The 142,309-nt window shown below is 46.9% G+C and overlaps 4 protein-coding genes and 1 long non-coding RNA gene across 7 annotated transcripts; 3 read left to right on the forward strand and 2 right to left on the reverse strand.

Annotated features, from left to right (window-relative positions):
• The first annotated feature begins 11,717 nt into the window (after nucleotides 1–11,717).
• TCF7 (transcription factor 7) lies at nucleotides 11,718–73,118 on the forward strand. The gene is made up of 11 exons (XM_080626885.1): nucleotides 11,718–12,069; nucleotides 12,170–12,236; nucleotides 12,588–12,694; nucleotides 58,537–58,669; nucleotides 61,338–61,428; nucleotides 64,658–64,744; nucleotides 66,554–66,664; nucleotides 67,284–67,446; nucleotides 67,661–67,768; nucleotides 68,947–68,995; nucleotides 72,911–73,118. The coding sequence occupies exons 1-11, from the start codon at nucleotides 11,869–11,871 to the stop codon at nucleotides 72,988–72,990; spliced, it is 1,197 nt and encodes a 398-aa protein (XP_080483011.1). The 5' UTR covers nucleotides 11,718–11,868; the 3' UTR covers nucleotides 72,991–73,118.
• A 4,179-nt stretch (nucleotides 73,119–77,297) lies between these two features.
• Nucleotides 77,298–86,468, reverse strand: SKP1 (S-phase kinase associated protein 1). The gene is made up of 7 exons (XM_080627188.1): nucleotides 86,321–86,468; nucleotides 83,711–83,807; nucleotides 81,221–81,294; nucleotides 79,958–80,101; nucleotides 79,290–79,430; nucleotides 78,502–78,563; nucleotides 77,298–77,947 (listed from the first exon to the last, which is right to left on the reverse strand). Exons 2-6 carry the CDS (start codon nucleotides 83,805–83,807, stop codon nucleotides 78,528–78,530), a joined length of 492 nt encoding a protein of 163 aa, XP_080483314.1. The 5' UTR covers nucleotides 86,321–86,468; the 3' UTR covers nucleotides 77,298–77,947; nucleotides 78,502–78,527.
• An 8,952-nt stretch (nucleotides 86,469–95,420) lies between these two features.
• PPP2CA (protein phosphatase 2 catalytic subunit alpha) lies at nucleotides 95,421–111,266 on the reverse strand. The gene is made up of 7 exons (XM_080626967.1): nucleotides 110,977–111,266; nucleotides 99,019–99,228; nucleotides 98,371–98,544; nucleotides 98,094–98,183; nucleotides 97,551–97,712; nucleotides 96,867–96,985; nucleotides 95,421–96,163 (listed from the first exon to the last, which is right to left on the reverse strand). The coding sequence occupies exons 1-7, from the start codon at nucleotides 111,076–111,078 to the stop codon at nucleotides 96,091–96,093; spliced, it is 930 nt and encodes a 309-aa protein (XP_080483093.1). The 5' UTR covers nucleotides 111,079–111,266; the 3' UTR covers nucleotides 95,421–96,090.
• Nucleotides 111,267–118,900: 7,634 nt separating this feature from the next.
• LOC308225895 lies at nucleotides 118,901–124,636 on the forward strand. The gene is made up of 3 exons (XR_013957800.1): nucleotides 118,901–119,097; nucleotides 122,238–122,355; nucleotides 124,492–124,636. It is a non-coding gene; the product is annotated as an uncharacterized lncRNA (long non-coding RNA).
• Nucleotides 124,637–132,141: 7,505 nt separating this feature from the next.
• Nucleotides 132,142–141,778, forward strand: UBE2B (ubiquitin conjugating enzyme E2 B). 3 transcript variants are annotated; one of them, XM_080626815.1, is made up of 7 exons: nucleotides 132,142–132,284; nucleotides 132,709–133,421; nucleotides 136,963–137,043; nucleotides 137,779–137,804; nucleotides 138,808–138,897; nucleotides 140,347–140,435; nucleotides 141,214–141,778. In XM_080626815.1, the coding sequence occupies exons 3-7, from the start codon at nucleotides 137,018–137,020 to the stop codon at nucleotides 141,340–141,342; spliced, it is 360 nt and encodes a 119-aa protein (XP_080482941.1). In that variant the 5' UTR covers nucleotides 132,142–132,284; nucleotides 132,709–133,421; nucleotides 136,963–137,017; the 3' UTR covers nucleotides 141,343–141,778. The 3 variants fall into 3 exon arrangements, with proteins under 3 accessions (XP_080482941.1, XP_080482940.1, XP_080482942.1); XM_080626814.1 differs by lacking the exons at nucleotides 132,142–132,284; nucleotides 132,709–133,421 and adding an exon at nucleotides 133,456–133,782; XM_080626816.1 differs by lacking the exons at nucleotides 132,142–132,284; nucleotides 132,709–133,421 and adding an exon at nucleotides 133,809–134,368.
• Nucleotides 141,779–142,309: the final 531 nt, after the last annotated feature.

Genomic DNA, 142,309 nt, shown 5'->3' on the forward strand with positions numbered 1-142,309 from the left:
TCCTGCTTGGATCCGAGAGTTATGGGGAAATTTTGCTGTATTTTAACACCATTATCAAGTGCAAACACGGCATGTGTAGCCCGGCCACTGGGTGCTACCAGCACATTGAGCACTGCATCACTGAGACTTGCTCTGCAAGTAGAGCATTTACAATGCCAGACACTCTTCTCAAGGAAGGTTCCCCAGGGGCAGTATCTACATCGCTGGGCAGATGCTCTCTGCAATCCTTGTCCCAAGGTACACACCCTCGCCCCACACTGTTTGTTCCAGGAGATCTGTATGCACAGCCATCCCCCACGTGCACTAGTTTTCTTTGTGAGGAAGCCAGGGCATGCCTGGGGATGGGAGCAGAGCTGCATGCCAAGAGGTCCATAGCTGGTCCAGGAACTGGGGCAGTGGACAGTAGCAAACTGCAGCCTGATTTCAGAGGGCAGGCAGAAAGAAGCACTGAGAATATTTGCACAAGTTTCCCAAGTGTTAACAAGACTGTAGTTACTACCATCTTCATTAGGATCATCTTTTCCTCATAAAACAGAATCCTACTTTAGCTGAAGCAGACAATTCCTGCAAGTTCCATACTGAACAACACTGGCTCCATGCAAAACCCCAATGCAGAGATTCACTGAGGCTGTAACACAACTGATTTAAATGCAAGAGACTTCAAGGAGTGTGAACTCTCACACACCATAGGAGATTGCTGTAAAATATGTTGACCATCTTATGAATATAAGATTAGAAATAAATCCTTATTTATGTAAAAACTCCTGAGCCTACCTGATCTTGTATTGATTACCATCCTATCTTAGATTTCAGAAGAGCTTTAATAACACTATGCAGTAACCAGAGGCAGTGATGATCTCCTTTCAATGTTAAGTTTCTGACACTGCAAAGAACAACATGGATCATTTGCAGGAGTTTTCCCAGTGCTCAACATGCAACTTATCAAATTCCCTTCAAGCATTCATCACACCTATGCAAATAATTTATTCTTCCCCACAGACACTTTGTGTTTGATCACAATGACAACTTAGTGCAGCTTCTCTGTATCAAATACATTATGGAGCTTCAAACCTCAGAGCAACAGCTAAATCACATTGAGGAGATGATCCATTCCTGCAGTCTCTGCACACACAGTTACACCTCATGAACACAGTAAGATTCAGTTATGTCAGCAAGGTCTACATAACCAAGACCACGTTGTTGAAAAACAATCTGTTAATCCTGAAAAGTATTAGCACATTCGATGATAAGTAAATGCTCAAGATTATTGTTACAAGAAAGGCACTTTGATTATAAACTACTTTTTTATCATTTACAAGTCACCTGTCCTGCAAATACACATGCACTAATTTGTCTATGAAACCCCTGGGAAGCCACAAACAGGTTCCAGGATCTGCTGATCAGTGTAAGCAGTCTGTCAGAATAGCTTCAGCAAATAAAAGAAATGCAAAGTACTGAAACATACCTAGAGGACAGAGCCTCCTGGCTGAGCAGGATTGCAGGCTGGCACCCAAACAGCCCATAATTTGGGATGGAACGGCTTCTACAAATCAATCAGTACAGAAAGCAAGCATCACACAAGCTCTGCATTTACCAGGCACTGTTTGACAGCAAGAAACAAGCTACAGCATAGAAAATTTCTATGTATTTTAAGCCTCCATCCCAAACTGACTCCTCATACAATTCATCTGCAGGCTGTAATTTACTAAATCCATCTGTTGTTCCTGCAGCCTGCTTTCTGGAAATGCTGCATTTCAAGGGTCTGCTTGTTAGAGAAGGTCAAAGAGTAAAGCAGGCCCTTTCATTTTAAGTGACTTGAAAGAAAAGGAAAGGAAATTTATATTTAGAAATAGCAATGATTAACTAGGGGAAATATATTAGAGTATTAAAATAAACTACATAGAATAGCTCTTACTTCCAATTAGGCTGACTTTACTTCAAGAAAAATATTTATATACAAATATAAAAAGCTGAGGAATGCCAACCTATACTGAGATGAAAGCATCTCATAACATAATTCATGTTTAGCCATTAAAACGGTTGATCATATTTTTATGTACTTTTTCTTCTTGCCCTTCTCAAGTCTCTGCTTCTGTGCTTTCTTCTCTAGTCACCAAGACTTTTAGCAACTTCTGTCTGTTACCACGCTGCCTCTTGCAACCACACACCTTCCACATCTCTACAGCCTTCAGAAACACCTCATCTGCTACTACTGCATCATCCCTGGATCCATACACATCACAAGCAGACAACTAACAGACTGGCCACAGAATTAAGGACGCAAATTCCCATACACATCAGTCCAAAACTAAGGGTCTCAAGAGCTGAAGTCTGGACCAGAATCCACCAACTGCAGATTGTATTCAAGGCTTCTGTTATAGCCCACTTTTTGGGCAGGATAAGGAACACCAAAGCCACTTAAGAAAAACAGAAGCAAGCTGTGGGTAACCCCTGAGTATACCTTTATGATGAGCAGAGTGCTGGTGGTAGAGTGCAGAGCCACACAAGTCAGCCCAGAACCCCAGTCTACGGCCCCTATGGTCATCCACAAGCTTGCTTTAAATGAGCAAGCTCACATACCACTAGTGCTGTAGCCATCATCAGGAAAGAAAGAAGAAGCCTTCAGCCCCCTGCTTAAATACTCAGGTGTCAGCTTCCAACTAACCAGTCAAAGGTGCAGCACACCCAGCTGCAGTCCTGCTTCAGGGCTGTGCTACAGACCATGGTCACAGCCTTAAAGGGCCCAATAATTGACACCATACAAAGCAGTTACTGAGGGAAAACACAATTAATAAGCTGGACTTTGACCAGGAGATTGGAATCACCATCTGTATAAGTGCAAAAGTATCCCAGGACTCTTATTGGCATGAGTAGTCAGGCTGTCAGTCTAAGAAACATCTCAAGTTCGGGTGTGCTAACGTCATGCGAGAACACTGGTTCAGTCCTGACTCAGAAGAATCCATGTCACCTACTGAGTCACCAAAACCATCCCTTGCAGCATGGGTTTCCTTGGAGTCCCCTTTGTAAGCTCTGCTTAAGCCTGGCCCTGTTTTGTCTATACAATTTAGCATGGTGGAAGTCAAGAGTCATATGATGCAATGAGCTGCAGAGTTTGTTTTCTTAGGGGCTCTCCCTCCCTCCTTCCAACTGCAGCCCTACCAAAAGGCCTTTGTCTAAGGAGCAGAATAAGGAGCATAGCAGCGCGTTCGCGTTTACTTATGGAAGAGCGACTCCAACAACTCCTCTCAAGCCTCTGAAGTCAGCTCCAGTACAGTTATTTGGCCTAAGTTCATCTAAACTAAATGGGCTGACTTGGTTCAAATATATTGCACAACAAAATGATAAAATTGGGAAGGGGGGGAATGATTAGTGATGACACATGTATTTAACACTGCATGTCTCCTCTTTCCAGATTAGGAGGAGCTGGCAAGCTTCAGTCTGTACACATGCCAACAGCGGATGTCGGCACATATACAACACTTTTCAGAACAACATACTGTTGAAACATGTAGTTCAACTCAAAGGCACCCCTTCTGTTCAGCTAGCCCAAAACAACTATCTGGACTGTCTTGCTTAATATGGTAGGATTTGTAGCACAGCTCTTAAAGCTGCTTTAATCTGGTTTCTTTACAGACACTTTTGAAGTGCAGAGAAGTAGGAAGGGGAGCAACTGTGCTGTACTTTGCACGAGGTCCCCCACATCCACGTGAACCAGGGGAGGTGATGAAACTGCTGACAAGAGGGAAATGGCAACGAAAAGGGGGTGGCATACCCGATGCAGGAATACAAGCCTCCCTTCAGCTTTTACCTTTCTTCGCTTTCCTTTTATTTCCAGTCTGAAGCACAGAGAAGTACGATGCTGACAGGCTCACCCTGGCTCGTTGTCAGTGTGTCTCCAGAAAGCCATCAGTTAGGATGGGAAAGAAGTAACATCTGCAAAATAAATAAAAATGTATATGAGTGGTAGCTGAAGTGTTCTGCATTCATTAGCAGACAGCTCTGCTGTGCTGAATTCAGATTTGTAAATATGTTCAGTTCCTTCCTCCTTTTCCTGTCAATAATTTTGGTGTGAACACTTAAAAATTCAGTGTTCTGGCCCCTCCAGTCCCATGTTCTTTTCTCTGCTTCATTCCCCCCCCCTCATCTCTTCAATTATTTTTCTTCTTTCTCACAGCAGACAACACTCATAAACTAAAAACCATGCAGAAAAAAAGCCCTAATAAATGCAGAGAAAGACACATTTTGGTGTGGGTCTGGAGTGGTGCTGAGTGTATCAGAAGCAACCAACACGCCCCACATGCTATGGATGGCTTTTAGACATTGGAATCATTTTCCTTTGGCTTCTGATCTGGCCACCCCATCCCACCACTGTCCTGACAATTTCCTTTGAATCTCACTTCCTACCAGCTGTTTGCATTTGTTTCCCCCTTTCTTTCTGCATAGCTTTAGCACTGGGAAGGAGGTGATCAGCCTGCAGAGACTCAGGGAGGGCTTCCTGCCATGGGACTCAGCGGCATGTTCGTGTAAGGCAGGAGACTGCCAAAGCCTCCAGCTCTGTTCTGCACAAGTTTGATGTGCTAATGTGGGGATCACAGAAAGAGCTGCAGCCAAGGTTGTCATAATAATCCTAAACCCTTTTCACTCTTCACCAGCAGCACCAGTCCCCACGGGTACCTCTCGATGAAGCAGCCTCTAGTGTGGGTTTCTTTCCTTTCATTGCCCTCTTGAGCATTCAGAGAGCAGTTCTCCAGTCATATGTCCCCAGTCACAACTACACCCAGTTTCAGTGTCTGCCCTCAGTTCAGCAGTTCACTGCTGCCATCCAGCCCCATTTCCAGCAACAATCCTCATTCAGTTCTAAGTCAGGTTTCTTGAAATAATTCTTCTAGTGCCCTTTGAACTGTCTTTTAGACAGGGGCTCATTTGGAGAGAAGCAGGCTGGGGACTGTCTATGTGTGAAATTACACTGCCCCATCTGATGGACGAGTCACCTTCGGTGGGAGATGTGCAAGACGTGGAGATGCAGTTGGAAGCTGGGTCTGGATAATAACCTCTTAACTAGGCTCAGCGTGGCCTGGATAACATGTCTGAGCAGAGCCTGGGCTAAAAGAACAATATTTGGATTTCTCCTGTACTTTGTTCCATGCAATGTACAAACAGGAATCCCAGGACAAAGTGTACTCCATGTGAATTGTACCAAATGCACAACAAGGGGCTGCTTCTGTTGGCTTGTAAGGATTTGGTTAAAATGCAGAGGACACTGCCAGAGAAAAAAGGAACCCAGTTCTTTGGTTTGGTGAAAATAAGCTTTTACGGACATGAAAATCAATGTGCTTTTCCCTATGATTGATGGAAAACCAGTTGTGGAAGCAATGAGTGTGATTCTGCAAATCCATCTTCATGGGTCCTTTTAATTTAGAGGCATGACTCATCGGAGCAGGGACTGCTTGGATGGTTGTATGACCACAGGATGCAGCCCTGGAAAAGTGTTTTTGTAAACAAATAAACATGCTCCTTCCTGTTGGAAACTCAGATCTTTCAGCATCGGGCAAGCGCCTGAGAACCTGACAGGGAAAGGAGTAAGAAATATTAAACATGATGCCAGTTGCTTGGTCCAGGTCCAACAGCAAGAGGTGAATGAAACACATCAAATGAAAAATAGATGAGTCTCTTAAAGTCCTTCAATAATCTGAAGTGTTGTTTGTATCAGGAACAAAGAAAAGACATGTTAAGTGGAAATTGCCTGCAGAGACAGTCTTACAGCCTGGCAAAATGGAAACAGAGGGGATCTTCTAGACAAAGCAAGACCCAAAATCTGCACTGGGGGATTTGACAACAGCTTGTGCTATGTTGTGCTGTACGTGCAGGGAGTTATCCAAAGATCACAGTCTCCAAAATGGCTTTCATGCTATGGCTTTTGACATCTGATGAAGTCTTTGGAGAGAGATTATCCTCTTTTCCTGGAGAAAGCAGGATGCTGGCCCCCATCAGCAGGCTGCGGTGCTTTCACTACATGCCTCCCAAGGGGGAAAAAAGTCCCAACAGCTGGAAACATTTCCAGAAAAGCATGTAGACAGTAGAAAACAACCTAAATATTGCAATGTCAGGGAGTCAATTTTCTGTTGGCATTCTAAAAGCTATCTTTTGGCAGCTACGAGTGAATCCTTTAAGTACATTTAAATCAATGCAGAGAGTCAAAGAAACACTGAAAATCATGGAAGATTAAGACGGGCAGAGTGAATCAAGTAGGGAAATGGTTGAGCAGCTGCTGGAGCCTTTTTGCTGTCAGAGACCAGCAAACCTGGAGGATGCTGCAAACCAACACAAAATCCTGCTTGTGCCCAGTCCCAGGCGAGGGAAGGAAAGGCAGAGTGGGAAGAAGAGCGTGAGGTTTTGCCCTTGCCTTAGCTGGGTCGAGATGTTTCAGTTGCAAACGATGGATCTATTTTACCTATTAGAGCTTGTCTAGACTAAGGAAATGTTCCTGCTATGACTATGCTGAGGTAATTACACCAGTGTAAACCCCTTTGGGCAAAACAGAGCTTTCAGTGGCCTGATTTACTCTGGTCACTTGCCAGGATTAGTTCAGCTGGTACCAGCCTATCCTCCAGGAGCTCCTGCTCCCAGCTGGAACTCCACACAGGACTTTTCTTCCATCTCATCTGAAACATTCGCACTGCCAATCTATCAATCAAACCATCCTCTGGGGTGATCTGCAAATGTTCTTCTCCAAAAGAAGGGTAAATATTTAGAAGGTGCCTCTGTTAGTAGAGAATTGATTAATTGGCTACAAAAATAACTCTGGTTTTAAACTAAAGCATACTTTGGTTTGTGTATGCATATCAGGGAAACATATTTGCTGCAAACACAGTGAAACAGGAAGGTAGATGTAGGATGTTCAACCTTTCAGGGGCAGATGTGTCCCGTACATTAAATGAAATTGTATGAGAGGATAAAATGTGTCCAAAGAGAGTAAAATGGGAGATACTCCAAAGTGATGCTATTAAATTAATAAAAAAATAAGGAAGAAAAAACATAAATGAACTAAATCCAAGTGCTTCACTCTGAAGCGCCTTTTAAAGAACAGAAGAGGAAACTTTAACCCAAAAGTCAGCGGCAACATTTACATCGACTTTAAAGGAGAGGCTTCACTCAATATAACAAGTACCGTGAAGCCACATAACGCCGCTGTGCATAGCGCAGTACAGAAATGCATGTGCTGAGTTTCACACACAGCCCTCAGAGAACAGGCTGATAAATGCAGGATGAGGAACAGAGGGATTGACAGGCAGACTTGGTTATAATTTAATCTGGTTTACTGTTATCTGCAGGTGCTACAGTTAAAATGTTCTAAAAAGTCACTGCACACCTTTAATTCTGAGCAGTTACTGGAAGGCCAGTTAGAAACTCCAAGAGTGGAACAAACACGCTGCTTTGAAAGTCTCCTTTCCAAAAAAAAAAAAGGAGGGGAAAAAAGTATGTCTGAAGCACAAAGATGACATCAGAAAAGTGCCTCAATTCACACATGGCTGCACCTCTCCAAAAAAATTAAACCAGGAACCCAGGATTGATTTAATCACCCATACAAGCGAAAAAACGTAATGAAGATACTCGGTGCCAAATTGGTTTCTTGGGACCTTTTCCATGTAAATAATACAAATCAAACCTTGAAGTTCAGTGCAGATATGATCTGACAAGTAAGCCAGGCTCTTGCTTTTACTTTGATCCAGCTCCAGAAATATTTTATCCAAGGTAAAGTTGGTTTTAAGTGTTTTCCATGTCAGTTTTTAATTTTGGATATTCATCACATAGGAAACTTGCTTATAATGCTTAAAACATCAGCCTGGCTGCACCGACTCGCCACGCCACGCAGCAAGATTTCCCTCTATTTCCTCCTAAGAGGGAAAACATAAAGAGCTCCTGAAGCAACAGGGGTTCAGTTTCTGCTCCCTCTCTTGTTTTAATGACACAGTGAACGTGGACAACCCAAGTGGAGTACTCCCATACATCAAGTCAAGCTGATTCCAGTATCTTCAGCACTGTCCCAGTGCTCACAGGTGGGCCGGTGAATAACACTTTTGAATGTAATAAGATAAATAGGCCTTTGTTTTCTGAGTGATGCTCCAAATTCCCCCCATGCTGCCATTCCCTCAGTACGTGTCTGGAAGTAACAGTGTCTTCTCTTGATAGAAAACCTCCACATTAGGTTTATTCTGGTATTTTTAGTATTTTACTTTTATAGTTATTTGTTAAAAATACTTCAAAAATCTATTTTTACTCCGTTCTAAAGCCAGGATGAAGATTCTGCAGCTCAGAAAACTATATATATATATATGTATACACATATATATATAAACCCTGAACCTCATTCAAGATTCCCACTGTTGTGTTCCTCAATACGGATTTAGGCACCTTGCTACAGGCATTCACACTGCCACAACTCAGCTCTTGTGAATAATGTAAAATCCTCTGGATTCTCTTACTTGCTCAAATTGGTATGTAGTATATTTAGAATTAACAGGGCCCCTTTTTCCCTTTTCACTCGAATATGTGGTGTAAGGTTAATGAAAATAAGATGGATCTTTTATTTTGGGTCTTAAATGTAATATTATTAAATGTGCCCACCAGAAATGTAGGATAAAATATTTGCTCTGCTTGAAGATTATGTGATATTTGTATTCTAAGCCTCACCACAGTGGGTTTCTTTAAATAGAAGCTATACTTTACTCCTAAATTGCTTAAGGCAAAGGAAGCAGAGATGATGTTTTTATGAATGTTTAAATGCAAATGGAACTGAGAGTGAATGCTATGCTAGCTAACATCAAAGGCTCACCAAAGTCTCTGCATTAATGAGGCTCTTTGTTTCCTGGATCACAGATTACAACAGGTTTCCAACTCATTGCCAAGGCTTTATCTCCATTTGGGAGGGCTGTAAATCTCAGACGATTTTTTTCACATGCAAAACAAGAGGATCATCTGAAAGAAGAGAGGGGGAAAAAAATCTTAAAGTAGCAAATATTTCATTCAAATGATTATTACTCAAAGTGGCTGCAGCTTATTTGATTTTTGTGATGTTTAAAAGAATGGAAATCTGCAGACGGAGTTTCCTATGGGGCAGCCCTCACTCATCTGGATGGGAGAGCCGAGCAGGAAAAAAGCAAAGAGCATCTTTTCCCTCTCCCTTCGCACAGCGTAAACCCGGCCCCCGAATCAGACCAAGAATTCTGTGTGATGCAAAATCAGCAATTAGGAGAAAGACGGATTTTGCTTCATTTAAATACATTCAGGACTTTTCAAAGTGGCTCCAACTCGTTCTCCTCCTCCCCAAAAAGTAATGAGATTATATCCCCAGTAATAATACCCTAATTAACAAGAAAAATAGGGACCAAGATTTTTAGCTTCCTATTCAAGGGCTGAATGTGACAATATGGAGTATATTGGGTCATAAAACCCAATTTACATGGCGTCATTACAGTCTGTGCAGCAGTCTCCAGGACCCAGGGCTATCTTATGCAATCTTAATTAAGGAAAATAAATATCGGAGTGTTGTTTTAAGCTACCGGAGACATGCACAGGACCTGTCGTGTGTGATCACAAGAGGTGAGGAGTTTCTTTTTCCATGGGAACTGCTTGAAAATCCCTCTGACGCCGACACAGAAGTGTCTCGTGTCCTCGGAGCGGGCTGCGAGGAGGGTAATTTGTGTTTCCTGACCCGCGGGGCCACTCAGGAAAACTCATCATTTTCGGCAGTCCAACGTCATGTCTGTGCTGGGAAGGGGCCAGGATGAGGGATGGTGGCATCACCCCGGGCCTGGTGTGAGCTGTGGCCACTCTCTGTGGACATAGGCATCCACATGTGCTGCGAGCACCCACGACCAGCAACATACCACCCTTGTATGCACACATGTGTGTGTACACATGCATGTCCTGATGTGTGCCTCTGTGCGCACACGTGTTGACCTGTGTGCACACTTACATGACCTGATGTGTCTCAATGTGTGCACACATGTATGTGTTGATGTATGTCTATGTGTGCACATGTGTATGTGCTGATGTGTGCCCACATGTGCACTCTTTAACATCCCAAAGTGTTCCAGTGTGATGTGTTGATATGTGCACCCATAAGTGTCCTGATGTATGCCTGTTTGTGCATGCGTGTTAATGTGTGTCTTTGCACCCATACATGTCCTGATGTGTCTGTGTACACGCATATATGTTGTTATGTGTCTGTGTGCATGCATATTATGAGTTGATGTGTCTCTGTGTGTGCATGCATATACATGGTGATGCATGCAAACATACATGTCCTGATGTGTCTCAGTGTGTGCACACACATGTGTTGATGTGTGTCTGTGTGTGCACACATACATGTGCTGACATGTATCTGCAGCTCCACGTACAGATCTCTGTCCTCTGTGTTTAGTTGTTTTAGTGCTGCCCATCTGGTTATAGATTCGTGGGCAAATGTGAGCATGCAGATGCGTTTGTGTGTGCAGATGTGCTGCTGTGTGCCGATGTGTGCAGGTGTGTGCTCATCAGAACCATGATGCATCCTGGGCTATGTTTGGCTCCCACTGGTGCGTGTAGCTAAGTGCTTGTGTGTGCTAGATGTGTAGCTGTGCTCGCTGATCTGTGTGCACAGATATGTGTGCACATGGACACACAGACACCTGTAGAGACTGTGTGGGGCTGCACCAATGCAGATGTGTGCTGATGCATATTACAGACCATGTGCACTCAGAGCTATACACGGCATGCACACATGCATGCAGTTGTGTGTGCGCAAATACATACACAGGTGCAGATGTGTGTGTGGGGTGTGCAGATGTGTGTGTGGGGTGTGCAGATGTGTGTGTGGGGTGTGCAGATGTGTGTGTGCACAGATGTGAAAGCAGGCACGTGCATCCACATGTGGCCACAGGTGTGTGTGCAGATGTGTTTGCGCAGATGTGTACACGCAGATGTGTGTACACAGATGTGTGTGCACACGTGTGTGCAGGCATGTGCATGTACACATGTGCGCACAGGCATGTGCCCATACCCGGGGGCTGCACAGAGCCCTCATTTCAGGCCACCATGGGGCCACCCCGCACTCCCAATCACACCCCCCCCCCTCGGATCAATGCCGGAGGGGGCTCACCCCGCTGGGGCGGGCTGTCGGTCCCTTTAAGACAAGCATTCCAGGACCGCGTGTGCATGTGTGTGTTCATGTGTGTGTGTGTCTCTGTGTGTGCCCGCCTCCGGCCCCTCCCCGCCGCTGCCAATCACCCGGCGGCCGCTTTGATGCCGGCAGCCCTCGCCCGCCGCGCCGCCGCGCTCGCACACAGCCACCGGCCGCTCCGTGCCTCCGGTGCCGCCGGCGCCCGCTGCTCACAGGGCAACTTTCCGGGGCTCGGAGGGGCCGGGGCGGCGGGGGGGGGGGGCGGTGGCGGCGGCGGCACGGAGAAGCGGGGGGCCGGTCCGGTCCAGCCCAGCCCGGCATCCCGCGACGCCCGCCCGCAGCCTGCCGAGCCCCCGCGGGCCGCCGGGGAAGGGAGGGAAAGGAAGGAGGGGGGGAAGCTTTAAGAAGGAAAAACAATCATAGTATTAAATTATTTTTTCAAAGAAAGGATTTGAAAGGGAATTTGGAAGGGGGAAATTAAAGGGAAAAAAGTTTAAAAGTTGGAAAGGAGGAAAAAACCAGAAACTTTATAAAGAAAAATTTGAAGAGAGCGATTTTTTTATTATTTTAAGATAAAAAAAGAGAGAGATTGAGGGAGCAGGAAAAAAAAACCCACCTCATAATTGCGAAGGGCTCGATCGGGCGCCGGAGAACAATACTCACCGGGAAAGTTGCTGCGCGGCCCGTGAGGGAGCGGCGTGAGGAAAATGCCGCAGCTGGGCAGCGGCGGCGGGGACGACCTGGGGGCCACGGACGAGATGCTGGCCTTCAAGGACGAGGGCGAGCAGGAGGAGAAGATCCCCGAGAACGCCTTCACGGAGCGCGACTTGGCCGACCTCAAGTCCTCGCTGGTGAACGAGTCCGAGGGGACCGGCAGCCCGGCCGCCGCCGCAGCCGCCGACCCTGAGGTAAACCGGGCGCCCCCCCACCCTCGCGCTCCCGCCCTTCCCGCCCCGCGCCCGTTTGCCCGCCGCCCCGCAATGCCCGTCTGTGTCTCTCCCTGTGCAGGCCGTCAGGAGGGTGCAGGATCCGCAGAGGGCTTACCAGGAAAAGCTGCCCGACCACATGGATGATGGTTAGTCGCAGCGATCCCCTTTCTCTGTGTGTGTGTGTGTGTCTGTGTCCCACATCCAAGTGCTTGCCATCCCCACGGTGGGTGAGCTCCTCCGGTCCCCGACCTCACCACCCCGGGGTGAGAGATGCCGGCCTGGCCGCCATGGCCCTCATGGGAACGCTGCTCCTGTCAGCACTGAGGCTTCCCAGTGCACCCCCGTGGGACCCTAGCACCCCTCCAAACACCCTTTCCAAAGGATACAGATCAAAAAGACTCCCCAGAACCGCACTGTAACCTTTATGGTGGGCCCCGACATGCAGAGGAGTCACCTGTCGTAAAGTGAGTTTTGATGGAGAACTTTAACTTTAACAGGTATGAAGCATCAGGACCCAGGGATGTATAAAGGATCTGCGTACTCTGGCTACCCCTTCCTCATGCTCTCAGATCCGTATCTGCCAAATGGATCCATGTCACCGCTGGTGAGTTTATCCTCTCTGTATGGAGAAGTTTCGTGTCTTCTCTCGCACTGCTGAAGTGTGTTGCAGGTATCGTGCGGGCTTTTTTTGCCTGACACATTGCAGCCTGGTTCCTAAAATGCCTGAGCACTGCTCTGTCTAAATGGGAGAAAGAATGGGAAGGGGGAGAGGTGCTTGGCAGCAAGTGCCTGTCTCGCTCCGAATTTGCTGGAGGAGCTTCTTTTCCAGTCTCCCCATCCTCTAGGTTTGCCTTTACTTTACAGCAGTCAAATCAAAAAATGATGTAAGAGTGCCCCTTCCTTTTTCTGGGTCACTGGCTTTGGAGGCGAGCAGCTTCTGGTGTTTGTGTTCAGGGATATGTCCCACAGCTCGACTTCAGTTTGGTGTATCTGCTTGTGACATGGCCAGGGTTTGGCCTGCTTTAGGTAGGGTGCTGTTGTGGATGATGGTCCAGAGAGTGGATCTTGTGCTTCTAAAATGGCAATAGAGGTATTTAGGAAAAGGCTTCATGCTGCTGGAGGACTGTTCCCATCTTCTTTCTATGAAGGTTTTTCCCTCTTGGGTCAAATCAGCTTTAGTAACTCTGTATTCTCGTGCTTACAAGTTTTGCTGTCTGAATAATTGAACTAAAGGCTTTTCTACAAAAGCTGTCTTTTCCCATCGCCATCTCTATCAGAACTCCAGAAAATCATGTCACGACATTGCAGCAGTCGCTTGGTGCTCATGTTGCTCCTGGGGAGCCGGCATTGCTGCGTTCATTTCAGACATGATTCTGTTTGCAATCAATAAATGAGAACAGAACATTGTTTGGTTTATTTCGGGTTTAGTTTTTCACTTTTAAAGGGATAAGGTTGAAAAGAATACATAATATTGTGCTTAACTTCAGTCATTTGTTGGCTGGAGGGGTAGGATGTTAAACTGGTGCTGTGAAAAAGTGATGGATTGTGGCGTGTGAAACTCAAGTTAAAGTGAGATGAAATATTGTTTGTGGGAATCGCTGCTGTGCCCTGCAGGCCGACATTGCTGGCCTGGGTCACAGGAGATGGGTGCCTCCATGAGCCTGCCTCAACCCCAGCACAGCCTTTCTTGGGGGTACAGATTGCCATGCCTGCGGACTGCTGGAACTTTGCTGAAGTTAGTTTTGAGGATCTGTCGCTAAATTTTGGAGTCTTCCTTGGGTTTGCAGCCAGGAAAGATGTGTTCGCAAGACAGGGCCAGTGTATGTTGTTGTAATCCAAATAAGCATTTCTCCTGTTGCTTCCCACCTTTGTGTCCCTTCATCCCGGTACCAGATATCCCTCTCACCCTCCTAAAATATTAAGCTGCTCTCTTCCTTGTAAATGTCTGATCTATTAAATCTGTCTTATTTGAACATGTTTAGTTTGCTCCCTAGTATAGAATCTGGGTAAGTTCAGAGTTACATTAGCACAGCAACTCTTTTTTGTAATGGAATATTTCTTTTAATCTTCAACCCTTACTAGATGGGCCACGAAGTGCAATAGTCTATTTATTAGCAATTAGGGTTAAAAGCAGATTGTGGCTTGTGAATCGCTTTTCCCCTTGATAATGTAATAAAAACCCAAGTGGTTCCTGTCAGAGCAGGAGTAAATAGACAGCGCAGAACTCAAAGGGGGTCAATGAAGTAGAAGAGAGGGAATGATTCTATCCCCTTGGGAACCACGGAAATCATCCCCTGCCCCAGCTGGTTTCACTGAGGCCCATTCTGATCCTGTGGTGGTTTGTTGCGTGCCTTAAGAAACTGATTTAACAGACTTTTAACTCACAACCTAACAGACATGGGAAGATTCTTCCTCAGATAAAGGCTGGTCTTGTGGTTTTTGACTTGGTATTATAGCTATTCCAGTATTGGAATAGCTGGGCAATTTTGTCTTGTATTTATATTGACTATGCAAAGGTTATCGTAGTAAATTGTGTATTGCTTTCATATAGATTTATTGCTGCTGTGTATATTGTGTGAACTGTGGGCTATAATCTGATGGCTGTTTCCAGTAATTGAGGAGGTCAGATCTGTGACCGAAGATTGCAGATACTTCACCATCTATAGAAGCGTGTTTAATTAACACTTCAGCAAAAGTAGAGTCGGAGAGGAGGGTTGTGTGAGTGAATGGCATTATGTACCACACTCGTGGGTGCGCTCAATAGCAGAGATTGTATTTTGGTTAATGATGCTTCCTGGAAACGGGTGTTTGCAGCCGGGATGAAGTTCAGAGCCTTCCAAAGCTAAAAATTAAATGAATTAACCCAGGAGTACTTTGGCAAACTGTCAGGGCTTTACATTTACCTGATTGAAAAACAGAATATACGACTGTAGATGAAGGGCAGCCGGCGCCGAGGCTGTGGGCTGAACCCTACTCTGCGACTCACTGTAAAACCACAGTTCTGCTCTGGGGGCTCTCTCCAGACCGCAGCTGGATGCTGTGAGTGGTGCTGGAGCCAGCCCGGGTGGGTGTTGGTGCCAGTGGTACCAGTGTGCTGCTTTCCTCTTTTTCTTTCTCATTTTCTCAGCAGCATCACTTTTGTTTCCCTGAGGTGGTTATGGCCTGCTAACTGTTCCTCTGTTCACCCCAGCATCCTGCTGGGCTCTCCGCATCTCCCCAGCCAAAATTGCCTCTTTTTACCAAAACACACTCACTTACGTTATTTACGTGCTGTGAGACACCCCCCTGCAGACCTGTGTCCAGCTCTGGGGCCTCCAATACAAGAGGGATGTGGAGCTGTTGGAGCAAGTCCAGAGGAGGCCATGGAGATGCTGTGAGGGCTGCAGCAGCTCTGCTCTGGAGCCAGGCTGAGAGAGCTGGGCTGGTTCAGCCTGGAGAAGAGAAGGCTCCTTAAGGGGAGACCTTAGAGCAGCTCCAGTGCCTAAAGGGGCTGCAGGAAACCTGGAGAGGGGCTTTGGACAAGGGCCTGTAGGGCCAGGCCAAGGGGAATGGTTTTAACCTGCCAGAACAGGGGAGATTGAGATAAGCTTTTAGGCAGAAGCTCTTCCCTGTGAGGTTGCTGAGGTGCTGGCACAGGGTGCCCAGAGAAGCTGTGGCTGCCCCATCCCTGGCAGTGTTCAAGGCCAGGTTGGACACAGGGGCTTGGAGCAAGCTGCTCTAGTGGAAGGGGTCCCTGCCTGTGGCAGGGGTTGGAACTGGATGAGTTTTAAGGTCCCAGCCTGTGATTGTATGATCTCGCTCTGAAATGATGCACTGGACATGTCTGGGTACCTAACAGCAGCAGCAAGGCCAAGCCCAGTTGATGTCTTCAGCGAGCAGCAGGATGTGGCAGGAGCCACCCTGCAGTGGGCAGATCCTGCGCATTGGGCTCAGTGGCCACCTTTGCTCCAGGTGGCAAGCACGAATTTAGGGTAGTTCAGCTGTAATGATGCTGTTTGGGCATGCACAAGTAGCCCGGCCTGGCAGTGAAGCTATCAAAGAGGGAAGGGAGGGCTGGGGGTGAAGAAGGAGCCTGTGCATGCATCTGAAAGCTCAGAACTTTGCAAGGCACCAGGAGAACCGTTTCTCACCCGTCACTCCGGTCTCGCATATGTGGTTGGTTGTAGCTCTGCTTTGGCTCTCCTGGCTTGCAAAGTCCAGCTTTTCCTTGAGTGGAATATAATAATTTACCAGTTAAAAATCTGCAAGAAACTTCCAAAGAATACTGACAAGCTGAGGAACTGTTTTTCTAACTGAAATAAAAAATCATAAAACTATATCCTTTTTTTAAATAGTACAAATGACTTTAAATCAAATTAAAGTACATCCTTAGTAAGAACATCAGCCTTTTAGGTGGTTACAAACATTAGAGGTCAGACATGGTCAAACATGTTAACACTTTGATCAGATTAAAATATTTTTCTTGCTGCAGTTATATAATTGAGTTTAGACCCGAGGGGGTTTTCTGAACATTGTTATATCTTGTACCATGTGGTAGTTATATGGTAGAAGGAGCACTTATAAGTTCCTTTAAGTTCCTTTTGTAAATAGGTTTATAAAAGAGGGGAATGAGCCATGCTGCCCTGTATGTAGGGCACAAGCTCTCCCCGCTCCAGTCGATGGCAGAGCTCCCAGGGGAGCTCTTCACACCTTCTGTGCACCTCTGTTGTGTGAGGTGTATGCAGGCAGAATTCAAAGGTTCTATATATAAAGCTGAGGCACTGGACTTCCTGTCTGTGTGAGAAAAGAGATCCAAGAGCCTCAGTTTCTTTGGAAAACAGACACTACCTCATTTTCTTAATTATGAAGCTGTCTAACAAGAGCTGATGCAGGAGCAGAAGGGTGGTGGTACCTTCCCAAGCTCTGCACATCTCAAGTCCCCAAATGCGGCTGCAGGTTCCAGTGTTCAGAGCCTGGTCCCTGTGGTCCAGCGAGCATCTTGAGCTTGGTTCCTGCTCAGAGGGTTTGAAATGTCCCCTTGGGCAGGGCAAGATGAAAGTGCAGTTACTGCTGGCCTGGGGCCACAGGTCCCACATGTCTAAAGTGAGGTCAAAAAGCATGGAGCTGAAATCCTCCTGCTGCCCTTCACTGACAGAAGCAGCTGAGCTCTGGGACGTGGTGCTGCTCCATCCCTTTGCAGGAGGAGGCTGTTGCCGCCGCAGCAGTTGGTGGAAGGAAATCTGCAGCTCAGCTGCTTCTGTGCGAAGGTCTTTCTTTATGTCCCAGCTTGCACTGTCAGGGCAATGGTTTAGTGGTGCTTTTTCTTGTGTTGAGTTCGGATCCTGTTGAATCCAGTGGGAAAACTCCCTGGAGCCGCCATGTGATAGGGATTTGTTGCTGTGCGTGAGAGGGCTGCTGCATCCCTCTCCAGATGTGGTGCATGGAGGGAGGGCAGCTGCAAGCCACCGGTAGCTCTGCACATTCCCAGCAGCGCCTGCAGCATCCCAGCCAGGTTCCCTGGCGTGGGGCTTGTGCTGTGGGACCTCACTGGGACAGTGCTCTCTCCCTGTAGATTGTTATGTTCCCAGCAGAAAGCGTTTGGAGTGCAGTGCCTGCTCATGGATGTCCTGGCAGATACACAGATGAGTAACTTGTTCCCTCCCGACCAGAGTGAATCCACTGATTCCAGCTCTTCTACCTAACTTGAAATAGGGTAATGGTGAAAATAACTTTTTTCTATTAAAGCATGGTGGTGGATAGGTGGATGTACCAAGGCACAGGGCTTCCAAGGTCATTTATTGCATGTCTGATTCAGCCTTGGTTCCCCCCCAAGGAAAATTCTTGTGTTAATTTCTGAGTTCATATCACACCCTCAATTTTGAAGCAGAACTTCCCTTTGAAATAAATTAGAGAGTTCTGCTTAAGAAGCAGTGACATGATACAGCACTGCCTGTGTGTGGTCTAATATAACCTTATTTTTAAAATGGTTGGGAAGGCAAAAAAGAGAAGGAGAAATGTCACAGGGAAGCAAAAACCCAAGTTTTATGTAAATCCGTGCATGTGAATGAGTGTGCATGTGATTCAGACAGTTCAACAGTATCTGCTCTCCCACTGGGATTCCTTCACAGTCTACCCTGGAACTGGCTTCCCTGGCATGGGATGCTTTGTCAGTGGGGAGTTGCTATGAGATGTGTATGGTAAAGGCGCCGTTCCTGCAAGCTTCCAGCTGTTGCTGTTTGTGAAGTGCTATTAGCTCAACTGGTTGAGAATTTGGAGAGAAAAGCAAAACCCTCACATCAACCCAAGCTCCCAAAGCTCCTCCATGTTAATGATTAATACATTTGAATTTGTAACTGTGAAGTACAAAGTGATTTGGGGTTGAGCAGCACATGGCATGTGCTTTAACCAGGAGAAGGGAGTGCGGGCGTTTGCTGTTCCAATGTACCCGTTCAAGCAACCACGCATGTTCCTGTGACTAAACAGCCATTGTAGACTCTGTGGAGATGACTCTCTTGAGTGCTCTCACAGATCATCTGTGAAAGGCCAGATCCTAATCACAGGCTGTATCCCTCTCTATCTTTAGCATGATCTGCAAGTGAAGCAGGTTTTCAGGATATGGGTGGTGTGAACTGCACGCCTGACATTGCATTCTGGTCCAGACTATGTGTGTCTGCATGTATAAGGCATGATGGTTATTGGTAGAGCACAGTGAAGTACTGAGAAACTTCAGCAGTTTGGAGGAAACATCTACAGATTGCTATTAATGTCACATCCACAGTTCGTAGGATCACTGAGTGATTTCATACAAGTTGGCCTTTGAGCCCCTCACTAGTTCACCATAGGGAAGGTGAAGTAAAGACCTCGTGTATGCTCACAGGAGGCTGTGCTAGACAGGGCAGGTTTGCACATGCTACCATTAAGTTACTAAAATCTCCTCCACCATGTGTGAGTTAAATCCTTAAGGATTGTCTCCTCTCATCTGTTGCATTGATTTGAAGAGGGACTAGATGCCAGGCATCCTCTTGCAGAGGTCATTGCCGCTGCGGGAACTTCTCTCCATCCCACCTCTCCGAGGCTTTGGGCTGTCCATACCATCACATAACACCTCTCCTTCCATTTGCTGTGCACTTTCTTGGTTTCCCATGCCTTTGCTGCTCTAGCTCGCTGCTCTGGGTGCCAGGAGATGGCTTACATCAGCATCTCTCCCAGCCTGATGTATATGTGCTCTTACCTCATCATTTACCAGTGGTGGGTGGAGGGCACAGAAATAGGAGAGGATGTACAAGTTGCTTCCTGAGCTCTTTGCAGAGACATTGCAGCAGGGAAAACTCCTAAGCCTGACCAAATCCCGGGTAGTACCAAGCTGGGACCTGTGAGTCCCCCTTCCCCACAGAGTCTTTCATGTGCTATTCTTCCAAATCCCTCCATAACATGATAACTTGATTATTAGTCTGTGTGTCTGGAGGATGAAACAAAGGTTTGGTAGGAGGATGGGTGACTCAGAGGATTGGTAACAGGATACAGAGCTGTTCGTTTCCGAGTTTCCAGTTTTAATCCAGCTGAATCAGTAAAGCCCGAACGGCTGCTCTGTCTGCTGGCTTGTCCAGTGGTCTGTCCAGGCGGGCACAGCTCCCTCCAGCCCTCAGACAGGGTGAGTGTTCCATGGTGTGGGTGAGGATTTGTTCTGGGAACCTGCAAAGTCTGTGCCAAACCCTCTGTGAGTATCAGGTCTTCATTCTCACCTCAGGATAGCCCATTCAGCACATGCTGCTGGCTCACAAACCCACCTACTTCATATCTTTAAGGAAGTGATTGCAACATCATGTGCTTCTGACTCTTGATTACAGCAGGATCCTTTTCTTGGTCATCTCCCAGTGATCTTGGACAAAGAGCTCTCACCTTCACCTCCTTATGGAGCAAGTTATCCCTGCTCTGTCCCGTGGGATCTCTCTGATTTTTTGCCTTTAGGTCTTTATAATTTATGACCATTCCCAAAGTTACGAAGGACTGTTTCACCACCAGTGCCTCTGTGAAGTGGTTTCATGGAGAAAGTGAGACTGTTGGACAATACTGAGCATGAGGAGGGTTGGCAAAAGATGGCAGAGTTAATGGTACCCACCCAGAGGATCCTGCTGGCTGGAGGTGCTGGGCAAGAGGTCACTAAAGTGGCTTTAAACCACTGCTCCTCTCCCGGCCACCACTTCTGTGCTAAAGACAGCTCAGCTGCAAGGAAAAGAATCTGGTTCATTGTGTTTCATGGGGTCCCAAAATTAGTATTTTGTTAAAGAAAACAATAAACTCAACAATGCTGTGGTAAGTTTTTGAAACCAAAGTAAAGCTGGATCCTAGAATCTGGAGCACTTTTCCCCTCCGGTTATAACAACTTTACATTTGATTAAATGATAGGCAAAAAAATGTCTCAACAGTGTCTCCTTTGTTCCATTGAGAATCTGGAACTATAATATACAAAGTACACGTCTGCCTTGAAGAGCTACGCAGTAATCATGGACTGACCAAAAAAGCTCCTTTTTTTAAGTGATTCAGCTTGTCTGCTCTATATTGAATTTGCGTTCTGCTGTGGTTTGCTCCAAGGAACAGCAGACATGAGCGTAAACAAAGGTTCTCCTCTGATGGGACTTAACACAAAAGTAAAATGTGAAAGCCCAAGATCACGAAAATCTGCTTGACTCAGCATGAGGGGATTGCAGTGATAAACACGCTGTGGAAGGAGGGCTGGGAGGATGCTATTCCCAGCAAAATGTTCAGGAAGGCTCGGGAATGTGGAATTTTTATTCCGACACTGAGGAGATGGCACTGCGGAGACTGCTTTCATGTTTAGGAAATAAACCATCCGAAGATCTACCACATGAAAAAGCGTTGTTCTTAGCGTGGAGAGGCTGATGAGTTGGGTCTCGTTACATGCTGCTGCCTGGAGGTACTGGTGTGGAAGCAGAGATAGCAAGGAGGAGTCACCATCATCCACAGACCTTGCTTTGTGTGACTCTGCCCTAAAAAAGAAAGGGCAGCTAATGTGGGAGGCAGCACACAACCCCTGACACCAGCATAGCCGAGGTCGAGGTTTGGCCTTTGAGCTTTAGCTTCCTGCTATAACTTGGAGTGGGGCATTGCCAGCTTTGAAATCCAACTGTCCAAAGGAATATGTGGAGTCAGAAATCCAGGTGAGGTTTTGGGGGATCGCATCTGTCTGTGCTGAGCATTCCTTTGGGATAGCAAGTGCTGTCACAATTCAGATATGCACATGAACCCCAAATCCGAAGCAGAATAATAGAAGATAAAAAGTAAAGGAACAAACCCACCCAAACCTTTTTGTTTGACTTTCCCTGATATAAAGTGATCTCTCCAGGACTCTGCACCATATGAAACACATTATAAATGCTCTTGTAAAATCCACATCATTATACCACATGAAAGGCCGGGTCCTAAAAATAGCCACCCGGAGAGGATGCAGGCTAGCAGCAATTTCGGTGATCATGAAATAGTTGTGTTGACATCCCTCTGCATGCACACCCACAGAAAGCTTTGACTTTCGAGTATTCTTAGCAGCATTCGTGCTTTATGGAATTTTCCACGTTCTAGTCCCAGGAATAGTCCCTTGGTCAGGGGTGTTCCCTTGGGATCTTATCCCCATGTTTCTAACTCAAATTTTACTGAGAAAATGGGTAAATCATTTTTATTTTGTTTAATTTTACATGGAACTCTTTCTTTGCTGTCAGTTTGACAGGATCAGTTGTATTTCCCTGTCTCCTATCAATGGAAATACTTTCTTTTCCTTCAATAGACACACACATCCCTGTATTTTGGAGTGATAACTGTCAAAATGTAAACTAGAGCTTTAGTAGCACGAGGAGCTGCGACATCTACCCAGCCTTTGAGCTGCTGTAGTATTCAAAAGAAAGTAAATGAAATCTGCAGTAATTATGCAGCAATGTATCCCCAACAAAAAAAGTTCTTCCTCATCCCAGCGATCAGAACTTGGCTTTTGTTTGGCGATATGAAAGGATGCAGCCTCCTGGCTTTGGGCTTTGGCTGGGATAAGCCGCTGTAGCTCTGGGATAGGCAACAGAGTCCTGCCAACTGATATCGCTCGAGATCTTTTTGAAGAGCTCATCAGGTTTGATTTTCTTGCTGTTGGTTCGGGTTTAGCTGGTTACTTGTTTGAAATCATCACTATAGGGATAGTTTTCTGTAAAGAATGTTTGAATCTTCAGTGCTGATCTCGTTTGCATGTTTCTTTTGTAAGTAGAGATGGGGATGCTGGAGTTGTACAGCCTCAAACACAAGGATGGCTGAAGGTTTAAGCCTGGCCAGGGTTTTAAGTGTGTGGTCCCTCAAAAGCCAGTTGGAAACAGTCTATTTCCTCAAAATAAGTTTGCTTTTGGAATTGAAGCAAAATCTGTGGTGGTAGCGAATGCAGTAATCGGGTGCTGAAGAAATGACATTGCTGCTTAAATAGCTGGCATGAACATCCTGAAGTCTGAAGTTTCATTCAAATCAGATGGAGCTGTGGTTGTAATGGGGCAGGACACAAGCTCTTCAAGCAGTGCAACTCAGAGTGATTTACTGCGAGGCTTAGAGTTGTTCTCGGCATTGTTTTAACTTAGGGGCAGCTTTTGTCCCTCGTCCGGGTCTGTCCCTTTTCCAGTGGAAACAGGCTTCAAGTTTTTAGATGGATCAGTTGAATTCTTGCAGGATGTTAGTGACTCTGAAGGATCAAATGCTGTAAAGTGACATGAGAGCAATGTGTTTGCTGTTGCTAGTATAGCACTCTAAAAACAGCTGGACCAGGGGACATGGGAACACTTTGACAGGGCAGTGATTTTATCTAAACCTCATAGAGTAAGTGCATTCATTTCTACACACAGTCAGCAGTGATGTAACGATAGATTTCCAACCAAGTGCTTAGACATTTTGGCTCATGTTAGCATTCATGCTCTGTACAATATAACAGATACTGGTGTTTAGAAATAGCTAAAAAGCTTTTAATGTTTCTGGCTTGTAGTTAACATCGTGCCTAAGCCCTTTTGTGTTTTTCACTGTTAATTTGATAGCTAAAACCAGGGATATATCTGGAAATGTGAGGTTTTTACTATTCTGGTGAACTCTGTTTTTCCTACTGGGAGCAGAATTCAGGTACAAACACCAAATGTGTGCTGGCTGGGACTTCTGACAGCACTTGAGCTGGGTTGTTGTAGGAAAAACCTCATTTCTACGCTTGAGGACAGAAAATTACCTCATCTATCAATGCCAGTTGCTTGGTTATTGGCATTTACTGGAAATAGCATATAACTGCATGCATAGATTTAAACTTGGCCAAAGAAAATGTTTTAAAATTACAGTATTTCTACTGATCTAGTACATGAATCTGCATATAAATGCCTGAAAGATCAGCTGCTGTATCCAAAAGCATCACTCTTCATCCAAATTCTCTTCTAAAAGCAGTGCCATGCCTGGCTCCGGGCAGGAGCGTTGGTGTTTGCTGTGGGTGGGAGCTGCCTCTCTCCTGTCTGCTCCCCAGGGAGCTGGTTTGATATGGAGCCGAGCGATTCCAGGTGCCCTGTCAGATACATGTCAATAGTCAAATACACAAACATGAGTAGCACCACTTGTTTATGTGTTAACCCAGGATGCTCGCAAAATCAGGTAAGAAGTGAGGCATGGTACCAAGTTTTACAGCAGAGGAACCGGCTAGTCTTGTAACTGCTGTGCAGGGCTGCAGCAGAGGGAGCGTGGTTTGATCCCAGCTCCTGCTCCCAATCCAGCAGGAGCTTGTTTTGCCGTGACTCAGTTTCCCTTAGGAGCGTTTTGGAGCTTTATCATTTCATGTGTAAGCGCTGTTTGGAGGGCACTGCAGGGAAACCTGGTCTGGTGGAAGGTGTCCAGGCCCATGGCAGGGGATTGGAACTGGATGAGCTTTAAGGTCCCTTCCAACCCAAACCAGTCTGGGATTCTGTGAAAGCTACGTTGGTACTGGATAAAAGCCACATCAAATCCAACCCAGGCTGCTGTGAGAAGGGATGTTCCAGAAGTGATCAGAGAAGGACTAGCCAAAAAAAGTAAGCTGTGCTGCCTGTAGACCATTTACTTCAAGATATTAAACAAATTGCAGTTTCATCATGTTTTAGCAGGTTGCAGGTGGTCCCAAGACCACAGCTCCTTCAAGGCAATTGGCATCTTTTCTCCCTTTAAAAGCAAATTGCCTTCTCCGCCTGAATGGTAGTTTCATAGAGTGGCATTAGCTGGGTGGGAGTGAGCCTTGGATGATCCAACGTGTCTTAAATACACATGCCGCACAAATCAGTGCTATTAATCCGAGGACAAAATGTCATTTCTTATTTACCCACTTGTAACATGCTGATGAGAACAACCTCCAGGACTGCACAGCAGAGGTTTTGGACACATGTACCAAACCCCTGGATGCATAATTCAAATTCCTTGTCATGAAGAATGAGTCTATTTATCTTGGAACCTTTTTTACTTAAACAGTAATCTCTAGGAAATCATTTGTTAACAGTAGTTAGCTGCCAGTTTGTCAGTTAATGGCTTGAGGCAAAGTCTGAAGCAAACGAAATCTTTTCCAGGGAGATGCTGCTGTCGCATGTGGTGCGGAAAGGTTTATACCAGAAAGCATTAGAGGAGGTGGTCAGATGAGTTCAGTCCAACTTTCAGAAGCATGAGGAAACTCGGCACAATGGGGTAGGGAAGGCTGTTTTGCGAGTGCATCCATTTGTGAGATATTAAAGCCATCAATTGTGCCCGTGTCAACTTCTAAGCCTGAAGTTTTCCTTCCTGGAGGCTCCAGGTGTGAGTGTGCGGAGGCCAAGACCACATGTGTTCATGGTGGCTGGGGCTCTGCCTCATGCCCTGTGCAGCTCTGCATCCCAGGCATCCTGTGCAATTCTCTGCATCCCATCCTTCTCTGAATCTCTGCATCCCAGGCATCCTGTGCCGCTCTCTCTGTATCCCATCCCGCTCTGAATCTCTGCATCCCAGGCATCCTGTGCATCTCTCCCTGCATCCCAGCCCTTTCTGCATCTCAGTTACAGGGGCAGTGGGCAGAGAGAGCCGGGGTGCCTTGGGGTGTCTGCCAGGCAGCAGAGTCCTCCAGCTTCTTAGGCATTACCATGTCTCTGTAAAGGTCTAGCAGGGAGTTTCAGTTAGGTAATGAGAGGTATCTGATGTCTCTTTAATCTGAGCAGCATCACTGCAGCGTGATAACCTCACATCGCCATTGATCTTGTGATCAGTGCTGCAGGGAGAAGAGTGGCAAGAATGGGTGAAAATACACTGGAAAAGGAACTGAGAAAAGTTGTCCTATTCTACACCAAATCCCTCCTTCTTGCAGCAGGAGCGGGTGAGAAATAACTGCCCCAAGTAGAAACTCCCATGAAGCCACAAAATCCAGCTGAAGTAAATACCACTTCCCTGCAGCATTATCTCCCACTCTGCTGTCTACCCACAGAGGATGGTAGGGTGTAGGAACTGGCAGGGGATTAATGGCAGCTTGGTTCATAAAAACTCTGCTGCCAGAAGGACGTGGGACCCAGACAGAAGTAAAGAGGGGCTGGTTCTCTCTGCAGATGCCCCCAAGTGCTATTTGTCTGAGAGCAGATTTTCCCACAGATCTTTGGCCTTCATATTATTTGAAGAACCCCCTCTGCAGCTGCAATCCTTCCCTCCCCCGAGGGGAAAACAGGGTGGTAACTTTGTGAACTGAATGGTGTGGAGGTTTAGGAGTACTGCCATGGGAGGGGAAGATTTGGCTCATTAGCGTGGAACATTGTGTTGCCAGGAACAGAGTTTTGGGGCAGAACTAATAACATGGAAGCAGATGCAGTCAGCTTTTATTAAACTGGTTTGTAGATGACTTTAAATAGGCAACAGTTTGTATCTGGGGCTTTCCTTGTGCAAGGCAGAAGGGCAGACCCCACCAGCAGAGCCTGGCTTAGGTGCTGGCTAACAAGTACAGGGAAGTCAGATGAACCTCTGGATATAAGGAGAAATTTCTCCCAAATTTCAGGGAAAAAAATAAAATCCAAACACAAAAAAACCCCAAAAGTACCCAAGAAAAAATGACATGGTTGTGTTATATTCTTTAAACTCAGGAGTCCACACATCTCACTCAGAGCAAGGAAGAGCCATAGAGTTTATAATCTGAAGAACCCAATGTTCTATCATCTCCTCTTTATCATGGTGTTTTGTCTCCACTATCCTGTGGCCTCCTGAATTCACTCAGTTACTCCAGCAGCTGGATGTACTATTAACTACTTGGCAGTGCATTACAGGTGGGATGGATAAATCAATCTCCAGTGCAGGTTTTGGAGCACTTCTTCCTTGAACCACCCTTTCCGTAGCACTCATTAACTCCATAGCACTTATCTGCATCGGTGATGGTTGGATGCCATTTCCTGACACATGGCATTCCACGGCCACCAGTAATGATGGGTTGAACTTGGTCTGTAATTGCCTTACCCGAGTACACAGGTTGGAATGCCCATCAGCCAAATACAAATCGCCCATCAGCCAGCTACCAGCACCAAGCAAGGCTGTGATACCTCTGAGAAGTCACCACAAAGACCATCCATCCCTCTGCCAGACCCAGCAGTGACTATTGCTGTGCATATCCTTACAGTGTCCTTCTGGTCCTTCACTACCTCCATGCAGCCTGGACTAACCTTCCAGCTTTCATGAGAGTGTTGAGAATGATCAGCCCTGTCAGTGCAGCCAAACCTGCAAATCCTCGTAGTGCTGCCTGTTGGATTTCTGACATCTCCATAGATATCTATAAGCTGTTACCTCCTTCTGCACTGGCTCCAACCAGCATTCCACAGAGTCAAAGATCACTCCCAAAATCCTTTCTCTGCTCTGTGCATCTGAGAGCAGCCTGGGATGTGCTCCAGGTCTTCATTGATGTGCTCCTCGAGCCTCGTCATCCTGGCCTGGCTGAATAAGGCCTGAAGAATCCCATTTGAATGCTGTACTCCATCCTACCTTTGTTGTGCAATACTTTTTTCTCAGGCAGTTTCTAATCTAGAGATTTTCTGGGATCTGTGCGTGGCATGAAGGGAAGTCTCATCACCTCAGGTTCTGTCTTTCAGTACCAAGTGTTTAAGACATAATTCTGGGCGTCCAGGGCTTGCTTTCTCTTTGTGTCTCCTTCGCTGTTGCTTTCATTTACTAACATGTTGAACTTCAAAGTCTATTCTTTCTCCTTCCTAATTTTTTATGGAAAAAAATGGTCTGAACCCCATTTGCATTTCCTCCCTGAGGATACTGGCAATCCTTAATTCTATATATTAAAGAATCTCAGTTTTCCCAGCAGCCCTTTATTCTGGGACTACTCTTCCACTCTCTTTTCTCCTTGAAATTCTCTCCTGTGGTTCAGAATTGCTCTTCACGGTGCCCCTGACCCCTGTCACTTTCTGTTATAAATGATTTGCATGGATGTTTGATCACTTTTAAGTCGTTTTCTCTCCCCATCCTGCCCTTTGCGGGTAATTTGTCAAGGTTTCATGCTCGTGGTAGTGGGTGCCCTCGGTGGCTGCAGTGCAGGGTGTGCTCTGATGTGCATGGGCTCTGCAACCCACTGATCTCCAGGGACCTGCTGGAATAACTATTTTTAGAGACAGGAGACAGCAGGATGAAAGTAAAGAGGGTGAATAACTGGGTGCTAGTTTCTTCAGGGTGGCTTTAATTACACCCCAATGGGCTCTGTGTTCCAGTTGAGGACATGGCCTTTGATGACCGCTGGCATTTACCTGCTTGGGAGGTGATTGCCATCCCTCCCCTGCTGCAGTGTGCAATGGCACCATGAGGACCATGCCTGTCCCTTGCTCCGCTCCCTGCTTCCACACAAGGACCATGGTGATTCCCCTTGTGTTCCTGGCTCTCAGGAGCTGTGGGAAGTAGGTAGGATGCTGGCTGGGCTGGCGGTGCAGATCCAGGGCTTTAGATCACGTAAACCCAGTGTTCTCTTCTACAAGTGATTCTCAGCGATGCACTGGGGTAATTAGCATGTGCATAAACACTGTGTAATCTTGTGATCATGGCTTGCAGATTAGCTCTTTTGCCAGCTTTGCGATTTCTTTGCCAGTTTTAGTTTTAATTGCAAATCCATTACTGCCAGCTCCCTTGCATATTGTAGCAATAGGCAAATTAAAACACTTGGACACAGTTGGGCGGGTTTCAGTTAAGAAATTAATTGTTACTGCCAACCAGTGCTTTTTAATGTGAGGGTGGCATTTTAGCTTGTTTTTGAGGGCATAATCTCCAAGACTTTCTTTTTTTCCCTTCTCCTCCCCCTTCCCCAGACTGCGTTGCCCTGTTGAGCAGCTCCCCAGATGGCACGAAGCAAATGCTCGCCTCTTTGATCTCCTAGTCAAGAAATTTGGAAGTCGTTCTGAATTTATGAGAATCCTGTCTGAAATAATTCTGTCTGTGCACAGGGCCACACTAAGTCAACCCAGAGCTGCAGGCAGGGCTCACCTGAACCTCCCGGGGAAGCGCAGGATTACATCCCACAAGAGCATCGTGTGATGCTGTAGCGATAAAGAGAAACTTCATGCATGTTGTTGAACAAGAAGAAGTCTAGACAATCTACAATTTACCAGTCGGGGTAATTGGCTAAAGGCTTAATCCACCCTGATAATCCAGTAATGGTATTGTTGGCAGGACACTGATGTAAATATCACTCAGCAGCACTGGCAGCCGCTGTCTCCTGGGATTGCTGCCGTTCCCAGTTCCCTTTCCACATTCGTTAGGGCTGATGGGGAATTGTCAGAGTTTTGCAAACTTCTTGTCTTGGGTGTTTCTCAAAACCTGCCCGGGCTCAGTTGATGTTTTTCACCCTGTTTGTAGTATTTTTCCCCAGGTCAGAATTTTCACAAAAACATTAAGAATATCTTTTTCTTCCTGGTGTACCTTGTTTGCTGATGTATTTTTCACCTGGCTTTTCCCAGCCTCCTGATGCTGCTGTCACACAGCCTCCCATCACCCTTCAACACAAATAGCATCTGGTTGCAGTAGGCCTATGCCAATGCCCCATGTGTCACCTCCAAACCTGGTGGCATTCATTTAGACTTCAGTGACATCACTCTGCACAAGCACAAGCCCTCACGTGCCACCAGCATGGCTGGTGGGGCACTTCTTGTTCAGCCTAGGGAAGAGAGGGCTCCTTAAGGGGAGACCTTAGAGCAGCTCCCAGTGCCTAAAGGGACCACAAGAAATCTGGAGAGGGGATTTCTGACAAGAGCCTGTAGGGACAGGACAAAGGGGAATGGCTTTAACCTGCCAGAACAGGGGAAATTGAGATGAGCTCTTAGGCAGAAGCTCTTCCCTGTGAGGGTGCTGAGGCGCTGGCACAGGGTGCCCAGAGAGGCTGTGGCTGCCCCATCCCTGGCAGTGTTCAAGGCCAGGTTGGACACAGGGGCTTGGAGCAAGCTGCTCCAGTGGAAGGTGTCCCTGCCCGTGGGAGGGGTTGGAGCTGAATGAGCTTTAAGGTCCCTTCAACCCAAACCAGTCATGATTCGGTGATTCTCAGGTCAGTAAGCTGAGCAGGAGTTTAAAAGTACCATGTGCCCCTGTTTTTCAGGGGTATGTTTAATGTATTTCTTTATGTCCGATGGGGACAAAGGAAGGGAGCTGGGGCAGCAGCAGATGCAGGGAAGGACAGACAGACAGATTCCCCCCTCCAAACGTGAGTCTCGTACAGTTAAAACATTTCATCCCTGAGATCTGCCTTTTGTGGCCTGTTGAGGTGTCAGAGCGTGGCTGAGCTCTGAACACAGGCTGTCTGAAATTACTAATTGTGCATGAAGCCAGTTGATAGAATTGTCTATCCCATTCCTGCTAACTTTGTTCTCTTTTAACTCATTGCTTCCATTTACCTTGGTAAAAGGGGCTGTTTATAACTAGTTCTACAGCTGAAGGGCTCTGGTCCTATAGCACCAAGTATGAATGAACCCTGCCAAGTACTGGAGTCTCCAAGACTTCATTTATAAGAGTCAGATTTGCTCACTGAAAAGCCGCTTGCTTGTTTCTCACTGCTGGCTTTGCACCTTTAGTCCAGGGACTAAGTGCCAAGTTAGGTTTCTCTTCCTGTGCATCACCACCAAAACATACCCTGAGTAGTGTCTGTACAACTGCCCTGCCTACAGGGAGGTTGTGGACCTGTAATTGATTGGAGCTCAGCAAATGATTCCCCTGATGACCGAAGCAGAAACACCCTGGGAATTACTCTTCTGCAGCAGCACTGACTCTGCGCTGCCAGCAGAAGTGTTAATAAACCCGTACATAATAACATATATAAATGCATTTTGGTCACAGACCATCTGAGATGGCTGTGAATCCTTGACACTGTTTTTCAGGCAGCCTTTTTGAACACTGGTGGTGGTTTTTTCAGCTCAGAAAACAATGGAAGAAGCACAGTTCCGCTGCAAACAAAACCTGAACATGCTCTGCCTTACATGTGAAATATCAAAGGGCGCTGTTCAGTACACACATTGCCACCCTTCCGTTCACAGCAAACACCTCGTCACGGCCCAGAGACTTTGGGAAAACTACACACAGAGAATGTATTCAGCCCAGTATCACCCTTACAGTTATCCCATAGCCCTGGCTCCATGATGTTGTGGCTAACGCATCCAGCTTTAATTGTTCGGGATCTCTATCGGAGCAGACATCGGGTTTGAGTTGAGCCAGTCCAGAGTCAGGAGGAATAAACACAAACCTACAGTAAGATCAAAGCAGCAGAGAGGTGCACATGTGCTAATAATAATATCTCATGAAAGCTCATATTTTCCTTCAACAACATCCTGTCATTTGTGTATTAGCTTTGAAAAGAGGTAGAAAAAAAAGAATTCAGTGTAATTTACTTCAGCAAAGATAAGGCAGAGACTTGATTGCAGCAGCTCGTGTGTGGTTTGCTGCGAGGACTGTACATGCACCGCGTCCTCCGCTGCATCTGTGAGTGGAGTGTGCAGAGCTGAGCTGGCTGTGACTGAAGTGCCATTGTTATCTGATTTTCATATACAGTCTGTGACAATGTGATGCCGAAAGGAGGATGAGGTAAACAGTCTCCGAGCTGGTAACCGCATCCACACCTGGTGCACCTCGATAAATGGCTGTAAACAGTTTGTATGGTGGGAGGTTACGGCGAGGCTGAGGATGTCTAACGGCTCCTGGTGACCTGGGAGGGAAACACAGAGCTCAAGGGATGGAGTTTCCATCAGGGTGGAATCACCCAGGGGATTAAAATTGGGATTTCACCCTTCCTTAGGTGTAGGTGGCTCCGTGGCTTTGCAGGCAGTGTGTGGGACGAGTGGAGCGTGGTTGGGGTGATGGTACCCAAGGAGGCACTTTGGGCTGCTCAGCCGTAGCGGGTCAGGCAACAGTGATTTCCCCTCCACATGATGTGACCTACTTAGGAAGCACTGGTCAGCCCTCAAAACTGGGCACAGCGCTGACCATTTCCTCTGTCTTACTTCAAGGGTTCACTATCAGCTTTTTAATCTAGTGCAGTGGCTTAAACCTCCGGCAGGGTTTTACTCTGCTCAGCACTGGGATGCTCAGCAGGCTGCAGGGCATTGGGACCTGAGAAACCACAGGAGGATGGGTGGTGGGTGATGCTGGAGACTCTGTTTTGAACTCGTCTTTCACGTTGCATACTGTGGTTGTTGATATTTGATGGTGCTGTAGTTCTCTCTGCAAGCAGGAAAGGGTTTGGGGTTTCGGTGAAGGGGAGGAAGGCTGATGACGAAAGGTGACAGAATGACCCACTAAGTACTGAAAATGGGCTGACTGAGGAAGGAGGAGGTTGTTTAGGAAGAAAACCGAGGGGAAGAGGACCAACAGGGGCAGGTACAGGCACGGCCACAAGCTTCTGGTTCTGCCTGCGCAGGCGCCGTGTCTTTAGGTCCTGCCAGCTCCTGGGGCAAGGTGTGACGATGGCCATGGGGTGATAATCACAGCGCGCAATCACTGCACTGGGAAGGTGCTTTTCAGGGTTGGGAGGCTGAGCTAGTGTCTATCCAAAGTCTGCAGCAAACAGGGACTTGTTAAGAAAGTGGAGCAAATAATAATGATCCATCTGTTTAATGCAGCTGAAAGGCGTACTTCAAAGATAGCGTTATCCTAAAAAAGCCCAAGTATTGAGGGGAATATAGTTGATCACAGCTTCCAAGTTTTGATGGTAGCATTGTAAGTAGGTCAGCAAACGGTAATATTTAAATTAACTCCTCTTTCTGGCAACTAGATGGGAATGTAGGTCTGGAAATGGGTAGATGTAGATTCTCTTCCCAGCTCTGCCACTCTGACAAGTCACTTCATCTCCTTATGCCTAAGGGAAGAATACACCTTTGGGCTCTGCCCAGTAATTATCAGCCAAATGCTTCCCCACCTATCTAAAGGGTTTTAGAATATGTGATTGAAAAGTGCAAAGTGTTATTAACATTGAATTAATGTCTGCCATTACAATATGTAATGGAGTATTTCTGCACACACCCCATTTCCTCCTGCTCGAATGTTTTGTCAGACGAGTCCAAGTGTTTACCAGCTTTATAGCTGGCCTCAAAAGAGCCAGTGAGCTGGAGCTGCTGGTAGCTAGTGGAGCTGCTCCTTTGCCAGAAGGGTATTTTGGGTGCAGGAGCCAGCACAGAGCCGTAGCCTCAGTTTTGGCAGCAGGTTTGGGGTGCCCCATCACCGGAGCTGCCAGGCACATCTCGTGTGAAGCCTGCACACCCGTGGCACGTACCGGAAGGCAAGGTGCCTTCACCACGGGCTGCACGGTGGGATGCAGATGTGCTACGCTTCCTGCCGCGGGTGGAGAGGACCAGGCTGCTCTGAAAGCAGGGGGATGCACCTCCCTTCGCCTCTCTTTTGGGAGCTGAGCACCACAGCCCTCCCACCGCCTGCACAGCATCAGCATCCGCAACAACACCCTGCCCAAATTGCTTTAATTTCTGCCTCCTCTAAATATATTGATTTTCTCTATGCAAATAGCAGCTGTTTGTTGACCCACAGCTGTATTTAATGATAGAAACCCAGACTTCTCAAGGCAGTGTTCATCTTCAGTCGTCTGTTCATCCCATCACAGACATTCCCTGCCTGCTGCTCCCACCCACCGGCGTTTAGTTCACACACAAGGGCTCTGCCTCGCTTCTCATTATCGCACCCTGCACAGGCGTTTCACTTCTTTTCTGTAATATCTCAGTGCACGGTGTGGGTTACTGTCTAGACTGCATCTCTTGAGCCAAATGTATTCACTAATATATTATTAGAGCTCACTAAAAGTAACTAACAAAGTACATTTCTTTATTCACTCCGTAATTGTTTGTTCATTAGCTTGCTTGCTGATTCATAAAATATGAAAACCTCCAATAGTGTATCTAGTCACTAGTGCAAATTAGCTAGTTTCTAATGTGCATAAATAAATTATAAGCCTGCATTTACAATGTGCCTCTTAGTACAGGCGCTGCACAGAAGTGCTTTATCTCATCAGGAAAGAATTGGACCTGCTGCTGCTCTGCACACAAAGTGACAAGTAAAGGCAGAAGCTGGGATTGCTGTATCCTACACTTGCAAAATGTGTTAGTGGCAAAAATTATCTCTTTGCTGGTGGGTAATCTGTTCTCTTTAGGTTCGAAGGTGGAACATGACATCCTTGGAAGCCTACCTTGGTAGCTAGTGCTGGTGTGAATGAGCATGGGCATGGCCTGCATCCCGTCAGCAGTTGGGAAAGCTCCAAAGCTTCCGTTATCCGGGGGCTCTGCATTTTCCCTTGGTTTGTGTGATCCTTCTCTCCAGCAGCAGCTCTTCCTACTTCTTGGCTATTCTTGTTGCTTATGAATTACTCCCAAAAAGAGCCATGTCCTCAGATTCCTAAGAAACTTACTTCCACGGAGGATGTGCCCATGTGCAAGACTCCTAGAGGGTCGAAGATCATCTTTTTAGGGTATCTTTTTCTAGCTACAGATTTGTGTGGCAGGGAGTGTAGTTCTTTAATACAACTCAGAGATAGAATTCTTCTTTCCTTTCCATACCAAGGTACAAGCTCATCACAAAGGGTCTGTTCTCTAAAAAACAGTGTAGGTTTTGAGATAAATTTCTGAAGGCAGCAGTTTAATGTCTGTGGATTTTATTGGTTTAATCCCTCTTTGTTTTCTAATTCTCTTAAATAATGAATACAGGGATTCATTAAGCTTGGGATACCAGTTTTGGCTTACACTGCCCAACCTGCTTGGACAAGAGAGGTTTGAACTGGGGCAGCTTCTCCATCACTGGGTAATGGTCCCCCACCAGCCCCCAAGCAGCACAACTGTTCTATTTTGGACAGAATGAAATACAAACTTTTTCCTCAGCCTCTTTCAATGCAGTTGATGCAACAGAGATTAGGATGATGTGGGGTTTGTATCTTCAGTTATTTTACCTCAGTGCTGTACCATTACTTTAACTGACTTTACCTCAAAGCCCATCAAACTTCCTTTGCTGAATTAGCTCATGATTTCTCCTCTTGCTCACATGCCCAACGCTTCCGCCTCTGATAGGCTTGGAAAAGACTGCCCCAAAACTCAATTAGGACATTTTAGGACCTGGATGGTATGAAAAGGGATCTTTTTTTCTTGTGTGTTCTGAATTGGAAAGTCCTAAGGCAGGTTTCATGTGGTCTGAGAGCTGGCAGGGCTGATGGTGCATCCTTCAGATGTACCAGGAGCCTGCAACCTCTATACTCTAAGTGTAGGCACTTGGATCGTCGGACTAAATGAACTCCTGCTTTGCAAAGTCAGGGGAGTTTTTGCGCCCTGTTTGTCCACATTTCATATCCTAGAATCATAGACTGGTTTGTGTTGGAAGGACCTTAAATTAAGCTCATGCACTTCCAACTGCCTGCAGTGGGCAGGGACACCTTCCACTAGAGCAGGTTGCTCCAAGTCCATCCAAATGAGGGTTTTCTTGATCAGTCATGGATTTCTGTCATTTTGTCAGTATTGTGCTTCAACAAGAAAAGAGAATTAGTTCCAGTGAGTTAACCCACAAACCTGTAATCTCCAGTTTATGAAAGAAAAACAGAGAAGTGGTAAAATCTCATGTCCTGCTGTTGGAGCCAAGCAGTACGTGATGCTGGGAAGGCCTGCAGACAGCTCCAAACGGCGTCATTCAGAAATCCTCTTTCATCTTAGAATCATCATCTCCTTCTGCTTCAATTTCTTCATTTAATTGTTCAAATCCTTGGCTGCGCTTGGGTTCTTACAGTTTTCGTTTGCTGTGTGTGTAATGCTCTCAGGTCTCTTTGCAGATGACCAGATTAGGTGAAGGAAAATGAATTATGCTTATTTCTGTGCTTTAGGTGGTTTTTCATGTGCACTACCTTATGCAAAACAAGGCAGATGATTCTTTAATGTTTTCTTTAGATCCTGACTCTAATCCAGCCTCCCAGCTCCACCTGAGTTCCATGTGAACGTGGCTTTAGTCGCTGTACAATTTCTCTACAGTTGAAGGTAAAGGTTCTTGCTAAATAGGCAGAAAACTCTAGATCAACATCTCTTCTTTTAGCCTCCAAACATCATTACTTTCCCTGTCCATTCAGTTCTCTGCCTCCCTCTTGGTGCTAGGAGTCATTGTGGTGCTGAGATTTCTGGGTTCTTGTGATGATCAGAAACAGATTTCAAAGGGCACCACACAGCTCCTTGAAGACAACTTTCATTCACTGCTGCTCCTGTCTGGATGCAGGACAACAACTGCAAGGCAAAGTATTTTACTGCAGATACCAAGAGTTTTAAAGTCCTCAAGCAAGCTTGCATTTAAAAGGAAGAGTTGCTAAATTCAACGTATGTAATTGACATATAATTTGGAATAATGGCTTTACAGGAGTGTCTGCGTAGAATTTGACCTATATATTCCTTGGAATTGGTGACCATGTGGAGGAAGGAGAGAGCTTGACCCAGCTTGACATTCAGATCCCAGAGGAAGGTTGTATGACTAACATTCAAAAACCAGCCATTTAATTTCAGCCTTGGGACTGCATCATGAAATCACAAGCTGACAACCATGGAACCCAACATGGGCATTTTTTGGAGCCATTTACTGATGCTCATCCACTTGAATTGGGAAAGAAGAGTTAACTACTTTCTTTTGGAAAGCAACTCTATGTGTATCTCCTTTTAACCTCTTCACTTAGTTAACCTCTTAGTTCACCTCTTTTGCAGCTGAAGAGCATTTCACATGCACCTTTGACTCGTACTGTTGCCAGGTGGTGGTGATCCTGCTTTTCCAAAATACCTCTACATGAAATTATCCCAATCCCACAAACCACTCCGCATTATTTCATTGATGTTCTGCTGGCGGAGAGAGAGGCCTCTAAGGTTATAGAGACTGGAATGGAGGCAGGTGCCTCTTTTGTCCTCCAGCCTTCCCAGAAAATCTAGTGATGCTGTGGGATTTCCCCAGTCCTTGGAGGAATTCCCACCTTGGGGGAAGACAGAGGTCAGGGTGGCAGTGGGGGTATTTATTTGCATCTTCCTGGGGCAGAGGACTGTGTCGCCAGCACATCCTTCTCCTGCATCCCTGTGCCACCTGGTGCTGAGCTCTCACTACCCAGGTGTGTTCCTGGACCACTCTGTCCTCTCCATTTCCCCTTCCTGGTGCAGTGAGAGCAGGTCGATCATACATGAAGGGAGGAGATGCAGCAGCACTGTGATGCTTACGGAACAGGGAATTAATCCATTGACACCAATGTGTCCCAAGTACCAAACTCCCAGGGGAGCACATGAGGTCGGTCCAAAGGACAGCAGCATCCTCGGGTACCGCGCTGGGGTTCTGCTGTTTCCTCAGCACCACCCATTGCCCTGTGTTGTAGCATGGCATATTCTTCATCAGCTTTGTGGAAAGGAGTGCTTTATATCAAGTTTCAATCTCTGTGGTCCATGTATGGCATGTCCTGACTTCCACACACAGCAGAAATGGCTGCTGGGGTTGTCGCTTCAGTTGTAGGACATCATAGTGTGTTATTTAGGGTGATTCACAGGGCTGCATTGTTCTGCCTGGTGGTGCTTTTGGTTAAGACATCCCATGTTCCATGAGTGCTGGATCAGGAGAGAGCAGAAAAGGAGCAAAATGTTGCTAGTCTGATTTATCTTTTTAAAACTGCTTAAATGATGAGCAGAGCATGCTGAGAGCTGCTGGCTCTTGGTCTCTGCTCTCCTGCTCCCTGAAGCAACAGGTTCACAGAGGTGTGGATTTTCCCTTGCAAAGAGGATGGGTAAATCAGCTGACAAGGAGGGGGAGTCAGCTCTGCTGTCTGATGGAGAGAGCACGGGTAAGGTGTTCTCCTCAAGAGCTGGGCCCACCACCAGCTATGGAGATCCAAAACATGCCTGGAGAGAGGGAGGGGAGAAGCTTGAGCTGCTGTAATCACAGGTAGGAGTGGGAATGCCTGGAAATGATCCATCAGCGAGCATGGGCCGCTCCTTGGAAAAGCCGGGAATAACTCCTGGGCCCTCCCGGCAAATGTGTGCTAACATGGCCTTGCGCAGGACTTTCCTTTTCAATCTCATAGCCTCAGCAACACGTTTAGATAGATATTTGTATAAAAATCTCATTTCGTGTTCCATTTCCAAGCCAGCACGCATGGATTTGCTCGTGAGTAATGCCTGAGTCGGCAGGGATGATGCTCATTACTCACAGGGAGCGCGCTGGGAGGAACTGGGAGCCGTGGTGAGGGCCGGGTGTATCCCAAACTCATCCTGTCCCCGAACCCTGGGCATCACTGCCTGGAGGTGCTGCGCTGCTGATGCTGCAGAAGCTGGGATGAGGAATCCAGCTCTTCTTTTAGCCCATTTTTAAGTCCGCTTCTGTCAAGGTGAACTAAGCCTCTACCATGTCACAGAGTGCAAGGCAGTGATAAAGTCTGATGTGTGCATCTTCTCCCTTCCACTTCTGCCTGTGGAAGGGAGGAAACAAATGACGTTGGATGGCCACAAACTCTCTTTTAAATGAGGCTTACACTGCCTCCAAAGAATGTAGGCAAGCCAGACTCAGTGTTGCAACTTTCTGAAGAAAAGCCTAATGCTAATGAGAGTATCTGGTCATTCACACGTGGATTAATCTTCTTCTCCCTCAGTCAAAGGTTTCTGCTTCAAGCACCTGCTAAAAAGGGAGCAATATAATGTAGTGTCTGGGTGGTAAAATGTGGTTTTGTAGCCCTGGTTTTGCTTCCCATTCTTCAGCAAAAAAAAGGTTCCCATAGCATGGGAAAGCAGGAGCAGAGATGGGGAATTAGGATCTGGGCCCTAGAGCTTGAAATACCCAGCCTACAAAGTCTCATGCTGTGGGTTGGGTGGAAAACAAGAGCGATAATTGAAGCAGAGAGATGGAATTTAGGAACAGAGCAGAACAAATTAACGCATGGTCCTGGAGGGTGAATATTCCTGCTCCTGCGCTCATCCCGAATCACAGGGATGCACAGGGGAGGGAGGTGAAGGAATAGCTTCTCTCTCCTTCTGTTCAGAATACAGTCTAGACCAAGCCTAGCCAGACCAGAAAGACAACACGGCATGGAAATCAGACCCCAGGCTCCTATTTGGCTAATGGTGCACAGGATACAGTGGGGCCAGCGTGAGGTTTGCTGCTTGTGGTCGAGAGTTTAACTTTCTTTTTCTGAACTAAGACACGTTGGGGTGAGGGTTTCCAATGAAACAGGGCTCTGTGCATGCAGGAGTTGCTTGTTTGCAAATAGAGTGGTGTGAATTTCAACCCCTTGTGGTTTACCATGGAGAATAGAGACATGGTGTTTTTCACCTGAACTTCGCTACACACAGGCTGAAGCAGAGGGGACCCAGTAGCTCGAGCAGAGAAGACTTTGAGAGGTGAAACTAAAATTGACTTCCTTGGGGTGCGCACAGACAAATACAGATAAACACACGCATGCACCTGATGCTGGAGGGTGATTTCCTCCTACCGTTGCTGTTGCAGAGTAGGGAGGTTGGTGATGAGCAGCAACCTGTGGCCACCTTGGAGCAGTGGGTGAGTAGAGCTCTGATCCCCCCAGCTGTGGAAGGAGGGTTTTGCAGGGCAGGAGTTCACTGCAGCAGTAGGAGTGAGTCAACACTCATGGACTTGTGTCCTTAGCCATGTTCTGTACAAACCTGGCCAGACATTGGGCCTCTGTGAGTCTTTGTAGGCAAGTTCAAGTCTTGGTAAGTCTTTAATTTATAAGTGCTTTCCCAGAAATATGGCATAAAAATCTTCCTTGCTTTTGTTCATACAAGACCTATATGTGTCAGCATCCCACATGGATGGCAGTATCTTCCCAGCTTGGAAGAGGGAAGAGGCAGGGAATGGCCTTTCTGCAGGAGATGGGAGAGCTGGGAAGTGTTCCTTGTGCCCAGGACTCATCTAGGCTGCCTCTGATCTGCTTCCAGACATACAGAGGACCACGATCCAGGGAGTAAAGCCCCAAAATACAAGGAAGGTCAGGAGTCCTTCTGTGTCTTGTCTCTTAGCATCACAGTTACAGCTGCTGCCTGTGTTCCAGTGACTTGTGCCATGAAACTAAGGGCAGGATATGAGTCTCAGTGATAGTATTACTTGTCTGTTACTCAAAAAGGCAGGGGAACAGTATGGTTGACCAGATCTAATAGAAAGTTTCCACTTTGGGACTGGGAAAAAAAGACATGTCCCAGTACAGACTCTATGCAACAGACCCTTGGATGTATTTATCATCATGTGTTAATGGGGTGGGTGAGAGAATTGCCATCCACATTCAGAATTGCTTTTACTTTTGATTCCACCTGCAGGGTTGAAGGTTCTCAGTCTGTAACACAACATGTGTGGGTTCCACAGGGGTCGACCTGCCCTGGAGCAAACAGATTCCATGGGTAGTTTCTCATTCTCATTGACTGCTTGTATTCTTCATTGGCACAAAGATGCACAGTGAGCTGAATACAGAACATCAGCTATGCTTGGGAGGACCAAGACATGATGATTTTTCATATGGCAACAGTTTTGTGAGGATTTGAATGCACAATTTAGCAAAAAAAAACCCAAATCTGCTTTTGAGTTAGGAATAAGGTGTGTGGTAGGGTTAACATTTGGGCTGATAGAGGCCTATGAACAAAATGAGCACAAGCTACAGCTTGTGAGCAAGACAGAGCATGGGCCTGCGTGGAGGTTAGAGCTGCTAGGAGACACTGGATAGTAGGGGATAATTTTAGGATTAAGATTTGCCTGTGAAAAGCAATAAGGCATTGTAACTGCTTCTGAATTCCCATGATATGCTATTTACTTTGTACTTTCCCTCTGACCTTTACTGACTACCTTGAGCCTTGGTCATCAGTGTCTCGCTGGCCATGGTTGGAAGTGGCTTAGGGGCACTCAGCAGTTCTCAGGTTGCTTTAGTGACCTCCTCGGTAGTACAATCTCAGTGGTTTCTCCTGCTTTAAGCCCTAATCCTATGCTCAACATCAGCCCAGGTCAGGGAACATTTCTCAGTTCCCAAATACAATGGTTCTCGATGTGGCAGCACATCCAGAATCCACCATGTAATCTGCGGGACTTGAACTCTGATCCTGAACTCAACTCAGCCCTTTCACTGCTGCAGTGACTTCTGGTGAACCCAGATTTCATAGGAGTGACAGCTTCACTCAACAAGAGCTTTCAGTTTTGGTGCTGTCTCCCGCAAATCCCTTCATTATCCTAACCCATCGATTTCTTCTGCTAGAACTGTAAGTCTGCACCTTCCCAAACTCATGCAGCCATCACCAGTTCCAGAAGAAGCAGGAGCTCTCAAAAAGCTCCATGTGCTCTCTCCTTTGCTCACCCAGCTCCACTGAACCTTCTCATGACCTGACTTCATCTGTTCGTCCTGGCCTGGGTTGTAATCCTAACGCCTACTCCAACCTCAGCACCATCGCTTTCCCCTTGTCAGGTATTAACCCTAACCAGAACTCTCACCCAGGCCATCAATGTACAAGCTGTACTCAGCCTGCCTTAAAATGGGATCCAGGTGGAGCTGCTAGAATGCTTCCTTTGGTAGGAGCTACACGAAGAGTCCCATGAGTTGGGGTTAATATTGTTCTCCACATTCAGGTTAGGGTTTGGTTTAGGCTCATGGTTCACAGGAGCTATGGGCTAGGAAAAAATGGGAGGTAACCAGTGCTGCCTTCCCAAGCGAGTGGGTTGGGAGTGCCGTGTCCCGGATTTCCCTGCCTGCTGTCACATGGATAAAGTAAATATGGGTACCGTCACGGTCTGACAACAGTCTTCCTTGGAAAAAACAGGCTTCAAGGAAGAGTATCTGGTGTAGTCACTGTGAGGTGACTGGGCTGGAACAGTCTCCTTAAGTAACCTCCTGTCAGTAAGGTGCTCTGAGGCTTGCAGCTCTGCCCTGCACAGGGATCCGTTCCTGAGGAAATTCTTCTCAATCCAGGCGAGGTGAAGATGCTTTGGCTGAGAAGCTGCCGTATCCAATAATAGCTCCAAAGTTCGCATACAAGTCTTTGATCTCCTCTGTTTCATGACTCCACATTGCTTCTGAAACAGAGATGGATCTTCACCCCCCCCAAGAAAATCAGCTTTTCTTTGTGCTTCTCCTGCTCACAACAAGCACAGGCAGGCGGCAGGGCCTGATGGCACCATGAGTGCGAGGGATGAGCTTCCCTTCCTGGCAGCTTGGTGACAAATGGGCAATAGGAGTAGAGTAGAATAGAACAGAATGCAATACAGAATGGAATATTATATAGAGTGGAATGGAGTAGAATAAGATAAGATAGCATAGCATAGGGTAAGATATTTCAGTTGGAAGGGGTACAACAGCTACTCCTGTTTACACATAAAAAGAAGATTTGGGAATCATATCATCAACACATCAGAAACTATGAGAAGAGAAACTCCAGGCTGTTTGCATGCTTGCTTGCAACTCAATGCAAAGCAACTTCAGCCTCAAGTCCACCCCAGACTGGCTGCCCTCATGTTGCAGGCCACCCCATCAAAGCTGTGTGAGGATATGCTGCTCCACTTCCAAACCTGTGCTGAGTGACAGTCCCTGGGAGCACGGGGGAATTGGCCATCTGCACAGCTCCCTGGGAGCTGCACACAGCTGTGAGCACATCCCTTCCCATTTGATGCATCACATGTGAAGGGAGGAGACTGGGATTCAAACCTGTCCCCGCTGTGCCTGTGGGGAGGATAAAGCCGCGTACCCAGAAGTTGGTTGAGAGCAGCAGTCACAGGTTTTTCCATTGATTTCCATTCAGACTTCCAAAGGTCCTTTTTTTCTGTTTTCTAAAGCATACACCTACTTTCAGCTATAAATAAGAAATAATCATGTGCATTTAACACTTATTAAAATTCTTTTTAAATTTATATGCAAAGGAGGAGCAGCCACAGGCTCCTGGCAGGCTGCCCTGCACAGCCCTTTGTTCTGCACAGATCCTACACCACTGATGAGGCAGATAAATTTGTCTTCAGTGCCATAGTCTTGTCTTTGCTCTGAATCTTCTTTAGAACTACTGGAAGGTGTAGGTTGAGAAATGCTGGTTTGATTAGCTGGGCTTGTGGTTGGTCCCTTTTCATGCCAAAATCATTTAAGTGTTCCAGACATGGCATACACCCATGGAATCTACAAATATATCTCTCCCCGGTGCGTCATAATTCCTGGGGTAGTAAGTGATGAATCATCAGGATCTAATGTGGAGATAAGCTAATGAGCATTAATCAGAGCTCCTGCCCGAGGTGGGAAAGTGCTGGGTGAGCACTCTGTTGGCTGCCATCTCACTTACTTAATTCTTTTCATTTCTTTCGATTTTACAAACGGGGCTCTTCAAAGCTCCCAAGCTCACAGACTGGGAGTCTTCAGTGCCATACAAAATGTGACAGCCCTTTCGTGTCCCTCCGTCTCCATCCTGCTCTCAGCTCACCCATGGTCCTGCTTCTTGCATCATCTGAAGTCCACACACCATGCCTGGTCCCGTTGTGCCATGGGATGGCTGCTGGACTTGAAGCTTCTCCCTGCAAGAAATCTTCCAGCAGCCCCATCCCATTAAAATCATTAAGTGACTATCTGCAAATTCAGATTGTTCTTAACTGATTGCATATCATGAAAGAGGGAGCTCCCATCATGTGTAGTAAGTTGTAAGGATGTGATGTTTTCCTTATGTAGCGTAGTTGTGGTCCCTTCTTTCTATTCTGGGGTCTAAAAACTTCTATTACAGCATTTTTCTTCTAGTAAGGTACCTTTTAGCTTAGCGTCCCAAGCAAGAGGAATGGCTGAAACTCTTTCTTATGTGTCCTGCCTGGATGGCAGCTCTCCTACCCTGGTCAGAGCAGGGCTGTTGCAATCAGTGTTCAAGTCTGTGGTGCAGAGCAGGAGGAATTCAGCCTCAGCAAAAAGACGCCATCAAACACCACCCTCCGTGTCTGCTGGCCTAGTTGAAGGGTTGTTTGTGACAAATTCCTTTACATATTGGCATCTGCAGAGTGCCTCTAGCTTTGGAAATGCATTGGATTTGATGGTGTGTTTCCTTCTCTGTGATCCCTGTGCATCTCGGGTCTGGTAGCAGGAATCATAGAACCATGGAATGGTTTGGGTTGAAAGGGATCTTAAAGCTCATCCAGTTCCAACCCCTGCCACGGGCAGGGACCCCTTCCACTGGAGCAGCTTGCTCCAAGCCCCTGTGTCCAACCTGGCCTTGAACACTGCCAGGGATGGGGCAGCCACAGCTTCTCTGGGCACCCTGTGCCAGCGCCTCAGCACCCTCACAGGGAAGAGCTTCTGCCTAAGAGCTTCTAAGAGCTCATCTCAGTCTCTCCTCTGGCAGGTTAAAGCCATTCCCCTTGTCCTGTCCCTGCAGACCCTTGTCCAAAGCCTCTCTCCAGGTTTCTTGTCAGCCCAAGCAATACCCAGCACAGGGGCACTGGGGATGCTGCAGCCTCTCTGGGGAATAGGGGATGTGTGTTAGCAGACCCCCAGAGTTAGGAAATGGAAAATGCTTCCCAGTCTGTGGGCTCAGGAGTCCTACAGAACTCAAGTCCTTTGCTGTTGTGTCCAATACGTGTCTTTGCCACCCAGACAGAACTGAGGTTATCTTTCCTTGAAACTGCTGGAGACCTGCCACTGGAAGTGCCTTTCCTTGCTCTGGATTTTACCATGATCCTGTAAGTTATAATTACTCTGGCTCTGTCATTGCAGAGTAACCCATCCCTTCCTTTTAAACCATGGTACAAGGGCTTCTGTGGGAAACCACCGAGAAGTTTCAGAGCAGCCTTGTGCTCCGTGCTGGGTCATTGAGTTTTACCTCCTGAGCTTGTTCAGATGGACCAGAATTCTTCCCTTCCACAGAAATACTGTTCCGTAGCTCTGCACTGAGCCGGGCAAATAAAACCCCAAGAGTGCAGGAGCACAGAGCTGCTGCTTTTACTATAGTGGATAATAATACCTGGGCCAGCTGAGAAGGTTTGTAACCACCAGCAGATGTCATCGCAGCCAGCTCAGCTCAGGACACGCTGGGTGAGAGCAGAGGCACTGCAGGTGTTCAGATAATACCCGATGGAGCATGAGAATGAAAGAATAAATCATGTCATCTCTGATTGCCAGGTAGCTCATTCTTAGCTCACTGGGAACTAGTTTATAGTAGATAGAGTAGATATGAGGGATTAAATTCCACGCTACAATTTGTTTTCTGCTGAATAATTATGATTTATTAGTCCCAAGCACAAATTATAGTAATTTAAAATAATACTTTTCAAAAAAAAAAGGAGCACTCGAGTGGATTGTGTTTAATGGGGATGGTTGGGGCCTGATAACTCATGAGCCTGGGGATTAATGAGGGGAGCTAATGCAGGGCTCCCCACCTGCCTCATAGTAATAGTGGGTGTAGTGCTTCAGGATGAATGGGATAAGTGGGCTGGTCCTGTCTGGGGATGAAGGGCACCTCTTCCTCCCTCCCTGATGGGAGATAATGGGCTGTGATTCTGTGTTCCTGTGCCATGCTCTGTGCCTAAGAGCTCATCTCAATCTCCCCTCTGGCAGGTTAAAGCCATTCCCCCTTCTCCTGTCGCTACTGGCCTTTGTCCAAAGCCCCTCTCCAGCTTTCTTGCCACCAAGCTGCATGTGAGAGCTTGGGCAGTAACTGGTAGTTATTGCACTATTGTATAAAATGCATAGACATATTTATATAAGATCTCCTGTTACAGCAATATTTACTGTTAGCATGGCAGAGATCACAACCAGAAGTGTCTCTGCTGAGCTGGATCTTGTTCAGATGCAGGAGATAAGAGGTCTCCACCCTAAAAAAAACCCTTTACAGTTAAGAAATGCAATCGCTGTTAAACTCTTGGTGTGAACATAGCCCCGTACGAGCATGAAACGGCCCGGCTGAGGCAGATGGATGTGGAGATAAGAGAGATCGACTCAAGGCAACGTTTTATGGGCTGTCACCATAAAGCCCTCGCAACACAACAAACAAGGGTTTATCTTGCGGGAAGCTCCAGGTGACTGGTGAGGCTCTCGCACCGGAGATGATGTACCTGTGCTCAGCACACAGCCCCTCCGAAGCCCAGCGCCTTTCATGTGGTGGGGCTGGGAGCTGGGATTGTGAATGGTCCAGGGAGCACCTGCAGCTGCAGAGAGGTGTGGGCAGAGCCACGGACAGGAGCAGGAAGGGAAGCGGGTTCCTGAGATGAGTAAATCCGAGGTGCTAAAGCAGTGCAGAGCTCAACAGGAGAAAGTGTCCCACTGCTGTTAAACTGACAGTGTAAGAGTGATTGTCTTCTCTATGTACTGTGCTACTGCGTGCAGTGCTGCAGGGCTGTTGTGCCTGACAGGCTGAAAGCACCTTGTGTTGCCTTCCAGCACCTAAAGGGGCTACAAGAAGCCTGGAGAGGGGCTTTGGACAAGGGCCTGCTTAGATGATGGCCATGAGATAGATGGGTTTATTATTTAATTGCAAACTTTGCAGGTTAAAACACGAATCCTGACCCAACAGGAAGAGGGTTTTAATTGGATTTTTCAGCACATGTACAATCCAGGGGTTATGAAGAGCCCTTCTTACAAACTGAGATACTCGTGTAGGATTTGATCGTGTAGCCATGTCCTGAAGTGAGGATTTGTTTGCCTGTGGATCATTGTCCTGATAGTAAGAGAAGTTTATCATTCCCAGGTTTTCCAGAGAGCAGATGTGGGACCCACATATGTCCAGCTCAGGCTCTAAATAACACCTAAGCTAAAAGGTTGCACTGTAGCCAAGTGGAGGTTATGTGCATACCGGAGAGGTAGATATATATGTATATATAGTATAATTAATGCTCTGTGTAACTTCAGTTTCCTCATTCACAAATAGAGCTGTCAGTCAGTGTTACAGATCAGAGGGATTGCAAATAAGTTTAAGAAAGAAATCTGTGTTACAAAATGACCTACAGTTAAATAGCTGATGCCTGCTAGTGAGTTACATTCATTGTCTGGTTAGGAACAAATCTATGCCAGAACCTTGATGTACTGATGCTGTCCTGGATTATCATCTGTTCTTCCTTCTTGAATTCTTTCTCTTCTTTCCATCTAAGTGGGTGTAAATGCTGGGTCAGTGGTAGTCAATCAGGTTGTGTTTCATGGCCACAACTGGCACAGGATAGGAGAATCAGAGAGTTCAGCAAACACCTCCATGGACACCCCGAGGTTTTCCTTGTGTCAAAGAGGGCTGAAGGCCCCATGCTCTCCCCGGGGTGACCCTCATGAAAGCTCAGAAACCACCCCCCATTTCCCATCAAATCCCCCAGACTGAGTTGCCTAAAGGCAAACGGGCACCTCCTGCTTTGGGGACACTTCTGGTGCTGGTGGCATCACTGGGGTCTCAAGATGCGGGCAGAGGCAGACCCTGCAGGGACCAGTGTACCAGCAGTATCCAGGGATGTGCTGGGATGCAGCTGCCTGCTCGCACTCCAGCAGCCCTGATCCGAGCCCAGCATGGGGTTGGCTGGATACACACCTTCTGTTTGCTCAGTTCTGCTTTGTTTAACATTGCTGGGAAACCTTTTCCATGGAGTCCCATGTCATGGCTGACCGTGGGGCAGGGTGAGCTCCCAGGGCAAGCTGCTTGGCAAAACAGCCTGACCTCAGCCAGAGGAGTTGGTATTTTAGCATTTATCCCCTTCACCACCTGTATGAAATCGTGGTATCTCCAATTGTGGTGACGGGAATAGACATTTGTGGTGCTGGGAATAGACACACACCTCCAGCCACCACGCTCAGGCTGTTCTCCCCAGTTGAGGTTGGGCTACCAGGACCCTCTTCATGGTCACCCAGTGTGGTTCACATAAAGCAGCACGGTCCAGCGGGGGATTGCTATTGCAATCTCATCAGAGCAGGAAAATAAACAGATTCAAGGTGAGCATCACTTGTATCTGGATCTTTGCCTCCCGGGAAGGTGAGTGCATTGACCAGGAGGTGGCTCTGTGCAGTCCTGGAGCAGATGGCAGGTTCCTTAGCAAGAACAGGATCATTTAAAGTATACTACGATTTCAGCCCATGTGGGTTTGCACCCGTTGCTTCTTGCATTCAGATGAACCCCAACTTAAAGCAAAACCAGGTTGAAAGAGTAAATGTTCATCAACTGTTTTTCTCATCAAAACCATATGAAATAGTGACTTTCTCATTTTTTCAGTGTGAAGCCTTTGATCAGTCCAGCCCTGTGAACTCTCGATAGCCCGGGTTAAAATGAAATCCCAAACTGGGCACATTCTGTGTGCTCTCTGGTCTCAAAGTGAGAATTCTTCATATCTGCACTAACCATGTTATTCCCAGGCTGTTATTCACAGTCGCTCTCATGAAGCCATAGCCAAAACCTTACTGGAGCTCTTGGATAAAGTATGCTGAGAAGCCAACCTGCCCATCTTAGGAGTCATTTATTATTTATCACTTAAAGAAAAGCATAAAGTTTGCTCTATTTCATTACCAGTCCATGTTACAATCGCCCGTTACAGCACCTCCTGGCACTGGTTTAGCTGTATATAGAAAACAGGACTTTCAGCCTGGATCTGAAGTTTGGCAAGCAGCTCCCTCAAAGCTGCTTTCCATAGTGAGACCCAGAGATGAAAATAATCTCATGACCATCCACTCCCGTAGTAAAATCTTACACAATGAAATCTGTGGATCTCAATACCTGAAAAACAGGATTTGATGACACATGACAAGAGCTGAGTTCAAATATGTATGACTTCATACCAGCATGGTAGGTAATCTTTATCATCACGAGTGCAGAGCAGATGAAATTGAGGCATGGGGTGGGGATGGCACAGCACTGGAGTTACCTCATTTATTCCCATCCCTTACCTTGAGTCCCATGCTGAAAATGAGCCCGATAAGTATTGCTAAATGGAGTACTGACTGAAGAAAACCCATGGTAAAAGATGTGAAAAGAAGCCTCTATGGAGCCAGGGATTGCTGCAGTACTGGGTGCATCCCATCTCTCTCAGTTTGCTGTCTCCTTACCTAGTTCATCACAGGGAATGGGGAAACTCAGGCAGCAGAGTTGCGTGTTCCTCTAGAGCCTGAATCCAGCTCACGTGCTAGGGTCAGACCACTCTGTCCTAAATCCCAACTGGGAAGCTCGGGGAGCCCTCTCCCCATCCGCTGACGGCTGTGGGGATTAGCTGGCGAGCCTTTAAACTGCTCCTTGTTTTACATCTCATTGGAGAGAACGCGTAAGGAACTTCTGGAAGTCAAGTGGCAGGACAAGATTAATTAGGATTCCTTCCTAATCCTAATTACAATGATATTTGCTTCCCACGATAGGAGGCCCTCATTATCATATGTATAAGTTTGTTTCTTGTGTCTGGCTGCTTCTCTCGCCCCAACAGAAAAAAGCTTAAATAATATTTAATACATTTTTATATTCATTAAAAAAAAATCAGCTCTCTTTTAATCTGGTGAAAACATCAGCTGGGCAGAGGAGAAAACCATCCAATTCCCTGTGCATTTCCCTTGCTCTCTAATTATATGCAAATCCACCAAGCCCAGGTTTTAATTCAGCCATTGGCATTAAGAGATCAGAGGCAGATTCAGACTGGGGAAGCGGAGTTTGATGGTTCATATGAATTCTAGTGGCAGATCAATTCCACACTTGAATCCAAATGTTTATTCCGCTCTGCACAATAACTTGCTTGCTTTCAGAGGAAAAAAGGGGTATTAAGCATTAAAGGAACTAATTCCTCCTATCAAGGAAATTAGGATTTCTCCCAGGCAGACACAGGGTATCATCCAGGATTAGCGGCTGTAGCATTCTTTGTAAACATGTCACCCTTGAAAGTGAGCAACAAGGAAAGCTGCTATCGCCTTACAGCTGCAGGGTGTCAGTAAAGCATCCCTTCGGCTCCAGAGGGGATTAGCTTCCCTCCGCATCCTCCGGAGGACTATTTATCATGGCAACTGGGAAATAAAAGTCGGTGCCAATTGGGATAATGCAGGGGCAGCTCAGGGCTGGGCAGTGGGCAGCTCTCCGCTGGCCTGCCCTGGGGATCCCAGTGGGATCTGGGGCTCCCTGTGCAGTGGGAAACCCCTCACTACACCCCTTACCCCTTGAGCTTCATGGCCGGTTGGTAAAATCAATGCTAGGTTGGGAATGACTTCCCGGGCCACAGCCAGCCTTTCCCATGCCATTCTGGCAGCGATGCTGTGGGAAAGGCTGGGAGAGACCTCCGCAAAGGCTCAGCGGAGCCACCGTTCATTCATTTATTGCCATCCATGTTGGAAACACGCTTCACATCCATATAAATATCAAAGGATTTCACCATATCAGGAAATGCATTCCCAGGAATGCCGATAACCATGGCAGATTATCACCCCCAGTTGCTTTGTCTGATCTGTTATTTAGCTGGTGCCATGTGCTCGGGCACGGCTGCCTCTGACACGTTCAAAGCTCTTGACTTGGTGCCGTCTGATGCTGTGTGAGCGCATGGCCCCGGCAGTCGTGTGCTGCAGGGGAAAGCTGTCTCTGATCGAGTCAGCAGCAGTTCGCTATCGCTGTCATTGTGGTTCTTGTTACTGGTAGTGTTTTTCACAGCGCACTCACCCACTTGGGGATTTACTTCAGATGGGGAGAGACACTTTCCATTTGTTGTCTTTTTATTTCAACCAGGGACGTGCTCACACAGGGAGATTCCCTCTGGAGCTGAGCTCTAGGACTAGCAGATGAAAAAGGAATGGAATGGAACGGTTTGGGTTGGAAGGGATCTTGAAGCTCCTCCAGTTCCAACCCCCTTCTAGCAACCTTCCACTAGAGCAGGTTGCTCCAAGGCCCTGTGTCCAACCTGGCCTTGAACACTCCCAGGGATGGGGCAGCCACAGCTTCTCTGGGCACCCTGTGCCAGCGCCTCAGCACCCTCACAAGGAAGAACATTATCAGAACAGAACAGAGTTAGGAAGTGCAGTGCCTGCCAGGAAGCCAGCAGCTCTCCCATCCCAAGCCCAGAGACAGGGACAAAAGTCCTGTTATGGGTCTCCTGTCCAGGTCGTGGGGTGACAGTAGTGGCACCAGCAGGATGGTGTCACCCCTGTGGCCATGCACCCTGGCACCGCTGCGGTGTGAAGGGGCAGGTTTCACCCCCTCTGATGTTTAGTGAATCGAAACACATCAGAGGTGGGTTTTTGTTGCTTCTGTGTTTTCATACCTCCCCTGCGCTCTTTCAAGTACAGGGGCTGGTTTTGTTTTGTTTGAAATGGGAATCAGAAACCCAGCCGAGCAGCCAGGAGCTCTCCTGATGCCCAGGGGATGTGTAAGCAGACATTTGCCTGCAGAAACCTGGAGGGCTCCTGTTGTGCTGATCTCCTGGCAGAGCCCTCACACCCTGAGGTTCGGCTGGTCCTGATGCTGCCTGTGAGCCGGGCACACAGAGGGTAGCATCACTGGTCCTTTTGGATACTTTTTGGCCTTACCTAAGGGCACGCCTTGGCTCTGTGTCACACTTTAACTTTGCTCTCCTCCCTCGCCCTCTTGGATGTTTTCCTGATGAATTCCGGGTATCAGACCGACCGCTTGCCTTTGAGAAGCGGAGCGGAATAAAGGAGGTCAGATACTATCAGCCACTGTGGGTCAAGTAAGTGCCTTCTCATTCAAAGCCTCAAGTGTTACCAGTAACTCCAGGGCTTGCAGTGTTCATTCAGATTCACAGAACTACATGGCACGAAAGGGTCAGAGATATTTCTGTTTTCCATAGCCCAGAACATAAAGGGGCAATACCCAGGGATGGGTGTTGCAGAAGAGAAATAGCTGCAGCCTCACTGTTACATTGCCCTGGGGTTTGGTGTTGTGGTGCAGCCCCTGGGTTATATCACCCCATCATTCCTTTCCATGGAGCCATATGTCACCATTGCCTTGGTGGCATCCAGCACATTGGGACTGGGGGGTGTTTCTCTCCCCTCCTGAGCACATGCAGCACTGTGAAGCTGCTTTTGGCATCGCAGCAATGGCATTTCCTGGGCAAGGCAAGTGTGGCACAAGGGGACTTCCTGCGTGGTTGAGGAGGCTTCTGGAGTGAGGTGGCTCTTCTGATCAATGTGACTATGCACATTAAGCGCTGATGCCAAAAGTTCATTTTCAGGGGGTTTCTTCTCTCTGGTATGGGGTGTACCTGCCTGTGCACTTGTCCCTGTTACCATAAGAGAGCAGCCTCTGGGAGCGACTTTGATCTTTGATTTTTCCATGCCTTTTTATTTCTTTCATGAAGAACCACCTACATCTTTCTGTTAGAACATAACTACTTGAGAAGTGAAACGGCTCTTCCTGTGCCCGTAAATGGTGAAAAGCTCAACTTTTCAAGCCCCTGCAGAGTTTAACTTCAAAATAATCATCACCATCATTGCTTAAAAACAGAAACCAGCAGCACAGAAGGTCACTGAGAACATTTGAAAGGTTATGAGGTTCTTTCCCTGTGTTTGTCCCCATCAGTGGAGCTTGGCCACTTCCTTGAGTGCGAGGCATGGAAGGTGTTCAGGGCTGGGAATGTGTCCCCTGGTACCCAAGGCAGGTCTCCTAAGGTAGTTGTGATGCATCATTAGAGTCCCAGGGCAGAGTCAGCCTCATGGGAGCTGAGTTCAATGTGCCAAAAAGAGCAGGGCTGCTCAGGGGCAGAGCTGGATTTTAAAGAAGCTGAAAGGAGTTGTAGAATCATAGAATTATGGAATGGTTTGGGTTGGAAGGGACTTTAAGGCTCATCCAGCTCCAACCCCTGCCATGGGCAGGGACACCTTCCACTAGAGCAGCTTGCTCCAAGCCCCTGTGTCCAACCTGGCCTTGAGCACTGCCAGGGATGGGGCAGCCACAGCTTCTCTGGGCACCCTGTGCCAGTGTCTCAGCACGTTACAGTAAAGAACTTCTCATATCTCATCTAAATCTCCCCTCTTTCAGTTTAAAACCTTTCCCCCTTGTCCTGTCCCTACAGGCCCTTATTAAAAATCAGAGGGAAGAGGAAGAATCGAGGAATGAAACACTCCATCCTCTACAAAATAAGGAGCGCAGGGATAAAAACCCGGGCAAGGCCAGTATTTGCCCATGTGTGCAATGAGTATCTTAAACCAGTTGGCTTCTTGATGCAATTCATTTGCAGAACTACTGCAAGAATTAATAGCTGCAGATTATTACTTTCCACTTTGTCTGACTACTGCTCATAAGCACCTCTTGGCTGACCAGAAGTGGGGTGCATGGGGCCATGGAGGTCTTCTGGTCATGGCAGACGTGGTCTTCTGGTCCCTGAAGGAACTTTGGTGGTGCTAAGGGTAGGAGCAGGTCGAGCCCTCGTGCTGCAGCCGCGCTGAGTGACCCAGGAAGATGCTGCTGCTGCTGCAGTTGTGCTTTGCTGGAGGGGTGCGGGGCTGAGTGTGGGTGGCTTTAACTTTCCCTGTTTCCTCTGTGCCGTGGCAGCGGGCCGGGGCCATGGGGCTGCAGCAAAAGTGAGAAAAGAGAAGAAAGCTGCCTGAGATGAGAAATGAGTCGACGGTGCCTGCGCCCGGCGGGTGCTGAGCACGCGCTCCAGCCCCGGCGCTTGCAAACCCTCTGCAGGGTGTACTCAGGGTGATCTTTTTACCACAGCATCTCCCAGTGCAACACCACGGGGATGCAAGGGGTGAAGGTGTTGCTGACACGGGCTGGGGCCCTGAGCTGGGGGATGCCAGAACTCAAAGGTACCCTGAAACTGTGCAGAGCTGGGTTTGGGTCATGGCATTGCCCTGTGAGCCCTCCCAGGAGCAGACCCGATGCTGTGGGATGCACCTGATAGAGTCTCTAATAACACATCCCTAATGGCTAATTTGGATTGATTGTTGGATCAAAAGGCCCAGGCCCCCCAGTAACAGGCACCTTCCCCAGCAGCAGTGCATGCTCGATGCAGCCTGACCTCACACCATTCTTTCTGTGGCACAGTGACTAATTCTGCAGTGAAAAGGAATGAATTCCTCCTTGAATCATCAGCAGCAAAACTTTGTAGGTTTTGTTTTTCATAGCGAGCACGTCGACTCATCTCACCTTGTCTGAGAAGTGACGTCAAAGCAAACACATTTGGGGTAACTTAGGGCTGGAATGTGACCTGCAGCATGTGTGCTGCACCCTGCGCTTCCACCCCTGAGGCACCCGAGCAAGGCAGGGGAGCATGGAGATGAGAAGGCTCCTTAAAGGGAGACCTTAGAGTAGTCTTCCAGTAACTAAAGGGGCTACAAGAACCCTGGAGAGGGGCTTTGAACAAGGGCCTGTAGGGACAGGACAAGGGGAATGGCTTGAACCTGCCAGAGGGGAGACTGAGATGAGCTCTTAGGCAGAAGCTCTGCCCTGTGAGGGTGCTGAGGCGCTGGCACAGGGTGCCCAGAGAAGCTGTGGCTGCCCCATCCCTGGCAGTGTTCAAGGCCAGGTTGGACACAGGGGCTTGGAGCAAGCTGCTCTAGTGGGAGGTGTCCTTGCCTGATTGGAGCTGAATGAGCTTTAAGGTCCCTTCAACCCAAACCATTCTATGATTCTATGTGCTCAGAGCTCACCCCATCCATCCCCCTGCTCTGAGACGGGACCAGCTCCAGGGGCTGCACCCAGCAGATGGACACAAGGCACAGCCGGGGCTCTCAAGCTGCTAAAGCCTCCCTTTGCCTTGTCAGTGACAGCCACCAGCGTGGCACAACCGCCAGGCTGAGCTCCTGTCCCCAGCCAGGCCTCTTGCCCCACAGCTATTTCAAGCCACTATGTTTGGGGCTGGCAGTGTGGGGCAATTTGAAAGTGCTGTGACTCATCTCACCCCATCAGCTGCAAACCACAGCGCGATCCTCGGTCCGCAGCACGTGTGCCAGGGTGCTCAGTGCCATGGGGGATGGATCCCTCCCAGGCCTTTCTTGTTATTGTTCTTCTCAGCAAGGTTGATGGGGGCTGATGACACTGGTTGGTGACGCACTGCAGCATCAGTGCATCAGTGCCTGCTCCAGCCCGGGTGGACATCCCTCACTGCGGAGGTGGGCACTCAGGGCAGTTGCAATTAGCGAACTGAGAGGAGAAGTCCATCCAGGCTTTTAAACCCCATTCTGCAGCTCCATCCCCCCTGGAAATACCATTCTGGTGTTGCTGTAAATGTGCCTTTTCATTTCTGTAGCAAGGCTGAGGTGGTACAGCTCATTCCCCAACCTGCTCTCAAAGGGCTCTGCTGGGAGGGATGAGATAAAGCTGTCCTCAGAGCCCTTTCAGGTCCCTCCACAGCAGCTGAAGGACAGCAGATGACTTGGGGTGACTCGGGGTTGGAGCCATGATGCTGGGCACTGTGTTACTTTGGGTGTGTGGGTAGTGAGCAGCTCCATCACCACTGCTCTGAGCTGTATTGAAACACAGCTTTGGGGAAGAGATGCAAGAGGATGCTTCACCAAACCACAGCATATTCCCATAGTGTCCCAGCCAGCACCACCCCACATCCTCCCAGGGGACCTGCTGAGAGGACACTAAACAAATGCCCTCAAGTTTAATCAGTCCACTCAGCAGAAAACACATCAGGTTATCTCGATGGCATAAGATATTGTCAGCTGGTAGGTTCGAGCTTTGAAAAGCCTCTTCAAAGTTCGTGTGCTGCAGGAATTAAATCTAGACCTTGTGAAAGAAGAGGAATTGACTCTATTTCCCTGGCATGCAGATCTCTGTAAATGGGGTAGGATTTCACAGCACATCTGGTGCCAGCCAGGAGATGCAGACGTAGCCATGGACCATAACCATTAGCAGCTGTGTTTAAACCAGGGATCAACACTGAAGGAGTTTTCTCTGTTTCTCCAGATCTTTGTGCAGCATTGCCTTTTTCCTTGGTTGGTTCAAGTGGGTGATGGATTCCTGTAACAAACTCCCTAATGGAGGAAGTGGGAAGTGGATGTATAGCCTCCTGCAGAAGTTTTTGTCTTTCCTCCTTCCTAAGCATCCTTCCCCAACAGCTTTTTATGCCTTTAAAGAACAGGAGAAAATGAGCAAGGCAAGAGTAAATGTAAAAGGGACATGGGAAAGGGCAGCTTTTCTTACTGGTGCAACATCTTGTTTCCCATCTGAACTGATGGGAAATCCAAGCAACTGAGCTGCAATCTATTGTACTGCCAAGTTAACAACCTTCTGCTTTGATGGAGAAGGAGGACAGGCCGTGCCTTTGCTGTAACCACACGTGCTCTGTGCTTTTCACTGTTGAGGTATCCTGTGGATCAATATCAGGACTGTTCAGCTGCCTTTGTAGTGGTCTGTGTCTTCTGTCATTGCTCCAGAAGCTGTTTACCAGTCGTCAGACAGCGAGGCTGGTGGCTGGTGCTGTGCGTTGGATCAGGCATGGTGCAGATGGGGAGGAAAGATCTGCCCCACTTCGAAATGCTTAAGCCAAGGTTTGCAAAGCAGCTTAGCATCGAGCTCGTTCTGCTCCAGTGTCACGGTACAATGTACACATAGAACTGCATATCCCTAATTTAGGCTTTCTGGCTCTTAAATAGGCTAAACCATGGCTAATTTTAGGAATATCACTGAAAAGCTCTTCTTCATCTCATTTCGTGGGCAAGAATAGTAAAAGCTCAGAGCTCCAAATGTGTATTTAACTAAGCAGGAACCAACCCAGAGCCACTCTTGATGGGAAACCCACATAGCCCGTGGCCCTGCTGCAGGACTGTACCACCCCAGTTTGTGCTGGGGAGAGGGGTCACATTCCCAGTATCCCGCTGTACGCTGTAAATCTACACCTGGTAAGCATCAGGGATTAGGGTTTTCATTCATGCTTAAATGCAAACCTTCGTGCCTCTTGGTTTTTATTTGCATGAGCAGCCTTTGTGGGATAGACAGATGTAAAGCAGCATCTCCATCGGTCTGTTTTCCTTTCCGCTTCATGGGTTTCCTCCTTGGAGTAGGGATGCAAAACATAGGACTTGCGGGGGGCTCTTGGGCTGCTGTGCAGCCAACTCAGAGCAGCAAGGAGAGGTCCAGGACAGGTCCTCCAGAGCCATCAGCTCTGGCCGCTCCACCTCCACCAAAGCCAACTGGCATTGTGTGCTCAGTCTGCCTGAGCAGAATCATTACCAAAGTGAAAGGCACCCCTGAATCAAGCCGAGAGATCATAGAATCACTTGTCACTAGTCTCCACTTGGATACGGGGCTGCTCACTGCAGGTCTCTGACTGCAACCATCCAGCCAATTCCTTATCCACTGAGTGGTCCATCCATCGTATCCATGTCTCTCCATGGATAGAGACAGGATGTCATGCGGGACAGTGTCAGACACTTTGCACAAGTCCAGGTAGATCATAGAATCATAGAATGGTTTGGGTTGGATGTGACCAATCAGTCACATCCTTGGTTTCCGTGTGCCACACCTTCTCAGTTACGATGGACAGCGGCTTAGCAAATACATCCACCAGTTCCGTCAGGACCCACGAATACATCTTGTCATGTCCTGTGGACCTGTGCACCTCAGGATCCTTAGATGTTCTCAAACATGATCTTCTCTTAGAGAGGGCTGTTCTCCATTCTCCCAGTCCCTGCCTTTGCCTTCTGTAACTTGGGCAGTGCAGCTGGAGCTTTTGCTGGGGAAGACTGAAGCGGAAAGGTCATTGAGTAACTCAGCCTTCTCTGGGGTAACCAGGCCTCTCATTTCCTTCCAGAGAGGGCCCACGTTTTCCTCAGTCTTCCTTTTATAGATCATAAATGACTTGCCAAAAGCCACACAGCACATCCTCTGTAGATGTCCTGGTGGGACACAAGAGGTCTGGCCAGGAATACCCGCAGCCCTGCAGAGCTGTTGTACCTGGTCCGTGCTCATTTTCTCCCTATTTTGGGGTGCTGTCGGTCCTGTTCCTCTCTCTGTTTTTATCTGGGACAAATCCTAACATTCCACCACCAAGGCAAAGCCAATTTGGGTTTAAAGGCAACCATGGGCGAAACCGGGCATGTAGGGAGCAGCTTGAGACGCTGGAGGCGAGGAGGCTGGCAGAGGCAGTAGTGTGTGTGTGCATGTGTGTGTGTGTGTTTTCCTTACAGCTCTGCAGCTCTGTTGCACAGTTCCCCCCTCTCTCCTCCAGCACACAGGAATACTCCGCATTATGTTCACCAAAAAGCGCCTTTTACAATGATGTTGGGTTCCAATGGCCTCGCCATGTGTAACCAGGAGTAGCTACAAGGGGGTTTGTTGCATCCCCAGCACTGCTTCAGCTCCCTCCAGTCCTCCTGCCAGAGCCTGGACCCGTGGGGATTTCATCCCAAGGGTGACCACATCCCATTCTCAAAGGCATTGCCCTCAGCGTGGCTCTCCCAGTCCTGGTTAGGAAAGCCCAAGCGTTGCTTTCAGAGTGAATGTGCAGGATGTGAAAGTCCAGATTAGCCTGTGATAGCACAAGGGCGAAAACAAGAGCAGTGCATTGGGGAACGTGCTTGTAGCATTCCTCCTGAATAAAAGATACTGGAAATGTTTTGGAAAGGGGGAATGGCTTTAACCTGCCAGAAGGGAGATTGAGGTGAGCTCTTAGAGAAGCTCTTCCCTGTGAGGGTGCTGAGGCACTGGCACAGGGTGCCCAGAGAAGCTGTGGCTGCCCCATCCCTGGCAGTGTTCAAGGCCAGGTTGGACACAGGGGCTTGGAGCAAGCTGCTCCAGTGGAAGGCGTCCCTGCCCGTGGCAGGAATTGGAACTGGATGAGCTTTAAGGTCCCTTCCAATCCAAACCATTCCATGATTCTGTGATTCTGTGACTGGAGCTGGTTTCCCCCTACCCATGCAGTTGTCTTCAGCTGCTGTCATTGCTTCATTTACTGGTTTTTCTTGCAGGAAGCTATAGTGTTTATTTAAGTGGGCAAGAGCATTCATTCTCTGCCTTGTCCTGGAGAGTCACTGGGGACTTATGGTAATTCCCAGCCTCACTTGTAACAACAGGACTGCAGAGGGCTCTGTCCCTCCTTGCTCACGGAGTCTGACAGCTTCTGAGCCCTCTCCCTCCTTGTGTCTTGCAGTCCAACAAGGTTCCTGTTGTGCAGCCGTCGCACGGAGTCCACCCGCTCACCCCGCTCATCCCTTACAGCAATGACCATTTCAGCCACGGCTCCCACTCGCCCCACTTGCCCGCTGACATCAACCAGAAGCAAGGTAATGGCATCACTGGGGACCTGTGTGATGGGAGGGCACAGTGCTGGGGACCACTGAGACCAAGGCTGTCACCTTCCTGCTCCCAAATCAATGGGAGACGACAAGAGCTTTGGTGAGCTGGGGCAGTGCTCAGCAGTAGGAGTTTATTTAGCTTATTGGCAATGCTTTGTAATCGTGGTCAGGAGGAGTTTGACATCAGAAACCCCAACCCTGCTGATCAAATGTGCTCAGTTCTCTGTGCAAGCTGTCCTGTAGCTTGGGACCAGAGCAGAGCCTGCGAGATGATGCGTAAGAGTCAACCAGAAAATGGAAAGTAATCTTTCCTTTGACTCATACCCAAACTGTTGTCAGGTTGTCATTTTGAGAAAATAAATGCTTGAAACAGGAAATATTTTGACTAAATAGGATGGGTGTCTGATAGCTGACTGGATTGTTACATGTGTGTGTCCGTAGCCACACATTATGTGGTTGTCACACAGTTTGGCTCTTCAGGTTCCTGTGTGAGTGCAGGACACGTCAATTGGCTCGTGAGGCTGCAAAGGAAAGTACAGTAGGTCGAGGGTAAACCCTGCATTGTGAATTATAGGTAAGTGCACAGGAATTCACCCCAGCCCATTGTCCTTTGTGCGTTACTGGCAAGCTGAGTGTAAAATCAAACTTATCTCAGCTTTATGTTAATGCAACAGGATCTTTCAACATCTGTTCAGATTACCCACATTTCTGCACAAACCCAGTCTTGATTTCATGCGAAAGCAAGTGAATTAATGGGTTTGTGTCAGAGTACATTCAGGAAGGGATTCAGGGTCCATCACAGCCCAGAAATCAGTGTGAAAACAGGCATAAAGTGAACAGCTGTGATGTGGGCAAAGGCAAAGGTTTGGATCCAAACTATCCCAGAGATAGCAGCTTCAATGAGTTAATATCACTGATAAAACAGTGGGGATTGAGGATGCTCTTGGCTGGAGGACGGGCTGAATTATCCATGGTCTGAACACAGAGGTCATATCCTGGGCTCATCAGGGGTGCTGATGGGGAGGATTTAGGTCCAGTGTAAGAGATACCCAGGCACTTCCTGGTTTTCTTTCCAGTCTCCCCTTTCCTGTTTACCCTGTACATTTATAGGGGCGGGGGGAGTCTGTCCATCCCAGAGACATCCCCAGTCCTGTTTGTGAAGAGGTTCAGACCATCATCCTCAGCTGGGACCTGCCTCTGTGGTGCAGCTTGCTTACTTTGCATGCCCCATCCCTGCACTGCTGGGTTGAAGGTTTCCTTCCCCACTCATCCTGGATGTATCCCATCTCTGTTTTCATCCCTGAAATCTCTCCCATTATCAGCCAGTGCAAGCGCTTGCGAGTCACCATCTACTCATTCTCACAGCACCCCTTTAAAGTATTTCACAGTAGCCCAAGGACACGCAGACAAGGAAGTACAGGCAGGATCTTCTGAGTCAGTGGCTGGTGCCCAGCCACTGGGCCAGCGAGAAGAACTGGTGCTGTGGCTCACACAACTTGTTGGAGGTGCAAATCCCAGGAAATCCAGGCAGCTGCCTGATGTGGAGGCTGGATTTGTCTGACCTTCAGTGGGCTGCTGCATCCCACTTGAGCACAGCTGTACATAAATCTCATACTATTAATCTTCCTTTCAATTTGGTTATATATTTATGTTAGTTGCCTCCTAATAAGATGCTTGGAATCTGCTGGAGTCATTCCTAAATCATCATTTATCATTAATACACTCAGGAGAATAATCCAGGCTTAAACTGCTTGCAACTACTCACCCATTTATTCAATGCATTTATTGCTCAGGACAGCTGCTGGACAATCTCTGTACATGCTATTTGCTCAGAGGCTCTGTAGCTGCCAGCATTACAGGATGCTGCAGCAGAGCTCAGCTCCAGTTTCCAATCTGGGGCTTAGCTGGAGGCTCCTTTTGCTGGTTGTCTGAGTCCCACCCACAGCCCCCAGGCTGTTTTCAAGTCCAAATAGGTGCTGTGGCTGTCTCCTCTGGCCATGCCACCCGTGCCAACAGCTTTGAAGATCACACAGGGATTCCCCGAGTGAAGGGTGAATTCCCAGCTGGCACCGTACCCACCTCCACTCTTCCTTGGCACCCACAGAGCCTGTGAAATGATTGCTTTGAACAAGGACTCATGGTTTAGAGTCAAGATAGCAAAGATGCTGCTGGAGCATCCCCACTGGCCATTCCTGGGGGGTCTTAGGGATGACTGGTGGAAAGGAAGGTGATGACTGAAAGGGGTGTAGGAATGGCTTTGACCATCAGTTATGCCCCTGAAGAGGCACTCTGGAAGGGCACAGGGATGTCTGGAGTCCATCAAATCCTTACCAAAGCAAGCTGCTGCTCGGCTTCAGGGTAGCCCGGAGCAGGGATGCTGCTTGTGCAGGAGCAAACCTGCCTTCTCCATCACATTATGAGTGTTTGTGATTCTGCAGCAACATGGATGACCCACCACATCCCCACAGAGAGAACCACAGCAATAAAAAGGGCAATTACAGTATCCTGCTGCTTGCAGACAGCTATTTCACATGCATTCCTTGCTGCCTATGAATGCCTGTAGATGGAGCAGTCAGAGGATCAGGAGCCATTTGGGTCACTGGGGAGCACAGTGCTGGGTCCAACTCACCTCCTTTTCCCTTCTCCCTTCTCCCAGGAGTGCACCGTCCATCCCAAACCTCAGACATCCCTGGATTCTACCCCCTCCCTCCCGGTGGAGTTGGACAGATCACGCCGTCGATGGGATGGTGAGTGTGGGGGCTCAGCCCCAGCCCCACTGGCTGCTCCATGCAAGGAACAAACATGTGCAGCCATTCTTTGTAACCTCCACGGTGCTTTCACCTGGCTCCATCCCTCCCGTATGCTGCATGGTGGGGAGCAGGATTTAGAGCTCTTTTAAAGACATATCTGGAGAGGCTGAAGGCTTTGTCCCAGCTGGGGTATGCTTGAAGCAGGGTTACAACCTGCCTGATTCAAAACTGTCTCCTGCCTTATATCTAGCTGCCTGTGCAGATTAGGAAACCCAAGGAGAGCTTTCTACCCACCTCTCTTAATTACACAAAAGCCTCTCTTTTTGAGTAGGAGGTAATTTTCTCCTCACTGGGGTTTTCAGCACAAACAGTGCTTTCCCTGAGCATGCCACTGGCACAGGGTAATCCAGTGGGGTGCTCCATCCGCTCAGCCACAGTGCTTCTCAGGGCCTGGCACACAGGGGAGCATCCCACAAAGCAGAGCCCATTGGGAAACCTGCCCCAGGGCCATGAGTTAAAAATGCATCGGTTTGTGCTCTGTGGTCATTGCCCCTGGCTTTTATCACCGTGATGGTAAGGACATGGAGGGAGCTGGTCTGGCGCTGCCATGTGAGCATTGCTACTCTTCAGGTGAACTTCCATGCACATCAGTGACACAGGGGCCTTGCAGAGGCTTGCGGAGAGCCTGGTGGCTGCAGGCAGCAATTTGGGGTGGCCAGGACAGGGGGAGAATATGGGGAGGGTGATTGTGGGGCAGGCAGATCCCCAGCAAAGCCCAGCAGAGACCTCCAGGTACAAGCAGGTATTGCAGAATGGGAGAGGCGAAGTGTATGAAAACACAAAGTGAAATGTTAGCTTTTTTGGTTTGTTTTGTTTATGAATCTCATGTTCCAGATATTAAACCACAAGGAAACAGAGGCTGAGGCCTTTGATACAGAGCTTGGCTTCAAAGAGATTACATTTCGCCTTCTGTGCTAAATCTGCTACTCTTGGGCGATGATTTAACTCCTCATACAATGTGATTCATCCTCAGGAAAAACAAGCACTGGGGTGACTGTGCTATAACATGAAAGCAAGAGCTGGGGGTGAGGAAGGAGCCTGTTTGCCAAATGCAAGGTCCACTCGTGGGGTGGGATGCTGCTGGGGGCAGCCCTGGGAAGGAAGCCTGGTTTGCACAGGTCGGTTGCTTGGTGTCAGAGGGATTTTGCATTGCCGAGAGCTGCTCCACGATTGCAGGGGTTTGGCATCCTCAAGCAACCTCGTCAGACACATTCAGAAGTGACTAATAGAGCAGATACAGTAAAGCAGCCAATGGCCTGATGGAGCAGAGAGCAGCACCTCAAAGCACACGTGTCTGTAATAGAGCCTTTGCTTACCCCTTTGCCTGCCCCAGATTTATGGAGAGAGCCCCAGAACCACTCCTGATGTGCCCAGTGCTCAGCTGAGGCTCACTGTGGTTGGGTGCAGAAGCACCAAAGCATAGAAGGGTTGTGGCAGCATTGACCCCCATGCAGCAGGCAGCAGGGGCTGAGTGCAGGATGATTGTGCTGGGGATGCTTTAGCCTGTGCCACATGCAGGAAGCAGCTTTTCCTCCAGGATCTGGTCACAAATGGGGTTTGTTCTCCCTGAGCGCTCAGGAGGAGCTGCAGTCACCCTCTGTAACTAGCTGGGATGACAGTCAGATAGAAGCCTCCAAGTCCAGTCAGGTGAGTTTTGCTCACGGGAGCCTGGCTGCAAACATCACCCAGGAGCCTGTGAACTGTGTCCCTCACTCGCTCCAAGCAGTGCCAATGCCACTGCAGCCCTTCCATGCCCATCCCGTGTCATTTTCCCCTCCCATCACCAGGTGACACAGCCATAATCACGCATTCCCAACCGTTAGGGACTGGTTTAGCACTTGCATTCATTTGCACGTCAGACTCAGGCTGGATGAAGCCGCCAGTGCCCTTTTCTATCCCTGCATCCCAGCTCTGCTGTAACGTGTGTCGCTTCTGGATGAGCTCCGAGTGTTTTCTCAGCCCTGGGGCAGCCGCCTTTGACTTCAAAGGGTATTTCAGCTTCCCAGTGCAGGGTAGCACTTGGCTGTTTGTTGGGGTGTTTATACCCACCGACATCTGAGGGGTGGGAGAGGGCTTCTGCCTGGCAGGGTGTAAACACAGCCTTTCCTGCACACAGATCCACTCAAGCCAAGACACAGCAGCTCCCGGAGCAGCACAAACAGAAACCCTCCTCCCCAGCAAAGCTCAAGGGCCTGTCATTATTCCTCTTCAGAGCAGAAACTATCTTCAGCCCGGAAAAATCCCTGGCATCCAGGAGCTCGTTGCAAGGCACTGCACTTAATGATAATGGGCTTTTTTTATTGCTTGTTAGAGCTGAAAATAGCTGATGCTGGTCTTAAGCATAGCTCTGTGGAGGCTGGCTGAAGGGAGCATGAGCATCAGCATGGATTTATGCCCGTCGTGCCCTCCTTGGGCACCCCAGTTTCTGTGCACAGTTTTAGGCTGGGAGCATCTTCTGTCAGGTTTGCAGAACAAGCCTGGGTATTTTTGAGCTATCTCCATATGAAAAAAAGGGGGGTTCCCTTGCTGGGAACAACAAGGAACTTCCTGCATAGTTATTTTACTACCTCAAGAGTAATTTCCAGCTCCAGTCTGGTACCTGCCTGGTCCCCAGTATGAAATGGCTTTGAAAAGAAAGGTAGGACTGAGGTTTTGGTGTGTTTAAAAATGATAGGCATCCTTAAAATGATGCGCTGGGGAAATCAGAGGATTTATAAAGCACGGGCAAGGTACTTAATCTCCATTCCTGTCCTTGGGCGTCCTCCCAGTGCAGCCCATGACCATGCACTCTCTTGTGCATCACACAGAGAGAGGCTCTGGCCAGGCTTTAGGGTTTTCTGGTCTAACTGTGGTCTTTGAAGCAACTCCTTCTGTATGACAGCCACGTCCTAATCCTTCAGCACACCTCTGTGTTTTGCATTTTAACAGGATAAGCTCAGTGCTGCAGTTACTGCATCAGGGATGGAGGGGGGGTCACTTGGATCCAACCTTTGCAGGGAGGCCCAGCTTCTCCCAAAATAAAGTCCAAATCCTGCCCCTTAAGCCCAGGAGCATCCCACCAGTCAGAGCTGGGGCATCGGTGCTCCAAGTTCCCTTAGCAAAGAGAATCTTTAGGAGACACCACGTAGCTGTGGATACTTTATAGACTCTTTCTTCCCGATCCCAGGCAGAGCCAGTCTGTCTATCCGCTCCCGTCATGTGGATTTAGGCAGCCGTATTCGTCAGCGCTTTCTGCTGGGGCTTCTTTCTCCAGGTGAGTATGAGCTGTGTGAGACAGGGCAGCAGCTCGGCCCCGCTCGCAGCTTGCAGTGTGTGCAATGGAGCTTGCAGCAGACCACGGCCATGCGCTTCCCGTGGCAACCATGGGAAGAGAAGGAGGTTTTAGGCGTTGTCTGGTCCAAAGGGTGCTCAGGGGAACATGGAGCATCCCAGGAGGTGCACAATGACTGAGGTTTAATCAGCACAAGTCAAAACAAAGCAGAAACCCCTGTCTTCAGCTCAGTATTGGGAGAAAGGGGTGAGATCCATTGCTCAGGATTTTGCTCCTTGTCACAACCCTAAGCCTGAATATATCCGTGCTGCCACACCACTGAGTTTTGCTCTGTGGGGACTGATCTGTGATACTTGCCCTCAGCCTTTGGAGCAGGACAGGCAGCAAGCAGTGATCTGCTATCCTCCCATCAGCACAAGTCAGCTCTCTGAGACTGAAGTGCAGCTTCTACCTTCCCCATCCCATCCTCAGGCAGAGAGCATGGGCTGGACCCTGCACATGCGAAGGGGTCAGCAGGAGATGGCCATGTCGCTGCCTTGCTTTTCCCTGCAAGGACGTGGCCCCGCAACACAACCTGCCTTAAATAGTGGGTGGGTTGAGCCACGTAGCACAGCACCATTCATGCTGCAAGTTTGTGGTCACCCAGCACCAAGTATTGCCCTCTGTAAATACACCCAGAGCCCAGTGATGTCCCAGTGAGCAGCACTAGGGATGCCTGTGCGCGCCACATGTGCTCACACAGCAGCTTTTGCTTCTGCTTTGTGTTGTCCTGAAGAGCCATGAGCAGAGGTTTCCCACAGGAAAACCATGCAAACCCTTAGCCATGCAAGCCCTTAGCCATGCAAAAACCTCCATCCATGCATCCCTGGATCCAGGCAGCCTCTTAGCCCTGCATCAGAGGTGAGGGATGCTGCCAGCCCTCCTTACTGGTGCATGAAGGCTAGAAAGGAGCTAATGGTTCCCTTTGGAGGCCATCAGCCTTCTGAGCCCAGTACAGGAGCTCCTGCTTGCAGGATTTGGGATGGGGTTTGCAGCCCTGCTGCAGCCCTGAAAGTACACCTGGTCAGATAAGGATCAGACTGTGCTGCTGGAGTCAATTAAACAGCTTTTCTTTTTGTGCCAGCATATCTAACGAACAGTTCATCTCCCATGGGCAATTCTGCCATCTCAAGCTGCAGTCATAACGTGGCAAGCTTGGCAAAGCTGCCTGCGCTGGCTTTACCCTCTGAAACTCTTGAGGGAGCTAATGAAGCCTGAAAGCTAGCGAGACCTCTCATGATCTCAGAGCCGTGTTGGTGGAGAGCGCTGCTTAGGGAAGGTGCACCTCCTAGAGTTGCAGTTTGGTTCATGTTCAGACTCATGCTACTTCTGTTAAAAGAAAGGTGCAGGGTGGTCCTAATCTCTCCCATCCAAACCTAGGTTGAGTTTGTTGTTCCTTTCTGCAGTGCTCATAAGATATTGCAACAACAGAGATCTGAGTAGCTGAAACCACTGTTGAAAGCACCCTTGATCTCAGTCAGGCTGGCTCCTGATCAGGCTGGTTTCCTCATGGCAGCACCCAGACTCTTTCCAGCCCCATTCCAGCAGTGGGGGCAACCCGGGGCTGGTGGGCAGCTGCCTGCCCCACACCAGCATCGCAGCACTCATGGGTTTGCTTTCCATGTCCTTTGCTTTCCCGTCTGCTTCTGCCTCGTCGGAGTGCCAGCTCGTGAGACACCGCTCCGGCTGCCCCAGCATCCCGAGCATTCCCAGCACAGCCCTCCCAGCCGGCTCACCCGCTCTCTGTTGCAGGTTCACTCACCCGCTGATGCTGGGCTCTGGCATGCACACCACCGGCATCCCGCACCCCGCCATCGTGCCCCACTCTGGCAAGCAAGAGATGGAGCACTATGACCGGAACATGTGAGTTCATAGGATCATGGTTTGGGATGGAAGGGACCTTAAAGCTCACCCAGTTCCAACCCCTGCCACGGGCAGGGACACCTTCCACTGGAGCAGCTTGCTCCAAGCCCCTGTGTCCAACCTGGCCTTGAACACTGCCAGGGATGGGGCAGCCACTGCTTCTCTGGGCACCCTGTGCCAGCGCCTCAGCACCCTCACAGGGAAGAGCTTCTGCCTAAGAGCTCATCTCAGTCTCCCCTCGGGCAGGTTAAAGCCATTCCCCTTTTTCTATCATTACCTGCCCTTATAAAAAGCCCCTCTCCAGATTTCTTGTCAGCCCTTTTTAGTTATTGGAATACTGTTAGAAGCTCTCCCCTGAGAAGCTGGAAGTTGAGCCAGCAGGGCTCAATAGCATTAATGCTTTAATACCCATTTAATTTACCCCTGTTAATGCTTGGATGGGGAGGAGGGTGCATGAACACTGAGCTCTGCCTGCATCAGGCAGCAGCACGTGTCCAGGGTGCAGATCTCAGGCCCCCCCATTGGGTTGGTTTGGTATTGAGTCTTTAGAGCTTGGTGCCACCAGGCAGCCAGGCTGGAGGCACCTGATGCTGACAGCTCCTCCTTTGGTCCTACCAAGGAAACCTCAACCAGAACCAAAGAGAGAGAAGGAAGCCAAGAAGCCCACTATCAAGAAGCCCCTGAATGCTTTCATGTTGTATATGAAAGAAATGCGGGCGAAAGTCATTGCCGAGTGCACCCTGAAAGAGAGCGCCGCCATCAACCAGATCCTGGGGCGGAGGGTAAGGACATGGGGGCTCAGCACCATCACCTCAGTGCAGCATCCCCATCCCTTGCAGCTGCTCTTAAGCACATAACAATCATCTTGCTTTCAAAACTGGGTGCTCTTATCCCTTAAACACATGGAGTCAGACGTGCTCCGGAGCAGGGTGGCTGTGGTGGGATGGGCGGGGGGAGGACAATGGAGCCATATCTCACTGTCACTTGTCCTTGCAGTGGCACGCGTTGTCCCGGGAGGAGCAGGCCAAGTACTATGAACTGGCTCGCAAGGAACGGCAGCTCCACATGCAGCTCTACCCCGGCTGGTCTGCCAGGGACAACTATGTGAGTGGCTGCTGCGGTCGGGTCCCCTCCCCATGGCCTGGGCTGCAATGACCCAGGGTGGGGGGCTGGCAACTGGGGTTTGCCGAACAACCCGCCTGTCCCCGGTAATGCCAAAACAGACCAAAACCACCCCAAAAGGAGGGCAGAGATGGTGCAGAAAGAGCAGAGGTCATGGGACACCCCAAGCCTGCATTTCTCTGCAGCAGCACAATGTCCCTGCCTCCTTACAAGCACAGAGCAGGAGCTCAGCATCTGTATGCAGCTTTGCAGGATCAGTGCTGGATGCCTCCTAGAGCTGCCCTTAGAGCAGCACCAAATGTGGCAACATCAATGGGCACACATCTGGAGGGCAGCAGCATCATGAGAGCAAGGCACCATCATCATCCAAGACGAAGTACACCCTCCATGGAAATCTCCATCCTGTAGCATCCTTCCTCTTGGCAAGGGCTGGTTCCTTGCTCCAGAAGATGCATCCAGAGGATGGTGGGCTCCAAAGGTGCCCATTGGCTCTCCCAGCACTGGCAAGAAGCTGCTTCGAGTCTTGTGGTTCTTGTAAGAGATGCTTTTCTCTCTGGAGCTCGAGCAGGAAGGAGGAGGAGGAATGTAGGTCACTTGTGCAGCACATGATGCGGATATCAGGCAGGAAATACAGTTGCTCCCACACTGAAGAAAAAGCTCACCGCAGCTCAGAGCTTTCCACCTTCACTCAAACCACAAGAAGTCATAGACAGAGTCAGAGGTCAAAGGCAGCCCTGCGAGCTGCCTGCTCCACACAGGCCGCATCTGCTCCTGTGCTGCTCTGCCCTCATGATAAGCTCATGAGGAGATGAGGGGAGTAGTTGTGTGTTGTGAATCAGAGGCAGTTTGGGGAAATAAGTGGGGTTTCTTGTTAGTGACAGGAGCAAGAAGAATGAGAGATGGGTCCAGAGCTGTACAAAGACTGAAATAGAGAAGCAGTATTTAAATGTTAATTTCTGGGGATTTCCCAAAGCTTTCTTTCCCATTGTAAATGTGGAACGCTCCTCCTGGTTATGTTATGGAGCAATTCCTGTTTGGGTGTAAGGCACCACATTAAAGGCAGCAGCAGCTTTCCCCAGCAACCCAGTCCACCCCAAAACCCATGTGCAGCACCCTTGGTTCAGAGCATGGCCTAAACAGCCTTTCCTTTGATTCCCTAGGGGAAAAAGAAGAGACGAACACGGGAAAAGCAGCAAGATTCCAACTCAGGTAAATGCATGTGGCTTCGGTACCCCCTCGCAGGGGATAATCCAAGGCAGTTGTCGTGTTTTACCGTGTTTTCTTCTATTCTCCCAAGTTAACTAAAGAAATACACCTTTATTTGGCTTTTAAGATGCAGCAAATTAACACTTCTGTGACTTTTCCATAGAGAAGTTTGAATGAGAACATGGGTAGTATCCATCTCTATGTCTTGCCTGTGATACGATCATTTCACCTGTTGTGGACTGAAACCCAGCTGCTGGTTGTACGCAACAGGACACTGGTGGTGACTGAAAGAGGCAGCGTGAGTCCAGCACTGATCAAATGATCACTGACACATGATGATCAAATCCCATTTACAGCACTAGAGAAAACCAGGATGAGCCCTATAATTACACAGTCAAACTGCCGCACTTTAGGAAAGGCCATGGAAAATAGATTTTCCATTAAAACTGGAAGGGGAATGGTGGGGGGGGCAGAGTAGTAGAATAACCCATGTCTGGGTCTCCTTGGCACTAACTCTGCTTTCAGCCTGCTTCTGCAACGTTTCCTCCTCTTCTTTCCCATGCACAGTCTGAGCTCACTGGCAGCCCCATTTAGTCACTGCTGGAAAGGCAGGGAGCAGGTAAGAATGCAGACACAGGGGGCAGGGAGCACTTCTGGGATTTGGAAGCTTTTCCAGACTTAAGAAATGTGAAGAGCCTGCAACTGCCCGTATTGCCACAGCTGAGGCCATTTCCCAAGCCTCCTTCCCCAGCTGCCAGCACTGATCACTGTTACTGCCTAACAATGCCTTTTTTCCAGGAGAGGTTGGTGCTGGCTCCATTCTGTTACAGGAACGTGGGTTGTAGTCTGTGAGTCGTGTGTTCAAGTGGCTAAAATGATGTTGCCTCTTTTCTTCCTCCTGCTCCTCCTCCTCTTTGTGCCTCTGCCTTGCCCATTCTCCGCCACGCATGCTTCTGTGTTCAGATCCTGCCTCTCCTAAGAAATGCAGAGCTCGCTTTGGCCTCAACCAACAAACGGACTGGTGCGGCCCGTGCAGGTGTGTATCAGCATCTCCTCCTGCTGGGGTGCTCCTGGGCGAGCGGGTTCGGCTCCGTGTGTCCTGCTGCTGCTCCGGCCAGGCGGGATGGGGTTTGCTCTGGGCACCATCAGTTGTTGTCCAGGCTGCCAGGGTCAGGCTGCTCCATGGGGTTTGTACCCAGCCTCCCCAGGGTAATGTTGGCAGGATGCTGTATGTGCTCCTCGGCTGATGGACTTCCCTGGTCTTAAAAGCTTAGTTCCAGGGTGGAAACCTCTGATGCAGGGCTCTTCATCTCCTGTTAGAGATTCTCTATCACATAAATAGGATCCTAGGGCCAGCAGTGAGTTGTTAATGGGTTTCTTTTTCCTGTTTATACTGGGGCTAACCATGTATTTCAAGATCCAGCTCTTCTTGATGCTGGAATTTTGCAGTACCCACCATGGGTGGGATGGGAAAGCCTCAAGCAAGGCAGTTTGCAAGCGCCCTGTGCCTCTGGCTTGTAGGGAATGGACATGGCCAGGGGACAATAAAACTATAGCAAAAGCTGGAAGTAAAGTATTGCTTCATGTGCTTCTGCAGCTTGAAGTGACTGAAATCGTTGAGTCCACCCAAATCTGACCATCTGCAGAGTCCCAGCAGTGCTTGACCACTGGCCTTGCTGGCACAGTGAGCTTAGGTCTTAGCTGCCACAGCATCCCATGCAGCTTCAATTCTCCATGCTTACCCTTTATACACAGGATAATGTCATCAAACACCATTTATTTAACTAATGAGGTCCTTTAACAAGTCACTGAGTGTCCAGAGAGGGGTTTCTGGGACCCCATCACACACGCAGCAATGCCCCATCCCGCAGCACAGAGCACTGCTGCAGCTCTGCGGCAGTTCTCCAGCCTCTGCCTTCACTTCAGCTCTGAATCCAGCATCTCCTCTGTGCTGCTTCCCCATTAACACAGCTGCTGAAGTGCTCGGAGACCTCGGCTTGCTTTTGTGTTTTAACGTTTGCCTCTCAAACCCTGGTCAGTCACGGCTGTTCTGCAATTCCCCTGTACCTGTACTAACTGTGCTGCTGCTGGCTGAAGGGCTCTGGTCCTGTGTGCTCTGGTCACCTGCAGAGGTGCAGGATTTACTGAGGAGGTTTCCACTCACCAGGCAGGGACCCCTTCCACTAGAGCAGCTTGCTCCAAGCCCCTGTGTCCACCCTGGCCTTGAACACTGCCAGGGATGGGGCAGCCACAGCTTCTCTGGGCACCCTGTGCCAGCACCTCAGCACCCTCACAGGGAAGAGCTTCTGCCTAAGAGCTCATCTCAGTCTCCCCTCTGGCAGGTTAAAGCCATTCCCCTTGGCCTGTCCCTACATCCCTTGTCCCAAGCCCCTATCCAGGTTTCCTGCAGCCCCTTTAGGCACTGGAGCTGCTCTCAGGTCTCCCCTTCAGGAGCCTTCTCTTCTCCAGCTGACCCAGCCCAGCTCTCTCAGCCTGGCTCCAGAGCAGAGCTGCTGCAGCCCTTAGAGCATCTCAGCTAAATCCCTTTAGCTGTGTAACAGCCACATCAGCCTTAGCCCACTGACTGGTTCATTAACAGCAACCACATCAGCCTTTTCCCCCTATTACTTTAAATCAGATCGTTTGGTATCATCACTGAAACTCTCCATCCTGCAGCTTCTCCTGGGATGTCTTTGGGGAACGGCTTCTCCTCGGGCTCATCTGCTCCAGGGAATTACAGCCCATGAGTTCAATACTTGGTTCAGCAGCGCTGTCATGTTTCATATCACTTTAATTGGGTCACCACGGCTAACGATGACACTGCCGGCAGAACAGCACTTCCCTTGTTCACAGCCAGTGCAAAGTCATGTTTAATACTGGGCCAGTTAATACATATTCTAACACGGTCTGGGTTTTCATTAGGAAGATCAAAGAAAGGTGTGTGCCCGCATTAGCAACTTCTCCACTTGAGCTGTTTCCCTCAAATGAGACACAGAGGCAGGGAGCAGGGTGGGAGGAGGATGTGCCTTTAGCTGCTTTAGCTGTAAAGTCATTAATACCAGCCCCAGCAGAGGAATTGTTCCCTCGCTGCTGTTACAGTGACATCTTGAGAGCTCTTTTGTTTAAAACTACCTTGAGATGCTCGAGGACCCGTAGTGGGTGAAAGATCTGTCACACCAAGAGAGGGAAACACCAGCTCAGCACAGAGTATGTGAAGGCAAAGTGAGGCTGTGTGAGGGACTGACTGGATGGGCAGGAGGGGTTAAGGTTTAATGGAGTGGTTTGGGTTGAAGGGACCTTAAAGCTCATCCAGCTCCAACCCCTGCCAGAGGCAGGGACACCTTCCACTGGAGCAGCTTGCTCCAAGCCCCTGTGTCCAACCTGGCCCTGAACACTGCCTGGGATAGGGCAGCCACAGCTCCTCTGGGCACCCTGTGCCTCAGCACCCTCCTTATTTTGATTTTTATTATTGATATTATTGCTTTGGGGTTTATTATTGCTTTTATTTTGATTCTTTGGGGGTTTATTAATTTGCTTTTCATTATTTTGACTTCCGTTATTTCGATTTTTATTATATTACCTTTTATTTTTATTCTTTTTTTATTTTTTTCATTTTTATTATTAATTTTTATTCGCTTATTCATAGTTTTATTTTTATTCCTTTATTATATGACTTTTATTACTGTTCTTTTTACTCCCGTTTCCCCCGCCCATCCCCGCGAAGTCGCGCCGCTGGGCCGCTATTATAGCGCCGCCTGGCGGTCGCAGCGCAGCACAGCCCCGGCTCCGCGGTGAGGGGCGATCCCCGGGCCGGGGGCGGGGGGCGCTGGACGGGGAGGTCCCGATCGCTGCTCTGTGTCTGGTGTATGACCCTGAACTCGCCCTTTATTCACAGATAACTCTCTCCACTGTCCCTAGGAGGAAAAAGAAGTGCATTCGGTACCTACAAGGAGAAGGACGCTGTGCCAGCCCAGTTTCTTCCGATGGAAGTGCTATAGACTCCCCTCCCTCTCCTCTGGACGCACTCCAATGCATCTCCTCTGCTTTCCCTTCAGACAAGCTCGCAGCCCCCGCTGACTCCGCACACAGAGATCACCCCGACCCCTTCCCCGGCTCCGCTCACCTCCAGCCCCCCTCCAGCTCCTCCAGACGGACGCCCACAGAGTCCCCTCCACGCTGCGTGGCCTCCACGGGGACATAGTCCCGCGCCCCCCCGGGCACCTCCTTTCAGTGCCCACTGCCAAGGACCAGAGGCCACATTCCCCATTGCACTGTAGAACGTGCAGGGTTAGGACATGGGATGCCTTGAGGATGCTGGAAAACTCCTTTAGTTTTTATTTCTTTTGGGGGGTGGGAGAGGTTTTAACGATAGAAAAGTGGTCTCCAAAGCAAAAGGTAATGAGAACTTGCCAAGATTTAAAGTGCTGATGAGTAAACAAGCCTTTGTCCCTGCCCTGTGCTGCTTTTCTTCTTTGTTTGGGGGTTTTTGGTTCTTTTATTGCATTATCTCCAGGTCTGGTGGGAAGCAGAGCCCACCTCCCCAGCTTGCTGCAGTAGATGGTAGGTGCTATCACCCTAACACTGGCTTTGCTCCCTGCTTCCAAGTGTAGTCACTCACTCACAGATCTCTCGTAGCCGTTTCACCACGGAGCTGGAAAAGCTGGAATAGGAGCAGTTTTAAAAGCTGAAACTCAGTGTAGTAATGCCGGCTGTGATCCGACCAGATAATAGAGAAAAGGAGCGTTTCAGACGAGGAGGTGAACGTTTCCAAGGTGCTGTTACAGGTAACGGGTCTCATGCAGACGTGTTCCATGAGCATGACAGAGGGAAGGGGAGCACCGAGCACAGAAGGAGCTGGCAGGGCTGAGGGCCCATCACTCACTGCAGGGGCTGTGCAGGGGCTCCCCTGCTAACAGAGGTTGTCCTCTGTAGATCATGGTCACGGCTCCCTGGATGCTGGGCAAAGCCTAAAAGTCCTCCTGGAGCTCTCTCCCCAGCAGAGTCCAGCAGCTCCTGCTCCAGGCACCCTCAGAGCCCTTCTGTTGATGCTTTGGTGGATAACTTCCTAAAATCCCCTTCCTGTGCTTTTGGATCTGCACAAGATCCTCCCTCCAGCCTCAGGACAATGCCAGAGGTTCAGTGTGTCCTCTCCAGCTTGAAAACCTTCACCACTTTCTGGTGTTCTATTTATGTTTGAGCTTGACCAACACAACCCCGCTGTGGCCGGGCTGAGATCAACTTGACCCCATCTCAAGCCCAAATGAATCCAATCACTTCTTGATTTCCTTTGGGTTTACAGACTCCCCACACCCAGTCCAGCCCAAATCATCCCCTCCTTGAAAGAGATTCCAGACCAGTGAAGGGATAAATAACACCACACAGAGGGAGAGGGGGGTCTGGTTTTTGTACTTACTGGGGTTTAAAGTCCTGATCACAAATTATGTAGTAATATTGTTGTAGAACTGCAGAAATTTATGACCTTTATAAAGTACAAATTATTTTTATATTGTTTTTCTTAATGCAAAAAAAAAAAAGCCACAAACCCAAATTTTTTACATTGGACTAAACAGAACTTTTTAAACCAGTTTATGCCTCAAAGATTGAAAAGGATTAGTCTGTAGAGCAGCTTTGGGTTTATTCCCTTTATTTAGGTAGTTTGGCTTAGAGTAGCATAGAGTTGGGTTTAAGTCCAGTCTTAGTTTAGATCTGAACCTGTCGCTTTATTCCTCTCCTGTGTAAATGTAACTTCAGAAGCACTGAATGAAAGCTCCTGCACAAATCTGAACAGGATGAAGTCGTTTTAGTGGTTGAAAGAAGCATTTTAAAGCTTAAAAGAGTTATTTTAAAGCTTGAAAGGGTCATTTTAACCCTTAGGGAAGCAGCATTACCTGACCCCATGCCTGCCATACACTGGGCGATGCACTGACTGCGCTCAGAGGGGTGGTGAGTTCTGGAGCTCCGTGCTCTGGTTTACATTACTTTGCCAGCTTAGACAAGAGCAGGCACCAGTGCTGAACATGGAGCTGCTGCTCAGGCTCTTCCCAGACCCCCCAAAGTCTCTTTTTATCACTTATATTTAAAACACACCCAAAAGTTGCTTTACAGAACAATAGCGTTGGCTCAGCCTGTCACTGAGACCCTCAGTGTATGGGGCTGTCGAAGCATCAGCCACTGCAAACACCACAGAGGACAAAGCAGCCTCAGCAGCGTAGCTTAACCCAACACTGGTGTAAAGCTGTTGTAAGTTACTACCCAATTGGTATTATGGGGTTGTCAGAGAAGCTGTGGCTGCCCCATCCCTGGCAGTGTTCAAGGCCAGGTTGGACACAGGGGCTTGGAGCAAGCTGCTCTAGTGGAAGGTGTCCCTGCCCGTGGCAGGGGGTGGAGCTGGATGAGCTTTAAGGTCCCTTCCAACCCAAACCAGGCTGAGATTCTATAAAACAAGTCAGCACCAAAGGCAGGAATAAGAGAAAAAGCAAATGGGCATAAATAAGACCAGTGGGAATTGAGGGGCAAGTCCCAGACCTATTCACCTGCATCCCTAGCCAAGGAGCAGCCCTCACCCCTGTCAGCTCACTAGGGCTTTCACCTGCTCATTCCAAGGCTGCTTTGGTCACAGTCTCCACAGGGGCTCAGGGCCCATCCTTACAACAGCCTCCTCTGAGCCCCTTTACCCCATCCAATTCCCACCCAATCCCCACAGTGAATCCCACTGCCCTTGGCAGCATCTCCACACACAGCCTGGAGCAGCTACATCTGCTTTCCGAGCCCGCGGTGTTCTGACCTGTGCTTGCTCCACATGGGCACACTGAGCTGCCCTCTGCTCCCAAGTGCTGCAGGCTAAGCTTAGGCTGCCCCTCGGTGCCCTGCAGCACATTCAGTTTAGGCTGGTGTAACTGAGAACAGAGGTCAGACCTTCCAAAACACACAAGATAAGAGACCATTAAGCTGCCCATCGCCAAGACAAAACAGTGACCAAGAGCTGTCACACAGCCCAAGGCTGATCCCCAACACCAAAACAAAGTTACCTGGAGTAATGCCAGAAAGTGTCTTTAGAAACACCCTATGAAGTGTTCCTGCTTTGTGTTAATGCTCTTTTTTTTAACAGAAGGAAAACTTTGCCCTTTTTTAGTTCTTTTCACAGCAATTTCAACTCTAACTTAAATCCATCATTTGACTTCCTGAAATCAGTTTGAATGTACAAGTCCTGGAAGTACCACTTCATTAAAGCCAAGTACAAGCACTGTATGTATGTAGCAGGGATCAATGTGTTGCAGCTGTACTTTCATTTGTCCAGTGACATCCACCACTTGTTGTAAGTTTTTTACTTCATTGAATTTGTACGGTTTTGGCTTTTATGTTCAAAATGTGTTTATAGCTTTATAAATAAAGTAACTGCCAGAGTGGCTCTTTGAGATGGGCCACTGGGAGTTCTGATCTGAACCTCTCAAATAATGATTTCTTGGAAGTTAAGAGGATTCTGTTGCTTCCCCCCCCCTTTCATTCTTTGTATGAATAGATTCTAGGATAATTGCTAACAGGCTTCAATGGGTAGGACTGAAGTAGTAAACCAAGACTAAGAAGAAATATGGGTTGGTGTAATGGGACCTTGGGTCACAGATGGAGCTTCCCAAGCAGTCCCTGCTCTCCATAGTCTGATCCCTCCTTCTCACTGCTATCAAATACCAGTGAAGTCAGGAGGATTCTCCAGTTAATTCTAGATGGGAAGAGCCAAGCATTTCCCAATCCCTGGAGAAACCCCTGGCAGTGTTCAATACCAGGCTGGACAGGGCTTGGAACAACCTGCTCTAGTGGAAGGTATCCCTGGCAGGGTATTGGGACTGGATGAGCTTTAACTTCCCTTCAATCCAGACCAGTCTGGGACTCTATGGCCCAGCACTGGAGTGTTTTATGCCCCCTGACAACACAGTATCTAATCTGCCCCATAGGCACAGGAGCACAAAGGCTTGAATAAGCAGATGTGAGCAGCAGGTGCACCCGAAGCACAGATTGGAACACTGCTTTGGAGCAAGTTACAAATCCTTTCATTAATGGCTACAAAGATCACCTAAAAGCTGGTAAAGCATCACAATACCTCCCATCTGCATTGCTTACTGTTTAGTTTCCAACTTCATCTGAGAAGTCACCCACTGTGTCTGACTGGTGGCCTACATCAGTCATTAAACCAAACCTTTACATCTGCTTTACTTCAGTTAACCACCGCCTCAGTGCTCCTGGTTGTACATACACCCAGTAGCAAGCGACCGGCTGTCTAGTTCCAAATAACTAGAACCATTTGCAAACAAAAGTTTAAAAGCCCTTTATTAATCCAGAAGTGGAACACTGATATTTAAAGTGAGATAAGTATGTTTATTAAGGTTCATCCTACTCTAAGGTTTATACAGAGAATGGAATGCAATACAAGCTAAGAGCACACCTCAAAGATCTACCACACAACCATCCCTACTCCCTATAAGGGAACTGTAAAAAAACAAAAGAAATACAAATCAGGAAACCAGTTACTGTTTAACTAGTTGCAAGTGGCTTTGTCCAAGTTAAGCTGATATTGCATTAGCTCTGTATGCAATAATTAAAGTCTCTACAAGCCAAAGGTATCGCAATGAGAGGCATAAGATTTCATATGGACACATGAAACCATGTTTTAAAGAGCTACATCACAAGGGCTGTTTAAAATTGCCTAAAACCCAGTCACTACTGACATGCACAGGTCAATAATAGTAACTTTGGTAATGTCAGTCATTTTTGGTCAAATCAGGATTCCACTTTTAACAGGAACATATAAAAACACACCAATCCTGTGCCTAAAGCAACACACTTCTCATCTGCTACCAGCTAGAGGCAGGTCTTCAAGACATGGTTGAAGGATTCAGATTTCACTGTCGGGAGAGCTTGCTTCGTTCGAGATCACACCTTTCACTAGTCTCTAAGGCCAGACTAACAGGACAAGAAAGTGGTCAAATAGTTTCTCTTTTCTGTATGCAGGACAAGAACCATCTCAGAAGTTCCATCACTTTAAGTTTAAACACTAATTCTGCCCACAATGGTTCTGTAAGGAATCCAGTAGCTTTTACTTCACCTGCTTTCCCCAAGACACATGCTAGTTAGCCTTTCTTGCTGAAGCTATCAATACCCTGTAAATGCAAGTGTCTTGTTCTTGAGGAAGAAGCCACAGGTGGGTTTATTTACAATGGAGTCAATCCTTAGCATTGGACCTGAACAGTTTCAAAGTGTAATGAAAATGATAACCTGAAGTGCTACTTCCCATATAGAATCCACACTTGGTTCAGTTTTATTCATTGCAGAGTAAAGTAAAAAGACATCCAATTACACTAGTAAAAACTGAGGAGATTTAAATTTGTACTCAAAAAAACCACTACACATGCAGAGGGAACAACATCCTGCTAACACAACTTCATTTGCTGCTGCATTTGTCTAATATTAACAATTATGAACAGAGCAGTGCAACTAGTATTTGGAACAATCCTTACAGTGTTCGAGTGTCAGGCACAATACTTCACTTCTCTTCACACCACTGGTTCTCTTTGCGTACCTGGAAGAGCAGTTTCACTGTTAGTATTTGCAGTTAACTTAAAGGGAGTTGTACATCCCTGGGTTCCTCACTGCAGGAAGGCATAAACTCAGAAGCAGCTTTAACTTTTCATGCAGGTTTGTGATTCGAGATTCAGTCTTCCAAACTGACCTCTGTGTCAATATAAGCCAAGAAATGTGTTCCTCATGCCTTGCTCTAGGCTGAATTGTTTTTTCCACCAAGCAAAGCAAACAGACTAGCTTAAGACTGAACTGCTTGTTTCACGAGAGCTCTGAAGACAAACCTGACCTCAGAATTCACTGACTTTGTATTTAAAGAAGGCATCTCGTTCTGCTCTCTCCCAGCTCTGCCATTTTGCAGTCAGTTCGGTGTTCAAGACCAATGAGTTCATTACTTAAGGATCTAAACATCTTACCTTTCTAGCCACATAAACAATACAGCTTCAACATTCTTACTAACAGCAAACTAAGCCTGCCATGAACAACCGTGATGCTTCCTCGCATTTGAGCTAGGACATCAATACACTTGGACTGTTTCAGCTGATGGACTGCAGGCCCTGTAGACACCAAAAGGTTGCCCACTAGTAGCAACCCAGTTATGAGGGGCTGATGCATTTACATTTATTGTTACCAGGTCACAGTTGCATCACACATGAAATTCTAAAGCCCCACACAATAATTCAGCATAGCAAGCCAGCTGAACTATAGCAAAACCCAAGTCAAGTACCTGTGCTTCTTCCTCCTCAGTGAAGTCATTCTTGATGTTGAATGTCTTGCGAATTTCTTCTGGAGTCTTCCCCTTGATCATGTTTGCAACTGTCTTGCACGTGACATCAAGCAAGCCTTTGATGTCCAGGTAATTTGCAGCCTGTAGAAGAGTTTCCACATTTAAAGCCTCCATATCAATCCTCTGCCCTCTGCAGATGTGCTACCCAAGTTATGCTATCACTGGAATTGTGCAATGCTCAACTGCAAACAGATCACCCCCACTTTGAGAAGCTTCACCTTGAAGTAACAGGACCTAGAACTTGCTTGCCAAACAGAAAGGGAAGTCATTTGTACCAAAGACACCTCCCTTTACTCCTCCTTTTACAGAGCTTTCTGAAGCCTGCAAACACCCAAGATCTTTAGTGCTGAAGTACTATGAACTAGCCAAGATAAGCACTGCTGCCTCATGGTACCACACAAGGTGAAAGCCAGATTTCAATCTGTATGCACACCTCCAGAACTCCATTTCTAGTAGGAAGCCCTCAACTAAGACACAGGAGCCCCAAGAATAAAGACAGCTCCAGGGCCCCAGATTCAGAAAGGTCAAAGAAGTCATTCCAGAGCACAAATACTTTACTTGTAAGTGGAGCACTCACAGGCACAGCCTCACACACCCTGAGCACTTACCAGGATAAGTTCAAACAGCGTTCCTTGGTCTACTTTCAGAAACTCTTGATCCCACACAGGGATGTCATCTGTTCGCTTCTCTTTGTTCTCATCATCCTCAGGAGGAGGTGGATCATCCTTGTGGTGGGTGCACCACTGAATCACCTAATCATGGGTTCGATAGGAAAGTTTCAGCCAAATCGTTCTCCCATTAGGCCTCAACTAGAACTTAACTTCATTTCAGAAGAAATACACCTTTTCCTCTGGATTAATGTTAGAATCCTGGGTAAACACACCCCAATACCCAGTATTTTCATTTCAAAAGAACTGATCCCCAGCCCTGGAGTACAACAGCCTTCTGAAATACTAGTACTTACGATCTTATAAGCCAGCTGCTGGTGCTACTTGACCCCGTGCTAACACACACAGGACTGTGCAAAGGAAACCTAAACCTCAGTCTTTAATCTGTTTGTAGAAGCAGTTTTTATTAAGCAGGATACTACACAGGGGAAGAGCAGAGCTGGTAGCAGCCACCAGCAGGACAGGTTCACATGGCAAAAGTTTGCCTTTTTGCTTTAGTAACTTGGGAAGATGCAATCTCAGTCTCATCACCCAGACAGTAAGAAGGAGCAGGGATCTACTGCAAGTAAAATCCTGTTCCATTCTGCCCACCCGAGAGACTTGACAAGTTTGAAGTTATTTATGTGTGTGTTCACTAGGAAATAATTCCTAACCCCATATTTACACCCAAACAGTCCAGTGCTTATTTTAACACAACACTTTCTACTTCAGAGCAAAAAGTATCTTAGGAGACAACAACGTACTTCTCTTTTCTCACCTGCCCCAACAATAATCATGGTCTGTTACTGCATTTCATACCATCAAGTGCATGATGTCTCAAGCACTGTGACCGCCGCACAGTTTCTCCTAACATTTGGATCCTGCAGAACCACCTCAGTTCACAGAAACCACTTAAAATCCGTGCTTTAATCCCATGCAATACTGGTGTGCACAGATGTCCAGCACCACTTCCACACCTTTGGAATCCTATCTGGCCTCCGGCTGCTGTTTCAGGTGGTCATCCCATAGGTCTCTTACCATTACCTGCCTGCCAGCCTCACCCCAGTTCTCAGCTCCCCCAGATGCCCGTGTTCATGCACCCCTAATCAATTCAGCTTGTAACACATGGAAAGTGGCTTTAATACAATAGCTCAAAATACCCAGCTCCAACATGAATTCCACATTTCATCACTGCCATAAGCACAACCACTTTCAACATCTTACCTTTTTCAAGATAGCTGCATTAACATTTGGAAGAGGGACTGGGTCATCATCACCTTCATCATCCATCCCCAAATCTGAAAACAGAGATGACTAAGCAACTGGCAGACAAAACCATTTACCCTTCTCTGAACTGGGCCAGTTCACCAGTTTTCCATCCAGGCCTCCAGTGAGGCTCTGTGGAGCCACAGCTGCATTATATGTACTAGGTTACACCCAGTTGAGACTAAGTAACCAACAAGGCTGCCTCATCAAATGAGAGCACCAACAAGCCATCAGTTAAGCAGTCAGTTACTTGTTAGAGCCCAACTTGCTAGGTCAGTGTTGTGGGAATAGGATATGTGGAATAATCAGACAAATACTTGTGTATATTTACCACTTTCAACAGCTCAACCCACAAGTTAAACCAGAGTGTTCCAGCTGAGATCTCCCATTCCATTTATTATGAAATAACGATTCAGATCTACTGTGGTAAGAGTCAGTGTTTTGTCCTCTACAAGAGTAGCCAGTTATCCAGCCTGTGAAGCACCTGCACTGCTTCTTACCAGCTGAAGAAGTTCACGTGCTGAGGCAGCAGCACAACCATTCAACCAAAAAAAGCATTGCCAAAGCACACTCCTGATACTCCTTGGTTTAAAAGCTTCTCAGCCTGCTCTAGACACAGCTGGATAAAGTTTGTCACTTTGTCCCCTTGATATAATTAAGGAATCAAAGTAAAAATTGAGATTAAAACATAATTAAACTTTGGCCTTGATACACAGCACAAACACCACATTAACCAGCTTTGATTAGAGACTATGCCTTTCTGATTACACAGATGCTAACAGTTGGATGACACCCTAGCCATCAAAGATTAACATCTTGCAATTAGTGGCATATTAATTGGTATTACTTTATGTAATTGAGTAACTGCAGATCTTCATTCATTATATGCAGAGAAGACAATTCTACATCACCAAGGAGCTTAATTTTTAAGCACAAATGACTGTCACACCATCCTCACTGATCAAATCTGTGCAGTTACAATAGCATCTACTTCTGCATTCAGGCAAGTCAACTCCTGTTATTAATGAGATATTAATTAGTCCTACTTCTTGCTTGGAATAACTTCACAGATTCAGAAACTAAAATACTGTGTACATCACCAGTTAACACATACTTCAACCACACTCTGAATGTGGTGGCAGGTACCAGTGTAAGAAGTGACCAATCCAAAATCGCTGATATGGGGAAATAATTCAAGCAGTATCTCAGATTTAGTCAACTCTGCTCAACTTGTCCCCATCGCCCCCAAGTCAGCAGTTTTATCGGTTACCCAAAAATTCCTACCTGACTGGTGGTCCCAGGATGCTCAACACAACCTCACCTTTTAGCTCTTCCCCTTCAAGCTGCAGCACCCAACAAAACAACTATTAACTGATGCTTAACCAGCTGTACTGCAGATGCACTTCACCTGTACAAGGAGACTGGTTCTCACTCAGAGTAGCAAGAAGCTAGTTTATGGTGCCTAACACCACTTACCATGTGTAACCTCCTTTTAGTCAGCACCAAGTGTCACTAAACACCAGCAGTGACACAGCTTCTGCATGAGAAAGCTGAGAAGCATTGTGCTCCCTAATGTATTCCACCGACAGCAACGCTTCCTGCTCATGTTGCTGGTCGTGTTCTACAGCATCTTATTAACAGAATCAAAGTGTTCAATACTTGGGAGTATTTCAGCCTCATTCTTATTGTTCTTATGTGTAAATGTCACAGCCAGCCAAATATTTATACCCAAGAACACAATTTTAACTGCATCTACAGAAAAGGTTTTTTTCCCCAAAGTTAATTCATGAATACACCCAAAAACTGGGAAAGCCACCAGGAGACAATGAGGATTTGCATGGAGGGATTAGACACAGCTTGCTCTGTATCCCAGCCATCTGGCAGACTTCCCCTCCCCCCCACAAGCTCCTTTGTTTCAAGTTTATGTCAGCAGGAGATCAGAACTGAGCATTTAGCCCAAATAATTTAATTGCAGCCATAAGCTCACAATATAGGTTTCATTTTAGCTCTTCGGTGCATTGCTTTATGATCTCCCACCCCATTTAAGAGATATTTACATTGCATGACTGGTTTGTGTGATTAAATCATCTTGGGTTTTAATATTATTAGATGCTCTGTTTGCTTAACTCTTACAACAGTGAAGCAGGCTGTAAGCAAGGCAGTGGGGTGCTCACCTTTTACAAGCCTCCTTCTAAGCACTTCTTAACAAGAGGACTGAAACTTTAAGCTTTATGTGAGAGCACATCCACCCAAAACACAGTTTCAGCTATGACAGCAATTGTTTGGGCTGTTCTGACGTAAGGCAGAAGCCGCCTCATAGGCCTGGGAATCCTTTTTCAGGTCAGCACCAGTTTATCTCCTTTGGTCACAGCTCCTGTCCAAGAGGCTTCCCTGCATACACTGCTACCTCTGCACAAGGCAGTGATCCTCAAGGGTTCATGCTCTTACCTTCCAGCATAGTCTTTATAGTTACAGACTGCTTTGCAATTTCAACATCAACTTCAAAGATTTCTCCATCTGAACTCTGCAGTTTAATTGAAGGCATCTACAAGAGAAGGACAGTTATTTCCACACTATATCCAGCAGATGTTACAAGTTTAGCCAACCCAAAGACAGGCATTACCTTTACTATTTATATTGCTTCTTACCCACAGCAGATAGGCCAATGCCACTTAAATCACTCAAGTTATTCACTGCTTGAATCAACAGGCCTAAATTCACTAATCCTCATGCTTAAGAAACAAGGACTGTAGGAAGCTAAACACAAACTTCGGAATACACAAATTAAGTTATTACTGCTTATTTTTATAGTGAAACACCAGAGCAATCTTTCTCTTGACTTTACTTTCAACAACAACTCCAAAACACTACCTGCCCTCAAAGCCAAACAACTGCTCCTCACTTTGAGTACTCAAATGAAGCCAGACCTCAAAAGCAGGTTTCAAACAATAGCCTCTGGAGCAGAACGACAAAACTGAGGCTGGAAAGAGCCCCCTCAGAGCCCAGTCCAGCCTCCCTCCTCTAAACACAAAGAGCAGGTTACTCAGGATCAAAGGCTTCCCTGCAGAAAAGCATGTGGCTTTCTGAAGAGATTAAAAAGCAATACATCACTACAAGGAAGGCTTTCAGCACTCAGTACTACTCTTACAGAGTAGGAAGTTAACTCAGCACTTTGTTAGCATTAGGAAAGCCTAAGATGACTGTTCATTTTAAAGTTTCTCAAACAAACTATTAAGATCTGCAATAAATAGAAGCAGCTTCAGAGGTGTCACCAACAAAAAATAAGCAAGCTCTACAAGAACACATCTTCCCAGATATTTAACAACTCCAATCCAGAACCAACACACTTGATACAGCAGGTAGGAGGCTACAACTTCTGCCTGAAGCTACACATGACGTTTGTCTATGTTATCATTGCACTTGAACCAAGGAACTTGGAAAGACAAAAGTGCCTGGCCAGGAGCACTTTATAAAGTGGTTCTCAACAAAGGAGCAGGATGTGTTGCAAGTTCCTCACCAAAGTATCTGTTAGCAGCAAACCATTGCAACAGATTCATGTTCCTTGAGTTACCTGCTTGAAGAGCTCTAAGGCAGGTAACTTGTCCTGCAAGGCTTTAGGGACAAGGAATTACACATTCATTTCAAACCTAAGAGCTATGCACACAAGTTCCTCACAGTAGTACTTGAGCCACCCAAACCGAATTAGCTGGACCACTTTCAGCAAATCTACATTATCCCTTCCTGAATGCCTCCTGCAGGTCATCAATACAGCCAAGCCTGACAGCACTGCAACAAACCCAGGCCGTGGAGTCCAGCCAAAGCGCATTATTAAGCAGCTCACACCAGCTTGAAGTCCTCACTGCTTTCATTCCCATTTGGCAGAGTGAGCAGCTAGTTAATGTTTACACAGTAATGTAACCCTATATGATAGCACTACCTCTAATTGAGATGGGTGTTCTGGAGGAACACGCTCACAAATGTTCCAAAGATACAAATATAGATATAGCCCCAAACATAAGATTTGGATTAAAACAGACAGTGCTGAGCTGGTAGTTGGAATGATGGTGATCCAGGCACACATTCCAGACGTACTGCATTCATTCTTGCAGCGACTGCCTGCAAGCACTCAAGAGCAAACCCAGCCTCATATGCCAGCCTTCGGGTGCTCGTGTCTACGGTTACATAATGCTGCACAATGGAGCCAGCGCGACAGTGATGCTGCTGCCTCAACGAATCCAACCCCTGCAAGAACATTTGCATCGAAACCATTCTATCACCCCAAACCACTTTTATCCAGACCTTTAGGTTACTGTTAAGAGTCTGGATGAGATAGAATGAAGTTAATCTAACGCCTTATCACATAACAAATGAGGATTTCATCCAAATGTCATTGGTTTCATACCACAGAGCTCTGTCTCCTAGAAGGAAGAAATACAATAAGTAATTTTTAAGCAGACTGCACTACAGCTGTGGCAACAGGCAGGCCTCAGACAGCACCACAACCGGGTGACTAAGCAAAGCAGGCCTAAAGCTCCATCCGACAGAGCAAAACAGGTTGGGAGCCAGGCAAAAGGCAAACCTGAATTACAACGGTCATTTGCATATAGAAGCCTGAAACGCAGAGCTCAGCCCTCTCAAGCAGGCAACCCCGTGCCTCCCAGTGCTACTGCGCATGGACACCGGCTCCTTTCCCCTCCGTGCCACTGCCTCTAACACCTCACACCTGAGAGCTCCGAGCAGGGACCCGGGGTGGGCGGAGCAAGGCCAGGCCCCGCGGGTGCGGAGCGGCCTGACCGGGGGCAGCGACTCGGCGTTATTTACCAGACCCCACAGCCACCCCCCCTGCACCTCCCCTACGGGGCCCGCAGCCGCTCCAGCCCCGCGCTGCCCACCCAGGGCTCGGGCCTCGGCCCGCCCCCCCCGACCACCACCGGCAGCTCCGCCCGCACCAGGCCTGGGCCTGCTTCCCCACCGAGCGGGCCCCGCAGACCGGCCCCTGCCGCCACCTCAGGCGCCCATCGCTGCCCCTGTGACCCCTCCCCAAGCCCAAGGCCTCACCGTGAGGCGGCGGCGTTCAGCTCCGCGCGGCTGGACCTGGCGGCGCTCGGGGCCCAACTGCGGCGGCGGCTTTATACGGCGGGGAGCGGAGCGGCGGGGGGGGGAAGGAGAAGGACCCGCCCCTCGCTGCCTCGCAACGGCCGGGCTGCCCGCGGCGAACGCCTGAGCGAAACCCCCGCTGCTCTCGCTCCCAACGCCGCTCAAAGCGCCGCTGGCCGTGACAAGCCGGAGCCGCACCGCGCTCCGCGGGGGGAGCAGCGGCGGAGCGGAGCCGGGGCGAGGGGCGGGGACGCGGCCGCCGCCGCGGGGTCTTGCAGGCAGCGGCGAGGCCGCGCCGGGAGCCACAACAATGGGCGGGGGCGCCGCGCGCGGACCAACGGCTGCGGCGCCCCCCCCCCCCCCCCCCCCTCTCCGCGGGCCTCTGAGGGACGGCGCGGGTTTGGCCCGGGGTTGCGGCGAAGGGAGCGGGGACCGGGCCGGAGAGGAGAGCCCCGGGTCGGGGAAGGGCGCTGGGGGCGGCCCGGTGCCGCTGATCTTCATGGGGAGCGCGGCGTCCCCTTGGAAACCACCCGCGATGGCGACGGGTACCGGTGGTGTCTGTGGGCCGGCCCGTGCCCCCTCAGGAGACAGCCGGGCCTGAAGCAGGAGCTGCAGTGGAACAGTGGCTCATTTCACATGGCTGCAACAACAAGGGGTTGCTCCCGTCGAGTGGAAACGCATCAGCCACAGCTCAGGCCAGTTCATAGTGACAGGAACGGATTTAGGTCTGAGGAGCCATCACTGAACATCCACCCCGGATCCCACCAGGAGCTTTAGGCTGGAGCCCATTGATGACTCTGCAGGCACCAGCTGTGTGAGGAGCCGCCGGCTAGAAGAGACAGCTAGCAGCCAAGGCAGTGCTGTGGTGGCACAACCAATGCACCCGAGTGGTGTACCCCAGTGCAGGTAACATCTGACAGGCCAAGAGTGTGTGAGGGACAGGGACAGGCACTGGGATTCCAGAAAATAGGATATTTAGGTTAGGTATAAGGAAGCTCTTCCCTGTGAGGGTGCTGAGGCGCTGGCACAGGGTGCCCAGAGAAGCTGTGGCTGCCCCATCCCTGGCAGTGTTCAAGGCCAGGTTGGACACAGGGGCTTGGAGCAAGCTGCTCCAGTGGAAGGGGTCCCTGCCCGTGGCAGGGGTTGGAACTGGAGGAGCTTTAAGGTCCCTTCAACACAAACCATTCTATGGGTCTATGATCTGAAGGTGTTTGCTCAGGGAGAACGCAGACTGGGATGTGAGGCCACCAAAGTGACCGTGAGGTGTCTGGGGCTGTGCTGTCAAACACCCCACTTGTTCCAGATTGCAGTTGAGGCCCCTTTTCCATCAGCTGTCCATAGCAACATGGTTCGTAAGCAGTTAAGACACTTACACAGGGGCAGCTCGTGATTGTGACAATTTACTTCAAATCCTAATTAAAAATGGGTTCAGAACTGAAGCATGTTTTCACAGCACTTTAGTGCAGGTGTAGCCACACTGCCTGTAAGCAGACTGGTGCCTGCAGCAGCATTGCACTGCAGAGCCCAAGTGCAGTGTAAGTCACAGCTTTCCCTTCCTTCGGGGTCCCAGGCAGTGCACCACACACTTCATTGAGCAGATGACAGTCATACCCGGAAGCAGAAACTGACCTTCTGGCATCAAGAATTTTCCTGAACTTTGGAAATTCTCAGGTCAGGAGCTTGTTTTGCTCATTCCAGAGCCCACAGCCCAGGGCAGCAGCCCCCTCACAGAAGTATTCCTTCTTTCCTTAGTCTTCTCCTGAGTGACATAACCAGTGAGACCACAAATATCCCAAGTATTCCAATTAAATAGGGGTGACTTTGTGCAGAGGCGCAAGACTCAAACACAGAGTCTCAGCCAGGAAGAACCTCTTAGAGCTCAGGGGACAATAAGGCTCTTCCAGGTCAGGTCATACAGCAGGTTTCTGGATAAATTCCAATGACTGCCTGACCTGGGAATCTCGTTGGACAGGCTTTGGGATGCCAAGCAGCTCATTAGGTACCACAGGCTTGAGGGTGACTCTGAGCAACCTGGTCTGACTTGGAAGGTGGATTTCAATTCAGTGTGGTCCCTTCCAGCCTGATTTACTGGGAGCTTTGGGAACACCCACTTCAGCTGAGGGAGCATCTGAAGATGTCTGGTGATGCTTATACAGCAGACTGATGCTAACAGAGGTTCCTCAAAGATCCTGGTACACTAACCAGATAAGCTGCTTGTGCACCATTTGTTAGGACCTGGTTATCATGGGTTTAATTTATATTACACATATAAATGCGTGAAGCCTCCAAACTATGCCCAGTGCGGCCCTTTGATTGTACTATCATCACATTTACCTCATTCTGTCTCAGTCACTCCGTCTCGTACTCCGGGGCTGAGAACCACACTCACCGCACTACAAAGAGAAACGACACTACCTTGATTTCCCTTAAATGTTCTTTTTTATTGTGATTTATATTCGAAGTCCTTGATCCGGAGGATCAGACAGTGACAGAAGGTGGTCTGTGGAAACCATCTGCAAATCCTAAATCCCTTTTCCCTGTGGTTTCTGATGTGGCTCATGATCTGTGAGCACAAGCTCTCTGTCTGCAAATCAGGCTCAGCAAAGGGGGTGGCGGATTTTATTAGACCACAAATGTAATATAATGTAGGAGCAGGCAGAAAGCGAAGTTCCAGGAGTAATTATGGGATTCCAAGTGATGCTACTGATAGGTTTTATACAACAGCTTTCTAAAGGAGAAAAATCAGTCCACAATGGACTTTGAATTTAGCTGTTGAATTAAAAGCCTGGTAAAGTTAAAGCAAAACCACCCCGCACCCCAAACCCATGGCAGCCGGGCGTCAGAGATACGCTGTAATCACAGGATAGCCACCTCCCACTGTGCCCTACATATCATACAATGAATCTCCCCATCTGGCCCAGATGCTTTCTGTTATCTGCTGGGGAAAGCAGCTGCTGCAGCGCTGATAGCCAAGGTCCTGTGAGTAAGTCAGTATTAGCAACACAACAGACCCAGCCTTCACTAGGGCTGCAAGGCAAAGAACAGGGTTTTGCAAAACATGGGTGGCCCAATTTCCATTGTTGCACACAGTATAAATAATCCTAAACCTGAGCATTGCCACCCTGAGCCATAAACAGAATCACACCATGTATCAGCCACTGAGAAATTGTAATGAAAGACCTTTCACCACCAAAAACCCAGAGGAGGAAGGGGGAAGCTTAACACTAAAGCAAATACCTGGAAAGATTGGAGCAGCCGAGATCAGAGCAAGCTTGATTTAATGCTTATGAGCTCCAGAAGAGCTCTGACCTACATACAGCAGCATCCCCGGGCACAACAGTGACACAGCTGCAGGGGGAAGGGGATGTAAGCACATGGAACATGCAGGAGTGGCCTCCAGGGCACAGCACTGCATCTGCTCCCCAGCCTTAGATTCTCTTGCTGGCTCTTGGGCAAAAATCACTGTGCCCCCACCCCTCAGAACACCTCTCAGTCTCCCCTTTCACACAGGAACTGGTTTGGGGTGGGATTCAGCTGCTGGGGGTGATTTAGAGACCATGGAGAGAACACCGAGTATTTTTCACCGCCACAAGCACAACAAGGGAATGTCAAAGCCTAATGAGAACCATCAGGCTTGAAAGGGCTCAGCTCTGCTCCACTAACATGTTAGGAAGCTGCTGAGAGCTGAGCCTGGATTCTCTGAGCCACAGGGATAGGGACTGGTCAGGGCTAGACCCGACGGTCCTGCAGTGAGCTGCAGCCATCAGATCTGAGCAAGAACCTCAGCTATACACAGGGGAGGATGAGGGCTGCAAAATTCCTCCTGTTTATTTCAGGAATACAAAAGATGAGGGATATTTTTTCAATCAAGCAGCCACAGCAAGTTAAAACCCAAACGGAGCTGCCTGGGTGAGTGTAAACCCAGAAAACATCACAGTTATTCATGTGAGAGAGGGTACAAAGATATTGCTGAGCTCACCAGCCTGGGCTGCTGCTGCTGCTGCTCAAAGCAACCTTGCAATGGCGCAGTAGCAGCAGAGGAAAATGCTTGTTCTGTTGCTCTGGGAAAGGCCAATTCTGGCATTTCCACTTCCTCAGACCTTGCCTTGAGCAGCATCCTTGAGCAGGCGTCACTTCTCCTCCACGCTGCACCCCAGCCACACGAGACAGAGCCCATCACTTGGGTGAGAGTCCAGTTGACACCAACAGATTGCCAGCACTCAGCCACCAAATCCTGTCCAGCAGACACCAGCTGGGTTTCTTTCCTTTGTCAACTTCTTTCTTCCTCTACCACCACTCATATTCCCCTTACATAACTACAGGGATTCAAGATAGTTTAGAAGATAAAAGACAGGGGGAGAAAGAAAAAGATTAAAAATAGAAACACACCTACTTCGAGTGTATTTGCAGCATCTATTTCCTGACCTCACTCCACCTCCACGCTCCTAAACAGGCTCGTTTCTGTTCCAGGTGTGCACTGGGATCCTTCTGAACCCGGCTGGTGGGGAGGAATCACACTCAATCCAGTGGTCGATGTGAAGATGCTGCCTGCTGAGGCCGCGCAGTTGGACGGTGGGTACCCGAACCTTGCGGGCAGCAGAGCAGCTCCGCCGGCCACACACCGGGACGCAGCCACGCGGTGGCGCCGGGGCTCCCTCCGCGGGACGGGAGACACCGGGGCAGGGAGAGGGGAGCGCTCGCGTGAGCTCCCTGCACTGATTGACAAGAGTTAGATCTGTTTTAAACGGGCTTAAGAACGGCTTTAAGCAGCAGAGATTAAAACTGTGCATAGCCTCACACTTGGCTGAGTGAACTAGGTCAGCTTGGAAGGGTTGCACGACCTCGGGTCTTTCACCTTGGAGCTGTTCAAAGTCCGAAAATCAGATTCTGTGCTGTTTCTGATGCTGCAGATGATAAAGAGGAGTTGCTTTAAGGTTTCAAAGTCTATGGGAATAAATACAATGTGTTTCAGAAGTCGGGCTAGTTCAAAGCATTTCTAAAAGAGATTGCAGGGAAAAGGGAACAGTTTTGAGATGGCTGAACTAAAGCAAGATACACTGATGGCCAGACACAACAGAGCACCCATCATCAGCCTTTCTTTGGGAGGTGGAAGGAAGAACAGGCTCCAGGGAGCGGCAGCACAGGTCCCTGCAGGAGCAGCAGCAAGCCATGTTCGTCTTCCCTGAGGACAAACGTGGCAGGGAAAAAGGAGGGAAGCTGCCTGCAAAGTGGGTCAAGCATGGAATGAGCACTGCAGGATCCTCTGAGACAGACTCTGCCAGGGCCCTCTTTTCTTCATCAGGTAAGGAGGCAGAAGAGGACAGTGGCCACTGACCACTCCTGCATCATCTGCTATGCTAAAGAGGGGTTTTCACAGCAGGTTTTATGATGAGGTAGGGTGGCAGGGGGTAGGTTTTCCACCTCCTGATAAACAAAGGCAGTTGGGAGCCAGGCTGAAGCCTTCCAGCCCAATCGAACATGCATTTATCAGTTTAAAGAGTACACTTTTGACCATGGTGCCCCTCAAGCAGCACCAGCATTAGCCCAGATGTGGCTTTTCCTTGCCTGGTCCAGAAAGCTTCCAAGACGAGATTCTGCAGCCTTCCCACTGCCCTCCTATTCTGAAAGCTGATATGTCCAACCTGGCTCTATACATGAGTTAATTGCGTACATGTAATATTTAGGTTCTGTTAGTTATTTACACACCAGCAGCCATCAGTTTAATCTTCATCCAAAGCAGTTCTGTTCACCATAGAGTAATTAAGAGATTGGGAGCTGTAGTTCAACCCATCTTAAAGAACAAAGCTTTTAAGCCACAGCACAGGTTTTAAAAGGCTAAAACATGCAGCACTGCTTAATTTAAAACCAAAAGCGTTGTTTCAGCCCTTTTTTTCCCTGTATGAATGCCAAAGAACTCTGATCCCTTGCTCAAGAGAGCAGCTTGCCTTTATTCTCATCCAAAAGCAGCAGAGCCAAATGAATTAGAGCACTGAAATAACTTCTTAGCAAACCACAGAAGCTGACTCATGAGGTGCTTGCTCTGCAGGGCTGTTCCAGTGTATTCCTGGGGACTGCAAGATTTCCACACAGTCCAGTGGCATTTTTGCTTAACACTTTACCCATTTCCAACCTCCTCCTGGAGCTTGCAGAGAACTCATACTCAGTGTAGCACGCAGAAGGCACCCTACATATTCTGCAGGACTTTAGAACCCACTGCTCCAACATCTAAGCTCATATAAACCATGGATTGCTAAAAAGCTGTTTCTCTTGTGTAAAACTTCACTTTCACCTGTCCAAAACCCCATAAAATGTATCTTGAGAGGAAGTGGTGACAATGGAACTTTCACCATCACCTGCCATGGACTGAATCTGGAGCAGTATTTAACTTGAGATTAAAAACCTGAGCTGTTCACACTTGCCTCTTCTCACAGGCCACTCTTTCTGATGAACAAGAGCATTTCTCCTTCTGCCCCTTAGGTCACAGCTCCCTCCATAGCAGGAACTGTGCTCCAGCATTACTAAGGGAACAAAGATGAAGGGGTGAAAGGGGACAGACAGAGGAATGTGTTTACTGAACTATGGGAAAAAGCCCAAATAAACCTACCCTTTGCATAACAGCTTTTGGTTTGTATTGTACATAAGGATATCCTTTACCTTTAAGATTCAGGTGGAATTTCTAAGTTGCCAAAGCAAAGACACAATTACTTCATGATGTCAGAGTTCACAACTGTAAGAACAGAACACGGAAGCAGGGACCGACAGGTACCAGCAAACCTCAGAGCTCCCTCTCCTCATATTTCCAGATGGACTTTGGTACTAACCAGACTGAAGGAAAGGCAGATGAAATGTCCAGGCTCTCATTAGCAATCCATCCACTCACCACCTTCTCCCCAAGGCAGGATTTATTCTGTTATCATCCAGACACACAGGAAGGAGCGAGGTAACCAGCTCTGTCTGCATCAAGTATCCTCCCGGGGTATTATCGGGAGATCTAAACTGGGTGACACTGCCCAAGCAGCCCAGGCAGGGACAGGGATGCAAATGTCAGCAGCTGGAAACCATGTGCCACGAGGACGAGGTGGCAAACACGTGCGGTGCTTTACCTTGGAGGAAAGGGACATTACACACACAGCACTGTCTGTCCATCAGTGCGTAGAACAGGCAGGAGAGAGGGGTAGAGAGAACATGAAGGCAAGTCTGTGCACTTCAAATCAGTCTGATTTTTCCTTTCAAACCCAGAGTTACTGAATGTTTCCCTGTGTAGGTGTGCAATTGTGTCTTGATTGTGACCCAACATCCCCTTAGCTCAGAAGGACAGGCCTCTACAAGTGAAGGGCACTTCAATCTGATACACAAATTCAGGTGAACAGCTAAATGACAGGACAGCAAGTGTGACTTCAGTAAAACACAGCATGGAAAGCTCAAACCCCTCCTTCATCTGTCCAACAGGATTCTACTGACTCTATCCAAATTCTGAGAAACAGAAGAGGATGTTTTAGTTTCATTCACGGAATGCCCTCAACAATTTAACCCCCAACAGGGGTTTCACAAGGTTTAACTACCCCACTTCAAAAAACACTGAACTACCACAGAATGGGAATTCCAGGTACTCTTATTTCACCTCATGGATTCACCAGTCCTTGGAGTGAAGGAGGAACATGACCGCTATTTCCAGAACAAGTACAAATCCTCATTACGCTCATCCCGTGCAGCCAGCATCATCACAGGCTGTAGTGAAGGAGGTTTGGCTCAGGTGAACCACTAAATCAGACAGCAATGATTTATGTTTGAAGTTTTCTTTCTCCTCTTGAATCTTCCAAATGTGCTTTTAGCTGCTCAGCGCTGCTGGTGACCAATCCCCATCAGAACAACTTACTGTTGACAACCTGATATCCTCATTGAAATCTTCTGATGGCCAGTCCCAGCCACCGGTGAGGGGGGGAAGCACAAAACCTGGGGTGACTTTCTACCTTTTCCATTGACTTTACGAACAACTGCTCACATTTGTGTATTGAACCTGAGCAAACAGACTGCTCCCAAGCAGAGCAGGAGAAATCATGCCCACTGGAGTGACAGGGAACACAGAAAATAGGGCACAGTCACTACCCTGGCAGTAAAGGTGTCAGTTAAGGCACAAAGTTCTGCTACAAAGCCACTTCCAGAGACTGGCAAGTGAAGGGAATTTGAAGGGAACTGCTCTCTACAGCAGTGATCAAAGCAAAACTTCCTGATACACTAAAACCAGACACTTCAGATACACGTATTTTAGGACACACTTCTTCCTGAAAGAGATCAAACTGCAGAGGAGCAAGTGCTCTCCAGAAGCCATTTGGAACCCAACCTCCAGGCCAAGGCTGCATTCTTGCTGAAGGAAAGCAGCCACCACTCAAGCCTTTCAGAAAAGGAATGAAGTAATGCCTGGTAAAAGGCAGCACCTTCTTTGCTAATTATGAAGTCCTCCATTAAAACAACAGTCAGATACATCTTAAGGTACGGCCAATGAATTTCAAGGCATTGAAGGCATAAAATGTGAATTTCTCTTTTGAAGAAAATAATCAGATCAGGGTTCAAATCCTGAAACAAATCAGTAGAAAGGATCTATTTTAACAGAAGTGCCCATAACCCACACACCGCTGGCTTTCAGGATGGAGCCTGGCCAATACACGTAGTACTGCATTTCAAGTTACTTCCTTTAGAAAATGGCTTTATTCTTAGTGTTTCAGACAATGAAATATTTTAGTACCTCCATTGTAAATGACTCAAACTCAGATTTACACTTGAATAAAGCCAGGCTCAATGAATACAGAGATCCTCTATCTTCCATTTGAGCACTTCAGCAGAGCAGCATGGCAAGAACAAGCAGCTCCGCTCTCAGCTGCACAATGCCACACAACCAGGCACCTCCCTGGCACAGAATTGAGATGGATCTCCAGCACACTCCAACCACCTCAAGTTGTAGTTATTCCGGGTGGAAATTCCTATGCAAGTTTCTAAACCCCATCCAGCTACGTGTCAGTTTATTACACCTGAGATGCAATTAGGATTTGACATGTTTCCATACTTAGTTCACAAGTTTATTATGAAAAACACTGCAGCTCTGTCCTGCAGTCACATTGTTTTACAGAAAAAAAACAGTTCTGTTCAAAGTAATTCACTATCCTTGGACAATTACAAGGGACAATATGGAAGGGCCAAGAGTGGAAAAGGGAACTGAGTGCAGACAAAAAAAAGAAAATCAAATACAATTAAATTAAACAGTATTCCCTGAAAATAAAACCAACAGTTTCAGAACAAATATGAGGCCTTGGTACTTACTTTAAAAATGTTCTTTAAGCTTCAATGATTGTTTGCTGCTACCCTTATCTACAGTCATGCTGAATAAAGCTAGAGCTAAATGGAAAGTTAAATGTATTCACGAGGTGTTAATGTCTACATCTTATTATTTGCAGTCTCTCAGAGAAAGCAAAAGTAACTACAAATAGCGCTATGCCAGAAACTGGTTTCTTGACCAACAATGTTGCTTCAGCATGCAATGAACTGGTTCATTCTAAAGTGGTCACAGTTGTTGACGACAAGAGGCTTTGTATTTGAATATGGCACGTCTTTTGGTCCATGTGAAAACAAGTTTGACTGTTAAATATTTTCTGACACTTTGGAGTTACTGTTGCTCTTCCCGTTTTCTTTAGGTCAACGTACGGTTCATGGCAATACTGTACAGGGCTAAAATCTCTTTACAGGAAGTAGTCTGGGGTGCGACGAGTCACATGCGGTTCACCTCTGCGCGGCGCCGGATCGAACTGCAAGCTGAAAAGCACAGCTATTAATGACACTGCCAGAGTTCCCTTTGCACTCAGGTATGTTTCACACATGAATTACGGTAGCAGTGGCCTTAAATGCAGCTAAGTCTTTTGAACCAGTTAAAGTCTTATTCTAGAGCAAGTGTTCAACTTCTGCTCCTTCTATTAGTATGTATTTATAACCCCCGTATCTTAAAACTCCTGTCAGGATTACTACAAAGGACTGGAGAGAAATGAGTCTTAGATTTAAGAGTCAAACTGGTCACACAGTACTATGTATTTAGAAAGCTGAAGCCTCCGGTGACTGTCAAAGGGGGCAGTTTACCCAATGCTTTTGCCTCATTTACTAGTGAAGCTGCTGCTGAGATAGTTATTTAGAAACCTCATTGAAAAAGACAATGACATCCTGACATCTGAGGAATTCAAGCATTCCAGAAGTCAGGACATCACCTCAGGCATGACAGAGCACTCCTACTCTCAAATCACAGACTTTCATTAAACTCCACTTACACAAAACCAGGGAGTCTCACTTTAATCTGACAGACAAGATGTCTTTAGATGTGACTAACCCAACAATTCCACATTCTCTTCACCTCCCAAAAGCATACAGGGAAAAAGCCCAACCTTAACACAATAATTAAGTAGTACCTTACTACAGCAGCTATCTTAATATCATGGACAATGTAATTCTCATTTTCAAGCATACTTACAAGGAGTATTTTAGAGTATCATCAAGTTCCATGATTGCAGCCTGGTTGCCACAGCGGTAACAGTAATTTGGAGCGCTGAAAATTGTTACTACGTTTCGGTCATGGCACCAGTTGTACCCCTGGAGAGGGAAAGAAAGGGAACGATGACAGCCACCTTCACTACCTGTATCCACCCCATATAACCACCTGACTAACAACCGGATTTTCAATGTGCAAAAACAAGTGGCAGTTGTAGGGTCACCAGAAATAAGATGAAGGCTGTATCTTTGTCTCCTTGAAAGAAAAAGGAGTTTTGGCCTTCATATGTTGCTTCTTACTAGTAAGGAAGAACTAAACATTAAAAATAATGCAATTTATGTGCATTTTTTCATTGAGGGACTCGGCATTTATGTTTAGGAGCCTTTTCACCTACACAGAAATACAATACCACATCTACTGCTAATGTCTCTTTTGGGACATTACTGTGAATTTTCAGAACAGAGGCCAAATTAAAGGTTACTCCACTGTTAGATCGAGAAACTCCTTTAGTAGCACATGAATACTGTCAGAGTGGAGTTTCTGAAGCCTTTCAGCTGGATCAGCAATTGCTGACAACAGCATATGCACATCTCCAACGCACGGAGTATGGCATTAATGGAGCAGCTCTGCAATCAGAAGTTCAAACACCCAGGCTGTCCTGCTTACCTCCATTACCAACTGATGAGCTCTCGAAACCAACGTAAGGCCATTAGCATGGTTAAAGGTTTCTGAAATATCCTGTCCAAATGTATAACCTGCACCTCGAGGAGAAATGCCCCAGCCACCGCGATCATCCGGGTCTGACCATAACAAGTCACACATTGGACCCTGCAAGAGACACAGATGTTTCAGGAACAGAGTGCAAGAAACCAAACCCAAACAAAACCACCATAAACCTCCACGTGCACCACCCCTGCACACCGAGTGCATTTAACACTTTAAATACTGCCAAGTAGGTGACCTGAATGAAGAATATTCATAGCAACAGTTCTCACCTCCGACATCATTCAGTTGTGCCTGTTGTGAGTCCAGGCACACTACAAAGTTTCTTTCTTTAGGCAAGAACCTGCTCCTTCACGAAACTACAACAGGAAGCCAGGCACTTTCAACCTGCTAAGTTGTGAATTTCATTTTCAGCCTGTGTACTCAAGCACCCAGTATGGTGCTGAATCATGGATCCCACCAGTTCAGAAGGTTAGTTTTCAGTACCTCATGGGGAACTTCCTGCAAGCGATCAAGTGCTCTGATGTGATCCAGTGTATCTATCGATGGAGAGAGGCCACCATGTAGACAGAAAATCTGCAACAGTGAGATATAATCAATGTAAATGATATAAACTTCATCTATCAGTACAACTAACTGATCAGTACAAATAGGAGGATAAAAATCAGCAAGAGCTTCCTTTAAAGCTGAGAGCTGCTAGAATACAGTATTACCAGCTCCTTTTACAAGTAGAAATGTTTAACACTATCAGATACCAACATACCTGGCCATCCACCAAGGCAGTTAGAGGCAAGTAATCAAAAAGGTCTGTGAAGTATTTCCAAACGTTTGCATTTCCATATTTTCTTAAACATTCATCGTAGAAACCATATACTTGTGTGATTTGCCTGCTTTCGTGGTTCCCTCGGAGAATTGTGATGCGTTCACGGTACCGGACCTAAATGTAACAGTTTAGAAGCAATAAAACACGTGTCTTCCCAAAAACCCCACAAAACCATCTGCCCCCCTCACCTCCCATCATGTGTCAATAAAGCAATGAAAACCAAACCCTTCTTAAGATGAAGAGTCAATTATAACCTTTGAGCAAGAAGGGATAATTCATTCAAATCTTCAGCTGCCCAATACTCCAGAGATGAATTCTAGATGTTATTCATTGTTACTAGTGGATTTCACTACATCTGGGCATTAAGATGATCTCCCCAAGAGAATTAAGGATTGCTACTCAGGCAAGTAAAAATAAATGCAGCATTAACTGAACCTTTCAGAAGCATCTTAGAAAACCAAGACAGCCAGCATTTAGTTTCTATATATAATACCAATGTAATACAAATCATAAGAGATATTAAACACAGTCAGAAGAGTAAATACATACATTTTTATACAGAATCATACAGCAGAGAAGAAAAGGTACCTTAAGAGCTACAAGCAATGTGACTGTTTCGACTGAATAATAGCCTCTGTCAACATAGTCCCCCATAAACAAATAGTTTGTGTCTGGTGATTTGCCTCCAATTCTGAAAAGTTCCATGAGGTCGTGAAATTGTCCATGGACATCTCCACAGACTGTGACTGGACATCGCACCTCCTGTACGTTAGACTCCTTTGTCAGGATTTCCTTAGCCTGGAGAACAAAACAAACACATACAGTGAATCTGTCCATGAACAGTCATTGCATTCCAAGTACGCTCTATGCACTCTACCACTTGATCTCTTTATAGAATCATAGGATAGTTAGGGTTGGAAAGGACCTTAATCATAGAATAGTTAGGGTTGGAAAGGACCTTAATCATAGAATAGTTAGGGTTGGAAAGGACCTTAAGATCATGTAGTTCCAACCTCCCTGCCATGGACTCCTTCACTGAAGTGCTTGAGATAAGAGCTTACTTAAAATGCCATTTTGCTTTATGCAGCCCTGTATTAGCAGCAGCAATTTGGTTTGATGGTTTCTTCCCCTCCTTGAGGAAGGTATCCCAGGATTAGTTTCCAGCATAAGACAAACTTCAGACTTTCTACACAAATGATTCCATGAAGCCTAAATCAATGATCATCACTGCTCCAACTGAAGAAGTCCATAGGAAACACTAAATCTAATACTCATGCCAGTCTTATCTCCAATTGAAAGCCTGAATTGGACATGACCAAAACCGAGGCTCTCCCTCGGGCAGGTAAGTGCAGCAAAAGCTCTCTGAACAAGCTTTGTGTTTAAGTTGTGTCTTCATGAACCAAAGGAGGGAAACACCTTCCCCATACCATTTTTTCCCCACAGAGCTGTGTATGTAGCAGTTGCAGACAAAGGCAATTTGTGTGAAGAACAAACTAAATATAGCATCAGAAAGGTAACTTTGAAATCCCCCAAATTCCTTATTCGTACCATCACACTGCCAGTTGCTGCAGCTTGTTCTCAGCACAGCCACCAAACACATGCCACAATAATTTTCTAAATCAAGGGGGTATTAGGATTATAAATAGTAACAAGTTTACATCTACAGAGATTTCCATCCCTTTCGACTGCCAGTGCTCCTGTTCAGACAGGATTCCTTTCCTGCCTCACTGCCAGAATGACAAGAGAATGTACAAAAACTATGTTCCATTTTATAACCCAAGGTACCAACAAGATTTGCAGAGACAGCACCAAATACCCATCTATGTGTATGCCACACTGGATCCAAAATGTTCTGAAGCACACATCAGATGGAAGAGCAACACCACATTCATTTTAGGGTCACTTATTCTTAACCTCCTCAAACCCACACTGACAACTAAAGCAGGGTACTCATTTTTGGGGGTTCTGCTAAGTATTTTGAGACAACATTAGAGAATTCACCATAAACCAAAGAGCATTAGAGTTTAAAAAGGGTAGGAAAAGCATTTGAAGTTAAAATCTAAACAGTATATTGAATACTGGGTATTGACATGAGCCAAGCCATTAAGAAACATGCTGTCCACCCTCTTCATGAAGCTGTCAGCTGCACAGAAGTGGTCTCACTGTTGCTGCACATGGTCCAGGCTAACCACCACAGTCACCACTTCAAACAAGAGGAGCACCAGCCACACACAGGTGTGTGTGGAAGGTCATGAAACTCAGTGTTTCATTCAATACTGGGAAGAAACGCAATTGTGGTTTAGCACCCTGCACAACACTGAACATTAGATATTACAGCATGAGCAGCAGAGTTAAATCACTCTACAGACATATTTACATCAAAAGTCAATCTCACGTGACAGTTTCCACTCATGCTCTGCCTAGTACTAAAGATAGGTCATTGCTGGCTTGTGGTTGGTGCTAAAAGTGTACATTTATTTTAAGATAGCCTGACTGAAGTTCATTTTTATGCAGTGACACTCACCGGATGTTTTGAAGGTGTTTTAACAGCTTTCACCTCTTCTAATACACTATTACATTCAGAACCTTTAGCCACCTTAATTCTTTTGACACAGAACACTGCAGATGCCGATAGTGCTTCAACATGAAAAACCTCCTCTGTAATTAGGATGCTTTCTACTGCTGTGTTTTCTTAACGCAGTGGAAGCACTGCACAAGGAATGCAGCATTCATTTTTCATCAAAGGCATGCAACGTTTATGCTGACTGAGATTAAACTGGCACCGTTCTCAGCAATGGAGCTGTTGCTTCCTCAGTTTCTGAAATATTAAATCACTCAGATATGCATATGACCAAACACCTAGATAAGTCAGACAGCTACTCTCATGGAAAAAGACTGTTCCAGATCAACCTGCAAAACAGCAATCTCCATTTAAATCCTGCAGTGGGGGAATGCTGGTGCAGGGATTTCAGCATTTCCATGTTCTAAGTTTCATGGAATACTGTGTTACAAACTGCTCAGTCCATTTACTGCCTTATGTCCCACAGCATTAACAGTGGCATATGCTAATGTGCTTAAGCAGTATGTTTGCCTCTACTAAAGAACTTCAGAAGAGCTGGAAGTAGAAAAAAGTAACAAGTGAAACCAAACAAGTGCCTCATGAACCATACCCACACGTCCACATTACATCAATTCCTATGAAAGGGTAAAGCAAAATATGGTTTAACACACTGTACCATAACATAAGTTAGTACAGTAACAGCACATATAGTACTAGAATTTCACAATTCAAGCCCCACGGAGGTAAGCTGTCGCTGCTGAAGTGTCTGTGACCCTGACCCTGTACTGGACCCCACCACCCTGCGCAGTCTCATCTGGTTCCACTCCCTCATTACTGATCTTTGCTCCGAGATCCACAATGACGCTACTTGCTCAGCCACATCGTGCAACTCCATCCTCTCCCCCAGCAAACCGGGCTTCCCACCAGCAGCTCTCTTACACTTCCTCACAGCGAGGAACGAGTAGAGCATTTTTCAGCAGCCTTCAGTACAGTGTACTTCTCGATCAAACCACCTGATGATGCCGAACTAGAGAGGCACACACCGAATTCCTTGTACTTCAAAACCCCGCTGACCTATTGCCATGATGCCGATAGTGCAACACTTGGCAGTATTTTGCCATCAGCATTTTGAAACATCCAGGTTTCATTGCCTGTCACCAAGATAAACAATTATGCAATTCTGAACCAGATTTTTCTCGAACTCTTACTAGTGCTTTTATTTCCCAGTCTTCTCTCAGTGCTTAGCAATTCTTAACATTAAGACAGCATGTCTTCAATCCTTCTAAGGATTGATGATAACCCCACACCACAGGAAGTTTAACATGGGGTGGCATTCTATGATTTAAAATAGATTAACTTAGGCAAGAACTCGGTATCCCAGCCTACTACATTATGGTTAATACCCTACCTCCAAATCAGCTGAACTGTTTATTCAGCACTACACACTCTCAGCTTTCAAAATCAAGTGCAAATGAATAGAGACTAAGACTGAAAAGAACCCATTACATTAAGTTGATAAATGCTGACTTTACAGCCAAGCACCAATAAAGTCTAATGCAGAAAAACCATGTAGCTATCAGATATGGCTGCACAAGATCGTAAGAACTAAGAAAATGCTGTCATAGACAAATGCTGAGGTGGAAAGTCACGTATTTTACTTAGTGCAACCTCAAAATTCACACAATAAGCACGTATCAAGTACACTTAAGCTTAGTCATAGTGACAGGAATTCATTCCTACTTGGTATCTGAAACATTGGCTTACTCAGCCATTTTGATGGAAGAAAGCAACCTGTACCATCCCAAAACACCCAAAAGACAACCAGAATAAAACCATTACTGGGTTAAACACACAGAAAACAACAAATTTTCACTTTATTGTAAGGCAAGTAGCTGGTATTTAAGAATTAAAACATTCTGGACTGCTGCACATCTCCACGGCCAGATGAACAATAAAGCACTGTTCTGTTGCCTCTGTTTACAAAGCACATTCATGCAGAACACTGTTCTTAAAATACAAAGATTAGCTTCATTGTTTTAGGACAATGCAAGATCCAAGTGTAAACTCTGCATTTTACAATGAATAGTCAGGGACATTAATTAAAAACCCTGTAGGACAATTAAAGCTACCGTATGATTTTCAGGTCTTCACAATGAGATGCAGGGGCTGTATGTCTGCAGAGGTATCTCCTATTTCCCTGGTTCCCTGTATGTATCTTTACCATATACACCACAGATTAATGTTCCAAAACAAGTGCCGTATAAGCTGTAATCCATCCATTCTCTCTTCCAACTTACTCTGAGCACAAGCAAGTTTCCCTCATAAGCAGAGTACATCACCAACCCTGCCAAACAGAACTCATTTCAAGTGGTCCATTTCTAAAAAAACCCTATTAATCCATCTGTACCCAAATTCCTTTGTGTTTCCAGAACATACCAGAAGGTTCTCAATTACTCTAACCCCTTCTTAGCACCATACATTCTAGCAGGAGCTCTGCCAACTCAAACGAAGTATCTACCCTGAAAAAGATTACTACTAACTCAGTAAAGGAAATACAACCATTAGTTTAATCTGACAACACAGCTCCAAAGTCATGCTTGCAGATGGTACCATGTCAGTCTTGGCAGACCAGAATTCACACCTGCAACCCACCACGCTGTCTAGTAAAGTGAGTGTGGAGAAGCATCCACTGTAACCAAGGAAAATAATGGGTATTTGTAGTTACCATAAAGATGCTTCAATGAGATCTAAGACTTAAATCACACCCATAATTTCCTGTCATCAAGATGCACAGGATGTGACTAAAGGCACAATGATCAGCTAATTGGGATGAACACTGGCTTTAGCTGGCCTGACACTGTGGCCTGGAACAGAGTCCAGTTCCAAGCAAAGTCATTCATTACAGTCAGCAAGTCTTCTGCAGAGTGAAAGCATTCACTTCTTTCAATTTTAGCGTTTCCCCCACTCTTTACTTGCAGAGGAAAGGGAACACATTCAGACAGAAGACTCACCATTTTTAGAGCAGAAGGGATTTTCATTCATTGTCTGACATTTTAAACAAAACTTGAAAAATGAGGCCTCCAAACCCACCCTTCTATGATGAAGGTGTGAGGCAGATAATGTATCACACAAATGGGAGACCAAGTCATACTGCTGGGAATACACTGAGGAGTTCATTGTGAATGGAGAAGTGGGAACAAAATTCAAATACAAAGCTCCCCACTGACATTTAATTATTTAGCATTCCAAAGTAAGACCGACCAGGATTTCTATCCACACAGAAGAAGCCACAGCAGCAAAATACTCTTTTCCCAGGACTGAAGGAGAAGAAAAGGGATCTGTTTCCTCTCTAGTTTGTGACATCTCCACTTCTAAACTCTTTCACTACCAGCAATGCTGCAGGTTTAGAACTCAGTGAAGCAAAACAAGGTACGCCTGGTCAGTCACAGCACAGCTCCTGAGAACACGTCATGATGTGGTCACTATATTTGCAGCCTTCATTTTCTTGGCATAGGGCACACAGAACTAACAAATTGTCTCAGAAGTTCCATTTTAATTCCAAGTGCACAAAATGAAAGGTTTGCAGCTTATGCATCAATGCCTGTCAGTGAACAAGAACAGACAATTAACTAACCAAAAAGCATAAAATTCAATCAGCTTTATATCTCACAACACACAGGAATGTACCCTTGTTCACTGCTCCACTACCCAGCAACAACTCCCTTACTCCTTTAGCAATTTCTATTTGGTTAGAAGAGAGAAAGTTAAACACAAGATGTCAGCCAAAGGAAGATCAATCCTCATGCCAGTGCTACATGTAAGATGAGACAACTTTCCTTCTGTTAATTCAAGGTCCACACAAAGGCACCCAGGTGGTAAACTTCTGCCAAACAACCCTCTAGTCCTTTGTACTGCAAAGCAAGGACTGACACCATTCATAGCCCTGACAGTCCCCTCCACACTTCCATTTGGAGACATCATCAGCAGTCCTACACACTCAGCATGACTGGAAGGAGTGTTCTGTCCCTTGGAGGCAGATTTAGGAGAAGGGGAACAGCTATTTAAGTAGCAGTAGTTGACAAGATCAGATGGAAAATGAGGATGGGAAATCTTTGCCTCATAAAGACCTTAGTGCCTTTAACCTTGAATTAAAAGAAAAACAAAGACTAGAAAAATCTTTTAAGAGAAATATAGGAGGCCAAATAGCTCAGGAAAGGCAGACACCTTCCGCTCTACACTAGAGTTCCAAGGAACACAGCAACAATAGCAACACATAAAGCTGACCGCTTACACAGACAGGATCTTCATCCCATCTGTAGAACAAGCTCTGTTCATCTTGTATCATTCCAGTTATTAAAATAATAAAAGAATGAGGCTAAAACTATTCCCAAACTAGCTGTACCTCATATCCCCAAGTCAGGCTTCACGTAGTAAACCCAAATGGTTTCTCTTTTGCTCAAATAACTCCAAGCACAGCTAGGAAGGGTCATGTTAAAGGATACCATTGGAGAATAGGGTGGGCACATGTGTCAAAACTCAAGAAATGCATTCAAACTAGCACACATGTAACACCTCTATTGGAAGGTATTGTCAATATACCTAGCAGAAATGTTGGAGACCTGACTATTGAACAATTGAGCTCCAATATTTATTATTTAGCCAGGAATAAACTAGTTTTCCAGCTAAACACACCACTTAAAAGGAACCAAGGGCAACAACTGTGTTACTGAGCACAGATGTAGTGTTTAAGGGCTCCTAAGCAAGTATGGAAATCCAATCACTGCTCCATTGACTCTCCTCACACAGCCCTTTGTCCGAAGCCTCCGCACCTCCTGCAGACACAGCAGCCAGGGTGGTTATTACACTGTTTAAGGCAACTCAGATGACAACCTGAAAATGGTAAGGGAGCAATCACAGAGCAGGACTGTCATCAGATCTGCCTAGGCAGCAGCCTAACCACAGCTACCCTTTGGAAAGGACATCCATTTGCAGCCTCATCCGTGTCCTGAGCCTTAAACTGGTAGGACTCAAGTAGGAACTTGTTGTGACTTACAAGTGCTTACTTCTGTTACTTTAAAATAACTTCTAAACCAACACAAAAATACCCTTCACTCCTATTTGATCACAACTAATGTTGTAATTAAAAAACCCACCTGTCAGCAGAATTCCATTTTACAGAATTTACCAGAATTGGAGAAAGAATTAGAAAGCTGCTGATGCTACAAGACCTAGCACATACACGACTAAATTCTCATACACACAAGCGCTGTAAGTATAATCAGGACTAGGTGAGAAGCCTGGCAAGGCCGATGCTTCAAATGCCTTTTGTGTAAAAAGACAATTTCCATTTTATATTACCAACCATCACAAAAAGGAAAAAACACACAGCACTGGGAATGAAAGGATCTTTTTTTGTGGAGTGTTCCAGAATAATCTGAAACACACTTATTAAAATGTCACCAAGGGCTTTTTGCAATACACCTGCAACTCTTGAGAAATGAAGGTTTAATTATATGCACCCATCAACAGCTTGATCCCCAGGTATCTTCAACGAAGCAGCAGCAAATGTGTTCTAAACCATCTTCTGATCTCCCACAGCCCCGGGAACAACTGAAGAAGCCCCTCCACACACAGCACTGGCAGCAGTGCAAGGGTTTCCTTGTCACTGAATCCAGGAGATAGTGCAGTAGCAAGCAGGAACTGAAATGCTGCACCTTCCAGATCCATGTTCTTCTGCTGGGGTAGGGGTGGAGGGACACAAATGTCCAATACACAGCCCATGGAAACTCTCACTGATTGGAAGATTTGTTGGAGAGGGTTTTTCAGTTGATTTACAGCCAGTTCAGACAGCAACATTCATTTTTACAATCAGCTTAGTTTGAAGAATAGTTCTATGTGATGGTTACGTGTAAGGATGTGGAAATGCAGAAGCTAGCTAATGGAAAAGCCCCGGCAAATGCAGCTGGGGACAGTTTAAACCATTCACTTTTGGCCAAAAATAATCGGCTAAGAAAGGCAACTCTCAACAGCAGAGGAGGCAGAAGGGATCATGTGCCTGCCTCTGTCTGAAAAAGAAATGGGGCAGACATCTCAGGGCAGAAATAGCTTAAAATACAGGAGTGAGATCCACAAAACTTGCCAGTGCCATGCATTAGAGGAACTGAACTTGGGTTGCACAGGCAAGGTTTTTTGACCCAAAAGAAAGGTTCAGCATTACATACTGCCCTCCCAGACCTACGGCACTTAACCTAAGCAGCTCACACACTGCAGTGGGTCCATGCATGTTTGGTTAGTTCTCAGCCATGATCAGTCTCTAGGTTGGAAGATCTGGTGTTAAACAAAGGTGGAAGTTCTGCAACAAGGAAAAACATTAAAAAATACACCATTGACAAGGAACATACCAGAGAACAGGATGGCCCAGAAACATATTTACACTATGAAAATTAACACTGGTGACAAATCAAAAAGCAAATGAAAGCAAGATCACTGTCACAGATCAAAAGCTGCAGGAAACAAGGCTTGAATCAAGGTTTCTGGAATGCTTTCTCAGTATCAGCCCTTCACTTAGTTTAAAAGATTTTGGGATAGCAGCACTGTCTATTCAGAGACTAGTAATTCAAGCACATGAGAAGAGAACCCAAACACTCCACAAAGCATATGACCATCCTGTCATCTTGTTCTACAAACTCCATGCCACATTCAAACCCTCTGAATTACAGACTGGTATTTCCAAGGGAGAGACTCTGACATCTCTGCCTCCACCTGCACTAGACTGCTAAAATAACCAGTGGAGACTCTATGCACAGATTCAGCTCATTCCTTTAAGCATTTTTAGACTAACATCCCACCTTCCTGAGCAACGCACACCCCCACCACCTGTGAGAAAAGAGCATTTAATACACTGGTGAGGAGGCAAGACCCTCACAAAGTATATGAAAACAGTGTTGCAAACCAGCATCCTTTCATTCAACATGGCCAGTGGAAAAACCCTCACCTGGCAATAAGGACTTCCTTTCTCCTCTGTTCATGGACAACAGTCAATAAACAATTCAGTGTTCACAGCACAAACACTGCTGGTACATAACAGTGACTATACAGCGGACATCTTAAACACTTCAAACCTTGCACTGATCAAATCCTTAAGCAAAGCATGTACAACTGGTCACACAACTGATACAACATAAAATACACCACACACAGCAAGCCTGGAGTAGCTTAGCTGCCACTTGGAGGATCCTATTTCTTCAAATCACCTGTGGAAGCATTATGTATTATTCATGGTTGCAAATTATTCCTAGACTTGGAAGACATTTCTCCTAGTTACCACCACCCTGCAGGTAACCAGGCACAACGCAAGATGCATTAAGTAAGTAACTGGGATACACGAATGGCCACATTTAATTGTCATGTTTGTATGTAGCTGTTAAGTGCTTTAGATATCAATAGTGAAATACAAGAGAGCCCTCAGGCTTACTCCTATTAGGCACCAGTCTGCACACATGAAGTCCCAGCAGATCAAGAAATACCAGTCAGAAGGATCATCTGATCAAACAGTGTTACTGGGGAAAAGCCCTCGCACAGGTATTCTGAGTTGTTTACTTGAACTAACCCAAGCTACAAATCAAAGTGGTGAAGAATGACAGTCTATACCTAGTAGGGTCTTTATCTGTCCTTTGGAACAGTAGCTATATTTGACACTGTCCTTAACACATTAAGCTATTTATGGAAAAACATAACCTTTGGGTGTGATTACATCCACAAAACTACTTCAGACAATCAAAGCGTGAAGCACAGCTCAGCAAAGTTTCTGAGCGTCAGCGCTGGAAGCATGGAACATGTTAAAGCAAATGCTGTCCCTCAGCAGGAGAGCACACAACTCAACCAGTGACCTGCTTTCACAAACCCAGCTTCCACTCAAGGCAGCAGAGATGACCTGACAGAACAGTCTTCAAGAGTCTATTTCAAATTCCTTGCATCAGCACTCATGTAGGAATTTACTCTCAGCAGAAAGTCCCAGTAAATCCACCTGTAGTTATCAGCAACTCATCTTTCCTTAACATAAACAGCCACGTGGCTCTGCTCTGCAAAGTGCTGACCGCAAACTAGTCACAGAAACGGAATTTCAGCTCAAGCACAGTATCATGCTACCCAGAGAAATGCTACCTTTGCTCCGGAACTGGCTCATATCCACTCAACTCAAGGCAATATGAGGCTGCTGAATGCTATTTTTCAGGTAGACTTCTCTCACATTCTTGTGGTCTCTCAGAACACAGCAGTTGAGGCACACAACTTTCTGTGACCTTTCCTTTTCTCTCCCATTATTTTAGTGATGAGCACTAGGCATTTATCCAGAAATACAGCTCACTTCCATCCTTCACTGGGGAAAATGAAGATGTCATCTTGCGCAATAACGATGATGGGAACTACAGTATCCTCAGGAAGGCATTTCTGATGGTCTGCACGCTCCTCACCCATCTAAAACCCCAGTAAATGGAAAGCTTTTTGTGTACTCCTCATGCTCCTATAAGTTACCACAGAACCTTACAAAACACACCCTCTCACACAGTATCCAGGACCCTGCACCAGCATCAGCTCATAAATGATGGCAAGTGGAATACTCACCCCTCCAGCAAAGCAATACAAGGAAGAAGCTGAATTGATGTCACTGGAGATGCACATGAAAAATAGACAGTGACATTGCCACTTGCTTGCAACACACAAACTGTATCAGATGGTACCAATTTTAAGTTACTGGAATACTAGTGAACTAAAATCTGTACTCAAGCAGAACCTGTCTGGCCAAAGCCACAAGCTCTTTAATAAGTTCATAGACAGTCCTCTGGAAGCAATTTAATCCAAACCAACACGCGGTAGTATTTGAAGGCATGGTGCCAAATTTAAACTATCCTAATTGCTCCTCGTGGCAGGTACACCAGCTTCTTTAAAACCCAATACATCAGTAACTTCCCATATTCCATAATTCCCAGTTCCCAAGCAGTCAATAAATATTTCTACCTTCAGTCTAGAAATGCAGGAACACGTAAAAGCTTCAGTAACCAAAAGAACTGCTCAGCTATTATGTTACATCCAGAATTAGAATCCAATTGGAAAATGCAGCTGGATGTTACTAAAGGGGATCTATCCCGGGCTGATTTTATGACTCAATCAACACAGTACTCGAACATCTGAGTCTCAACATCCTCAATCCATCACCATAAAATTAAACGGCTATATGGGACATCAACTGTCTGCTCAGAGAATTTCATGGAACCCAGAACCTCATTCAGAGGAACCAAAGTCCCAAAGCTAATCCACCCTTCAATTAAGTTATAAACGCGGCTGTGCTTATTTATAGCATGAAAAAGAAGAAAATCAAAGCTGTTGCGTTCCAGCAGCAGCTCTTTACCCCGTCTTTACCATCAGCTTTTACTTTCATTGCAATAAGCGACGCTTCCAGAGCTGCTTTAACGTTCTAACCGTGTCGTGACAGCACAGCGCGCCGATTCACCCGCGATACCCCTCACACGCCCTGCCGCGCCAAGTGAGGCTCGCGGAACGCCAGGAAGAGCCGGTACCGGTGCAGTGCATCCCGGCCGGGCCCCCCCCGCCGCAGCGGGATGGCGGCCCCGCTCGGGGGTCTCTCCCGAGAATCCCGGCAGCGGCGCCATTTTAGGAGGCGATGAAAAGGCGGGAGGCGGAGCCAGGTCCCAGCGCAGCGGGAGGGGGCGCGGATCCGCCCGCGGAGGGGCCGCGGCTCGCCGGGCTCCCCGAGAAGCCCCGGCCCGCCGGGCCCGCTCACTCCCAGCGCCTCTTCCCGCGCCCCGCCATAGAGGCGCCTCCCCCCGCCCGGCAGCGCCTTCCCCGGCTCCGCGGCCGCTCGCCTTCCCGCCTAGAGGCCGCCGCGGCCCCGGCACGGAGCGCCGCCTCCCGTCAGCGACCAGCCCCTAAGTCCCTCTGCCGCGGCCCCAGCGCCAGCCGCTCCTCACCTTCTCACAGAGGCTCTTCACCTGCCCCTCGGAGAGCTGCTTGCACTCGTTGAGCTGCTCCACCCACTGGTCGAGCTCCTTGGTGAAGACCTTCTCCTCCATCCCGCTCTCCCCCTCCTCACCGGCTGCTGCTACTACCGCACCACCCTGGAGGTCCCTGCGATCCGCGCTCCCAGCGGCAGGACGGGACGGACGGTGCCGGGTCCGGTGTGCGGCGGGCGGCGCGGCGCTCCCCGCTGCTGCAGCTCTGCCGCCCGCTGCCTCGCACCACACCGTGTAATGGCCGCCGCTCCTGACGTCACCGCCTCGGCTTCCACTACGGGGAGGAGGAGGGAGACGCCGGAGGGGGGAGCTAAAGGCGCATGCGTCGCCTTTGGGCGGGGCAGCGCTTGCGCGCTGGGGAGGACCAGCGCAGCGGCGGGAGGCGGCCGCGCCTGCGCGGAGGCACAAAGCGGCGGGGAGCAGTGTCCGTGAGGGGATGGCAGGGGTGGGCTTTGCCGCTTTCTGAGGTGCGGGGTCTCGGTGAGGGGCTGCGGGCTTTACCTGCCCCAGCACCGCGCTGCGCCTCCTTTGGGCTGAGACCTAGTGGTCTTTTCAGCAGGGGTGCACCTGAGGGAGGTGGAGTGGCCTAGCCCGCAGCGCTGAGGCGGGAGTGAAGGGCGCTGCCGTGAGGGGTTGCTGGTTGGCTGTGGTGGTTCCTGCTCCTTCCCGGCAGAGCCGTTAGGGCAGTGAGGCGGTCGGGCCCCGTTCCCCAAGGAGCACGAACGGGGCAGAACGCCCGGCTGCTGAATGCTTGTTGAGTGTCTCTTGTGTTTGCAGTCGGTTTGCGGTGTTGGTGCTTTTCCCGGTAGTCCTGAGGAACATCACCTTGTTCCTCTGGGAACAAGGAAGCGGAAGGCACTTGGTGGTGTTGGGTACTTAGAAATAAATCTTTTCAGCTCGACCAAGAGCGTTAAATAATACCTGGTTTGTGCCACCACGTAGTGCTTTGGTCAAAAAGACTGTGTTGCATTTCTTGCCTGTAAACCATTTATACTGAAAGAGTTCTTGGAAGACTTGTGTTTATTATGACCCTTTAGAAGAGAAAGTATAAGTGAGGTGTGGTGTAAGCTTTTAGCAAAATACAGGAAACTAAGAGTGGAGCTCAGCTGCCTTGGTGTACTCAGACATTGCTTTCTGCCTAACAAAAGATGTCAGAAGGAAATAAGATGCAGTAAGAAGGAATGAAAGAAGCATCTGTGACTTGTAACAGGTTAAGTATTATATTGCACTTGGCATCTTAAATTACAGAGGTATTGGTCAAAGCAAAATTTCCCTTAAATAACCTCCGAAAGACATGAAATTACAATTTAAAAAACCTACATTCTTTCACTGAAACAGCTCAAAATTGGGACAAAATGTACCCTGTTGGAATTGCCCAAACCACAAAGACTTTTCCTGGTTTATAGGTGGCAATTGTCTCAGGGTTTGCCCAATACAGGCTCTAGATTGTTAAATTCTTTGTGTACTGTTGAAGCAAATCACCAATTACACAGTGAGCAAGGGGAAAAGAATGTTTGCTTTCCTAGGTCAGTCTCGGTTTCTTGGTGTCATACTCTCCCAGTCGACATCAGTTTGTTCAAATGACTTAATTCACGTGGTTTGCTTTACTTCCAGGATGCTTTTGCTCTTTTTACATAGGTTTCCCTCTTCAGATGCTCTTAGTTTTGTACTTAAAGTAGTAGAAGGTGAAGTTGTTATACATTGAAAAATGGCAGGCTTCAAGAGTTGCACACCCAAAGTAATCTTGGACAAATAAATGCAAAGGACATGAAGCAATAATTTAATCTCTTGTGTAACTTGCCAAGCTAAAGTTTATCATCTTCAATAGCTGTTGACCTCCTGGCATAATCAGATGTTTTCAGACCACATTTAGCTCTGTATTTCCCACACAGATAGTGAAATTCTTGATGAAACTTAAGGAGATTACACCTTTGAAGTCCTCGTGGTGTTGGCATTACAGGTAATTATGCTTCTCTCTGTGAAAAAATACTCATTACTCATAATTTTTACTTATTTTCTACAACTTTCAGAAAAATACAGACCTATGACTTCACTACTCTTTGCTACTCTATTGCCTGCACCCATCTGTGTTTCTGGAATATGGAGTGAGAGAGGAAACATAAAACCTCCTCAGCATCAAGGAACTACTAATGTGGTTTATTCAGTTGTGAAACTACAACCAGAGTCCTGTGATGCCTTATCTGCTAGGTGTGGGGCAAGCACAGCTACTGTGGATTAGACAGGGCTCCTTGTGGATTGCAGTAGTAATCACTGCTGTCTTCAGAGCACTTGTGGTGGTTCCCAAACCCACCACTGGCTCACAGAAGCAGTGAGAAAAGCTCCTAAGAAAGGAGCCCTTTTTTGTTTGAAAAGACTCAGTTATAGCTCTTCACTGGCAGGACAAACAGTGCTTTGGAAGGGGTAGGTGATTCAGTGCTCGCTGCTTGCAGCTGAAGCCATGCCATTGACTAGGGGAGAATTCAGGATTCAGTTATTTGGATGCTCACAGAGAAAGGGAAGCTTTGGGTTCCGTCTCCATGGCAAGCATTAGCTCTGTATTTTATCAGGGTGTTTTGAACAGTCTGTATGTGGATCAGAAATCAGATCTCATTCCTCCCTCCTACTTGAAAGCCCTAATCAATAGTTTAGAGAACCATGGCTGCTTTTCTCTTCTTTCTCAGATAGTTATCTGAGCCTTCAAAGGAGAACAAAATAATGACAGAATACCCATTGTGTTGCATAAGTTGGGGGTTTGTCAGTACCTCAGATACACAGTAAGATTGCACTGCGAGTTGTGAGATGACAGTGATACCCCTTCACATTTAATATGTGAAATACCCCAGGTTTTTGTGTGTGGTTTGTAACTAAGGAGATGGGCTGGGTGCGGTGATGAGTCAAGGGCAGCCCGCGCTGCGCCACGCAGTCCCAGCACTTGAGTCAGTGACAAGTGTGTTGTGTGTATGCCATTCCTTCAAAAGGAGAACAATTGCAGCTCACCGCCCTAAAGTGTTGGAACTCAGAGTTGGAGGGTTGTTCAACTGCTTTGCAAAGCCACCTGTAGTGCCAACTAATTGTGTAACGGTCTGAAATGAGTCTGGAGCTCATTGATGAGTGTGTCAGCAATTGCAATAATCTTATCAGTTACTGTAGTAACAGCAACGTTTCCATTGCAGTATGAGAGACAGCAGTCAGTGTTTAAACTCCAGATCCATATTGCTACGTGAATGTAGTGTTGATTACACATTGGAGAGTAAGGAACACGTAAACTGTTTTTCTCATGCTTATCTATCTCCCTGAATGTTTTACTGGTTCTCAGTTACCAGTCAATGCATGTCTGCAGTGTCTATTGCTGTGGTGGCTTAAGGGTAAAGGCAGATTTAAAAGGCTATATGATATTGTAAAAATGAGTTGCCACCTTTTGATGTAGGGCTGGCTTCTTTGATGAGTAGACTTTTTGGTGAGCAAAGAGTATAGGCACTGATATTTCAGGGGAAAAGGGACTGTTCCTGATCAGATGAGGTCAGAAGCATACAACATGTAACCTCTCACATATTCAGATACTGAGACAAAATATTGTACGTTTTGTGTCTTAATAGTCCTGTTAAGTCCGATAAATCCTGTGATCTGTGGCAGAACAACTGCTAAAGATGGGAGCTAGGAGCTATTTACATCAGATATTAGTGTTGTATCAGCATGAGCAAGTATTTCTGTATCTTTGACTCATACTAGAGTCCAGATAGCGCGTGACAAAGCCACTGACATCAGTAACACCACTATCAGGGGGGAAGCCTCCTCACTTCAACAGTTCAATTAACTGGCTTCTGCAAAGGGTGGAATCTCGTTATTAATCATCTTCTATACCACAAAACATGTTACTTGAAATTTGCTAGTTCGTAGTTTGCTGTGGTGCTGTAGAGAGAGCAGAAGTGTGCAGTCTCGCTGAAAGAAATGGTTACAGACTGTGAAAATCACATTTTCAAGTCACTATGGATACAGATATTTCCTAGTCAAGACCCTTTAAAAAGCTAAGGAAAGGGGCCTCATTCACAAATAGTAGGTTTTTAAGATTCTGCAACTATTTGTGTTCTACTTTTTCCCCATGAGTACTAAATGCTGCTTTCAGCTTGTGCATCCAGCCTGGCACTGGCTCCAGTTGCTGATGAAGTGGGTGCATCACTGAGCACCTGAGCTGTGTTCCTCCTCAGTCTGAAAGTGCTATGTTATCATCTCACAGTTTTAATCTTTAGAGCACTTGACAGATCCTCCCACTGCCAGGACAAATGCTATCACTGTCATGGCCAAATGACCTAAATGTGAGGAAACAGATACTGAAGTTAATCAACTTTACAAACATAACAGGAGCACTTAGAGACCCCAGTTCAACAGATACTTAAATAGATGTTTAAATTCCTTTCTTTTAAACAAATAATGTAAATACCTGTGAAATGCCCTGCTGAGCTTGCACTTGGAGGCTTTAGGCTTGCTGATTGCTGGGGTGGTGCTCTGATCACCTCCTGTTACAAGTACTTTCTTTAGAAAAGCTCTCCTGTTGTTCAGTCCTTTCCATAAGCTACATTTAAACACCCAAATTATTAATACATACAAGCAGTTGTCATGGAGACAGTATTACCCAAAGTGGGGTTTTCTTAATAAGCGGCACAAAGTTGGCACATCCCACATGCCTTGTACAGACAGTTCCTACAGAATGTTTCCTGCGTTAGACATGGGATAGATCCATATCTTTGCTTTTCGTGCCAGCATGCTCTGGAGAAACCACTGGTTGTGGCTTTCAGATGGCTGGCTTTAGGAATCTGAAAAATGTAGGAGTTGTAAGAGGTGTTGGGTTTAGTTTGAGTCATAAGATCTTAGCAAGGGGCCATACCGCTCACTTCTGTGAGCCCTCAAACACAACGTGACAGCTGAATTAGGGCTGAAACCACTGTGGGATATATTTTCTCTCCTCATCTTGGTGCATAGACTTACAGCAAAATGCAGGAACTAATCCAAAAGGAGGCAGTTGGCTGATGTAGCTGGGGAGGCTGCAGGGCTGTAATGATGGTTGTTTTCCCTGGAACAAAACTGCAATCCTATTAAATGCCTCTAAATCCAAGAGGACCTGGTGCTGTACCTGCAGACTTAAGAGTATTAAACCTGAGCTCTCTGAGATGTTTTGCCCATGCTTGTCGTAATACTTCTGCTTTTTAACTGTGCCCTTGCAAAGTAGCACACAGCACAGTTCATCTGAGAAGTAGGACTCTTTCTACCTTTATTCTGTGCTTCCTTCTTTTGTCTTGTCCTGGAGATCCTGTTACACTTATGCCAGGCAGCACCTAACTGATGATGCAGCCATTCTGTAGCCTATTTATTTGAGTGAACGGATGAGATTCTCTGCGTATTATAGTTACTGCTTTCTCTTTTTTATTCTCCAGATACTCTTCAGTTAATGCTACATCACAGTTACTGTCATAATGACCTTCATCTGGGCCAGGCAACTAGAGAATAAAGTCACACAAAGACTGCAAAAAGGATTGCAGCAAGAAAACATGAGGTAGTCCTTCCTCCCTTTGCTGCCAGGTAAATGTATGTTGTAGAGAAGGAAGCATGAACCCACTGGGGCTGTACCCATGACTTTTAGAAGCATGTTAATATCTTACCCGTGTTGGTTTGGAGATGTCAGATGTCTCGCATGACAAACATGTCCACAAAGCCTGCTAAAGATGGCTTGGCCAAACCACCATTCAGCTCAGCACCAGCTCTTGAGCTGGATTCCAAGCAGTGCTGTGTCCTGGGTGCTGCTTAAATGCTTCCTCCAAATAGAGAGACCAGGGAGGGAAGTTTCCTTTTGAAATCTATTTGTGTATGTGCTAAAGGACAAAGGAGATCCATGATCTATTCACTGCACAGGCACACTTATTCTTAGATCATGATTTTGTTTCACTGTGGTTACCAAGTGTATTATTAGTAATAGCTGGTTACAAATAATAACCTGGCCTTATTTTTAACCTAATCCTGCATCAGATTTCATAGCAATAGGTGGATTCAGTGCTGTGCTTTGCTCTTTGAATATTATCTTTCAGAATTTCAGTGCCTTCCATCTTCAGCATTAAAAATAGGTGGCGAGTTGGGTAATTATTATCGCTCCAAATCTCGTGTGCAGCCTTACATAACAGTGTTCTCACCAAAAGTCTGATTTTAAGGGTGGAGTGGAAGAACATGCTGCAGCAACCCAAAATTTTTTGCTCTACTGTAGCAGGGTTATACAGAGCCCAGATAGAACTGTTTCTTCTGGGGAAACATGAGAGCCAGTCTAATATTAATGACAATAATAATGTGTGGAATGCCTCAGCTTTGGCATTATGTTGTTAGCACACCTCAGTCCTGAGTAGAGGCCTTCTTGGCAATCCTCTGTTGCCCAAGCAGAAACTACCAGTCATGCCAACTCAGTGACAGTCCAAATATTTGTGAGTTTAGTAACAGTAAATATATAAACATGCAAAGTGAAATAACAGTGGCAAATTACTTGGAAAGAGACTATCCCCAGCTGGATGGAGCTACCCTTGATAAACCTGAACTTCCTCATTAGTAACACTGTGTTCATAGGCAAAGTGCTGTCTGTTTTTACTAGCTAAGGCTATTTACCCTTCCAACCCTGAGCTGGGTTCCTTATGTCCATCATACTCACGTCACTTGGGAAGGATGAAAAACGGTTGGGAAGAGGCAGCGGTCAATCCTGAGAACATCAGGTACCTTCTTTTAGCTCTAACAAACTCAGCTCTCCTGGTGAGCACAGTAACAACAAACCCTGATCTCTTCTATTTGCATAATACATCTTATTGTTTCATCTCCTATTTCATTGCATGCTGTGACCTTCTTCCTTCATCAAAGCTGCATCATTCTTCCTGATTGCCATTCTTCTCTTCCATCCCTTTTCCTGTGCATAACTTCCTTTCCTCCCCCCTTTCAGCCTCATTGAATCAGATTTAGCCAAATGATCCACAACTGCTCATAAGCTCTGGCAATTGCATATAGAGGCTTTTCTCCCTGAGGTTGTGCATAAGATAAATAGCATGAAAATGAAAAGCACAGTGTTATAAATTTGACTAATAAAAATCTTACATTTGGCAAAAGTGTGAGAAATGGCTATGAATGGACCTGTTAATTTTGCTGCTAGATGGTGATGCCAGAACTCTTGGCATTCCACCTGAAGCTGGGATCTTACTGTCAGAGTCTAACTTCCTTTTTGATGTCTACAACATTAGTGATGGCTGCTGAGTGTGTTCCCTAGCACAGTAATGCTCTCCTCATGTTAGCTCTAGAATGTGCACAGCCACTGCATCTTACAGATGCTGACTCTCAGCTGTTGGAGACCCAAGCCAACAAATCCTCAAAGTTTGCAGGCTTAAAGCTGGGCTCATGCTGTGACTGCTGAACTCGAGCTGTGTTAGCTGAATCGCTAACTGAATTTCACTCACAGGCAGTAACTGCATCTAAAAGTGTCAGTCTCTGTGTGTTCCAAGGCAGGAGCTAGTTCTGACCTTGCTGCCGTGGTACAGAGATTTACTCTAGAAGTACGTATCTAACACAAACATGATGTTAATTTGTACACTTCACCAGTACTGGTTTTCCTCCTCAGCTTACAAACTGAAAAGATCAATGAAATGATGACTGTTGTTTTTGTGAGATGAATGGGAACTCCATAATTAATGCTATCAGGTGTATTAGCAGAGAGAAGAACTGGTTTCAGAAGACTGTCATTAGCTTGAGCAATTGGAATTGTTCAATTCCATAATTGATGTGTATTTATTACAGCACTGCATGAGTGGAGAGGCGATGCAGGGTCCATTACAACAGTGGTGCACCTTATCTGCACAGAATGAGAGGCAGAAGTTTGCTGGCTTTACAAGGGAGCCTGTCCAGCGTGGAACACTCTGGGACACTGCACAGCAAGTTTAATTCTGATTCATGTTTTACTATCAAAAATCACTTGCAAAACCCTGGCTCACCTCACTCAAAGACTGTTTATTTGGGAAACAGCACCTTCCAAGCACTGAAGCTCTGATACAAATTGGCCTCAACAGAGTAAGTGTTAAACATCCCATTCTTGTGTTGTAGCTGTTCCCTGGTGAAGTCCCTCAATGTACCTTTTCATAAATTGCCCTCTCTGTCCTGACTGTGGTTACACTTCCCTTAAAAGGTACCTATTACAGCAGAAAATCAGTGCTATTCATTCTTGTAGTAGTCCAAAAAGCTTTACTGGTATAGCTACTGCTGCTCTATTTTTTGACAATGTTCAATTGGAAGCAAATGTACCAAAATATGTCAAGACTTACTCATGTAGAGATAATATACCAAGTGAAAGAATTTCCACCATAAAGGTGTGTACATTACAATAGCCTTGAGATAGGGCTGACTTCTTCCAAAACAAGTTCTTCTGGTTTTATGTGACTATTTAATACACTTCTGTGTTCAAGAAAATAATTCTTGCTCTTACTCTGTACTAGGAAACCAGTATAGCAGGAGGCACCATGGGCTGCAGAGCAGATTGGGAGACAGGAGATGTCTCTTGTATCTGTTTAAAGATCTTCAGGGCCATTTCAACTCCCACATCCCCTTCTGTGCAATGTTACAGCTATTTTTCATTTTACTATTCCTATGAGCAGGTATTTTCTTAAGGTGAAATATGCTTTCTTCAAAGTCTAAGGGATCTTTAACAGAAAAGTCAGAACAATTAGGAAAAGAAACTCGTTATTATGCCTGTGAATGAAAGAGCTTCTGGGCAGTGTCACTGAATGCAAACACTTGCATTTTGTTCATCTGGTTTAAATGTAAATGCTTTCTACAGATCATCCAGGAAAAGAGATATATATATATATATATATTCATTTTAGAGAGGCTGACTACTGACAGAGGGTATCGATAATGTGGCTTTTCAGTTACTTCATTTCTGTACTCTCTTCTGCTCAAAAAATAACCTATTCAGTGATTGCAGGCAGAAAGGCAGTTTCACTTACCCTGAAGCTGTGTCTATGATGAAGTCAGGAACACAGCACTGGACAATAAGATTTCTAGGTGAGGTAATGACAAATCATTTATCCTCCTGAAACTGCCAATACATATTTGTCGAGCAGGGGTGCTTCCAGCAGACTAGAGCTGCCTGTCAAGTAAAGCCATGTATGCTGGCAGCTGAGTACAATAGGTACCTGTGCATCCAGATCAGTCCTGGTCCTCTTTTTTATGATGGGATAGTGAGTTGTGCTTTTTTGTTTTTGTAATTAAAGGGTGAGCAGATGGTGAGAACTTGAAGAGCTGCATCCATTAAATTAATGTTGAGAACATCTCCACATTATAATTTAATATAATGGGATTTTCCTTCAGTGAAGTAAAACTACAGTGTAGTACTTGGGAATGTTTACTATAGGAGAAGCTTCACTGGTAAAAGATTTCAGTGACTCACGCTGTGACTCGCTGCCAAAAGGGTGTTTCTTCATGCCAGTATATTTCACATGCCACCCTAGAGTGAACCTTTTTTCAACTACACACCTGCAGATTTATGTAACACCAAAGAGGGACAATGGAATCTGACTGCCTGTGTTATAAAAGAGTAGATAGTAACAAGCAGGAGCTGGCTGGGCTGGTATTGAGAATGGTGTAACATGAGGGGTTGGGTTTGACATGATTTCAGAGGTGGATTTAAGGCAGACAATCCAGATGAAACATTGAGACTGGTAAAAGCTCAGCGTTTTGTCAGTTCCAGGAATTAAGATGCTACTCGTTAGATGACAATTCCATAAGTGGAGAGATAAAGCTTTCTTATTTCTCTTGAGACAAGAGTTTTAATGACACTGGTTAAGACAGGAAAAGAAAACCCAACAGCAGTGGCATGACTTTTATAAGCAGCAGTGGACACTGGTAGGTTTTCCTACATCTCGGAAAATATTTGTACTTAACTGTAAATATTTGAGTGAAACTTGCCGAAGCCACATTTTGGGAATCTTGTGTTTTATTCCTGGAATGGTTTTGAATGGTGGAAAGTTACAGCAAGTGCTTTGTGCTGATGATTCTGTACCCCAGCAAGCTCCAGCTGTAGATACATAATACTGGTCTCCCACGCAGCTCCACCATGGCTGCAATCATACATTGTCTCCTGCATACAAAGGCTATTCCTCTAATAATCAGACACTGGGATAGGGATGAAATCATTATGGAAAATAGTACTAGAAAGAACACAAAGGCTCGCAGTGGGCCCAAATGTCTCTGCTGCAACCCTTCTGCCCTCTAAATTACACCACGGAGTAACCTGCCTCAATGGCTACAGAGTGAGAAAACTAAAGGGATGAGCACACACACCATAGAAAGTTTAAACTGCTCTTCCCTGCAGTGTAATCTGTGAAATCATTCTTACACGGTGTGGGAATAACTGGGAGGTCACAGAGGATTATGTGGGCATTTATGTTTCATTCTGGCTTAAGTGTGTTCAACTCCAGTGATAGCAACCAAATTGTTTCCGTCTTCAGTAATGCTGCACTTGTTCCTAGGGCTGAATGCAGGAATAACAAGTTTATTAGCTGCACATTTATCTTGCACTGAGATCTCAGGTTTTCAAATTTCAGCATTCAGCTACTGAAACATCATGTCAGAAGTGCTGAAGCTTCTGTGGAATTGAAGAATAGGATGTTAATAGTGTCAGAGTAGAACAAAGCAGAACATTGCTTCAATGGCAGCCAGGGAACCTGACACGTAGTGCTTAAGTCTTCACCTACCACTGCATGAGATAAAACTTATCACTCCCTTGTCCCTGTTTCCCATTTTCTTCTTGTATAATCTGTTGCAAAAGGAATGGCTCCTGCACTGGCTGTTTCCCACTTCTCTATTTTAACTGTTAGCTTGTCCTTCCTCCCTTTCAAAAGGTGGGGACTTCTGGTTTGGAGAAACAGCCACACAGCTGAAGTAAAGCCCATGGTGCTACGAAGCAGTTTCTCCTTTGGCATCATATGCTCTTCAGACTGCAGCAGAGCCCATCCTAGGAGATAATTAGCAGCTGTATTCAAGTGACTCAGGGGAAGATTTGAGCTCTGCATTTTGAGAGGCTGTTTGTGTATCTGATGTAATTTTGTCTCATCACAGTCTGCCTGAGCTTTCTGTGCAACAGAACAAAGGGGAGAATTAACCAATGAGTCCAAAATACTTACACTAGGAAAATAACTATTTTGTTTTAACAGCCGCTGAGACTTTTTCTCCATTGAGCCTAAAGAGCAGAGGTTTTAGAAGTCCAGCTTTTACTATCAGTAACACCAAGAAAGGAAATCTATTTGAAGCACTTCCAAGTAATGCTTTGACGTAAGTAAGGTGCTTTTGTCTAACACAGTCTCTGAAAGTCAGTCTTTTCACTTGGAAAATGCACTTCTGCAGTTAAGCAACTGTTCCGGGTTTCTTAAACATTTATCCACATGTGCAATAAAATACTTAATCATTTTAATAGTAATCCCTCTGCAGAAAATAATTAAAACCAGATAGAAACTGCTGTCACAGAGCAGAATTTAGGGCTGTGCATAACCTGCGGCATCTGGTCATTTCTGCATTGGGAAGTTACTTCTTTTTTTACTCATGGAAGCACCTTCTTTTTCCAGGGTTCTTCCAGCAGGGAGGTTCCTGCTTGTGTCGGGATTTCCTCTTTCCATGGTGTTATATTTGCTAACTCTGCAGGGTGGCGGGAGGCATACAGCATATAGACACATAATTCCTAATTTTCCAGGGGGAAAGCATGGAGCAGCAGAGATCAGTTGATTTTCTGACCACCCTTCTAAATCCTGATAATTGTTTGTATCTGAACATTCTCTTTTGGCAAAAGCAGCATATGGTAATACCAACTCCAGAATAGCATTTTCCATCAGTAGCTCTCAGTGGGCTTTGCAAAGTCACTGTCACCTCACAGATTGAGGAGTCTGACGTGTTCAGCAGTGAGATTATTTACCCCAGACCATTTTAGCCAGCAGCACAGCAAGACGGGAACATGATCTAGAGAGCTCGAGGCTTGTGTCAAATCCAGTTGGCCATTTCAAATGGGAAATGTTTATTATTTATTCCTGGAGGATTTGCTCTGCCTTTCACACCTTTTGGGGTGGTTTTTGAGCCTCATAGGTACTGTTTCTCTTTCTGGGATGTTCAAGGTATGCTTGTTCATCTCCTGAACTGAGATGCAGTGAATGCAATCTGCATTTCTGAGCTCTAACCCTGAGCCAATCTGAGCTTTTCCTGGATTTGGAGACTTTAAGTCCCTATTTCCCTACTTACCCTGAGCCCTCAAAATACATTTTTAGATAGGATTATATGGGAAAAAGCATTAGGAGAGGAAGGGATTTTAAAAATAGCCTAGCATCTAAATCTCAATGTAATCTCTTCCAATTGTCCCAGCATTTGAGCACAGGACAGGGGGCTGGCATCAATAAAGAGGAGCCCTGTGTAGGATGCACATTTCACAAATAATAATGAATTGAAAAGTGTTTGTTACACCCTGTTACCTTGTTACCTGTCACTAAAGGTTTATCTATAGTAAATCTGCTTTCTTCAGAGGGCCAGTGAGGCTTTTTCACACCCACACGTGATAACCCATTAGGCAGCTGTGACAGTAGCTGTCAGGCTGCATTAATCTTGCCACACCAGGGGCACAGCTCCCACGTTACCAGGCTGGCAGCAAGTCACCAGCCAGTGCAAGAGCAGGAAGGCTGCACTATCCTAAGGCTTCAGTTTAATAACCAATGCAAGACTAAATAGGAAGAAATTAAGTCGTGCCCAAGCTGTCCAATTTGATGATGTGACTTTCTGTTTGGTGTTATCCAAACCTCTGTTCATATTTTATGTGTTTTAATTGCTGAATAAGTAGTTACCATGCTATAAAGCCATAGAATAAAATAAATATTTAAACTTTGACATAAGAATAGTGCTCTTTATTTTCTATCATTTATTTTGCTAACATTCCAGGCTTTTCATAGCTTTCTACTCCTTTGATAGTCCTACCATCTCACGGTGTCTGTTTTTCCTAGCAATGTCAGTGACCACCTGGAAAATGCAACAGAGGAAAGCTCATGGAAAATCGTAAATATGGGACAATAAATAGGAAGAGTTATTGCAATAATAAGTGGAATTTGCTTCCTAATTCCTATGATAAAGGCTTTTAGACCTCACCACTCATGAACTCCTCCAGTTTCTTTATTAGCTTTGCTGCTCAGCAGGATTCTTCAGCTACTTTACAGATACCTTGCAGTACCAGATAATGCAGTGAGCAAGCAGAAATTGCTTCTCCCCCAAAATACAGTCTGGACAAGAGAGCCCCAGCAAGGCTTTCCCAGTAGCCCCAATAACGCAGCTTCCATATAACCCAAACTCCCACCAGTTCCAGTTAGACGTGTGGAGCAGCAGTTCAGGTCGCCTCCACTAGGTATTTGTCTAATTCTGTCTCTTTTACTGCCTCTGCAGGTGATTTATCCTCAGTTCACCCCTGTGAGTTCACCCTGTCAAGGCACTGCCTGGTCTCTTTAATCGTCTTGTAGTAACTCGCTACTAATGAGTGACTGGTCATCGTGCTACAGAGCATCATCAGTCAGGCTGGTAACAGGAAACAGCAAAGGTAATCACCAAATACCTGTTAATTTCCTGTTAGGTTTTTGATTGGAATTTCTGTTCTCTAATAGATCTTTCCAGAAAGGCATGTTTGCATCTTTTCCCTGATCGTACATGATTGTGCAGATTCCTTGTATGTTATCTATGTATATTACTCCTGTAGCATGGCATTAATTCACTGTATATTCCATGAAGTTAGACAGGGATATTGGAGAAACGTAACTAAAACATGACTACAGTATCACAGCTATGCAATTACTACCCCCTTTTTTCTTTAGATACTGACCAGGGCAAAATCACTGGAGGGGGTTCAGTTTGTAAGGCCAAGCTTGTGGTTTCACTTCCTGGATGAAGCAGCCACCCTTTTCTCTGTGCCCCCCTCACTCTTCCCTTCCCAGGCTACTGTCTCAGTGGTGCCACTGCATCTTAGTGAGGCTGTTGCGCAGGAAAATGATCCGAGTTCAAAATAACCATCTTTGGGTTATTTTAGTCTGGATCAAGTCCTTGCCCGGGTTCACTACACAACCCCGCATGCAATTACGCCAGCACAGCTCAGGGAAAGATGTGGGACTAGAAACAAACAATATGACTTTGGGCTGCACAGGGCAGAGCCGCTGCCAAAGGAAACATTAATGGAGCTGTACCGAATATTTGTTTGGAAACAGTTTTAAAGTGAAGTTTCAGAACACTTGGAGATGAAATGTGTTTAGTTGGTGGGATAAAAGGCTGCAGCCGAAGTTAAGTCTGGCTTCTAATTATACAGAGTAAACAGATACAAAATTAGGCTCTGTGAAGTCTAAATAGGTAATTTCACAGTTAATATTTAACTATTGGATGTTTAGCAGTAAAAAGCATTAAATGGTTTTAAATCCTCATGCCTGGCATGCTGCTAACCAAGCTACAGCCTACAATCGCTGTTCAGGAGTAGAGGGGTTTCCTGGGCAATGGTGACCATGAACTCCAGCATCTCCTCACCCAGTGTGAACACACACCAAAAATGGCTTTTGCCTGAAATGTCCCTTCTCATTTTTTCACATTATTTCCATTGATGATGCTGGGGATGGGAACCTTGGGAAGCAGAGGTTGTTGAGAACCATACCCTGTAGAAATCTGTTGCTTAATGTTCAGCACACAGGAATAATGCCTTTTGTTCAAACCATACGTAATGTTTTTCATCTGGCAGCTGTTTTCCCTGTAAATGATAAAACATTAAAACCTGAACTAAAAATAATCCTGTTTGCTGTTCCAGTTCAGGAAATTTCTATCAGCCAAGTTTTGTTCTTGTTTTTTACTGACTGTTATTCCCAGTATTCAACTCGGCAAGTGCTGACTCTATAATCAGAGCTGGTTTCATACAACCTTCATTTACTGTCTTTTGGTTTTGGAAACTATGACAAAACATCAGCTGGAACACTCAGCCCAGGGTTTTCTTATGATGCCTGGAATAAACCAGCAGATGATCATCTGCAAGAGAAGATAATTCCATAGTAATGCACAGACCCCAAAAGATGTCCCATATTCCCTAGCTGGAAGATCCTTTAGCAAGCTCCTAAGTTTTTGATGCTGGTGTCTAAAACCAGCTGTAAAATACAAACACCATTAGATGGGAAAAGTAGGAAACTATCAACATGACAAGTCTCTGAGGATGGATCCTGCACCCTTTTTCCCTTATGTTAGAAATGCTTCTCCCTCAAAATCAACATTCACTTTTCCACTGCAGTGATGCTGATTAGATACAAGCCCATGAGCTCATCCAGCATGAGTGTGTTGTAAGAACAATTTTATGCTGCAATAAATACTTAATACTTTAAGTTCTCACCTTCCCAAATCCTGAGCCATTCTCACAGGCATTAAACCAAGCCCTTTTCATCTTTCAGTAATTCTAAATCTTTGTTATTCCCACTGGGCTTGGAAGGAGAGTTTAATCTTGTTTCTTGTAGAATTTGGCTTTCAGCTCTGGTGAGAATCTGATAGCAAAAAATTATATTAAAGAATATTTTCTCTTAAAATTATATGCCAGCATCTAAAGTAAATCTGTTCTTTAACAACTCAGAGAGCCAAATACTTCCTTATTAGTTCCAAGGATAATGCCAGTTGTATACATTACAAACGGAACTTGTCAGCAAAGATCACAAAGATAGTTTCAAGTTCTTTGCAGCAGAAAATAGCAACACTACATCTGTATACAACACACCGTAGATACAACACTCGTGTTCCTGCTTTGGATTTCTGAGGGTGAAGGCAAGCCCGGAGCCTATAGAATAATCCTTGTTGGGAGTGGGTACAGTGCTGAGTGGAGCGATGGGAGAAATCCCCTGGTTTCAGAAGGCTCCACAGCCTCACCTGCTGGCTGCTGCGCTCCCCACAGCACCGAGGGCATGGAGAGAAAGCCCTTCAAAACAGTGCTTAGTGCTGCATCGTACCGTGATGCCCTGTTTGTGTCATAAAGAAAACTGGTAAACGTTTTTTAGAAGTATTATACAAAGTGCTGTATGGAGGTTCTTGAAGAAATGTGGCCAAGCTGAGTGTGCAGCAAGTTGAAAATAAACATTGCATTTCCTAAGCTGCCATAACCCATTGACCTCTCTTGGTGCATTAGAAGGTGATTACCTTTACCTGTTGTTTGCACTGGGGAGTTTGCTTTATGCAGCCTCTGTCTGAAGTTTTCTCTTCACTGTTCACTGGGTGATTCCTCCTTGCTCCGGAAAGGGCCAGAATCCAGTGCTTTTCCATTATAATTTATGCCTCTTGAGGAGCAGGCTCAGCACAGTGAACACTTGGCCAGTGGCTCTGAATCCACTCTTGTGTAGGAGGACATACCATTAATGTTTTGTGAGAGCTCTTACAGAGCTGTAGGGATGTACAGGCTTTTGGGGACATAATCAGGCTCCTCTGAATATCTCAACTTTGCTGCACACACACAAATTGAGGACAGTTTACCAGTGTGTGCATGGTTATGAATTTATATCAGTTCATATCATTGGGTTATTTGTAATTCCCATTATTAGGTTATTAAGAAGCTTTTTATCTAGTGGTATTTGGTGTCTGTTCTCACACGCTCTCATAGTTTTCTGTCATTGCACCTCCTTCAGTAACATCTGGGATGTCTGGATCTTGTTCTGTTGCTCTGTAACCTAGTTCATGAGTTTTGGCTCATCTTGCTGAATTGGTGCAGCGGGTGGCTGGAAGGTGAGTTGTTATTTTAGCTCCCAGTTCTAGGGTAGGTAAGGACCCCAGAGTCTTATCTAAATTATACTGGAGAACATATTCCCTTTAGGAGCACTCCACTGGCTGAGGACTGTCCCAAAATACTTCTCTCATTTGTTAGGGGTTATGAATGGATTATCAAGGTAGCTGTGGCAGCTATATATCAACTCAGATCTTTTTCACCTCCCTTGCTGCCCCCTTCTCTCTACAGCCAACAATCCACCCCTATATCTTTATTTCCAGTTTGCATTTGTGTGAGCTGCCCTACCCTTCTGTGGATGTTATTCACACACAGAGAGAACCTCAAGTGCTTACGATCATGCGGTTTTTGAGCATGGAATAGGAAACACTGCCTGTCTGTGGAGTTTGTTAAAATAAAGGGCTCAGGTGCTAAAGGCAGGATCCCTATCCCAATAAAACAGAGACATTCTTCCATAAGCAGGTCAGAAATGTGATTTTAGAGTTTAATTATTGCCTGGTTGGGGTGATGTGAAGTATTCCCTGAGAATTTCTGCTTCTCTTCAATGGCTGTTCAATGAAAACCAGGAGCTTCTAACCTAAACAAGTCAATCAGATGTCTGAGATAGATGGAGTAATACCCCTTTAAATGCATAGGAAGACACTGGCTTCCTGTGTTATGTCCTTGTTCTGAAAGACCATCCTCTGTCCCTCCATTTCCACTTTGCTTCCAGCTACCACAGCTGGGTGATGGTGGCCACTTCTGCAGTAGGTCCTTTATAATGTCCCTTTATGCTGTCTGTCTGTGATTCATCTTTAGGGAAACCTAAAAGAAACCCAAATAAACACACTCAGACAAAATAAATCCTCCTGGAAGTTCTTAACGTGTTTGTGACAGGATTTTGAAGGGTTACAAAGACTTCTGAGGGATGAGAGTAGCCAAATGGATAACTGCTTTCCCTTTCTTCTCTTATACATGTCAAAGCTCCATTTGGTTTCAAGTATTAAACTTAATTGTCATAACTTAGCACCTGAAAATGCATCTGTAAATGAGTCAACCCATTGTCAGCAAAACCATTGACTCTGGAGAGTTAAATGCATTTCCTACTTCAAGTGTCAGAGGTATAGAAAGATATAAGAGAACCAGAGAGGGAAGGAGCAAACCCTCTCCAATGCTGTAATTCAGCTGCAGGAGGGAAGCTTGGCCCCTGGTCTTTCCTCTTCCCTGTCCCCCACAGCTGAATGAGATCCTTCATTTCCCTGCAGCAACTGGGAATTCTCTATTGCCAGGGAAAGAATGAGTCAGAAAAGCTGCTGCTGGTGACAGCTTCGCTGGCCTTTGCTCAACAGAGGCTTCACCACTTGTGTTGGAGTGTTTGGGGTGTTAATAGTTGTTATAAGTGCCTGGTATCACCACTGCCATCCTGGCTTTGTAAAAGAGCTTTGTGCTTGCCATTTATTTTAAGACTCACTGAACGAGCCCTCTTTGTGGAAGACATTTTAGGTATGCTCTTAAAAATGAAATAGAGCAAGCTAGTAAAAAAGAAAATGCATCTCAATTAGATTGTTCTTCCTCCATCTGCTCTCTCAGATCTTTTGATGACAGGAAATTGCCTATTGGATTTTTGATTCTGCTTAATGGAAATGGCAAAACCTAAATCCATTCCCATTCCTCCTGACATCAGGAGAAAGGAGGTTTGATGTCTGAACAGAACTCTTTTTTTCAAAGCCATTAGTGTCTGCTACTGCCTCTCGGTGAATGCAGTAATTGTAGCATCAGTGAATTAAAATGAACTGAAATACTTACAAAACTGCAGCCTGGCACTGGCACTCCTGAACCTCCCTTCTGAAATCCCCACTTCTTTAATTAGCCATTTCTGGTGTGCCTCATTCTTCATATGTGGAATTAAACCCACCGAACTCCTCACATGAGTTAAGGCAACAGATTGCAAGTGAATGGGGTTTCTAATAGAAAATGGTGCTTCTAAAGGTAATGAGCTGGGGAAACCTTTTCCTTGCATTTTTAGGATGCTGAACTTCAGGAATTCAAACTCTTCCATCCAAAAGAGTGCTGTTTTCAAAACTGAAATGAATCCAATCCACTTCTGGATTCCTCCCTGTGCTTCCTCTCAGAGGAGGAGGGTGGATAAAAGCAGGTCCTTCCCGCTGACTCATTCTGCTCTGTAAACTGGATTTGAGGTTGGAGAATAAAGGCATTAGCCTGGCTTGCTTGTTAAAAAGCTATTTACCTGCGAGCTTATAGTTCAGCACTGCCAGAATAACTACTGTAGTGTGCTGCTGTTGTGATTAGTAAGAATAATGGTAACATATCTCACAGCATGAATGAGAGCATACAGGCAGGAATTATCACTCCTCGCTGCAATCCCAAACCTACTCTGCAGAATTCTCTAATGGTAGGTGGAAATAAGAGAATTTTATAAAATAGAGAATAAAATCTTTAGTGGGACTTAATTACATGCTTGGAAAAGCTTCCAAGTTGCTGTGTTGTCCGGTCCTTCTCCTGCCATCTCATCTCTTTGAATCACTTTTGGCCTGTCCTGCTGCTGACAGGCAGGGTATGGTGCAGGAATCTGTCCCTCTTCCACTCCTCACCCACATTAAGCAGTTGCTAATTGTATCAAGACATTGATGACTTTGGGAAATGAGGGCACTGTGTGCCTCACAGAGGCAAGACTGGAGTTGCTGGAAGGTTTTTATCAGTCCATGCTTCCATGCTGTCAGAACTTTGGAAGCAAACAGAACCTGCTTCTTATTAAACTGTTTGAGAGTGCGGTTTTGGTGGGTTTTATTTTTATTCTTTCCTTTTATTCTTTCCTATTCTTATTCTTTTCCTTTTATTTTTATTCTTTCCATGCTCTTCCCTGAGAATGATTTGTTAACACAAAGTGGAATTACTGAACTTTGTGATTTTGGTCTTGCTTAAACATTAGCTATCCCTGGTGAGGTTTATACAGATTATGTGGTTACACGATGGTACTGGGCTCCTGAACTGGGGTTAAAAGGCCACACACAGGGAAAATATATGTGGATTTTTTGCTGTGTGTAGGGTGGCACCTGTAATTCAGCTGATACAGGAGAAGCAGTCTCCTGCATGTGAATCTCTGCACACAATGCAACCTTAGCAAAGGAAAATACTCCTATAAAAGCTGAATTAAAATGGTGACATAGAATGTGCCTAATACAAGGTCAAAGATACCGTTAGGCTCTGGTTCCAGATTCAGGGAAAGCAGAGCAAGGTTTATCTCTAAATACAGCACTGTTATTGTATAAACCAAACAGACAACTCATATTCATCTCTATGGCAGCCTATGTTATTGCCAGGTAACCTGTGCCCATCTGCCCTGCCCGCATTTTCCATCCCGTTCCCATCAAAACTGTCCAGTGGTGCTGGCACTGGGCCCCTGTGGTGACTGGTGACAAGGGTTGGCTGAAGAGCCTCTAAGGAGCAGAGCAAGAAAAGTTTGTGTTGGAAGGGAGCTTAAAACTCATCCAGTTCCAACCCCTGCCACAGGCAGGGACACCTTCCACTAGAGCAGCTTGCTCCAAGCCCCTGTGTCCAACCTGGCCTTGAACACTGCCAGGGATGGGGCAGCCACAGCTTCTCTGGGCACCCTGTGCCAGCGCCTCAGCACCCTCACAGGGCAGAGCTTCTGCCTAAGAGCTCATCTCAGTCTCCCCTGTTCTGGCAGGTTAAAGCCATTCCCCTTGTCCTTTCCTTACGGGCCCTTGTCCGAAGCCCCTCTCCAGCTTGCTTGTAGCTCCGTTAGGCGTTGAAAGCTGCTCTAAGGTCATCTCAGAGCTTTCCCTTTCCAAGCCCACCTTCAAAACCGTGTCATTTAGAATGAAAACAGTAAACACGGCCCCACCTTCCTGAAAAAAGGGTGTGACCGGCGCGGCCGGGCGGGCTCCGGCCGTCTGCGTTATCGCACCGGGCCACGAGCGGTTAATGGTGCTCTGGCAAACAGCCCCGCCTGCGGCCGGGCCCCGCCTGAGGCGCGCCGGGCTCGGGGCCGGCCTCACCGGGGGCTGCGGAGGCGCAGCCCCCAAGATCCGGTGCTCGGTGCGGCCAGCGCTGCGCAGCGGTCCCGGCCGCCGCTCCGGAGGACGAAGCGGGCCGAGCACCGGGGCCGCGCTCAGCCCCACGCCAGGCGTCCCACTTCCAGCTGCTCCGCTAGGCCCTGCTGCCATGGCAACGGGCGAGGCGGTGCCGCGGTGACGTCAGACGCACGGGTGGGCGGGGCTCCGTTTCGCCTTAAAAGGGCGCTCCCCGGCGGCGGGCGCTGGCTGGGGTTGTGTCGGTCTTGTCAGCGATGAGGGAGCCTTTACCTCCAGGGGCTGAGGCCTCAGGTAACGGAGGGCGTGCAGCAGCGCCGGGCCGGTGAAAGGGGAGCTGCTGCCCCCGGAGGCGGAGCCGCCGTGTCCCTGCGCCGGTGTCTGCAGAAATAAATGAGCACGTACATAAAGTGAGGGAATTAATGTGGATTCCTGACAATTCTTGAAGCAGGGGGGGTCAGGGGCCCGGAGAGGTGGGTTTGGAGTCGGGGTACATGGAAGTTACACCCTGAGTAAGCTGTGGGGGTTCAGAGGCTGCTTCCAGCTCTGTGGGTTAAATCAGCTCCTGAATTCTCCTCTTACTGTGGCTCCACTTACATGCTCCTCTATAGGAGCTAAGGATGCAGTCATTTATTTCCACACGACCTGGTGGATTATCTTTGATCCCGAGTGCTTTGGGAAGAAGGATCCTCTCCTGAGGAGCAGCATAGCAGAGTTTACCCCTCTCATGTGCTCCTCAGTGGCTGCTGCAATGAATGACAACAAAACCCATTTTAGCAGGTGACTTGGCCTATTCATTTCCCTGATTTTGGAATCTTGGCTCTCCCTTCCAAGGTGTTCCCTTCCCCACTCAGCTTGGTGTCATCTGCAAACTTACCAGCGTGCATTTGATCCCATCATCAAGATCCCTTGAACAGTGTTGGGCCCAACATTGATCCCTGGGGACCGCACCTGTGATGGGAGCATCGGTGGGATGTAAATGAAAACGTGTGTGATGGGAGGAGGAAGATCCAGAAGAGAGGATCATTTGGTGGCAGCCATTTCTCACTAGTGTGGGGAATGGTGTTTCTAATCGCCCAGCCTCTTGGAATAGCTTGGTCCCTGCAGGATCAGGCTTGATGATGTGTTCCTGCCCTGGTGTCTCACTTTTAGCATCTGAATATTGTCACTGAGGTGGGATGCAGGGTTAAGAGCATTGAGAGCCCAAGTCCTCGCAGCAGATCCCGACCTGTTTGAGGCACCAATTCCAAAGCAGTGCTCTCTGGTCAGGGGCTATCCCAGTAACCCGGCTGCACCCCGTGCTTGGCACAGACTTCATCCGGCAGCAGTGAGACAAGCTTTGTGCTATATTAAACACCAGCACACGGATTGCCAGGGGCAAGAGGATGAAGACGGCGTTTATTTCTGTCCCTTCATTATGAGTCTCGTGGTGTTCTGACCTCCTTAAAATCGTCTCGGAGAGCAGCAAGGAGACACGTGGAATCGCGTCCAAAGCTCCACCGAAGAATCAGGCCATGACTTCAGAGAGACCTGCCCCGTCTGCGGCGGTAATGGGGCTAAAAACAGCGAAAATGGTGCACTGCTTCCCGCTGCCGTGCTGCGGCCGGGAGCCTCCCATAGGGACACGGTCCGGGAGCCGAGCACTGCCGCTCCGCCCCTATGCGCGGAGCTAGCGCCTCCTCCCGCGCCGCGGTGGGCCGGGCCGGCTCCGGTTCCATTTCCCCCCACCCCCCCCGCCGCCGCGACATGGGCCGGCCCAGCGGCGCGGCCCGCCCCCCGCGGAGGCAGCCGCCATTGCGGGTTGTTTGTGCGGCCGGCGGAGGGAGGCGGCGCCGCGGCCGCGGACTCGTTCCCCGGGGCTATCATGTCTACCCCGGCGCGGCGCAGGCTGATGCGCGACTTCAAGAGGTGAGCGGGGCCCCGGCACCGCTGGCCAGGGACAGGGGCAGAGCCGCCCGGCTGCGGGCCCGACGCGGCCGTGCGCGGGGCCGACTCCCGGCCCGCACCGCCGTGGCTTCTCCGGTTGTCCCCGCGGGCAGCGGCACAGCGAGGAGCCGCAGCCGGAGGTCTCGGACCGCCCGTCCGGCCGCGTTCCTTCGTGCTGAGGCCGGGGCTTGGCACCGAGCCCCCGTCCTCCCCGGGCCCACCCTCCGCGGCGGGGCAGGGTCGCGCTGCGGACCGGCCGCTGCGCCCGTTCTCCGCAGGGAAGCGACCCCCGGGGACGGGCAGGGGGGTCCGGCCGGGCAGGGCCGCTTTGTTCGCGCTGGGCTCCGCGGCGCCGACGGCTGAGGGCGTCTGAGGATAAAAGTTGAACGGCGCCTTCAAAACAAGGGCAGGCCCCAGGTTGCGGGAGCCTCCCGGGGCTACGGGGCTCTCGGGGTACCCCCATAGGGCCCGGCGGTGCGGAGCTGGGCGCCGAACGGTCGTGCCGTGCTCCTTCCACAGGGATCCCGGTGCTGGGCCCCGGTTTCTGCGGAGCCCGGGCAGGGCTGAGGTGTGTATTGGAGGCTTGTTGGGTTCAGGCCTCCCCGAAAATAGGTATTCGGGACGGGCAGCTGGAAACGAAGCAGGAAGAAGTGGTAAACACATCATCTGGTGCAAAACAAAACGCCCTTTAATGTGTTTATGTGCATGCTGTATCTGGAGCTTTATGTCGGGAGGAATCTTGTATAACATATACAGACTGCTAAAGAAGCAGTTATTACTTGTGCTCTTTTAAATGTTAATGACCGAACCACAGGCTCTGGGCTCATTAATTTCCAGCCTGACATGTAAACACATGTAGAGCGTGGGAAAAGGTTGAGGGGGTTCTCCTGTAGCTGTACAGTATGGGGTACTGCACTGGGGCTGCAGTTGTTGTTGGAGGTGAGTCAGCTTTGATATCACATCTTTTTTTAGCATAGCTCTGTTATACCAGTACCTGAAAATACATTGGTAAACAGTTGACATGTGTTGTAGTTGCTTCATGGGATGGCATGCAGACCTCCAGTGGTGGAGCTTTGATTTGTGGCTCTATAACAAGTTGGATGGTTTGGGGATGTGGGGCCTTCACCTTGGGTTTGGGTGTTGGTGTTTGCTGAGCGGGTGTTGCTTGACTCCTGCTCAGCCCAAACCAGGATGTTCGTCTGCTTTATTGTGTTCTCTTGCTCAGATGACGTGAACAGGGGTTTTGTGCCAGGACGAGGGACGAAGGCGCTTCACAAGATTGCAATCAGATGTGGGGGGATGAGTTTATGATTTTGGAAGGATTGGTTTAATCGTGCAATTGAGGGTGTGGAGGAGACTTCGCAGCTGTGGAGAACCCAACCCAGTAACCAGAGTAAATCAAATTGATTTAGCAAATACCTGGCAGCTTTGATCCTCCATAGCTTATGCAACTTCTTCATGTCAGGTTTTTGCGACTCCTCTCTTCCCGCCATAAGCTGTGTATTGGGTCAGCCTCATGTTACTTGTAACTCATGCTGAAGAGCAAACCATGTGAAGCCTGCTTCACTTTGCTAGATGTAAACTCCTTTTGCATGCTGTGCTTGTCAGGAGCAGTGAGGAGGAAAGAGTTCAACAGATTTTATATCCCCTCTAACTTATTTGACTAAACCAACAGCAAAATTCATTACCTTTTTTACCATCATTGTTATTGCTGTTGAAAAGGGGCCGCAAACACTGCATTTCCCCGAGCTGTTAAAGGTTTCTGAGCACTTTTTGGATCTAACTTCCAATTTCCAGCCCTGGCCACAGCCTTTCTGCAGTTAGCCCCTCTGACAGCAGGGTGCACATGAGCTTTTCAGTCGGGCTGAAACCCAAAGCCATCCCTCAGATGTGTTTGTCAGACTGAAGGCTTAGGCATTGCTGTTGGCAGGCAGCCTGGCTGTCATGGAGGAAGAAGTCCCGTTCCTGCTCTCCCGGACTAAAATAGAAGGGGATTTATGCTGTTGAGACTGAGCTGTCCGAACTCTCTGTGCTTGGGGAGCCAGGATGTAAACACGGTGCTTGGATGGCATCTGAGCACAAACAGAGCAAGCCCTGCTTCTGGATGTCACCCCAGGGCAATGCCATTGCTTAATGTCCACATCACATCCAGTTTTGTCACAGTGCAAGTGCAGGACACCAGCGTCGGCTCTGAATAAACCTGTACTTACACACTGATGTTTAGGTAGAGTTTGTCCCTTGGCCTGCAGGGCTGTTGGTGGTGCTGGTTCATAAGCGTACTACAGCCAAATCTCATGTGAATGCTCCACAGTGGCTGTTGGAGCAGGGGCAGCCACTGTGTTTTCTGTGTTCTCATCTGACTCAAGAGGAACTGTCACTGAAGTCAAATTGCTCCATGGTTGGGGCTTGCTGGTTTACACCATTCAGGGTCCTGTGTGATCCTTAAGCAGAAGCCTTGGTGTGCAGAAGGATCTGGATCCCATGCCTGTTGTGATACATAGTTTTGTGTGGCCTGAGTTGCTGTGGCTTGCAGTAAATAATGTGCTTCTCCCTAGTCTGAGGATTAAGGAGCTAAGAAGAACTTAAAAGCTTCCATGGTTACTTTAGAGATAAACATCATTGAGCTGGTGAGAGGGAGCTGTGCACAAGTTTTCCCTTTGCTCCCTTTAGAAGCAATCAGCTTGCTGGTCCAGACAGGCTGATACCGAATTTAGCCACATCGCACACACAGATCTGGGAGCAGGAAAAGCTCCATTGACAGTCCCTTGCACTTAGTTCCAGTGAGGGTGTGTAGAAGTGTCACTGTCTGGTTCTCGGCTCCCATTTGTGGCTGCAGTTGGTTCTCTTCCTCGCTGTGGCAGCCAGCAGTGGTTGCTCTTCCATGGTTCATGATGTAGTACTGTAAATTCCAGCTCCACATGGTGCTTTAATATTACTTCGCTCCCTGCACACTTAACCTGTTGGGCTGTTGTAACATAGTGGTGTATGTATGTTGTAGGCTTGTCTTTTGGAGTATTCATCATCTGCATGTAATGCTTTGTGTATTTTCTGATTTGGAATGAGAAAATACATATTAAATCTGCATATTACTGTTCAGTTGCGCTTGCAGGTGGAAGTATTTCATTTATATAGAGCTTGTCATTCTGTATTTGTCATTCTTAGATTGCAAGAAGACCCTCCTGTGGGTGTCAGTGGTGCACCGTCTGAGAATAACATCATGCAATGGAATGCAGTTATATTTGGGTAAGAGCTTTTGATCACTCTAAAATTCTGTCTCAAAGAGCTAAAAGTACCAAACCCTGAAGGTTGTTTTTACAGTTCTTCTCCTCTTTTATGTACATAAAGCCAGCAAACTTAATAAAATGACCAAGTGTGCTGTTGTGGTAAGAATCTGGCTTTGGGGGTAACACAGGATGTGTAAGAAAGACAACTGTAGAATGTTTTCATCTTGTTTTGTTGACTGCAACTTGCACACGGGTTAATAAATAGGTTAAGCTGTGTAGGAGGTGGGTTGTGACAAAGCAGGATTCCTTTCTAAAATGCATAAGAGCCGCCTGTTCTCAGCCATTAAATCCAGATGTGTTAGCAGGGATTGCATTGATTCCCAGGAGAAGGAGGCAGAGGTTCTGTCTGAGAAGTTACATTCATTGCATTCTGCAAAATGGGAATGGCCTTAGTATCCTTTCATGAAACCAAATGTTTTCTAGTAATTTCCTCATTAATTCCATCTAACGATGTAATGACATATGTGTTGCTGGGGATGATGATGAGGTAGATATCCCAACTAGCAGATTGACTATGGGAAAGTGTCTTAGACACCACACAGCACTCAGAGGTTGCCTCTGGATACTTCTCTAAATGTTTAAATTGCTGCCTCTACCTATCTCTTGGGGAGGATGAGGACAATGGACATTTACTGTTCTTTAGAAGCTGGTGATGATCATTTTGTAACCGGAGTTTATGTTTTAAACCTTCCAGGCCAGAAGGGACACCTTTTGAAGATGGTAAGCTGCTGACTTCTATATCCCTGTCATTCTTATAAGTATTGCCAGTATTAACAAATAAGAGATGTTATCTGTATATGGAACAAACGAAGTGAAGGAGTAAGGCCTCACGGGTTATACAAATACGTATTTTGGTGTAAGCAGTGTCTTGCCGTAGTGGTTGATGTTTAGTTAGCTGCAAAGCAATGCTTGTATTGAGACCTGTTTGTGCATATACAGCAGAGCTTTTAGTGGGGGAAGCTGGTCTGCTGCTGCCAGATGTGTTTTCCATAGCCAAGCTCAACAAGACAATGTGCTTCTCTGGCTTCATGTCGGTGGCACGTTTGATTCATCTCTGTTCTCCTAATGAAGAACAGGTGAAGAATCTTGACTTGCTCTGAATATAGAGCTCGGTGAGGGGGAGGCAGTACTCAACTGGTACATAAACATGAAAGTTGGTGTGTAATGAACCTCCCTTAGGCACATGAGGAATAATGAGTTTAATAATTATAGTATTATTGCAGTAATTGGCAGCAGATGGGTTTGTCTCTGTGTTGGGTTGGAGGAGCTACAGTAAATTATTCACTGATCCATAATAAAGGTTTTCAGTGAATCAGTCGTGAGCTCCAAAGGCTGAGATTGCTGCTGGTGGAATTCCAGCGTTTCTTTGCTGCACCACGGTGCCTTCTTAATGAAACACCTTAAAGTCACCAAAATCCATGGAAGCAGCATGGTGGGTCACAGAAGAAGGGGAGGGATAATTGCCATTGATGTAGCTGCCTTTGCCATGTGTGCAGCGAGTCTCCAAGCTTCCACCCCCAGCTGCTGCTGGGTTTATCACTAAGCAGTAGTTCCATAGTTCCATCATCACTTGAAACACATGAAAAGAAACCAGATTCTGTTGTTTGTTTCTATAATGGCGAGGAGAAATATTGATTGTGGAGCACAGAACTTACGTTGTGTGTGTTCCTGGAAGTGTTCTCTTGTTGCTAGCTACCTGATTGCATTTCTGTTTGTGTTTCAGGTACTTTTAAACTAGTAATAGAGTTCTCAGAAGAATATCCCAACAAGCCTCCAACTGTTAGGTTTTTATCAAAAATGTTCCATCCAAATGGTGAGTAAATACCTTTTATTTAACCATAAGACTCATTAAATACTGTGGTGTGGTTGTGTAGTCCATGGAGCTCCTGAATGCTTTAACAGCTCTCCCTTTCTCTTCATTGCCACCTCCTGAGTGGATGGCTAGGACAGGATGAAGAATGAAGAGTTATGATGCTGTTAAGCAGCAGCTATCTGTCTCTTTCTAATCAATATTTAGCCATGGTAGCAAAGCCTGTGAGCATTTGGTTGGCTTAAAGAGGCAATTCTGGCTGCAGATTCCTGCCCCCTTCCATTAAACAGCCATCATGTATATGCAGCTACATCATGAATTGGGGCAGGGAACTGATGTAGCCAGATGTCATTTATTTCTGTCAGGTGAGATTTCAACGAAGTCCATGCCTTTACTTGCTTCACTGTGCCAGCCAGTACTAGCACAGGGGAGAATGTGCAGCCGTAGGGAGCCCCATCCAACCTGGCCTTGAACACTGCCAGGGATGGGGCGGCCACAGCTTCTCTGGGCACCCTGTGCCAGCGCCTCAGCACCCTCACAGGGCAGAGCTTCTGCCTAAGAGCTCATCTCAGTCTCCCCTCTGGCAGGTTCAAGCCATTCCCCTTGGCCTGTCCCTACAGGCCCTTGTCCAAAGCCCCTCTCCAGGTTTCCTGCAGCCCCTTTAGGCACTGGAGCTGCTCTCAGGTCTCCCCTTCAGGAGCCTTCTCTTCTCCAGGCTGACCCAGCCCAGCTCTCTCAGCCTGGCTCCAGAGCAGAGCTGCTCCAGCCCTCGCGGTATCTCTGTGGCCTCCACTGGACTCGCTCCAGCAGCTCCATGTCCCTCTTGTGCTGTTGCCCAGAGCTGGGTCAGAACTGCGGGGGAGGTCTCCCCAGAGCACAGCACAGGGGGAGAATCCCCTCCCTCAGCCGCTGCTCAGGCTCTGGGGATGAAGCCCACGATATAGTTGGCTTTCCAGGCTGCAAGTGCACTCTGCCGGGTCATGTTGAGCTTAATGACCAACACAGAAGCAGGTTTTCAGGCACACTCCTGTATTGTCTGCCTTGGAGTGTCTCTTAGAGTATGTGATAAGAGGGTGAGAACTGCCACTGTTCAGTGCATGATGGCTGCGGAAAACACCTTCCTGCTCTCTGGGAGGCCTCTTCTCTGCAGCACAGACCAGACACACAAGAGGAGCATGAAACCAAGTCTGCCAGTTCCCATGCTAATGCCATAATCTTTAGACCTTCCTTCCTTTCCTCAGAAGTGTTCTGTTACTTCCAGTGATACATCTCCTTTAACACACAGGGTGTCAGACTACAGAAGGTTGTGAGACAATTGCTGTCCTCTTCCCTAAAGCATCAATTTAAGCACAGTCTGAATTGGAACCATAACTCTGCCTTGAACAGTGTGTAATGAACAACCTGTAACATAACTCTGACTGTTTCTGAATGACACCTCTGTTGTCCTTACAGTGTATGCGGATGGTAGCATATGTTTAGATATTCTTCAGAATCGCTGGAGTCCAACATACGATGTTTCATCTATTTTAACTTCAATTCAGGTAACTTTGCATCTGTTTGAGCAAATAATTCTGTTGTTGTTAGCATCTCTTCCGGATTGCACAGCTCAGTGGTGGGGCTAGCCAGGAATCTTCCTCAAGGGGGACTTCAGGTACTTTGAGCTAAGCAGTAGCTTTTTAGATCAGATAGCAAGGTTAAGGTGCCAACCTTGTGTAATTATTAATTTTGAGCTACAAGTTTGCCATAATATGCTTTTTGCAGGAAAAAGTGATTTGGGTTTTTTTTTAACTGTTTTTAGTCAAGACAGGACATCACATGTACAGACTTGCTTAGTGTTTGAAACACTGAGCTTTATCGTGGAGCCCTGTCCCATAAACTCCTCAAGGAGGCAGTGCTGAAACCTGATTGACTTGGAATGGCCTGGCACAGCAGAAACGTGCATTTCCTTATCTCCTGTGTGTTTGGTTTTATTTTTCTACAGTGAGGTTTTGTAGGAGGCGTCTTAAGCCCCTATTTAGTCCTGAATGACAATAGCAGTATAATTGCCAAATAATCAGTTAGCATCCTACTGCTCTCTGGCACAAATGACCACATATCTCTTATGTTTGTGAACCTGGCAGCGTTAATGCTTACGCAGTGTTTCATTTGAGGTTCAGTAACGCAATTACAGGTGCCTAAACATGAGTTCACCTTGGGTGCTTTTTCACTTGGGCTCTTCTGAGCCGTGTCTGCCCCCTGAAATACATTGGATTGGAGAGCTGTAAATCTCTATTTGAAATGTCTTGGTTTGTCTCATGTTTTGTTTTCCCCTTTTTACAGTCTCTGCTTGATGAACCTAACCCCAACAGCCCAGCAAACAGCCAGGCAGCACAGCTCTACCAGGAGAACAAACGTGAATATGAGAAAAGAGTTTCAGCTATCGTTGAACAAAGTTGGAATGATTCGTAACAGCTGCTTTGTTCCTCTCCCTCCTCGTAATCATGTACCACTTAACTCTCAATAGAAAGGCTGCCACAGGTTTCAAGTGCCACAGTTCTAAGAATTCGCATCAAAACTCATTTTGCAACCAAAATCTAAGCCCTCCAGTTTAGGAAACTTTCAAGCTTGTGTATCTTGATTAACGTCCTTTTTATTGCATGGTCTGAACTAAGTTATTGCTGCATAAATTTGTAATATATCCTGTTTGTATTTTTTTTCCAAGTGTATACTGTTGGTGTGGTTTTCATGACAGAATATACACATTTTGTAAATCTGTACTTTTTCAAATATTGAATGCCTTATTTTTGCATTCTTTAGATTTTTAAATTGGAGAAAAGCACTTAACAAAGTTTTTATATATAACTATTTCATGTACAACTGTTAAATACATAACCTTAGTGCAAGACCTTCTGCTCTCGCTCTCTCTCTTTTCCAAAGGGCTCCTTTTCAGTCCACTCCATGCCTGATACCACATTACAGCTTAATCCATGATGTAACTGTCTCCACTGGATGTCTCTGCTTCTGCACCAGAGCTTAACTTGATTCTGTGCATCCTCAGTTGTATGAGGAAGAGGAATTGGTAGCTGCCAACTTAGAGATAAGGAAATAGATGTAACTATTTTGCTCAAAGTCACACATTAAGCCAGTGCCAGAGGGACCTCGATGGCCAGGTTTGATGCTAATGTGTTCTAATAGCTTTTCTTTTTCAGAGAGATTGTATTTTAGTAAGTTGTAAGATGTTGTCATCTAAATCTGTCCTATATTCACGTCCTGATACTGTAATATAGCTTTAAATGCCTTCTAATAATTAAAGAGATGCCCCATTATTTTCCCTTAGGGGTAGGGATAAATGAATCACCACCAGAAGAAAACAGGCCTGCAGGTTTAATGCAGTGATTCATTAGAACTTGGCTGTGTACCCATAGCCAGGTCTTGT

This window comes from Psittacula echo (assembly GCF_963264785.1).
Source record: "Psittacula echo genome assembly, chromosome: 11".
Lineage (NCBI taxonomy): Eukaryota > Metazoa > Chordata > Aves > Psittaciformes > Psittacidae > Psittacula > Psittacula echo.

Bases quoted from the DNA above. Each gene is read 5' to 3' on its own strand.
- TCF7 (XM_080626885.1), top strand. From the start codon at position 11,869: ATGCCGCAGCTGGGCAGCGGCGGCGGGGACGACCTGGGGGCCACGGAC. The intron at 58,670-61,337 runs GTAATGGCATCA...CCCTTCTCCCAG, and splicing joins TGACATCAACCAGAAGCAAG to GAGTGCACCGTCCATCCCAA. The intron at 61,429-64,657 runs GTGAGTGTGGGG...TCCCGATCCCAG, and splicing joins ATCACGCCGTCGATGGGATG to GCAGAGCCAGTCTGTCTATC.
- UBE2B (XM_080626814.1), top strand. From the start codon at position 133,739: ATGTCTACCCCGGCGCGGCGCAGGCTGATGCGCGACTTCAAGAG. The intron at 137,805-138,807 runs GTAAGCTGCTGA...TTTGTGTTTCAG, and splicing joins AGGGACACCTTTTGAAGATG to GTACTTTTAAACTAGTAATA. The intron at 138,898-140,346 runs GTGAGTAAATAC...TTGTCCTTACAG, and splicing joins AAAAATGTTCCATCCAAATG to TGTATGCGGATGGTAGCATA.
- SKP1 (XM_080627188.1), bottom strand. From the start codon at position 83,807: ATGCCTTCAATTAAACTGCAGAGTTCAGATGGAGAAATCTTTGAAGTT. The intron at 81,295-83,710 runs GTAAGAGCATGA...CTCTGTTTTCAG, and splicing joins TATAAAGACTATGCTGGAAG to ATTTGGGGATGGATGATGAA. The intron at 78,564-79,289 runs GTACTTGACTTG...CTGCTCTTCCAG, and splicing joins CTGAGGAGGAAGAAGCACAG to GTACGCAAAGAGAACCAGTG.
- PPP2CA (XM_080626967.1), bottom strand. From the start codon at position 111,078: ATGGAGGAGAAGGTCTTCACCAAGGAGCTCGACCAGTGGGTGGAGCAG. The intron at 96,986-97,550 runs GTAAGCAGGACA...TTCCCTCTCCAG, and splicing joins CTCATCAGTTGGTAATGGAG to GGGTACAACTGGTGCCATGA. The intron at 96,164-96,866 runs GTAAGTATGCTT...TGTGCTTTTCAG, and splicing joins GATACTCTAAAATACTCCTT to CTTGCAGTTCGATCCGGCGC.